We start from the raw sequence: 144,179 nt of genomic DNA on the forward strand, positions 1-144,179 counted from the left end.
AGCAGAATTGTAGCACTGTTCCATGGAACATTTCGGTTTGAGTGAGTAGCCACAAATTACAGAAGTTGTTTAAAAATTTATTTTCTGCTATTTAACTTGTTCAGATCGATGGAGTGCATGTCAAAATTAACTGCACCTTTTGAACGCGCTATATGTATGTAGGATGTAGAAAGGCATACAAGTGTTCGTGTATATAATCTGCAATATTCCCTAAGCCCTTGAAAACTAAACATTTGAACTGTTAGAGAAACGGAAAGAACCGTATAATAATGGCTAAGCTGTACGTTATAAGTCAATAATAAGAATTCCTATACAAAATAAGATAGTCGATGTTTCGATACAGTAGTGGAAGTAGAAAGAGAATAAGACTTCGAATTCATGAAAAAAGCGAAACTTTGACTAATTTTACTTGCGTGTATTTTTACAACTGCATTTTAGCATATTTTATAAGAAACAAGAAAATTTTATTATGAGAATTACATTTGGGCTTTCAGTAAGAGTTTGATAATCAGTCTTCTGCTTTGTTAGCTGATTCTTTGCATCTTAATTGCTGGAGGCCAGTCGATTCTTTCTTAATACGGCTTTATGCATTTTCGTCTAGCACATCGTCTACGACCCTAAATCTGATTCTCCGTCGCCTCCTCTTCCACACGTCTAAGAATGTTTTTATAAGAGTCTCCTCCTGTATTATTGCAATTTTTTCTTTTCCTTCTTCTTAGTACACTCAGTAATCTCTCTCTCTCACTATTCGCAGTTCCCTTTCATTTTCCACTCTATCCATCTAACTTAATGTTTTATTCTATTCATATCCAACGACAGAACCCTCCAATCTTTCTGCATTTTTCTTCCTCATTGTCCATGTTCCAACACCGCACAGAGGATACTCAATACGAGACATTTTGTTAGCCTTTCTTTAAATCTTTGTCCACATTAATGTAGAAAACTCTCCTTCTCTTACAAAATGCCTCTTTAGCCATTGCTATCTGGTTTTCTGTGCTTCATTTACATTCATTTTATAGTCTACTTCTTAGAAATTTCAGGCTCTTCATAAGTTCCAATATTTTTCCACTCTACATTTTGTTTACTTTTTTATACCTCCTAGTGCTGTTATTATTATCTTTGTATTGATTTTCGCTCCATAGCTCTTTCCACTAACCTCCATGTCCTACACTATTTCCTGCAACTATTTTTCGTCCACTGCTAGAAGGAATATGCCCTTTACAATACTCATATGCCATATTCTTCTTCCTGCAATTTTTAACCCACTGTTACTCTAATAACGGCTATCGGATTTTTGAATTTTTTGGTGTTATAGTACCTGAAGTTCAGAACTCAAACATCAGGTTCCCGAAGCAGTTGGATGCAACTCCTAAACCTTTTCGAGAAAAATCTACTTTGAAGTTTGTCGAGCTACGTTAATACATTAGAGCAAACCTATGGCTCTGATGGGGCACACGGCTCTGTGGTAGAATGCTAATATACCACTTGGATGGCCTGGTTTGGATGACCATCCATGATAAAAATTTTAAGCTAAGGTGCCTGTTAGATGATCATTTCTGTGAAGCATAAAACACGTAAAGATGAAAAAAATGAAGTTGTAACTTCTCTAAAAATTAAAATCTCTTTTATAAAAGATCCGTAATCAAGAATTTATGTTTACAGTGAAAACTAAGTTTTTATGTACGATATATACAAATATACTGCGTAACATTAGTAACCGAACACTTTTTCGAAACCCCGTAATGGTCTCCCACTGCAACGCATATCGTTTAAAGGATGTCGAATTATATATATGAAGATAGTAACTGTTCTCGAAAGAACAGGTGCCATTGATGACCGTGCAGCTTCTCTAGAATAAATGATAATTAATTGAAACCGTGAGCTGCCGACAGGTGTTGTTGATTTACCTCGGTGGGGACAGCCGAAAATATGTGCCCCCGCCCGGGACTCGAACCCAGGATCTCCTGCTTACATGGCAGACGCTCTATCCATCTTTTTTTTTTAATCTTATTTTATTCGTTCATGTTCGTTGCCTTGTTCGCGGCGGACGTCCCATGACAGTCGTTGAAGTTCGTTATTGATCCATTAACTCAGTTTTTTTATTGCAGAGGGCTGATAACCCACCGATCGAACACGGTGAGCTACCGTGCCGGCAAAAATCTGGTTTTCAATCCATCTGCGCCACCGAGGACACAGATAAAAAGCGCGACTGCAGGGACTTATCCCTTGCACGCTTCCCGTGAGACCCAAATTCCCAGCTGTCCCCAATCTACGTACGTAATGTACCTAATATATATTTGCCCATTCACTCATTACTCGCGCACACTAAGGTGACGATACGCGTAAGAGTTTGGGCAACCTGTGCGCATTCGCACAGACTCTTATGCGAATCGTCACCTTATTGTGCGCGAGTAATGAATGAATGGGCAAATATCTATTAGGTAGATTATGTATGTAGATTGTGGACAGTTGGGAATGTGGGTCTCACGGGAAGCGTGCAAGTGATAAGTCCCTGCAGTCGCGCTTTTCGTCTCTGTCCTCGGTGGTTCAGATGGATAGAGCGTATGCCATGTAAACAGGAGATCCTGGGTTCGAGGCCCGGCCGGGGTATATATTTTCGGCTGCCCCATCGAGGTATATCAACAACACCTGTCGGCAGCTGAGGGTTCCAATTAATTATCATTTGTGTCGAATTGAACACCTTTCAGCCGTCTAGTTTCGAAACTTATTTTATTTAGCTACAAGTTTCGGCGATTTACTACGCCATCTTCAGGCCCCTGACCGACGTGTAGGAAGACTCCTCCTCGGTTCTGATGAAAACAGGGACCAGCAGTAATGGTATTAGATGATGGCGTAGTAAATCACCGAAACTGGCAGCCAACTAAAATAAGTTTGGAAACTAGACGGAAGAAAGGCGTTTAATTTGACATCCTATGTGGAATAGCCGAGTCCCGCAACCATCTTTGAAAAGATGGACATACCTTTTTAATCTGGTTTACAGCTGGCTACAACTTCCCTTTTTAGTGATACAAAAGAGTGGCTCCCTGTGATGTCGCCCTCGCGCTCGACGACGCTTCACACAGCAATGTGTCGACACGCGCGAGAAAAATGTCACAGCTCAGAAGTCCATGTGAGCTGTAAGGTGGGCTAATGCTGTCACATTGGCACCAAATTTTACCGCAATTCTACCTAACACCCTCATGGACGTGTCACAGTTCCTTTTACCCACTCTTCACTCCTTCTTTTGACGTCTCTGTGATGGAGGTCAGAACTGCGACACTCATCGTCGAAACCAGGCGGTTTTCTTATGGGTGGCCGAGGAAAACATTTCAGGCACACCACATCCCAGAATCGACACGAAAAGGTCTCAGGACGTGTCTTAAAGGTCGTCAATGAAATCGCCCCCTTCCCTGGTGCATTGATTTCCGCATACTTAGCGGTTGAAAACGACAGTTAGCAGTTCGATCAGCAACAGGAAGATGTCCTTGACAACCTTCGACACTGCTGACACTCTCGGACCCTTCAACGCTTCTCTAGGGCCATTGTTGGTTTGCCTCCGCATTGAACGTTTTTGCACCACTTTGGAGTGCAGTGTGACCGCATTTTTGGCTCTCGTGTACAGGCTGGAACCACTAGCGACCGCCGGCCGGGGTGGCCGAGCGGTTCTAGGCGCTGCAGTCTGGAACCGCGCGACCGCTACGGTCGCATGTTCGAATCCTGCCTCGGGCATGGATGTGTGTGATGTCCTTAGGTTAGTTAGGTTTAAATAGTTCTAAGTTCTAGGGGACTGATGATCTTAGCAGTTAAGTCCCATAGCGCTCAGAGCCATTTGAACCACTAGTGACCGTTCAATTACCATTCAACGAAATCTGATCGTGACTGGAAGTAATAAAGGGTACTTATGCTTTCCCAACCCTCCTGTTTTCCGCTCGCCTTTGGCGTGATAACGCGGGTGTTCGACATTATCGTGCGCGTGAATAAAACTGCAAAGGGGTCTCTCTAACATCCCTTGCTCCTCTAGTTCGATAATACCCTCGGTACGCACCCACGCTGCCATCGAGGAAAGCCGCCTTACTTTAGTGTATTAAGGATGTTAGGAAAAATTCAAATTGAATTTTCTCGACAATTTCTGAGGGTTGCATCGAACTGCTTTGGCAAAATGATATTTGAATTTTAGACTTCAAGCACCATAAATAAAGAATATTACAAAATATGACTGCCATGTGGTCTCCTTGTAAGATGCAGTACTGATGAATGTAATCGGCCTAAGGCAGTAGAATCACTGACTTCTGACACCTCAACGTCGTTTTACTAAGAACGCTGGGTACTTTAGTGTCTCCATGAGGCCAGGAATATTCAAAGATCCCAGAGCACGCTGCAAGAGTAGCATTAATCAGGAGGGATGCCTGTCAGTTTGAAGTAACGGTGCCGCAGACAGCTTTGAAACGGTATCAGAGGTGCGCCGTTTCTGAGTGACGTAACAGCCATGAGGATGAAACCTTCCGGTATGTTGCCGTCCATGACTCACATAGTAGAAGCGAGCAGCAGCGCAGAAAGCATAAACACACGCGTGTTCTGTCTAACATCAATGCAAAAAAAAAAAAAAAAAAAAAATTCACATGGCTCTAAGCACTGTGGGACTTAACATCTGAGGTCATCAGTTCCATAGACTTAGAACTACTTAAATCTAACTAACCTCAGGACATCACACACATCCATGCCCGAAGCAGGATTCGAACCTGCGACCATAAACATCACTGCAAAAGACTACTTTTTCCAAACGTACGTGTCATGAACGGCAATATTTTTTAAGGTCAGTAACAAGAAAACCTAACAATAAGTACGTAGATTCAATGGCCGTTGTTACTGTCAATAAAATTCTTCTGGGTATGATGTGACCGTATTGTCAATATGTAAAATTCTCCAATGAATTGGCTACTGTAGCAAAAGGCCTTCCTCAGGGTGTTGTGCTGAGCTTTGAACGACTTTGTATTAAATTTGGACGAATTAAAACATTTTTCTTCTTCGTTTTTGGTTACGTCGACACATTTTTGCCTCTCAGTAGTATGTGAACATCTTAGAAATTAGCTAACCGCGCTTGAAGGTGCGCAAATTTCTACGTCCATCGACAGTTATTTGCGGTTAAGAACAATTCTTGGAGAGATCAACATTTGTTTGTGACAGAAGTGGTATTCCGACGCTACTGAATGCGGGAGGTTTGAATATTATAATAAGGGGGGACGAAAAGGAAAACATAATTGGGGATACGGGATGATGGGGAAAAAGTGAACGAAGAAGACTGAACCTTTGAGATGGATTTTCATTGGTTGCAGAATACACTCCAGTACATCTCTTTTCTAGTGTTTATCCAGTCCTATGGGGTCTGGTGTTTTGATGATTTGGCAAATTTATTTTATTTTAACCTCGTGGCTGGACTACCTTCTTGCCGCCGCAGTCGACAGTTAACACAGTGGAGGAATGTCGTGTGCGCCATCTCTGTGTGAATTGTTTAAACTTTGCTGTTTGTGTTATCATATTGTAACTACTGTTTGTGAATCTTATTTTTTGTGGTGGATATTGGGTTCCAGCTCTCTCACCCACCTTCCTCCCACCGTCTTGTTTTAGTGATAATTCTTTTCACTAGTTTCAATGTCTATCTTATACCGCAGTTTTTACACTCTACAGCTCCCTCAGGTAGTATGCAAATTATTTCCTGGTGTCTTATCATACCGTCATATGTCCCTTCCTCTTTTTAATGTTTTCCACATATTTCTCTCCTCGTTGATTGTACCTGGTACCTCTACATTTCTTACCTTATCAATCTACCTAATTTTGAACATTCTTCTGTAGCATCACATCTCGTATGCTTCGATTCTCTGCTGTTTCGGTTTTCCTACTGTCCAAGTTTCCCTACCATACAAAGCTCTGGTCCAAACGTACATACCAAGAAATTTATTCCGTAAATTAAGGTCCATTTTTAATTCTAGTTGACTTCTTTTTGTCTAAGAATGCTCTCATTGCTTGTCCTAGACTGCTTTTTATGTCCGAAATTTTCTTTTCAGATGGATGAATGCCTTCATTTCATCTACTTCATGGCCACCTCATCTCATTTATGCTACAATACTCGTCATTACTCTCGTCTTTATTACGTTCACTCTTGATCTAGAGTATGAGCTGGTTAGTTTGTTCATTTCGTAGGTTCCACAATTCATCCTCACCTTCACTAAGGATAACAATGTCATCAGAGAAATTGTTATTTATATCCTTTCACCCCGAATTTTCACGCCACTGCCAAACCTTTCCTTACTTTCCAGCATTGCTTCTTTGACGTACAGATTGAACAGTAGAGGCGAAAGAGTGCATCCTTGACCCATTCCTTTCCAATCCGAGTACTAGCTTTTGAGTAAACGCGCGTGAAAAAACGACTAAAAAGTACAGTCAAGCTGGTCGGCTGCTGCTCGGGTTCAGTCGTGTCCTGCAGTCTACCGTGCCACGCGTTAAGCTATGCGCATGAGTCAACGAGGGTTCACACATCTCAGGAAAAAACTGTGTAGCGAATTACTTGCAATTTTCTGTTTGTTATTGCCGTAATACGTATTCTTCTGTCGTTGATGCCACGTGTTTGCCATCTTCTACATTTATGGACCGTTAGAGATATCATTTTACCGTAGAATTCTGCAGCTGGCTGTAACGATAAGAGATTACGAGCTTGTTCACGGAATTTTCAAGGAAATGAGCGTGTGGTAAATACTAATTTGAAAGAGGGGTAGAATCATAGAACGTGTGTTAAGCCATTAGGGCTTAATTTCCCCTATAAAAAATAGAAAATCTTGGAAGAGGCCAACGATCATGTATAAATCTCCATAGCAATAGAGCTGCAGAGGGAAAAGAATTTCGGGGAAAACAGAGAGTGGAATAAATAAAACAGGTAACGGAGTATGTGAGGAGTAAGTGCTACTCTGAGACCAAGAGAATAATTTCGTAGGTAATCCAGTAGGAATTCATCTGAAATTATCGATTAGAATATCTATCTGATTTTGGTGGCAAATTGTATTCACGCCTTAAATGCTGTATGAGGACAGGAAAACATTTCTCAATCTGACAACGAAAAATTTTATTATTTAAGATGAAAAATGCTCGTTGTTCTTCTGTAGAGACGCTTTTACCCCAGTGCACTTCGTCCACCGTTTTCCGATAGTTACTAACTGCAAGGTCTCTAAAATATCCATATAGATATGGCGTAACCTACTGATCGAAAGAGAAACTTTTTCGATACACTAAGAGTAACATCTTGAGACGTGGAAGAAAGCAAACTAGAGGGTGCCAAATCTGGTGAGTGGTGGACTCCGAATACCTCACTACCAATGCATATTTGTCTTTTCTTCTCTGATCCACTCTTTTTCTCGCATTTTTTATATGAGTGTTCCTCAGAATTGCGTACTTTTTGTCACTATTGGTTTTGCTCTTTGCAATGTAATCCAAGAAGTATTTCTTTTGTATCTCAGAGGAAAACTGTCTTGAGACTATTTTACTGTTTCATTGGGTTACAAAGTCGTACAGTCCCACAGAACCTGTTGTGGTACATTTCAAATACCAGACAACGCTCATTGATGAAAAGTGAACACTTGTACTTTACTTTCTTAGTTAAAATTTATGTCCTCTTGGGGAAGAGGCTGAGTACAAATAATATGTGGATTGCTTAAAGTGACTTCTTCTAGATGGCAGTATTACTTTTTTTTTTTAAAATAAAATTGGATTTCTGTTGATACTTTGCATATTAACAATTCTCCATTGCGCAGTATTCTAGCATATAAACACCATTCACTATAAAGTATGCATGGCACACTCTCAGGATTACATTTCTACTAGGCATGCAGATACAAGAAGACTGTTAACCAAAAATGCGTTTAATACCACGACTCAAAATCAAATGAGCACAAAGGACATGCGAAATCCTTGTATCCTCCAAAGAACACGAAAATCCACAGTGGTGTCGCCGGCCTGAACGGCTTTGGCACTCGCCTTCCAACAGCACATGTATCATAGATCGACCGATAAAAAGCAATTCAGTTATACAAGTTGTAACTATTTTGAAAGATGAAATCGCCCACACCTATACTCTATAGGAGCAAATTGTACCTGTATAGCCCACATCAGTGTGGCAATGAAAACGATCACTCAGTTTTAATTGTAGAAAGTTAAACAACTGAATTTGAGTTTTATGACTAATACAAGTCGTGTGAATTTGACTACATCTCTTTACGACTGAAGCGATAGTTCGTATTTAATACTGAGCTTTGATGTGCGAATGATATTGTAATTCCAGACAGCAAAGTAATTTGAAGAAGAGTTGAATGGAGTGGGTATTCTCAAAAATTGATTCTCACATAAATCTTAACAAAACTAAAACAAGAGTAATAGAACATCGTCAGATTGGGAAATGAGACAACAAAACAGTCGATGAGTTTTGCTATCTGGGCAGAAAAATAACTGACGTTTTTTGAAGTGGAGAGGGCATAAAATGCAGCCCGTCACTAGCAAAAAAAAAACTTTTGTGAATTAGAAAAACAGTTGGTATTGAATATAAATTTAACTATTAGAATATCTTATATGAAAGGATTTATCAGGAGTGTAGCCTTGTACAGAAATGAAACATAGATGACAAACAGTAGGTCCAAAAGTGAAGAGAAGTCATTGAAGCGTTGTGCCGTATATGAATGCTGAAGATTAGATGGGTAGATCAGATAAATAATCAAGAGGGCTGTGTCGATTAGAGGGGAAAGGAAATTTGTCACATATCTTGTCTAAAAGTAGGAATCAGTTCATAGCACATATCCTGACGTAATGTGGAGTTGAAATTTTGTAGTGAAGTAAGGCGGGTGCAAACTGCAGAGAGAAACCAAGTTTGACTACGGTAAGCAGGTTCGAATGGATGAAGGTTACAGTAGTTATATAGAGTTTGCACAGGACAGACTATCATGGAGGATTGCTTTAAAATCATCTTCGGAATAAAGACCACAACATCAACAGCGAATTCTGTACACCTCCGGTATAAATTATAGAAGATCACGCTGAAAAGACGTGATACCCCTTACACTAATTCTGCTGACTGTCTGATTCCCTAACAACGTCGAAGGTTTTTCGATACGGCATTTATTTATATTACTATCTCTTTCTACGAGTCATATTCATTTGAAAATCGGGTGTCAAGGATTAATTTACGATTCCAGTTTAATTTATCTATATACATTGACGCAAAAAATCGCAAAACAAAAAAAAAACTGATTAGAGTGCTGAAATTTTGGGAATACATTTGTCTAAGCATAATATTTAACTGATTAACATTGCAAGATCACAGGTTAATCTCAGCGAGAGATAAACCGTTGCAAATAAGAACTGCTGGTACAATAATAACCGATGTAACCGCCAAAATGTTGTATGAAAGCATGAAAACGTGCATGCATTTAATTGTACAGCTGCAGGATGTTAGTTTGTGGGATGGAGTTCCAAGCCTGTTGCACTTGGTCGCCCAATACAGGGACGGTTAATGGACGTTGCGGATGGTGCTGGAGATATCGTCTGATGATGTATCATATGAACTAGATTGGAAACGGATTGGTAATCGAGCAGCGTGAGGCAACGTGTCGATACTCTGTACAGCACATTGGGTTACAACACCGGCATGTGGACGAGCGTTAACTTGTTGAAAAACACCACCTCGAATGGTGTTCATAAACGGCAGCATAACAGGTTGAATCACCATATTGACGAACAAATTAGCACTAAGGGTGCTTGGGATAAACACGAGAGTGCTTCTGCTGTCGTACGAAATTGTACCCCAGACCATCAATCCAGTTGTAGGCCCAGTGTATCTAACACAGAGACAGGTTGGTTCCAGGCCTTGCAACTGTCCTCCTTCTAACCAGCACATGGCCATCACAGGCACCGAGACAGAATCAGCTTTCATCAGAAAACACAAAAGGCCTCCACCCTGCCCTCCAATGAACTCTCATTTGACTGAACTGAAGCCGCAACTGGCGGTGGTTTGGGGTCAACGCAATGCACTGGCTCCGAGCTGCCCTTGAAGTAACCGATTTGTAACAGGTCGTTGTGTCACTGTGGCGCCAACTCTTTTTTTCTTGTCGCTGCTGCACATGCACTAAGATGTGTCCGAGACATACGCCGAACACGATGGTCTCAACTCTTGGTAGTGCCACGTGGCTGTCTGGAGCCTGGTCATCTTGCGACTGTACATTCTCGTGGTCACCGCTGCCAGCAAACATGTGCATGGCTACACTTCTGCCAAGACTTTCTGCAATATCGCAGAAGGAACATCCAGTTTCTCGTAGCCCTGTTACACGACCTCGTTGAATCTCAGTGAGTTATTCATAATGGAGTCTCTGTCGCCTTAAAGACACTCTTGGCTAACGTCAACGCACCACGGCCAGTCTCGTAGGTAACTAACGCTCAGGGCCGGTACAGGGTGTACGTAAAGCAAACCTTATTTGCATCTTCATAGTGACGCCACTAACGACACTCTTATGCGACTGGCTCTAAATTTGGATAGATATCTTCATTCAGATGTAGAAGCAACTCCTTCTTGGTGTTGGAATTATTTTCCATCAGTTTATAACGTCTGCAAATGACTGTACTGAAGATACGTAACTGTGATAAACATTGCCTTTTGTAAGAAGTATTGTTCTTATCGTGTACACTGTGCATTTCGGGCCCTGTAGGTTCACCTTAAAGTGTAATTTTATTACTTATCAATTACCCTTCTTTCTCCCAGGGGAAAAACTAATTCCAATTATAGAAACATACAAAATTATATTTTATAAAAGACATGGCGTACAAAACAAAAGAAAAGTAATGAAGTTTAAGCAGTCTGTCATGTATCTATGATGTACCTGTAGAAAAAAGCATGTCATAAGTATGGTTTACGAAGGGTTAGGCAAAGGTAAAATTTCTTGCCCAGTACCAACTTTACATTATATACTACCATTTCTCCTATCTTTATTACTATTGTTTTAAATTATCATTGGACCACCGCCATACCGTCTTGCATCACATTTACATCGTTCTTCCTTGTGGTTATTCTACTATGCATTGGTTCATTGCTGCTTACAAAAAGTACGATATGAATAAATGCTTGAAAGATAACACCGCTATAAACTAATCATTAAATAATTGTACTGTAATAAAAAGACCCTTGCATCATATAAAATACCCACACATAATGTACACAATATATCTAAATAGTTAAATCACTCGTGTTTAAGTAGTCCACTCTTCGGTATTGACAGAAGCACTGCGTTGCGTGAAATTTTAGTATTAAATGCTATGAAGTTGTAAGTCCTTGAAATAACCGCAGCTATTATTTCGGACTTTTTGTGTTCCTTTTTTTTTAAGTTGTCATAATACGTTTTGTGTTGAGTATGAGTTAAACAACGATTTCTTGAAATGATTTTGAAGAAACTCATGCAAAGTATTTATTAGTATTTATATCATACCCGATCTTCCAAGCTCTTCCATTTTACTCTCTCCATTTCGACAGTAATTGTCCCTGAAAATTAAGTGCAAGTCTCCCCACCCTGTTGATCGTTTCGTAAATGCTTTCATTTTCTCATGTTTTTCGTTTACTGGTGTCCATGTTTCACTTCCGTGTAATACTGTTCCCTAAACGTACTGATCAAGAAACATTTCTTCGAAATCTTGGCCGGTATCTTACCTAGAGAGAAACGTTCTTCACGTGCACCATTCTGTCCGTTAGACGTTTGTCTTGTCTCAGACATCTTATATAATATTGTTTTTCGTCTGCTTGACCCACATTTTGCTCTTAGCAAACCGACCAGCTCATTTTACTGCCCTCCAGCGAGAAAGGTATTTGCGAGGCTGTGTGTTGGTATTTGCTTGTACTCCAATTGCTTGTACAACACACTTTCACTGCCTTAATTGTCCCTTCGATTCGTAAATCAAACATATGAGACAAAAACTACAACCTCATTAAATACGGCCTGTTTTTCTTAATTTTTGCTTTCATTTGACACCCCCCCCCCCCCCTACGTCAGTGCGTACTGTACGTTATGCTTGTTCTCTTATCTCCTCAGAATTTCTGACATTTTTAAATTTCACGTTGTTCAAGAGCTACGCAGAATGAACAGATATAGGCTTATTTCAACGCATCTTAGTTTTGTTTAATGTATAGAATAAAGTCATAGATTCGTCCCCAACTCTTCTGAAATTGAAACGATCGAATGAGTGGAGCACTATGTAGTATTCTGATTTCCTGTCCTACTTTTGTATGGAATGAAAAAATAACATTTTCGTCCATATGGAAGTCTGACTACGTTTCCATAGCTTTATTTAGGGCAGCAGACTGAATAAGCTTCTTTTCTTACGTCTGCCAATGACTTTAGTGATTAAGAAAGTGGGTCTTCGATACCTCCTAGATTGTATGAGCTAAACACATTCAATTTATCGTACAAATTCTAATAGTAACAATGCATCACGTATTTCTGTCACAACTTCTTTCTCCTTATGTTTTCCTAAGCATAATTATTTCTCTCTTTAGTGTATTAATTTTTTCTACTGAGCTGCCCTCTGTATTTTTGCATAGAGCAGCTGTCATGCCGTATGAATTTCTATTTCATCTAATCAGAGTCAGATTTGTCCTTGTCACACGTCATAGTAAAGTTTCTCCTTTTTTTAAAATCTCTTATTACCCAACGTTATAACTATAACGATTACTGTCTGAAATATTCGATCATCTCATCAGACAGTCTGTCTGACAAATCACAATATTTCTTTCACGTATGCCGTCCTACGCCGTGATTATTTTAAATGGATGCACCAGTAGAACTAAGTTTATCTCTCTTTTCGTTTTTTTTTAGGTTATATTCACAGAGTTATTTGCCTTATTCACCATCTCAGTATGTCACATTCCAGTCTCTCTTTTCCATCAGTTTTTCAGACCTTTCTTGTGTTATGCCACCCTGATGTCTTTCTTAAATGCTTTTCAGCATCTTATCGTCAGTTTATGAGATAGGCACATAAACTTCTACAATGTGATTCCAACTGTGATCAGAATAATTATACAGCTATACAATGAGTTTTTTGTCACAGCATACGCGGGAGGGCAGACTCTCTTCCCTCTTAACGTACGTTTACGAGTATCATTAGCGTACAACAGACGACACAAAGTACACAGACTTTCGACATCAATGTTACGTTCCACCATTATTTAAAAGGAGGACTACAATATGGATTATGTTATTACCGATAAAACTGTGTAGATCAGGGATTCAAAAATGTGATAATATCTGGACATTTCAGTTTGTTTGCTTATCACGCAAGCAAGAGCAAGTAAGGAATAAATCGATCACAGACACACAGTCACACTTTTGAAACGTTTTAGCTTATACCTGGGAACATAAAGATGAAAATTATGCTCACTATGTATCACAAAATGTAGCTTTCCTCCACTTTCATTGCCTAACCAAGCAGGCGGAGCCTTTCGTTGTAGAGTTCTCAGGTCGTTTCAGCCAAATCTTTGTGGTGTTGTCTAGGGGCAAGGTGTTCCCAATTGAAAACAGTTGGAAATTATCATTTTCTTCCTTTGGCTTACGACGATGGTAAATTGCCTGGAAACCTATATCAGAATATAGAGCTTCTTTCTTTTCTGATTATTATCTTTTACACAGTTCATACCCAAAAATGAGGGCAAGTTGGCTAGAATTTGTTTCCTCTGTAATCCGACTAAGTCTTGGGTGGGGTAAAGGGTTCGCATTTGGGAATATTTGTAGTGAGCTTTTTCCGGTTCCAACAATCTCCTGATAGCAAACGATAAAACAGTATTACGACTGGCATTTTAATAGTAACTGTCCACTATTCTTTCTATTTCAGTGTAAAATATAATCACGAGAATTTCTTATTTACTTTCTGTGATACCGCCTTTCACTATTGAGTGTATTTCATATATTCGTGGTCTCCATGTGCGTGTGGGTTCACCTTTGGAATGCATTACAGCAGCGATTTCGCACGGCATGACTTCCACAAGTTCTTAGCAACTTTCAAAAGGTATGTGGCACCTGCTGTCTAACCACAAGTTGCCCAAACCATTTCAATTAAAGGTCGGTGGTTTGTAGGCACGAAGCAGACTCCGTGTAGCGTTCCAATAGTGTTCCATCGGGTTCCGATCAGGCGAATTTGGTGACCAAAACTTGAACGAGATCCATTATCATGCTCCTCAAACCACTGTGACACGAATTTGGCTCTGTGACACGAATAGTTAATTTGCTGGAAGACGCCGCGGCCGTCGGGACAGACGTTAAGCATGAAGGGACGAAGGCGGTCCGTAATGACTTTCACGGTGTCCACAGTTGTGATGACGTCTTCGATTACTACCATAGGTGCCATGGAAGCCTACGTGAATGTCGCTCATAGTACAATACCGCCCTCGTCGGTCTGAAGAATGAGGAGGTCCTTATTTCGAGCAGCCGTTCCTCTGGATAACGTCGTGTCCGGGCACGACCGTCGGCCTGCTGTAACAATAAACGTGATTCGTACGAGCAGGCGACAGAATTCCATTCATTGATGGCCCATTATCGATTATCCCGTGGCAGACGCAGTCGTAAGTGACTATATCGACTACATGGGAATATGGACTGTGTAATACCGATCCCCATGATCAACACATGACCAACAATGAGCACTAAACGGTGTACCTACACTGACACTGTAATCTGTCATCAGGTCTGCCACAGATCACCGTTTATTCTGCTTCACAAAGCAGACAAATCTCTGACCTCCACGTTCTGTGATGGACCTGGATGTTCAGCATTCGTGCGTTCACCGTCCTTGAACCATATTCCGTTCATGCTCACGACAGTAAAATGCTAACAGCCGACTACCCTCAGCTGTTCCAGGATCCTAAGTCCCAAGCGACGGGCCATAACAATCTATCCTTTGTCAAAGTCGCTTTTGTCAATGTATTTAGTACCTTTTCTGCTGAATATAACAACAAACACGCATTATGAATGTTTGGACTCTCGTAAAATCCACGTTAAATTTACAGAGGACATCAGGGGAAAATATAGAGTCCGGTGACCTCGAAGATGGTATTGTGTAGCCAGCACGAGGGTCCCCTGTGGTACCACCGGCGGCGTTGTCGGCTGTTTTTTTTTTTTTTTTTTTTTTTTTTTTTTTTTTTTTTTTTTTTTTTAGGGAAGAATCACGCAGACCAGTCAAAGTGCAACCACCTGACATAAAGTTATCGGCTTTGCTGAGCTCCGGTGAGATCTGCGTCCAAGGACATGCGCTTACATGCGCTTCGTTAATGTAGTAACAAGTGGGTCATAACTACAACTGTCGCTACAGATGTGGACATGATTTGGAGTCGTGACCCAGCTGGCGATATAACAAGTGTTCTTAGACAACGTGGGAAATCTGTGATGCATGAACTCCTTGTTGCACTTGTGATTGTTTTGCTAATAATCAGAGACGGGAAATTTGGAAGGATGCCTTTTTATATGTGTAAAATCTGTCATCAGTTTTAACGTGACTTGTATGATTTATATCTTTGTGATCCAAAACGCTAATGTTCTGTGTTGTCGTTTTCTGCGTTTTTTATATAAATGTCTAATTGCCGAAATAACTGTCTTTTGTTGCCTTCTTGACTATTAAAAACAGTTAACATCGCCATAAATAGAGGTAACAGGAAGTAAGTGTTAATTATGGCTTGTATTTATTTAGGTCCTAATTGGACCACAACTCCTTCAAAAACACCACTGAGTATTGGAATTAAAACATAGCTTCATTATAGTTCTAATTTTTTTCCTTTCTCTCAGTTTTCATTGCAACGTTGTTTTCCAACGTAGCTAGTTATATGCCGAAATTCACTGCCGCTTAACATTGTAAATTGTTAAGTTACGTGGATGCCTTCAGATCCGACTTATTTTCTACTCACGGTATAATACTTTTGTGTAAAGCATGTAAGCCGTCAATGAACTACGAAAAGAAATATTCCGCTTCTCAATATACCGGCACAACAAACCGAAAAAATGCAGTTTCTAAGGTTGCGAGAAAAGAAGATTCTCTTGATTCCAACGGCGACCGCAATATCGGGTCAAAAATCGCAATTTATATTCGACTTGTGTAAATCTTTCGTTGATGTCGGAATCACTTTGTGGAAGCTACGGAATCCTACATTAAGACAGTTTTTGGAGAAGTATCAACGTCCAGTGAGTCAAGATTTAGGAAAATGTTACTTCAGTGAATGTTACGATGAAGTAATACTAAACATTAAAGCAAAGTAGAAAAATTAAAAGACCTGGATTTCAATTGACGAGGCAGGTTATCCTATGGGCCAATTTATTGTCCGTGTCATATCTTTTTCATTAAATCCTCCAAGAAGTAAATTAATAAAACCATTCCTGTATACAACATAGAGACTGAAAAAAGTTTACAATTAAATTAACGCACAGTTATTTACCAATTCATTATGGGTAATGTGACCTGAAGAAATGCAATACAACAAGTATTACTTTTCATATCAGACACTACACCAAGTACGAAAAAGTTTGAGACAACTTTAAAAAGCGTTATTTACGTGGTGTCAGAGGAGATACTAAGCTTGTTTCCGGATGTCGACAAATTCATTTTTAGTGCTAAGAAGATCTTTTTGGCTGCCCCGTCAAAGATTCAAAAAATTAAAGGCATTACACCAGACATACCTCTTCCCCTATCATAACAGGACGGCGAACAGGAATTTCAGCAGTTTACTACACATTAATTTTCCCGAGTATGACGAATGTGGTAACCGCTGCGGCGGTTGAAGCATCTTTAACTGTAGCAACAAATAAACTTCTCGAATCTTCCGAAGTGGGAACCGACCTAACTTTCATTGTGGCCGTATTTGGTCTGCCAGCATTAAGAAACAGGGCAGCCTTTGATGAAGTCAGTGAAAATTGTTGATGATGCAGAGTAAAGCTTGGAGAGTATGCCAGGGAAATGGGGTTCATCACTTGTACTTTGGAAAAAGTGTAAAACTGTATATTTGAAAACTGCTGGTCAAGACAAATTTAGAAACTTTACGAATATTCTACGAAATGACAATTCTGTTGCAGCAGAAATAGACTCTACAATAGTTCAGTGTTTTAAAGTTACTCCATTACTTTTGTAGACGTGGAGACGTTATTTTATCAGGTGAAAAATACACTCCTGGAAATGGAAAAAAGAACACATTGACACCGGTGTGTCAGACCCACCATACTTGCTCCGGACACTGCGAGAGGGCTGTACAAGCAATGATCACACGCACGGGACAGCGGACACACCAGGAACCGCGGTGTTGGCCGTCGAATGGCGCTAGCTGCGCAGCATTTGTGCACCGCCGCCGTCAGTGTCAGCCAGTTTGCCGTGGCATACGGAGCTCCATCGCAGTCTTTAACACTGGTAGCATGCCGCGACAGCGTGGACGTGAACCGTATGTGCAGTTGACGGACTTTGAGCGAGGGCGTATAGTGGGCATGCGGGAGGCCGGGTGGACGTACCGCCGAATTGCTCAACACGTGGGGCGTGAGGTCTCCACAGTACATCGATGTTGTCGCCAGTGGTCGGCGGAAGGTGCACGTGGCCGTCGACCTGGGACCGGACCGCAGCGACGCACGGATGCACGCCAAGACCGTAGGATCCTACGCAGTGCCGTAGGGGACCGCACCGCCACTTCCCAGCAAATTAGGGACACTGTTGCTCCTGGGGTATCGGCGAGGACCATTCGCAACCGTCTCCATGAAGCTGGGATACGGTCCCGCACACCGTTAGGCCGTCTTCCGCTCACGCCCCAACATCGTGCAGCCCGCCTCCAGTGGTGTCGCGACAGGCGTGAATGGAGGGACGAATGGAGACGTGTCGTCTTCAGCGATGAGAGTCGCTTCTGCCTTGGTGCCAATGATGGTCGTATGCGTGTTTGGCGCCATGCAGGTGAGCGCCACAATCAGGACTGCATACGACCGAGGCACACAGGGCCAACACCCGGCATCATGGTGTGGGGAGCGATCTTCTACACTGGCCGTACACCACTGGTGATCGTCGAGGGGACACTGAATAGTGCACGGTACATCCAAACCGTCATCGAACCCATCGTTCTACCATTCCTAGACCGGCAAGGGAACTTGCTGTTCTAACAGGACAATGCACGTCCGCATGTATCCCGTGCCACCCAACGTGCTCTAGAAGGTGTAAGTCAACTACCCTGGCCAGCAAGATCTCCGGATCTGTCCCCCATTGAGCATGTTTGGGACTGGATGAAGCGTCGTCTCACGCGATCTGCACGTCCAACACGAACGCTGGTCCAACTGAGGCGCCAGATGGAAATGGCATGGCAAGCCGTTCTACAGGACTACATCCAGCATCTCTACGATCGTCTCCATGGGAGAATAGCAGCCTGCATTGCTGCGAAAGTTGGATATACACTGTACTAGTGCCGACATTGTGCATGCTCTGTTGCCTGTGTCTATGTGCCTGTGGTTCTGTCAGTGTGATCATGTGATGTATCTGACCCCAGGAATGTGTCAATAAAGTTTCCCCTTCCTGGGACAATGAATTCACGGTGTTCTTATTTCAATTTCCAGGAGTGTATGTTATCTGACAGGAGACTCTATATTACGCCAGAATATTTAAAAAGCTTTTGGTTCACATGCGCAACCAATAAAGCTATAAGGCACTGTAATACATAGGCTTCCTAGAAATATTTTCAATTTTCTGATAAGTGCAATAAGCATTTTGTTTAAAACTTCAGGTTACTTTAAAATATAACACAACATCGTCTAAGTAATGCAATCTTGTAAATAATGGGAATAACTTAGTTTCTCTGCATTGCCTTTTATTGCCTGTTTTAGAAATTTATAATGCCTTTTTGTCCATGTAGTCTCAGGTAATAATAAGTCCATTAATCGTCATCCAATTTTCTTCTGAGAAGCAGCAATTAATATCAGTTTCCATATCAGTAATTTTTGAGAACATTTATAGTGGAGAAAAGTGGTCTGATAAAAAGTACTTTAGAAATGGGCACAAACAGACTCGACCGAAAAAAAATACGCTTTCTGACAACCGGTTTCGGTCAGTTTTTGACCACCTTCGGACCCTCTTACCACGAACATTAACTGCAACAGCAGAGGTTCGTGTAGTTACAACGTCTGCTTCATTCACCACCACCGTCTACAAACATGGTTTGATGCTCTGAAGGTAGTCAAATACTGACCGAAACTGGTTAAAAAAAAAAAAAAAAATTCAGCTGTGACTGATTGTGTTCATTTTTAAAGCAATTTCCATGTATTTGATCACTGGTATGAATATCAATCTGCACTAATTCAAAATTTATAGAAAAACAATATTCGTTAGGTACTGCTATGTTCTCAGTTCGCTACTTATGATTTCTATTGACCGCCTGGACGCGCCTGACACAACAAATTACGTAAGTGTACCAGTTGTTTTCAGCCTTGCATTCACTGCATATTTGATGTTCGTGGATCATTCTGAAAACAGTCTGTGGCTAACGATTCAATCATTGTCATTGCTGAGTATCCCTAAATAGAGCCCACAGCTAGGAGGTCTCGTCCGTGAAAGAAGGAAAAGGAACTTTTATAAATTTCTGGGATGGGTCCAATACTGATTTACCAAGTACAGTTCATTTTTTTCCCAATTCTATTATTTCTCCTGTGTCTTCCTGCATTGCTGTAAAAGGTCCATTACAACGAGTTACTTGATTTCTTTGATGAAAATAATTGTATCATCTTAGGAATGTACCATTCATTCATCTGATATTATTCAGTATTGCTTTTTTGCTGATTATGTTTCAAAATTAGTGCTCTGTACTTCAGCTGAGCTGTTGTCTCTTAAACAACTGTTTCAGATCAGTATCAAAATTGAAATCATCATGTGTTCATAATATATACAGAAAATAGTAATTGGTATCTGCTACCTCTATCCTTTTTCATATCAGTTCAGGTTTGACTGATGTGGTTTTATTGATGAAGTTTTTATGTTGTCTTCTTGGCAAGAACAATTATAAATAAGTGCATAAAGAAAGAGATCTGTGTCAAGATTGTCTAACGATATGAATACTGTTTGGAGTTTAGCGATTTCTTGAGAACATTCTCTGACCTTAGTCTTTTTGTATAAAATAGGCAATGTTTTTGGAATGTTCCTTTTTGTACCACATTTCATAACACATACTGAGGCAAGGAAATGTTCCTTTATTAATTAAGTTATAAATACACATGGGTTTCATATCACATATATAAAACATATTTATATACATTTGTATCAACTATATACTATAGCAATTTCTAATTTACATTTTTAGACATCATGCAAAAAATGTATTTTTTGAAAGGAAGAACTGCTTTAGCAAAGCACCGTGATTACGTGCGGAATTGTGAGTTTGGTTAGTCATAAGCCTCTGAACGCATATTGCTCACAATGTCTCGGATTTCTCCGTTTACAAAAAATTTAAGTAAGGTACCCGAAGGACACAAGCGCAAGGGAAATTTCCGAAATTTATAATATTCTTTTCATTCACCTTTTCTTCAATGTGTGAGGAAGCATTGATCGACTAACATATGCATAACCAATTATGAAATACTATAAGTCTTAACAGACATCACCCTGTGTAACTTTTAGCGCTTTACTAACTTCTGCACGTTAGTATCTTAAGGTGATTCTTCTCTAGCTTAAAAAAAAAGCTGTACAAATTTACATTCTTATTTACACGATAAATTAGAATGGGGCAGTAATGAAATACCCACTTCAGTCTCTATACGTGGACTCACATATCCCTCTATCCTATTGTAGATATATCTGAAGTTGTATAATAATAGAATGTCATCATATGATTAAAATATTTGAGAGTGGTGCGAACTGACGATCGTCCAAATCTGTTATTTTCCAGTTTGTAAGAGCCAGTACTGTTGTTCAGTAACCATATGGAACGATGAACGTCTCCTGCACTCAGTCACCTTTACAGGTATGATTACTTATTGTAAGTGTAGGTACAAATAGTTAAAATGTTTCTAGGCATTTCAATGAAACCTCAGTCGCTACATTTTTGTAGGGCGTCAGTTGTTTCTGTAATTTGCACTGCTCGGAATATTGGGATCGGCAGTACATTTGTAGTGACAATGTTCGACGAAAGGGGAAAGTGGGGCTTGATCGAGGTGAGAATGGAGATGGAGAGAGAGAGGGGAGAGAGAGAGAGAGAGAGAGAGAGAAAGAGAGAGAGAGAGAGAGACCACGTTGGCAGTAGGTGGACGGGCGCGAGGTTGGAGCATGTTGTTGCAGTGGAGGGTGCCCTGGCCTACTCGTCTGGGAAGAGCAGGTTGAAAGGTATCCTCGCCAGCACTTTGTTCGCCTCGTTCCTCATCACTTTGTCCCAGCCCTCATTGGCAAATGGCAGCAGTTCGGTGTACAGCACTGGCCAAAATTCATTGGCAAATGCCAGTGCCGCTTTGTCTGAAACAGAATGGCTTTGCGTCAGTAAAACTCTCTTGGTTTCTGTCAAATAATTCATCCATCTGTTTACTTGTTTACTTATTCAATTTTTATTTTGGGGCGCTCTTGAATCAGGAACCATATATATTTTCGAAGCTTAATCTCTAAATTCTTTAGTCAAATTACATATATGTGTCACTCCTTGAACAGTTGATGTTAAGAAATAATTACTGTAGTGCGGTAATAATTATAAGAGAAGGAAGAAAAACAATTTAAAAAAATACAGATCACAAGCAAATATATTCCCCCCCATGAACCATGGACCTTGCCGTTGGTGGGGAGGCTTGCGTGCCTCAACGATACAGATAGCTGTACCGTAGGTATAACCACAACGGAGGGGTATCTGTTGAGAGGCCAGACAAACGTGTGGTTCCCGAAGAGGGGCAGCAGCTTTTTCAGTAGTTGCAGGGGCAACAGTCTGGATGATTGACTGATCTGGCCTTGTAACAATAACCAAAACGGCATTGCCGTGTTGGTACTGCGAACGGCTGAAAGCAAGGGGAAACTACGGCCATAATTTTTGCCGACGGCATGCAGCTTTACTGTATGATTAAATGATGATGGCGTCCTCTTGGGTAAAATATTCCGGAGGTAAAATAGTCCCCCATTCGGATCTCCAGGCGGGGACTACTCAAGAGGATGTCGTTATCAGGAGAAAGAAAACTGGCATTCTACTGATCGGAGCGTGGAATGTCAGATCCCTTAATCGGGCAGGTAGGTTAGAAAATTTAAAAAGGGAAATGGATAGGTTAAAGTTAGATATAGTGGGAATTAGTGAAGTTCGGTGACAGGAGGAACAAGACTTCTGGTCAGGTGACTACACAGTTATAAACACAAAATCAAATAGGGGTAATGCAGGAGTAGGTTTAATAGTGAATAGGAAAATAGGAATGCGGGTAAGCTACTACAAACAGCATAGTGAACGCATTATTGTGGCCAAGATAGACACGAAGCCCACACCTACTACAGTAGTACAAGTTTATATGCCAACTAGCTCTGCAGATGACGAAGAAATTGAAGAAATGTATGATGAAATAAAAGAAATTATTCAGATAGTGAAGGGAGACGAAAATTTGATAGTCATGGGTGACTGGAATTCGAGTGTAGGAAAAGGGAGAGAAGGAAACGTAGTCGGTGAATATGGATTGGGGCTAAGAAATGAAAGAGGAGACCGCCTGGTAGAATTTTGCACAGAGCACAACTTAATCATAGCTAACACTTGGTCTAAGAATCATGAAAGAAGGTTGTATACATGGAAAAACCCTGGAGATACTAAAGGTATCAGATAGATTATATAATGGTAAGACAGAGATTTAGGAACCAGGTTTTAAATTGTAAGACATTTCCAGGGGCAGATGTTGACTCTTACCACAATCTATTGGTTATGACCTGTAGATTAAAACTGAAGAAACTGCAAAAAGGTGGGAATTTAAGGAGATGGGGTCTGGTTAAACAGACTAAACCACAGGTTGTACAGAGTTTCAGAGACAGCACAAGGGAACAATTGACAGGAATGGGGGAAAGAAATACAGTAGAAGAAGAATGGGTAGCTTTGAGGGATGAAGTAGTGAAGGCAGCAGAGGATCAAGTAGGTAAAAAGACGAGGGCTAATAGAAATCCTTGGGTAACAGAAGAAATAATGAATTTAATTGATGAAAGGAGAAAATATAAAAATGCAGTAAATGAAGCAGGCAAAAAGGAATACAAACGTCTCAAAAATGAGATCGACAGGAAGTGCAAAATGGCTAAGCACGGATGGCTAGAGGACAAATGTAAGCATGTAGAGGCTTATCTCACTAGGGGTAAGATAGATACTGCCTACAGGAAAATTAAAGAGACCTTTGGAGATAAGAGAACCACTTGTATGAATATCAAGAGCTCAGATGGAAACCCAGTTCTAAGCAAAGAAGGGAAAGCAGAAAGATGGAAGGAGTATATAGAGGGTCTATACAAGGGCGATGTACTTGAGGACAATATTATGGAATTGGAAGAGGATGTAGATGAAGATGAAATGGGAGATACGATACTGCGTGAAGAGTTTGACAGAGCACTGAAAGACCTGAGTCGAAACAAGGCCCCGGAGTAGACAACATGCCATTGGAACTACTGACAGCCTTGGGAGAGCCAGTCCTGACAAAACTCTACCATCTGGCGAGCAAGATGTATGAAACAGGCGAAATACTCTCAGACTTCAAGAAGAATATAATAATTCCAATCCCAAAGAAAGCAGGTGTTGACAGATGTGAAAATTACCGAACAATCAGTTTAATAAGCCACAGTTGCAAAATACTAATATGAATTCTTTACAGACGAATGGAAAAACTAATAGAAGTCGACCTAGGGGAAGATCAGTTTGAATTCCGTAGAAATACTGGAACACGTGAGGCAATACTGACCTTACAACTTATCTTAGAAGAAAGATTAAGGAAAGGCAAATCTACGTTTCTGGCATTTGTAGACTTAGAGAAAGCTTTTGACAATGTTGACTGTAATACTCTCTTTCAAATTCTAAAGGTGGCAGGGGTAAAATACAGGGAGCGAGAGGCTATTTACAATTTGTACACAAACCAGATGGCAGTTATAAGAGTCGAGGGACATGAAAGGGAAGCAGTGGTTTGGAAGGGAGTAAGACAGGGTTTTAGCCTCTCCCCGATGTTATTCAATCTTATATTGAGCAAGCAGTGAAGGAAACAAAAGAAAAATTCGGAGTAGGTATTAAAATCCATGGAGAAGAAATAAAAACTTTGAGGTTCGCCGATGACATTGTAATTCTGTCAGAGACAGCAAAGGACTTGGAAGAGCAGTTGAATGGAATGGACAGTGTCTTGAAAGGAGGATATAAGATGAACATCAACAGAAGCAAAACGAGGATAATGGAATGTAGTCGAATTAAATCGGGTGATGCTGAGGGAATTAGATTAGGAAATGAGACACTTAAAATAGTAAAGGAGTTTTGCTATTTGGGGAGCAAAATAACTGATGATAGTCGAAGTAGAGAGGATATAAAATGTAGACTGGCAATGGCAAGGAAAGCGTTTATGAAGAAGAGAAATTTGTTAACATCGAGTATAGATTTAAGTGTCAGGAAGTCATTTCTGAAAGTATTTGTATGGAGTGTAGCCATGTACGGAAGTGAAACATGGACGATAAATAGTTTGGACAAGAAGAGAATAGAAGCTTTCGAAATGTGGTGCTACAGAAGAATGCTGAAGATTAGATGGGTAGATCACATAACTAATGAGGAAGTATTGAATAGGATTGGGGTGAAGATAAGTTTGTGGCACAATGTGACCAGAGGAAGGGATCGGTTGGTAGGACATGTTCTGAGGCATCAAGGGATCACCAATTTAGTATTGGAGGATAGCATGGAGGATAAAAATCGTAGATGGAGACCAAGAGATGAATACACTAAGCAGATTCAGAAGGATGTACGTTGCAGTAGGTACTGGGAGATGAAGAAGCTTGCACAGGATAGAGTCGCATGGAGAGCTGCATCAAACCAGTCTCAGGACTGAAGACTACAACAACAACAACAAGCAAATATATTAATTTTTGTCAACTGCAGTAATCAGAGGATATTGGGTTGAATAGACAGTGACAGTGCCTGTAAGCGATAAGAAAGAGAAAGGACAGTGTTTCAGTAGATGATTGCTTGGGTGAGGTGAAGGTGAACGAGGTTACTCATAGTGAACTAACCCGTTGACAACTTTACTGGAAAGTTTGCTGTTGTGTAGGAGAGATACCATTAGCTGTCTTCTAAAACTACATTTTATATTAGTTTCTATGGGATTCTGAGAAGGGTTATCTTAGAAAAAATAAGTTACTGAAAGGTGATCCCTGGGAACAAGAATTCAGTTTTAGATTGAAGAAAAATAAGAAGGGCTGTATTAGCTGAGCAGAATACAAGACAAATGAAAGTAACACAATCTCTATGATTCAATGTGAAAGATTTGTGAGCTAATGGCACTACAGTCCTGGGTTGAAGAAATGTGTGAAAGCTCTGTGATATGTACTTCCTACTGACACACCTGTTTGTGGATTTGTTTGCCCCACAAATGGGTTTTTGTATTTTCCCCTGCTAATGCAGAATGTAAAAAAAAACTATATTACATACATGGACAGCTAAAAACAGCTGTGTATGTGAATAACTAAAAACTGCATAATTCATCCTTTGATGTCAAATTATACAAAATAGAAAAATAGTTATTTCAAGTATGGAAATAAGCATTTACTACTTACTAACAAACTGCAGCATTGAAACTATAATGAGTTACAAACTTTTCCAATTTGATTATACTAATATGGGTTCCATTCAATCTTTTACTACATATAAGTAATGTTTCTTGAGTGTTTTTCTCAGACTGTCTCTAAATCCATCCTAGTTTACACATAGATTGTGAAATAACTTACTGTACATGAATACATCTACATGTCTGACACTACCATGGGGTTTATGCAAATGCTTTTCCACTGTAAAAATATTATTTGAGTAGTGAGTTTGGTGTTGGTTCACTTTGATGAATGAAACTGACATTTTCAAGGATATACATACATGATACTGGTAAGACATTTGGTTCATGTAATAGGTTGTTGGTATTAGAGGGTAATGAATATTCCTCCATTTTTTCATACTTACTTTTCTGCATGAGGGATATATATCTGTAATTCACACCCCAGAAACGGATACCTTATGACATGAGTGACTACACCAATGAAATCACATTATTTTGAGCATTTATTATCACAGACTTGGTTCAGGAAACAAACTGTAGCGAAAGCTACTTCATCTGATTGAAAGTCTTTATTTGTGTGTAAGGTATTGTAAGGTGTCATCTGTCCACATACTTAATTTTTTTTTTTACTTTTCTTAGTTGATGACGGTACTGTCAATGACTATACAATCAATTTGACGTGGTTATTGCCGCAAAGAAGTAAAATTTATGCATGCAACCTTTGCTTTGTTCAGTAACACTTTCTTGATATTAAGGAAACTTATTGCCCTGTGGCTGGTGTTATCAATCATTTTTCTTAGTTCTTCTAGCAAGTAATTAGAGAGGACATTTGTGTCACCACCAAAGATTATAAGAAACCCATTGTTAATGTAGCTTGCAGGTGATTAGCAAAAACTATAGAGGTAAGTGGACTGAGTATTGATCCCTGTGACATTTGTTTGCTGGACTGTACAGTTTCCCCATTTTGTGGTGTAATTACTACTCTTTGTTTTCAGTCATTGTATGTGACCCTTATCCCAAAACTGAGCATTTTTAGTAGTAGTAGTAAATCATGGCCTATGAGATAAAATGCCTTGGTGAGATCCAGCACTAAGTGGAGTACATATTTCATTTAACAATGAGTGTAAGGCACCATAACAGACGTTCCTCTACTGTAGCCAAACTGTTGTTGACTGACTAGGCAGTTAAAAAAATTAAAACCTGATCATATATTGTTTTTTCAATGGTCTTTGAGAGATTTGGTGAGACAGATGTATACCTATAATTATTTTTATCAATTTTAAACAATGGAACAATTTTTGCTGCTTGGGACCATTAAGACGTAGCCTGATTGAACAGTTAATAATGCACTCAATGGAGAAGATATAACAGGACACATTTGTTTCAACACATTGTCAGATACAACATCAAAGTGAGTATTGTGTGAATTTGATATCTGTTTTATAATTTTCCTGATTTTACTAGAGGGAGGAACACTGATTTTACCATCCCTGCTACTTCCAAGCATTCTGACACTGCAGCTCTGTTGACTAAGACAATTTGTCACCAATGTTAGTTAAATGAAGGTTTAAAACCTGTGATATAGGCTTAGGATTGGCTATTTCAGCTTCTAAATGATTAATAAATATTAATGACTCATTCTTGGATTTTAATCCCACAGTATTATTTATAGTTCTCCACGTGGCTTTCGTTGTGTTATTTCAGTTTGTTACAAATTCTTGGTAATATATTTTCTTGGACTAAGAATTAGAAGTTTAATTAGCTGCTGAAGTACCCAACATATTCAGAATGACAGAGTGTGGTTTAAAGGAGACTGAATTATAGGTTTTCAGTCTAATTGGATGCAAAACTGTAGCATATTATTGCAAAACTGATGATAAAAGTGGGGGAGTAGCAAGATATGTAGACAGCAAATTAGGGGACTGAACTCCACAAAAGATCTCAAATTGCGCAGATTTTTACTTAGGAGCAGCAGTAGTACAAATGAAGTTCACAGGGGTAAAATATCTTTTAATAGGCATATATTGATCATCTATCTCAAGTTTTGAAAGATTTTTATTAGAAGTTGATGTGCTCCTACACAAAGTCATGAAGAAATACATTTATTTCTGTAGTAATAGTAGGTTACTCAAATATAGCTTTGCTGAAAGACAGTGGCTACACAAGAAGTTTTCATAATATTATGAGGACATTCAATCTCCAGTTTCATGTAAAAACTCCAATAAGATATACAGAAATATCAAGTACATTAAAGTCCATATTCTCTCAAATACACCCAGAGATTCAGGTTGTGAATACCATTATTACAGACCATTTTGGACACACAACTGAACTGAAAAAGGACATAAACAGTGAGGACAACATAGTGACTAAATTTAGACAAATTAAACTTTTTGCCAAAATCTGAAAAGTGGAATGATGTATACACAGAAAACAGCAAAAACACCACATAGATGTAGCTTGTTCTAAAATATACAGAAATGCTTGGATTAAACCAAACAAAAAAATGGTACATCAGAGATAATAACTAGCAAGATAAAAGGCATGACAGTCATGTGGCTTACAGATGCAAGAAGAAAGCATAAACTAGGATAATAAGAGAAGCAATGGGTAGTCACAAAGAGCTCAAAATGGAGAATTCTTCTAGCTTCTCTAAAATAGCTTGGAAATTAAATAAATGAGAACAGAAAAGATTCACATGTCTTAAAAAATACAAATATAAAACTGAAAAGAGATTGGGGCAAAGTTAAAGGCTCACAACAACTGTGTAATGTTTTCAATCACCATTATATTGCTATAGTGGAGACACTTCTGAAACAAAACATAACAGAAGCAAAGAGATGGAAAGTCTCAAAAGGGTGGCTGAGAGTTTATACCTACACCTTACTGATTAACTGGAAGTTTCAAAATAACTGGAGTTCTAAAAAATAAAAATCCAGAGGGTCTGGATGGCACATAAGCAAAAATTGTTGAAATACTATGCTAGCTATTTTGCAAAGCCTCTGACATTCCTGATAAATTTAGTAATGAAGGAAGAAGTGTTCAGAAAATGATTAAAAATTAGCAAGGTGGTGCCATTAGTTAATGGTGTGGAAAAAGAAGGTCCACTAAACTATAGACACTGTGCTAGTTTCCTTGCAAAGGCTCTTACATTCCTGATAAATTCAATAATGAAGGTAGAAGTGTTCCCAAAATGTTTAAAAAGGAGCAGGTAGTGCAACTATTTAAAGCTGGGGTAGAAAGAGGTCCAGGAAACTATAGTCCCATAACAATCACAACTGTTCACTCTCAGTAAAAGAAGTGACTAAAGATAGAATTACAAACTTCATAGGAAAACAAAACATCCTAAATGGAGCACAACATGGGTTTAGAAAGGAGAGATCCACTAAAACTGCAGTGGCAAACTTCATAACACACATCACTGAGGCCCTGGATCATCAGAAGAAAGTATTTACTGTGTACCTAGACCTCTGAAAAGCTTTTCTTTGTGTCGTCATAAAATTTTCTAGAGATACTGGACTGCTCTGGCACAAGAGGAAAAGCTGTGAATGTTATAAAACCATTCATTGAAAACAGACAAATGTGCTGAAATAAAACACAAATCCACATATACAGAGAAAAATCTCCACTCTCATACTCTGCAGGTAAAATATTAAGTAGTCTTGTCTAAAAATGATATGTCCACTGCAGTAAATGAAAAGGCATACCGATGACACAACATTCCTTCTATGTAGTGACATAACAAAGGATTTGGAAAAGCGAGCTTGAGAGAGCAGGCAAATGGAGACGGTTATTTTAAATAAAATAATTTACCGATCAGCAGGAAGCAAACAATGTGTAGAAAATTAGAAACAAACAGAACTAATAGCTCAGAGGGCTGTATTCTTAGTATTGGGGATGTAGACTTAAACAAAGTAGACAGTAACAGGTTTTTGGAAATAGAAACGCATAAATTTCTGATATGGGAAAAACACATTGATAAGATATTTTCAAAAATAAGTTCAAATATATTGTTAATAAAAAATGTGCTATCCAGTGCACACAAAAACCTTGCTACAAGTGTACTACAGATTTATCTTCTCACACATATTGTATAGTATACCACTATGGGGTGGAGCAGCAGGTATGTACATTTAGAGAATATTAAAATTTCAAAAGAAAGCCATCAGATGCATGGCAAAATAAACATCATGGGAATCCTGCAGAAACACATACAGAGAATTTAAAATAATAACATATATGCAGCAAAAGGTAGAAAATGACTGATATTGACTCTACAAACTCAGGAAGCTAATTTTATAACAAACTACCACTTAGCATGGAGAGTACAAAGGAACTGAGCACCCTCAAAGGAAAACTGAAGGAACATCTCATCTCTGGACATTGGTACAACGTGAAGCAGTACTTCCAGGCAGGTCAATAAGAGAAATGTAAATATAGGTGGAAATGGTGTAAATCAGTTCCTTTTTCATGTGGAAACAAAGTTACTGAAAGTTCAGTGTTGAAAATACAGAAAACATATAGAGCAAGCGTATTTTGTGCAAATGTCATTTAAATGAGTTTTGTCTACACATAAATACCTAAATTTTCTGCAGTACAGATAAAAATAAATTACCTAAAAACCAATTTCAGTTTATATAAATGTATTTTGCTATTTTCAGCCATATAGCAAAAACAACAACTAAACTTTTCCTTTTGTATCCCATAGTGTTATGTAAATTAATGCATCGTATTAGCATATACTGTCACTGAAAGTTACTATATTATCTGTTAACATTATATGAAAATTATTATTGCGTATAAGTGACAAATTTATAAGGAATTTGTTCTGTATAAAATGGGCAACATGACATGTACAATATCATTATGAAATATGATCAATTGACAAAAATGAACTATAACTATGATTTTGCTAAGTATTTTCTAATACTGCTGTAATAAGCATCAAATGATTTTTATGATGTATTTTTATTCTGAATATATAGTAGCCTCTTATTTTTGCAGTATGTGCTTATAACTGGGGTTATCAAGTGGCTGTAGCTTTTATGTTTTTATTTTATTTTAGGGCATTGATTTTGATGTGAAGGCCACATCATAATAGTTCTGTAGTGCTCTAATGGGAACATCCACCTTTTACAGCCAAATTACTAGTGGAGTAAACACATTGCCAGTCTACTGTCGAAAGTAAATTCATTAGCTTAGTTACTTTGTCTGTTGATTTTCAGTCTTCTTTAAATCAGATTACTTACAAATTTTGATCAGACCAAATACTCCATTTCTGCTTTGTGAGGCACTGTCTAGGTATGTAAGAAAATTTAGAATGGTTTATATATTAAAATTTTCTACCAGTCAATGTATACAGTGAATGTCTACATTGCTTACATAACCTACACTGAATCCCTTTCTTTACTGAGTCAAGTTCTGATATGTAGTGAGACTGATTTCTTTCTTTTCACAAACTGCTTAAATGTTATGTGGATGTGGTAAATAGCTCAGCTTCATCATAGTCGTTCTCAAGGTTATACTAATAACATTATCAAAAGAAGTGAATACCAGAAGAGTTTCTATTTTACACACGTAATACTTCTGTACTGAATAAACTATAGTAGTGTAAGGTGATTAATTTGTGCCACCAGGTCCTTATGTGTTCATAACTTTAATACTACTCTGTCAAGTAGTCAACTTGTAGTGCAATAATGCTTCTAATGTTTAAAATTACCAGCATGAAAACTCTGCTTTCAATTAAAATTATTGCTTGAAATTTTTACTGGGCATTCCATTGACAAAGGAAATTGTGCTTAGGGATATTCAGAATCTGTGACCTCTTATAGCAGGGATTGTGGACCAAAGAAAAAAGTAAATGTTCGGGATATAATATGCACTTTGATATGAGATTTTCACAGAATGACTAATGATAACAACATGTAGCTATAGAAAAGTCTACTTGAGACACATAAACTTTATAAATGTGTATTGTGGTCTTTTGTTAACCATTTTGACATTTTAGCACTGGATTGGATTTACTGTGATATTTTAGTCCTTCAGTTCAATGACTAGATGGTCAGAACAAGGCCACAATATCAGAAATAAATGGTTCAGCAATTTAGAATATGCAGTGTTAACAATCTTAATATGAGAAGTTAAGAGATAATCGGGAAGCAGACATGAACAGGTTAAAGTTAGTTGATCACTATGTTACTACCCAAGTAGAGAAACATGGTGGAAGAGAAATATGTAAATAGATTCCATTGCACTGCATATATTCATCACATGCAGTGGTTGCTAGAAAATGTTAATACAGAAACCATGTTATGAAAGTACATATTCTATTAAAAGATAACATAACATTAGCATAATGAGTTTGGTAGCAGTGAAAGAGAAATAAATAGGTTACATAAAGGATCAAAGAGGAGACGTAAATGAAAGTGAGTAACCAAATTAAGGGTGAAGATTATAAAAGAAAAGAGAATTGTTATTAATGTGTATGTAACACCAAAAATACACTGCTATGAGCAATATAGTGAAATAACTTGTCCACTCAGATCTGTGCCACAAAACATCTCTATCAAGCTCAGTACAGATGAACACCATCAGCTCTAAAGCACAACATCACAAAATTTAGGATATATGTGAAAAGACTGAATATCTGACATGGTACATAAAAGATTCAAAATTTAATAGTCATGGGAGAGTTTAATATGACAGTTTGTGAGGTAAATGAACTATGAGTATATTACATGTTACAGCATGGTAATGGATGAAGAGACAGGCTTCTTAAAAATCTGCATTTTCTTTGAAATACAAATTTCCTCTTCTTCTAATAGCGAAAGGACAGAAATTATACTAGGAAATCATTAAGTTATAGTGAATGGCAGCTAATGTAATGGGTGATAGTCAGACAATACTTTGAAGATAAAAACCTAGGACTGTAAAATGCAGAGAATAAGGCAGCTCTGCAGTTTGATAGTCACACTTATAATCTGGTAATTACATAATGTACAAAACAACAGAAATAAAAAATTTGTAATGATCAATTTGCTTTAGCCAAAATTAAATTCAGCACAGATCTTACTCTTACATTTAATTTGCAGAAAATATATTTTCATTGAACATAGATGTAGATACATACTTGAAATTTATTTATGTCCATTGCCAGATCTTCATAGGTTAGGCAAAATATCAAGTACCAATTTCCAAAATAATTACAAGTACATAATGACAGTATCATGTGCCTCTGATTCTCTGAGGCTGACAATCTTAACTGTCTATATGCAGTGAATGCAACCAACAAAACGCCTATGGCAGATTTCTATGTTTAAAACAGATAAGAACATATTCATAATGAGGAAACATAATGGCTGATGAAGAAAGTACTTCAGCTAGACAAAATGAACCAACTGTAATAACTTGGTTACAGTAGGGAGAGTTGGTATAGGTTTGAGAGATGGATATATGTTGTACCGTAATCACATATAAAGATCAGGCTGAAGACATACAAAATACAATTGCAAAGAAAAAGAAAGATTTAGGCTTGAGATGGGGAGCTGCTACCATCTAACTTAGCAAGATTTGTAACAACTGCTCTCAAGTAAAGCAGTAGTTGCTACTGTGAATGCATCATGATCATTAAGATACTCTTATGAATGCAAGGGATCAAAGATTATTCAGTCCATGGAAAAATGTATAAAGCAGGATGCATAATTTGATAATATCAGAAAATTTATGTTCATACATGCACAGAACACATAACAAGATAAATGTGAGATAAATCACATATTAGCCAAGAATCTCAAGTATTTAAAATTTTTATGAGAGTAACAGGGGATATAATAACATTAATATCAACCAAACAATATCAAATGCAGTTATTTTTAATAGAATGATCATTTGTTTTTATACGAAATAAATAAGTTTGTAATAGTAATAAAACAGATGTAATAAGTAAGGGACAGGAAACCATTAATGCCTGGACATAGTTCCTGCTAAAGCTATTTTGTTACATGTTAACACTCATATATGAGTCATCACAGCTTGTGTATGTTAAATAAGTACACACAATTTCATTATATGGAAGATAAGTTAAGTAAGTTTTATGAATATGTTTCCTCTACTAACAGTTTTAATTTTTAACACTGACAATGTGGAATAAAATTGAAACAAAAATCATAAATTTAAATAATGACTAGTCACAAATTACTTTTCACTTAACTGCATAATCAAACAGTCTATCGCTAATTTATAGCCATGCACATCCTAAAAAGCCTGTTATATTAAATCCCAATTTCTATTGGAATTCTAGTCAAGATAAGCGTTGTAGAAACTACTATCAACTGATAATATCAGAATTACACCTAATCACAGTATACAGTAGTACATAAACCTGATCCATACTAGAAACTGGTAAAAATTCAAAGAATTTCAGCCCCATTTATTAAAAGCCTTGATATATTTTTACACAAAAGTTTCAAGGTGCTAACAGTCACTGGAAACATTATAGAAAATAAACACTCAGTAACACAGTTTAGTGAAAGGTAAATTTCTTACAGCATGAGGATAGGGGAAACTGATGAATGGACAGAGAAGATCAAAATTTGAATTAATTAAAAAGAATTTTCCATAGCATAGTGTCAACTATCACCAAAAGAAATTAATGGATCATTTATTATTATACAATATTTGATATAACGATGCTGATCTTCAGTCACAGAAACAGCACTGCATTCTAGCATCTAATAAAAGCGTGCTCACCAGTCCCCATCTTCTAAAAAAATTGAAATTTTTTTTGCTGATGCTGTTTACTTGTGCTTTGACTTTAGTAAACACCAAATGAGTTGGTCTCATAAAATATTTTATTACATCTGTTCTAGCTTTAACGAAAAGTTACTAGAGTGCAGACAAAGTGTCCATTGAAGCTTCCTAGTGGACTAAACTGTGTAGCTGGACCGAGACTTGAACTGAGGAGCGTTGCCTTTTGCAGGAAAGTGGTAACCAACTGAGCTACTTAAGCGTGACTCACAATCCATCCTCACAGTTTCACTTCCGACAGTACCTCATCTCCTACATTCCAAACTTTACAGACGTTCTGCAAAATTTGCAGGTCTATCACTTATGGAAGAAAGGATATTGCAAAGATATGGCTTAGCCATAGCCTGTGGCATGTTTCTAGAATGAGGCTTTCAATCTGCAATGTAGTGTGGACCGATTTGAGTCTTGGTCCAGCAAACCATTTTAATCTGCCAGAAAGTTTCATATCAATGCACACTTAGCTGCAGGGTGACAATTCATACTAAAACTATCTAAAATATACACTGCCTTATCATTGTGTGTCTTAGGGTCTGTCCAATGAAATTAAAGATTTAATACCAAAATTACATCTGGTTACCACATCGTTAATATCACTTTAGAAGATGGAATTTTATTTATTTATTTAGTGCCGCAAATGCAGCAAAATGTTTGAAGTATGATGTATTACTATGCCTCATCTTAATATGTTATTCCAATGCCAGATATTTGATTGCACTGTAGTTTAATTTACAATGCCTGACTTACCTGTTACGTTTGTAAAATTGTGTCAGTTGTAAATGTTATATTTCTATTTGAGTATATTTATACTTATTTTTAACATGGAAAAAGGTTTTCTTGGTGTGTAGTGTCCTATCATACTCTAATAAAAATATTTTCCAACATTCATGTCTCACATTATTTATACTCGTACTATTGAACACTTAATGTAAATGAGCATCTACTGGGAACTGCGCTATAGAATATGGCACATTCAATGCTAACAATGTAGAATCTCCATACTGTCTAAATCCTTGCATCCAATTGTCAGTGACAATCCTGAATGTACAGACACTCCTTTAGAAGGATTTTCCCAATTTGGTCCTAAATGTGCTGTTAAATACTGATCCTATTTATTTTTTTTAAATTACCTTATTTTGACAACTAGGAGACATTCTAATAGCAGGAAAGATAAGATTGAAGTGACACAGGTGAGTTGAGGCAGCAAGCAGTTATGTGGACTCAAAACTTAGGCTGAGCAGCTCACATCTAAAGAAAAACGCCAGAACTCTTAACATTTGCATGTTACAAATTGTTCTAATTCAAATTTGGATTTAGAGTATTTTGAAAAGCCTAACTGGTGTAAATACTATCAAGCTGTGGCTTTTATAGGTATGTGAAAACAACTGAATAGCGAAATATTTGACTTTTGCACAAGCATTATATCCATTCAATCAATTATAGGCCAACAGTGAGTATGAGTATGAAAACTGGACCAGAATTTTCCCTTTCTCATTGAAGTGAGATCATTAACTGCCATCTTTTTCTTATTCACTGGGAATATCAGCTTATTGCGTAGAAAAAATAGGAAATAATATGAGAAAATTACACCACTGTCACAGTGAATGTTCGATTATAAAGGATAGTCATATTTACAAACTAATTTGCTATTCGAATGTAAAATGACTCGGTCGATATTATTACAATTTATGGTGCAAATGGCCCATGGAACATGAGACTAACTAATTAGCTAAGGGGAATTTTTACTTGTGAGAAGTTTTTCACCTCTAAAAATTATAGTATAAGGACATGTAACCTTCAGAATAAAGACTGTACATTTGAACTTGCATACTTCTATTATAATTCATTATAATTTAACGAATACCGTACTGTTTGTTAGATGCAGGATTTGAAAGTTGCTTATCTCAATGTTATGTTTTGAAATTATTCTTGCTTCTGTGTATTGTAGATTTTATGCATACTGCAAGAATGTTCCATACCAAATGATATATTGGTGAAGGTATCATAGTCTTGGCCCACTGAGTAAAAGCAGCCTGCCAAGAGGTAATCTGGTGTGAATCAATAGTAACCCAGCATAACCATGTAGTCTCGGAATTGTGAGCAATCTGAATAACACAAAGTGCTCTAGTCTGTTCCTGCCTGTGTTTCTAGATGATCTTCCATGAGCAGCTCGGGTTGTTACTTCCACGTTCTTGCTATGCATGACTGATGAAGTGGCTTTCTTCTAAGTTGGTTTCTGACGTTCATTCTCATACAAGAAGTTACAAAAGTTTGGTAATATCGTGGACAGCGCTTTGCCAGTTTGGTGTGATATATGCTGCAGCATTTTCAGGTCTTTAAGGTGTCTTTACTTGTGTGCAAAGTTAATGTGTCGCTGTATAGAATCAAGTTTTCATTGATCCTTCTGAATAACAGGCATCTTTAATACATAACACTCTCATTTATTTAAATTATTCCAAGATTTTATAATGAGTAAATCGAAGGGGGATCACTGCTGTCAGCAGCAGCGCGACTTTAAGCGGAATTAGCGGCGACGGACGAGAATGTGTACCGGATTGGGATTCGAACCTGCTTACTAGGGAGGTGCGGTAACCACTGCGGCAGCCGGGACACAGCGTTATCTCAACTGTATGGACTATCTCGGTGCGCCTCAGGGCCGATCCACACTCCCCCCGAGTGCCACCTATCCACAGTCCCTATCCATTATACTCCCTTTCGCTTCGCAGATTCCTACAGGAGGTCGGGCGTCTCTTGTGCATTCGCACTGAAGAAAGTTAATCCATTGCCCAGCCAAGCTTATCAATTATATGAATGCAAAGGTGTCTGTTCCTTCGTAAGGACAGGCACCATGCAGATCCCGCAGCTGTGAACATTATTTGTAAATAGAAGGGTGATCACTGGGCATTCATATAATTTTCTAATGTGTCTAGAATTCTTCTTTGTTCAATTATATTTTATATGGTGGCTTTATATACCACGTGGAGCACATACAGACACCTGTGCTCCCTTCTCTACCCACTATTATGGTCTTGATTACACAATGAACTGATTGTTCTATGATTTTTTTATATTCCCGTGTCACTGATGAATTTCATTTTAAACATACAACTATTTACGTAGTATTGTATGCATTTTGCACTTTGGACATAAATTTGACTATGAACACTCATCCTTCTTCTGCCTCCAGCAGTAATGTTTGTCAGTATGAGGCAGAACTCCTATGAGTGCAAACATTTTTCGGAACTGCAATCAGCAGAAACCTTTAGTTATTCTTTACTTGCTTTTCAGGATAGAAGGCAAGTGTATGGATATTCCTAGACTACTAGTTGCTGATCATATTAACTTGGATGTGATTTCTTTGGATCTTTATACTTCAGAATTTGTACAGAAAAGTGGTATGTTATCAGACGGAGCCAAGCATGCTCGTTGCACAATCTTCACATATAAGTTGGATCATATATACATTCTTCGAATCATATTACTAAATTAGCAGAAGTAACTGTGATCATAAAATTCACTCAAATATTCATTTATGCCCATAATTCTCTCTGTTGAGCAAAATAAGCACGAACTGCTCCTGAACATATTTTGGAAATATAGTGAGATTGCAATATAAATCATTTCTTGGATCAAAACTTCATGTAAAGATACGCACTTATTCAGGAAGTTTTTCTGAAGTCCACCAGTACGTACGCAGAACAAGACACGAAAGAGAGTTAACTCAGAGATTTTGGACTTTAACACTGACTTATAAGGAGCTGATTGCGAGCATTAGTATAGGACGTTAGAGCTGTACTTACTGAACTCGTCGTTTCCAGTGAAAAGGTTGGACGCGTAGACTTCCATGTCACCGACCTCAGGAAACATGTCGAAGCGCGTTAGTCGCAGAAATTTCTTTCCAGCTTTCCTGAAGTACTCGCCTGTCACGTTCCATGTGGCGGTCACGTCAGCTGAAATGCAAATAGAGCACGACTTATGTCAGAGAGCAGCACCTTCTATTGACCAAGAAACCGTTCACATAAAATATCTCAAATACATGTTTAACAGAACAGCGATACTGATTATTTAAAGAAATAGAATAAACCAAGTAGCTGTATTATTTTGTTATTTGATAAATCTAACGTACTCTCTCTATAGAACAATCACCATCAGGTAGACGAACAGGGCCAAGTTATGTTAAACAATTACTGCTAGGGGAATTTTTAGTATCTCTGCTCTACAATTGCATAATGAATACATAACGTTAAGAAATTCCATTCTAGAGTAGCCGCGCCCTTACCGCTGTGTCCCGCCCTCTATCTATCTCCACACCTTCCACCTCCTTTCCCAACACAACTTCCAGCACCTACCCCTCCCAGATGATGAACTTCGCACTGATGTCTATCCCTCCTACCAACTCTAACCCCCCCCCCCCCCCACCCTCCTGCCTCCTCCTCAGGGCTCCCTCTCCTCCCCCTCCCTTCTCCTGAGCGCCTTTCCAACTCCTACACCCCCTCCCTCTCCCGGGCTCCCCTTCAGTGTATCTGCACTCCCTCCTGCCTTGTCTTCCGTCTTCATCTCCCATCCCACCTGTCTCCTGTCTCTTGGTGCATACCCTGACCCCCTATTCCTTTCATCTCACCCCCTCCCCCACTGCACCTAGCTCTTTCCTTTCTTTCCATCCCCTTAGGCCTCCCCTCAGCAGGTCCTTCCTGGCAGGTTTTATTCTCTGTTGCGTGCGCTTCATCTCTTAAAGTGGTTTTAAGGTGTCTTTGTTCTGGAGTGTTTTAATACTGTGGCCAACTTTTAACCTGTGTGTGACTTTGTCAGTGTCTTTTTTGTGATCCACGAGTCGCCAACTGTGTTTTTAACTTTGTGTAGACTTTTTTAATTCTCCCCCCATGAACGTCTCCCTGTCAGTGTATATTTTCCCTCCACTGTCTCCCCTTACTCTGTTTTTATGTCCTCCTTTTTATCGCCTTTATATGTATGATTTTCTCATTTTATTAGCTGTCATGTCACTCTGCCAAAGAGCAGCGGATTGTGCCGCTGACAACCCTCCCCTGTACATATGGGGGAGGGGAATGAAATCACAATAAACGAAAAAAAATTCTAGAATAAAAGAATCAAGAGCAAGATATACGTCACACTGAAATCAACCCTTGCTAGGTGTGCATTGCGGAAAGCTATCTCATCAGAAGGGTTTGTTGATTGTTTCAGAGGTCAGAAGATGTTAGGCAGTGTCCAGATCGTCCGACTGTTTCTCTTCAGCAGGACTAATACCCTCAGGTAATCCTTAGGAAGCCGATCAGTTTCTTTTATCAGGACTTAGGGATGGCAGTGACACCAACGAAAATTTAAAAAAAGTATATGAAAAACCAATGCTGTGTTACAGGCGAACATAAGGTCTAGTTTTAGCAGAACAGAAGGTATGGCAAGAACAGAATACACTAAGAGTGGATCAGTGGAGGGTATGTTCAAACAAACTCCCAGTCCATAATGCTCTGGAGAACCGAAGCAACGGAGGAAATATGTAAGGCGAATTATTCTGTTCTCGGTTGCTTAGATACAATATTAGTTCTCCTGTTGTAGTAACCAGCAATACAAAAGCAGCAAGGTAACACAAAATCCATCGCAGAACTATTAACCAAAATAGAACTAGGAATGTGACATATAAAATTTTAGTCGTAGATGCTACAATTATGGGCATAGACGTCTCAGGAATCGAACAAAAAATAAAAATAAAAACAAGAAAATGTGCAAGAAAACAGAAATAATAATATATTTTCCGTGGTGATTGGTAAGATTCAGATAACCGTATTAAATCAGAACGAGAGTAAAGAGATTTGATGGATACGCCGATCGAAACTATAGTTGAGCAAACGAAAGTTTCGAATTTTCAAAACGTAGTTAAAAGTTGTAGTATTTAGGTAAAGATTTGGATGTACTCTTTAACGACTGTGTTTCAAGTGGCTGTTGTGACTTACCCATGCTGATGTTGTAGACGCCTTTGCCATTGATGGGGAAGACGATGATCTTGCCCTGCGCCTTGTAGTCGCCCTCTAGAAACAACTGCTGGAAGCCGACATCCACTTCCATCCTGAAGAGGCCGCCGTCATCGAGGTTGGCCCTGTGGACACAATGTTCCTGCCTTTAGCGGTTGCTTACCCCGCCTCAGTGCATCTACCAACACTCCCCATAATGTTATGTCTCACCATATGACATGACATTTTATCAAGCATTCGATACTGACTTCGTACCCACAGACCAGAATTAAACATAATACGGGAATGCCATTTTTCATTTGTCTCTACTAACACACACACAAACTTCATTGAATATCGCCACATCCATTCATATATTTAAACATTTGTCAGATGCTAGAAATACTGCACAAACAAAAGAATACCTACATCAAACTTAGATGATCTATAAGCAAAGACGTGTGAAGTAACAAATGCGCTTCGAAATGTCTAACAATAAACATTGGTTGTAATCAAGGAGTTAGGATCTATGGAAACGCTCTGACGGAATAATCATAATACACAACGAGACACAGCGTGTAAAAGGGCATTGCTATGGCCGAGCTGTAATTTGTACTTAGGTGACTCATGTGGAGAGGCTTAAGACGTGAACATGGTCGCACGACGGGAATTAACAGACTTCGAACGCGGAATGGTACTTGCAGCTAGACACTTGGGGCATTCCATTTCGAAAATCGTTAGGGAATTCAATATTCCGAAATCACGCTGTCTAGAGTCTGCCTAGAATACCAAATTTCAGTCATTATCTTTCACCAAGAAAAACGCAGTGGTCGACAGCTTTCACTAAATGACTAAGAGCAGCAGCCTTCCATATAATTGTCAGTGCTGACAGACAGGCAACACTGCATGAAATAATCGCAGGAAGCAATGTGGGACGTACGACGAGCGTATCCGTTTGGACAGCGCGGCGAAATTTGGCGTTAATGGGCTGTGACAGCAGACGACCGAGGCTACTGCCTTTGCCAACAGCACGACATCGCCTGCAACGCCTCTCCTTGGCTCGTGACCATATGGGTTGGACCTTGCACTGCTAGAAACAGTGGCCTGGTTGGATGAGTCCAGATCACAGTCGGTAACAGCTGGTGGTAAGATTTGAGTGTGGCGCAGACTCTTGTAACTCATGGACCCAAGTTGTCAACAAGGCACTGTACAAGCTTGTGGTGGCTCTATGGTGCTGTGGGCTGTGTTTACATGGACTGTGATCCAATTTAATGGATCATTAGGCTACTTGAAGACCATTCGCAGCTTTTCATGGATTTTCATATCCCCCCCCCAAAATGGAATTTTTATGAATGACAAAGTGCCATGTCACTGCGTCACAGTTGTTCGCGACTGGTTTGAAGAACATTCCGGACAATTTGAGTGAATGATTTGACCAGTCAGATCGCCCGATATGAATCCTACCCAACATTTGTGGGACGCAATCGAGAGGTCAGTTCGTGCCCAAAATCCTGCACCTGCAACGTTTTCAGAGTTATGGACGGCTATAGAGGCAGCGTTGGTCAGTATTTCTGCAGGGGACTTCCAACGACCTTGTTGAGTCTTTGCTATATCAAGTTTCTGCACTACGCTGAGAAAAAAAGAGGTCCAATACGATATTAGGAGGTATTCCATGACTCTTTTCAGCTCACTAACCAAATATCGCACCGTATGTTCAGAGTGGTAGCAGAAAGGTGACACTGGACATATGGGTTTCCGTAAGTGACTTACATGTTTTTCATCGTTTCTGTCATACACATACAATGTTTTTGATCTGGAAGACTGTCATTTTATAAGCATGATGAGAAAAATATAAAGACGTACCCCACACGAGCGCCACGTTCCGGCCAGCACGTTTGTTAAATTTTTTAAGCCGAGTTGACAGTTGACGCTCCGCTTAGGGATTGGTTTTACTGGAGCACTGCACGTTGGTTTACAAGTTCTAAGTTTTGGTGAGTGAACGTTTAAAATCTGCAGCTTTATAATACATATACTGTCTTAGTGGCCCCATTTTCGTCGCACAGCTTGATCTATTTCAGTTTGACTAAGCACCTGTTAGAAGTCGACTGGTAACTCTGGAATGTAACAAAAACGTCTTAAGCATAGTGTAAGAACGTCGCTATTAGAATTTTACTGCCTAGAAAAGAAAGAAGTAAATTCTGTTGCTCTTCATATCTACGTCAGAGCAGCGATTCTACTTTCCTAATAGCACGTTGTGATGGCGCTTTTGTACCATGAGAAACAGTAAACATTAGTCGATATTTCAATAAATGTATTACCACTTACTAACAGAGGTCTCAGAAATATTAAAGACAGATAAATAAATAGCAGCATAGTGTCCACACATCTAATCCTAGATACTCATCGATGTGTACTACAGAGCTTGTATAGAATTTTTACTCATTCTCGGATGTGCTCAACCTTTCCCGTGGAGCGACGTAGGCCACGTTGTCTCTTTGTAAAGGTTCAGCCTTGAGCGACGCACAGGCTTGCAGCCTACAGGAATTGCCATCTGCCTCACACTCAACTGCACGATTTTGAACAGAGCCAGTCGGCATTCACGAGATTCCCCACCACAAGTCATCTCCCTTTATTGCTAATACTAACTTATTATGTAATATGTATAGAACATACATGTCCCTTAAATATGAGTCTTTTTAGCTTTAAACATTCTAATTACTTCACATAGCTCAATTTACTTATAATTCGTAATTTAACATTCGCTATTTCGCGCCGTAGGCTATTTCTACGGTTTCTCTGTGCATTCAAAATCTCTATACTCTTGGGAACGTGGAGAAAGAATGAGCCCATTCTGTAACGCCTCCTTCCAGGAAGAAAACAGACGATAGGTCGGCTTGGCCCGCTCAAGCAAGAGCCTCAGATTACAGATGTCTTGCAAAATGTCTCCATATCATTACCCTGTAACCTCTCGCTCTTTTGTTCCAGTAGCCGAAATGAACTTTATAAGGAAATATAGTAAGTTATCCAGACGGCTTTATTAAAACAATACCTCGCATAAATGGTTCCTCCTCCAACGCCAAGCAGAATACTTCACTTCTCGGAGATCACTTTACAACTAAACAGTGATTGATCTGTGAATATTTCGGTGTTTTCTTGATATACAGTGGATGTAGAGCAGTGCACATATTAGCCTGTCCACTGCAAACTCCCTGCAGATACGGTGAATCGTCATGTACGCACTTCACTGATGGAACGCACTGCACTCTACGGTTCCAGTGATTGCAGCCTGGGTACGCTCGCCGGCCCTTACCTTCTACGTTACACCAAACATCCGCTATCGATTCTCATCTTTCAGGGGTTGGCCAAAAATACAGAAACACCACGAGAAACGCAAGCTGAACATATATGCAGATGCTAATCAAGTCTGCAGGTAATGCTGTTGTATTTGACTACGAACTGCACCAGTACATATCCCAAAGACGTTGCAAGCGACAGTAGCTAAGAACAGTGTTCTGTGTAGTCATGTGTGCGTTTTGTCGGAGCACAGTGAATTACAACGTGGGAAAATTGTTGGTGCTCGTAACATGAGTGCTTCCAGAGTTACAGCGCATACAAGGAAAGAGCAAAAACATCATCCACTACACACAATGCGGACGGATGTGTGTGTTCAGTGATAGTGACGGAAGGTAATAGAAGAGCATTGCGATGAAAAATAGGAGGACGACAGCTGCAAAAGTCGTTGCAGAACTGAATGCCGAGCTCACGAACCCTGTCAACACCAAAACACCTCGATGGGAGCTCCAGCAGCAGGGAATTGCAGGAACAGTTGGAATTTCAAAACCACCGTCAGTGATGCAAATGGTCGTAACAGAAAACCGTGTTCGCGATACCATAAAACCTGGACTATGGAGCAATGGAAGAATGTCATTTGGTCGAATGTGTCTTGTTTTACACTGTTTCCAGTTTCTAGCCGAGTTTACTTCCGAAAAGAGAAAAATGGCGGAGTTCGGAGGTGATTTGGGCAGCCATGTATTGGTATTCCGTGGGCCTCATGGTTACATGGTAAGGTCGCATTACTGCCAATGTTTATGTGACCATTACGGCTGATTAGGTCCTTTCAAATGGTTCAAAGAGCTCTAAGCACTAGGGACTTAACATCTGAGGTCATCAGTCCCCTAGACGTAGAACTACGTAAACATAACAAACCAAAGGAAATCACACATATCCACGCCCGAGGCAGGATTCGGACCTGCGACCGTAGCAGCCGCTTGGTTCCTGACTGAAGCGCCTAGAACCGCTCGGCCACAGTAGCCAGCTCAGGTCCACTCCATAGTGCATTGTTTGTTCTCCAGTGGTGATGATTTGTTCTAAGACGACAGGCCCCTGTTCACACAGGTCGCAGGACTGATTTTGCGAGCTCTAGGATGAGCTGTAGGATCTCCCCTGACCACCGCATTCACAATATCTCAATGTTACTGATCCTTTAGGTTCGATCTGGAGGGACGTGTGCGGGATCGCTACTCAGCTCCATAATCGTTATCTGAACATGTCTCTGAGTTGCATGATGGATGATATAACATTCGCTCAGAAACCATACATGTCTTGTACTTATCCATTCCGAGACTACTGGAAATTTTTTCTAGAGCCAACGGTTTTTCTGCAACCTATTAGGCATGGCAATGTGCTCTGTTTTTGCTGTTTCCATATTTTTCCTCCTCCTACTCATAGACCTTGGCTCGTTCGCAGCTGATGATGGTAATACCGAAACTTATCCCAAACTGCTAACTTGAACAACCAAACCACATACGTTTAACCGGCAGTCTATTTGCATCTGAGGTACTTTTAAAAAGGCATGTGTAAATATACAGTCCACCTCCACAGGTAAGTGGTCAGCCGTCGGACTGCTTTATAGAAGACCCTGATTCGATTCCCGGTACTGCCAGGGGATCTCTGTCAGTAGGGAGACTGGAACGGGGTGCATTCAGGCTCAGCTGCTTGAGTGAGAAGTAGTGGCTACAAGGTCTGGGAAGCACACAACGGCCAGGTGAGCTGTTGTGGCGACTCAACACCCTTCCATACCCTATCGAGATAAAAAGAAAATGGTTCAAATGGCTCTGAGCAGTGTAGGACTTCACATCTGAGGTCACCAGTCTCCTAGACTTAGAACTACTTAAACCTAACTAACCTAAGGACATCACACACATCCATGCCCGAGGCAGGATTCTAACCTGCGAACGTAGTAGCAGCGCGATTCCGGACTGAAGCGCCTAGAACCGCTCGGTCACAACGGGCGGCTCCTATAGAGGTAAACGACGCTGTTATAAGAGCACAGAAAGTGAAGCAAAACTATGTAAAAAGTTGTATTTGTAAAAGACATTCGTGCTCCTAGAACTATACTTCATACTGAAGTCAGGTGGCGACTTATAACCACATATTAATTATCTCACAATTGACTCGTTTGTGTACTAGTGTTTATTGAGACTGTTTTGCTACTTTTATCGTATAAATTTATTTGTGTTAGTTTTCCCTATTAACTATATGATACATAGTGTATAACGACCAGGTAATACACCCAGGAAGATTTTAATGGAACCGACAGTGGCTGCGAAAGTGTCCGCATTTATATAATTTTCTATCTTCTTCCTTGTGCTGTAGGAACCAGCCTGTTTGCACCTCTTCAAGGTCTTGCGATACATACAACATTTCCTAGGGAGATCAATGTACTACAGTCCTTCTACGCGGCCGACAAACTTTACAGTCTGCCAGATTTTCAACAGCCGAACCACGGTTCTTTAGTGATAACGTGTTTATTTAGTAGTACTTCGCCGTATTCACGATTCGATGCAAACCGGTGCCTTATGAAGACAGATCGTCGCCGTCGCTTAGCTCTCAGTAAGTTAACAATAGAGCAGGCCCGCTGGTTTTGGAGCGGCCCGGCTCGTTCTAAATGAATGCCGGCCTTGTCGTGCGGGTCCCCCAGACCGGATTCCCGCTGGCCTTCCAAACTTAGGAAGGTAGTCTGCTGCTCCTGGACAGCAAAGCTGCAGCCGACAGCAGCACTCTGGCTAATGGAACGGAAGGGAATCGTGGCCGCTGCTTGAGTTGTGTGAAACAACACACAGTCTGCTGTCCTAAACTTTTCTTTCTACTTACACTGCACCTACCATTAATATATCTCCGGACGACGAGCAGTTGTACAGTACTGCTCCAACGTCCGGAGTTTTTGTCAATTAGGCGCGACAGCAGACAACGAACGAAACCAATGCCACTGTGTTACTGCACCACTTGTGAATGTCTTAACTGATATAAGGAGAGATTAATTACTTAGAATTAGCTGCCCTATCAGATACGACATTCCTATCATCAGATAAAAGAAATCTTACCTGCAGGTCTCGTGTTCCTTCGCTGCCCTATCTGATACGACGTTCCTATCATCAGATAAAAGAAATCTTACCTGCAGGTCTCCTGTCCCTTCGCCGTGGCTGCGTTAGAGGACGACCCTTCGGCAGGTGTTTGTGACAGGATGAGTGATATAAAAAGGCACAGTGAGAAGGCCACAAATCAATAACATACATGCAGTTAAGCAATGGAATGATTGCACAATGACGTGCTAAATCCAAGGACAAGAGTAATTTTCTCGTGATGTGTCACTGTGAAATAACACAACCCTATGAAACTTGGACTATACAAGGTGGTCCATTGATAGTGACCGGGCCAAATATCTCACGAAATAAGCATAAAACGAAAAAACTACAAAGAACGAAACTAGTCTAGCTTGAAGGGGGAAACCAAATGGTTGGCGCGCTAGATGGCGCTGCCATAGGTCAAACGGATACCAACTGCATTTTTTAAATAGGAACCCTATTTTTTATCACGTATTCGTGTAGTAAGTAAAGAAATATGATATTTCTTTCAGTCACCATCTGTACTGTAGTATACTATACCGTAGCAGTACTTTCTATGTACAGGATGGTCCATTGATCGTGACCGGGCCAAATATCTCACGAAATAAGCGTCAAACGAAAAAACTACATAGAATGAAACTTGTCTAGCTTGAAGGAGGAAACCAGATGGCGCTATGGCTGGTCCGCTAGATGGCGCTGCCATAGATCAAGCCGATATCAACTGCGTTTATTAAAATAGGAACTCCTATTTTTTATTACATTTTCGTGTAGTACGTAAAGAAATATGAATGTTTTAGTTGGACCACTTTTTCCGCTTTGTGATAGATGGCGCTGTAATAGTCACAAACGTATAAGTACGTGGTATCACGTAGCATTCCGCCAGTGCGGACGGTATTTGCTTCGTGATACATTACCCGTGTTAAAATTGACGGTTTACCAATTGCGGAAAAGATCGATATCGTGTTGATGTATGGCTATTCTGATCAAAATGTCCAACGGGCGTGTGCTATGTATGCTGCTCGGTATCCTGGACGACATCATCCAAGTGTCCGGACCGTTCGCCGGATAGTTGCGTTACTTAAGGAAACAGATAGTGTTCAGCCACATGTGAAATGTCAACGACGACCTGAAACAAATGATGATGAACAAGTAGGTGTTTTAGCTGCTGTTGCGGCTAATCCGCACATAAGTAGCAGCAGACAAATTGCGCGAGAATCGGGAATCTCAAAAACGTCGGTGTTGAGAACGCTACATCACCATCGATTGCACCCGTACTATATTTTTATGCCAGGAGTTGCGTGGCGACGACTTTGAACGTCGTGCACAGTTCTGCCACTGGGCACAAGAGAAATTACAGGACGATGACAGATTTTTTGCACGCGTTCTATTTAGCGACGAAGCGTCATTCACCAACAGCGGTAACGTAAGCCGGCATAATATGCACTATTGGTCAACTGGAAATCCACGATGGCTGCGACAAGTGGAACATCAGCGACCTTGGCGGGCTAATGTATGGTACGGCATTATGGGAGGAAGGATAATTGGCCCCCATTTTATCGTTGGCAATCTAAATGGTGCAGTTTATGCTGATTTCCTACGTAATGTTCTACCGATGTTACTACAAGATGTTTCACTGCATGACAGAATGGCGATGTACTTCCAACATAATGGATGTCCGGCACATAGCTGGCGTGCGGTTGAAGCGGTATTGAATAGCATATTTCATTACAGGTGGATTGGTCGTCGAAGAACCATACCATGACCCGCACGTTCACCGTATCTGACGTCCCCGGTTTTCTTTCTGTGGGGAAAGTAGAAGGATATTTGCTATCGTGATCCACCGACAACGCCTGACAACATGCGTCAGCGCATTGTCAATGTATGTGCGAACATTACGGAAGGCGAACTACTCGCTGTTGAGAGGAATCTCGTTACACGTATTGCCAAATGTATTGAGGTTGACGGACATCATTTTGAGCATTTACTGCATTAATGTGGTATTTACAGGTAATCACGCTGTAACAGCATGCGTTCTCAGAAATGATAAGTTCACAAAGCTACATGTATCACATTGGAACAACGGAAATAAAATGTTCAAACGTACCTACGTTCTGAATTTTAATTTAAAAAACGTACCTGTTACCAACTGTTGGTTTAAAGTTGCGAGCCATATGTATGTGACTATTACAGCGCCATCTATCACAAAGCGAAAAAAGTGGTCCAACTAAAACATTCATATTTCTTTACGTACTACACGAAAATGTAATAAAAAATAGGAGTTCCTATTTCAATAAACGCAGTTGATATCCGCTTGATCTATGGCAGCGCCATCTAGCGGACCAACCATAGCGCCATCTGGTTTCCTCCTTCAAGCTAGACAAGTTTCATTCTTTGTAGTTTTTTCATTTGACGCTTATTTCGTGTGATATTTGTCTCGCTCACGATCAATGGACCATCCTGTACATAGAAAGTACTGCTACAGTATAGTATACTACAGTACAGATGGTGACTGAAAGAAATATGCAATGAGACAAACAGAGATGCCTCTTTTATTAAAGATAACAATACACTGAACTCACCGCAATTCATGTTGGTCCTCTGCGCATTACAAAAGGCGGGACGTGATTCTTAGTAAATAATGATCACCACGGATGGCAGCACATGCTGTGCATCGCGCTGCCATGATAGCCACAATATTGATAAGGCGTTCTTGTGGCAGGGCTTTCCATTCGTCCACGAGCGCAGTCGAGAACGGCTGGGTCGTTGGTACATGAGGACGTGCTCCAATACGTCTCTTCAACGCATCGAACGCGTGGTCTATGGGATGCAAGTTGAGGGAACGGGCAGGCCAGGCCATTCGCCGAATATCCCCTCGTTCTCAGAGCTTCTGCATAGGCACTGAACGGTGCGGTCGTATGTTGTCATCCATGAAAATGAAGTCAAGGCAGAATGCATCTCAGGAAACACGTATCCGAGCGAGTACAGTGTCACAATGTTGGTGACTGATGAGTGAACAGCGTTCAACGATTTGGACGTCACTACACCCAAGCAACCTTATCCCTAACCACACAATAACGCCAGGGCTACCAAAACGATCATATTCGACAATGTTGGACGTACTCTCGTTGTTCACTATGTGATCAAAAGTATCCGGACGCCTCGATGAAAATGACTTACAAGCTGCGGCGCCCTCCATCGGTAATACTTGAATTCAATACTGTGTTGGCCCACCCTTAACCGTGATGACACTTTTCACTCTCGCAGCCATACGTTAAATCAGGTGCTGGAAGGTTTCTTGGAGAATGGCAGCCCATTCTTTACGGAGTGCTGCACTGAGGAGAGGTATCGATATCGGTCGGTGAGACTTGCCACGAAGTCGGCGTTCCAAAACATCCCAAAGATGCTCTATAGCATTCAGGTCAGGACTCTGCGCAGGTCAGTCCATTACAGGGATGTTATTGTCGTGTAATCACTCCGCCATAGGCCGTGCACTATGAACAGGTGCTTCATCATGTTGAAAGGTGCAATTGTCATCCCCAAATTGCTCTTTCACAGTGGGAAGAAAGAAGGTGCTTAAAAGATCAACATAGGCCTGTGTTGTAATAGCGCCACGCAAAACAACAAGGGGTGAAGCCCCCTCCATGAAAAACACGACCGCACCATAACACTACCGCCTCTGAATTTTACAGTTGGCACTACACAACGAGCCACAATCGTGATTCGTCACTGTACACAACGTTTTTCCACTGTTCAATCGTCCAATGTTTACGCTCCTCACACCAAGCGAGACGTCGTTTGGCATTTACCGACGTGATGTGTGACTTATGAGCAGCCGCTCGACCATGAAATCCAAGTTTTCTCACCTCCCGCCTAACTTTTATAGTATTGTATTGTATTGTATGTTAACCGGGGGCCTAGAAACGACGGAGAGGCTCCGTCCCCGCCGCAGCCGCAGTGGTCCACAACCCCACGACGACTACCGCAGTCCAATTCAACCCATCCGCCGCCCCACACCAAACCACTCTTTCAGGGTGGCGAGTGTAACCCCTATGTTTGCGTCGTAGAGCAATGGTGGTGTACGCGCACGTGGAGAATTCGTTCGCGCAGCGATCGCCTACATTGTGTATCTGAGACGGAATAAGGGGAACCAACCCACATTCGCCGAGGCAGATGGAAAACTGCCTAAAAACCATCCACAAACTGGCCAGCTCACCGGACCTCGACACAAGTCCGGGGACCAGGCGCTTCTTCCCAATTCGGAAAGTCGTGCGTTAGAGCGCACGGCTAACCGGGCGGGAACTGTCATAGTACTTGCAGTGGATCCTGATGCAGTTTGAAATTACTGTGTGATGGTCTCGATAGATGTCTGCCTATTACACATTACGACCCTCTTCAACTGTCGGCGGTCTCTGTCAGTCAACAGACGCGATCGACCTGTACGATTTTGTGCTGTACGTGTCCCTTCATGTCCACTTCAGTATCTCATGGGAAACAGTGGACCTAAGGATGTTTAGGTGTGTGGAAATCTCGCGAACAGACGTATGACACTGATCACACCCACTCACCTGACCACGTTTATAGTCCGTGAGTTCCGCAGAGCAGCCCATTCTGATCTCTCACGATGTGTAATGACTACTGAGGTCGCTGATATGGAGTACCTGGCAGTAGGTGTCAGCACAATGCTCCTGATATGAACATCGTAAGTTTTCGGGGGTGTCCGAATACTTTTGATCACATAGTGTATAAGAGGTGGTAACACGTAATGCGCACAGAAATGTTGTCGAACGTGATCGTTTCGGTGGTCCAGGTATTATGATGTGAGGAGGCATAATGTTGCATGGGCGTACTGACCTCCATATCTTTGAACAAGGTACACACACCGTTTAACGCCAGTGCGATACTGTACTCCTTCTCCATTTGGATATTGTCAAGCGTGCATTCGACCCTGACGTCATTTTTTAGGGCGACTACGCTCCACCTTATCCAGCAGCGCACTGGAGCAGCTCTTGCAGAGAGTGGATATTCGGCGAATGGACGGGCCTACCCGTTCCCTTCACTTAAATCCCATGGAGTGCATGTGGTATGCTTTAGGGTGACGCACTGTGAAACATACACATACACCAATGACCATCCATCAGTTGTCAATAACCTGGTCGATGAAAGGAACGCCCCACCACAAGAACTCCGTAAGACCCTTGTGATTTTACACACGACTGATTCCAAAGTAATGGAATTCAGTCCATGTACGTTAAAGACAGTGGCAACGGGTGCGACAATAATCTTTCGCCGACTAAGCTTCGTCAAGAATCTCCAACCGAAGAGAGACCGGAGCGATGTTGGCTATAGTTTTGTTGCCTCCGAGTGCTCAAAATGACAAAAAGAAGTTCTTATAGCCAAGTTTACCAGGTGGCATCACTGACGGTTTCTTCTACTTTATGGCCGGAGGGACGGGGAATACTTTCTTCTACTTCGGTTGGACACTCGGTGGTGGCGCCTGGAATGTGACTCCCGCCAATCCATTTCAAGTCTCGCATGTCTAGTATTACGATTTGAACGTAACGGCCAACGCTCCTTACCTACTTTTGTCATCTTGTGTTTTTCTTAAAGTAACTGATCAGCTTATATTGGAATTAACTCTGTTCCCATGATCCGATGGTTCTGCATCTGCTCAACACACCGGTGGGTCCAGAAGGCTGACGAAAATTGATGTTACATATGTCTGACTGTTAATTTTTATGACTCCTTAAATAGTAAAGCTAATCGCTCTTAGTTACAATCGTTCAATTTTTATTTAATCCTTCATTATGAATCCATGATCGGAATTATCATTTGACAATCTATTAAGCACTCTGCGAGAGAGGACTAGACAACTGCTAGAGGCTCTCCGTATGTGAGTGGTGCATCGCGGAAAAGTCTTAGTTTACACTACCATCTTAACATGTGAAAGTCTATCCTTCTTATGGACATCGGCAGCATCTGACAATACAAGTAATAGAAATGGAAAACCATAGCCGTAATTTCAAAATATTTATTACTCAGGTGACTAGTTTCAACACTACATTTGCGTCATCGTCATGTCCCACGAGTAACCAAATAAATATTGCCAGTGATTGGCTCATGTGTCTTAGGACCCATAAAATAACTAGGTGTCATGGACCGTTATTCATCAAGAGTGTATATTCCGAACTTGTAGTCAGCACTACACACTGCATGTTTGGTTAATAGTAGGACCTGAAGGTGAAGAAAATATAGCGTTGAAACTAGTGGCCTGAGTAATAAATATTTTGAAAATACGTCTGTCGTGTTCCATTTCTATTACCATCTTAACATGTCAGTATGCACATGTTGAAAAGTAACAGCGACAGCCTTGGAACTTAAACTGTCAGTTTTGGAAAGGCGACGTTTTTGTGATACGCTCTGGATAAATTTAGAAATACTATATGCAAGGAAGTGTGTGTGACACTTCTGCTGGCTCATTCATACATCTCAAGTAGAGATTATTACAATAGGATAGAGATTTCTTGAATAGAATAATACAGAAAATCTTTAACTTTGGTGCGGAGTGTCGTCCATCCTGCAATGTACGGTTACTCGCGTAACATCTTTGCAGATGCTGCTGAATGCAGAATCAGCTAATACTGACGCAGCCACCGAGCAAAGTGGTGCAACCGTCACAGCACTAGATTAGAATTCAGAACGACTTCGGTTCGAATCACCGTCTGACCATCTCAAGTAGCTTCCTTAGAAAACCCAAGGCCGTGAACTGTTCGTAGCCATATCAAATTGCAACGTAATCATTGATGGCGACAGTGTCTGTGTTGAAGCACTAACTGCGTTTATTAAAATTAAGTGTCCTTCAGACTTCGCCTATCCAAGCACACCCCCAATGCTGGTCCAAATCGCCATATGCCACACAGTCACTATCCAAAAGCTCGCTCATTCGTGAAACCGAGCATAGGCAGACAAGTGTGATTTTGTGTCGGCATTTTAGTCCCGCCAGGCGTGAGTCCCACAGCTGTTAATCGTCACAGACAGTGCCCGTTCTTTCAGACATGCCTGCACATTTAAGGGACATTGTATTGTAATAAATTCAGTTACTACATCGACACAGACACTGTCACCATTTAGTACTGGGTGACACAGACAAAGGTAGCCCATGTAAGTATAAAGGAAAACCGTGAAAGTACAAAAAATAAGAGCTGAAATGGGCTTACCATATATTTACAGTGAAAAATACAGTAAAAAATATATATTTCTAGAAGATGTTGAAAATGACACCCTGCAACATCAATACACAGCTGTGCAAGCCTAAGAATATCCAGATACACCTGGCGTAAAGTTCGAATGTCAATGGTGGCAACTTCACGGCTGATGTTGTCTTTCAATTCTTGCATTGTGTGCGGATTTGTTTCGTAGGCTTTGTCCTTCATGTGTCCCCACAGGAAAATATCACATGTTGTTAGATGCGGCGAACGTGGTGGCCACAAATGTTTGCTGAAAGCTCGTTCCTCAGTGAAGACATCATGGACTCGTTCCAGAGGTACCTTAGACGTGTGGTATGTTTCTCTTTCATACTCAGTGAGCTGGGCACAAAATGTATCAACTGTGTTGAGGTGGTGTCAAAAATATCGGTCTAATGAGGCGCGTTCCTGGTACGCCGCATCAAACGCCGATTTTTTCATGATGGAGCGGTGGCTGACATACAAGGTTAGAGCGCTCCGTTGCCCGGTACCTCGTTTTCTGTGAATTCACATGACCGGAAAGATGAAACCATATTTCATCGCTCATTATGTTATTCAAAAGCCGCGTGCAGTAATCTACATATTTCTGAGTGCCAGCCTCCTGTAAATGCTGCACAACCGTCACACGATATGACTTCAAATTACGACCTGTCGATACCCACTGGCAATTGCCTCTATTTACATACGCTTTTTGGACCAATTTACGTGTAGACTTCTTTTGGTGCAAAATAATTCTTCGGCAAATGTCTGCAAGAACTTCTGGTGTGCGAGCTGAAGGAATTCTCTGCCGTTTTGCATTTTGCACAGATCCAATTCTTATACAGACTCTGTACTACTCTCTTTGATGGTAGTCTTCTATCCGGATACTTGAATTCGAGAGTTTCCTTAATCGAACCTGTTTCCACATACGCTTCCACAATTTCAACTCTTTCTCCCATCGAGAATAATATTTTGCATTCGGCAGAGAGAAACGTCTAATTTCATTGATAAAAAAACTGAAATGCCCACAGAAGAATGGTAACAATCGATTACTGCCTGAAATTGTCCTTTGTTGTAGCTGTTTATTCTATTTCAGAAATCGAAATAATACATTCGCATTCAAAAGGGGGAGGGGTACTTTTAACTGCGTCACACCTGGCGGGGGTAAAATGACGCTACAAAATAACACTTGTCTGCCTGTGCTTAATTTCACCAATGTTCGACTATTTGGATTGTGACTGTGTGGCGTATGATGGTTTGCATCAGCACTGGGAGCGTGCTCGGACAGTCGTAATCGTTAAGGCGACCACCCATACAACTGGCAAATCTGGGTACGAGTCCCAGTCCGACCCAGATTTTCATGTGTCACTAGTAGCGGATGCTAATACATATTCATTACGTACAAATCCATTTCAAGATGCAACTAACTGTTTTCTGGCCGTGCCTCTGTGCTCTTCGCTATTGCGAATGCTAGAGCCGGTTTCCGGTAGCCAGGGGCGTGAGCTTTGTCCAGCCTTCAGATGATGGGATAGTATCACTTTTTAAATAATAGACCCTACTACGTTATTCTGGAAGGCGAGTGTTCGTTAGAGACAGGAGTGCTGGAGGGATGAGTGATATGATCGCTCATGATCTACACTCATGCTCATAAATTAAGGATAATGCCGATACATGGTGAAACAACGCTCCGGTGGACGGTTTGCGGGTTTAAATCACCTCGGGGTATGACGATGCGGTGCATTTGATCTGCGGTCGTCGCACGGTGGCGCTGGTAGCAGTCCACATACGCAGAGGTGTGTTGGTGCATGTCAAAGTACGGTGCAGCAAGTAAGTGTGCAGAAGTTTTCAGACGTGCTAATGGTGACTGTGTGTTGAAAATGGCTCAAAGAACACATATTGATGACGTTATGAGGGGTAGAATACTAGGGCGACTGGTGGCTGGTCAAACACAAAAGGTCGTAGCACGGGCCCTCCACGTGCCACAAAGCATGATCTCAAGATTATGGCAACAATTCCAGCAGACAGGAAACGTGTCTAGACGCTACAGTACCGGACGTCCACAGTGTAAAACACCACAAGAAGACCGATATCTCACCATCAGTGCCCGCAGACCGCCACGGAGTACTGCAGGTAGCCTTGCTCGAGATCTTAACGCAGTCACTTGAACAATTGCCTCCAGACACACAGTCTACAGACGACTGAACAGATATGGTTTATTCGTCCGGATACCTGCAAGGTGCATTCCACTGACCCATGGTCACAGGAGAGGCCGTAAAGCCTGGTGTCAAGAACACAGTGCATGGTCATTGGAACAGTGGTCGCCGCGCGGGATTAGCCGAGCGGTCTCGGGCGCTGCAGTCATGGACTGTGCGGCTGGTTCCGGCGGAGGTCCGAGTCCTCCCTCGGGCATGGGTGTGTGTGTTTGTCCTTAGGATAATTTAGGTTAAGTAGCGTGTAAGCTTAGGGACTGCTGACCTTAGCAGTCAAGTCCCATAAGATTTCACACACATTTGAACAGTGGTCCCAGGTGATGTTCACGGACGAGTCCAGGTATAGTCTGAACAGTGATTCTCACCGGGTTTTCATCTGGCGTGAACCAGGAACCAGATACCAACTCCTTAATGTCATTGAAAGGGACCTTATGGAGGTCGTGGTTTGATGGTGTGGGGTAGGATTATGATTGGTGCACGTACACCCCTGCATGTCTTTGACAGAGGAACAGTAACAGGTCAGGTGTATCGGGACGTCAATTTGCACCAGTATATGTCTGCCTTTTCAGGGGTGCAGTGGGTCCCTCCTTCCTCCTGATGGATGATAACTCACGGCCCCACCGAGCTGCCATCGTGCAGGAGTACATTGAAACAGAAGTTTTCAGGCGAATGGAGTGGCCTGCCTGTTCTCCACACCTAAACCCCATCGAACACGTCTGGGATGCTTTCAATCAACATATCGCTTCACGATCTGAAACCCCGAGGACACTTCAGGAGCTCCGACAGGCTCTGGTGCAAGAATGGGAGGTTATTCCACAGCAGCTGTCGATCACCTCATCCACAGTATGCCAACCCGTTGTGTTGGTCAGTGTACGTGTGCATGGTGATCATATTCCATACTGATGTCGGGGTACATGCGTAGGAAACAGTGGCCTTTTGTAGCACATGTGTTTCGGGACGGTTTTCTCAATTTATCACCAATACCGCGGACTTACACATCTGTGTCGTGTGTGTTCACTATGTGTCTATGCTATTAGCGCCAGTTGTGTGGCACCACATCTGCAATTATCCTTAATTTATGAGCTTGAGTGTATATATGTAGGCCTACAAACGGTCTGACCGACGGGGGGAGCAGCGATTTGCGACTGCTTGCTGGTGACGCTTTAGTTTACGGAAAAGTATTATCGTTGAGTGACTTTAGGAAATGTACAGCATGTCTTAAACAGAATTTCTATTTGGTGTGACGAATGGCTGCTTGCCCTAAATGTATAAAAAATTAATGCGGATGAGTAGAAAAAACAATCCTGTAATATTCGAATGCAGTGTTAGTGGTGTGTTATTTGAAGCAGTCATGTGTGTTAAATATACAGGTGTAATGTTGCATAGCGAAATGAAATGGACTTTGTAAAAAAATGACGTAATGTCGTTGCGGAAAATCCGCTATCAATGGTTGTAAAACATATTTATTTAATCTTAATTTATTAAAATGACCTGTTTGGTTTGAACATGAACCATCATCTGATTTGATTCTCTCGGTTACGAGAGTAAGTCGGTCGGGTTACTTTTGTAACCGATACAATCAGATCCGAGAACGGTACATGGTGAACCGAAACTTACCATTTTTAAAAATTAAGATAACCAAGACGGACAAAAAGACCTGATACAAAATGGAACGAGCACGTAAGGTTTGCAGTAGGGAACACGAGTGGTCGACTTTGCTTTATCGGATGAATTGTAGGAACGTGGAACTGATCTATAAAGCAGACTGCACACAGAAGATTAGCGCGATATATTCTTAAGTACTGCTAGAGTGTTCTGTATCCCCACCACTTCGGACTGAAGCAGGACGTGGAAGGAATTCAGAGGCGTGCGGCTAGATTTGTTACTGGCAGTTTCGACTAACTCACGAGTGTTATGGATATGCTTTTTGCACTCAAATGGGAATCCCTGGAGGAAAGAGTACGTTCTTTTAGTGGAGAACTATTGAGAAGATTTAGAGAACCCTCATTTGCAGCTCACTGCAGAATGATTCTGCCTCCGCAAGTGTACATTCTGCGTAAGGACCGCGGAGACGAGAGAAATTACGGCTGGTATGGAGGCAAGTAGGAAGTCGTACTTCCCTCGCCACATTAGCGAGCGTAGCAGGAAAGGAAATGGCAACTAGTGATACAAGGTACCCTCCGCTATACACCGTATGGTGGCTTTCGTAACGTGTCTATCGAAATCCTTCTAAATTGGTTGTGGTCAAGGCCTGCAAGGCTGGCATAAGCGCTTACGACTTTCTCTTGACCGCAGATGTTTTACAGCATTCAGCGGAGATAAAAATCTGAAAGTTGTGGCAGGAAGCAGCACTTTATGGGGTAGTGGTATTAAGCAAAAGCCAACTGAAATGTCTGCATTCGGCTCCTGAAGCTGACTGGTACAATGGCAGGCATTTAAAGTAACTGAGTGGATCGTACTCTATTGTGTGCAGGTTGGGCTTCAAAGTACTTTTCTGAAGTCAGTAGCCAGTGAGCGTTAGTGAACAACCATGTTTATTTTTCAAATACAGAAAAGCCTGCAAGAACCCGACAGCATATTCGTATGTGCGGGCGTGGAATTCGAAACTGAATCATTTCTGGTCTTGTAGGTAACTGTTGATTTTTAGCGAGTGTGCACATGCACAACAGATAGCACCCACAAATTAGATTTTGGTTCAATGCACAAGGCGTGTCTGAAAAGTTTTCTGAGTGGTCTCAGACAATAAAGGAAACAAGAGCTACAAACAAAATACCTTTACTGTCCTTCAAAGTAATCAGCAACACACTTCTGCCGTCGGTTGTAAGGCTGTTGGAAGCTGTCAGCAAACGCTCCTTATGCAATCGCTCGAAGCAGCGTATTCACGCATTGTTGGATATCCGCAACGTCTGAGAATTTCGTGAACAATAGTGCTTATACTGTCTTTGCTTATCTTCAACTCTTCTGCTCCCATTCTCAAATACAGTCGCCGATCACCCGCAACTTTACATCCAACGTCAGAGGTGTGCTGTGGCTAATGGTGATTACTTTGAAAGTCGTTAAAGGTATTTTGTTTGTAAATCTTGTTTCCTTCATTTTCTAGGACCTTTCATCGCACTTTTCAGACGCGCCTTGTATCTGCAAGGGGACCGAAACTTACGTTACACATTCGTCCTACGATAAGCATTGCGCAACAAGAATGATACATTGTCATGGGAGAACGCATGTACCGGGTTCCCTGTAGACTAGTTCTCCTGCAGTACCTTTAACAGGTGCTCACAGTGTGCAAATGAAATTTTGCTGCAAGTGGAAACATATTCGAAAGTTGAAGGACGTGAGACAGTGTGATTCTCGCGGCAAAAAGGTCTAAACACATACATCAGAAAAAGGTTAGCATCACCTCGGTTCCGAGAGTTCCGGAACCTGTACAGAAAGTTGAAACAGAGATCAACATAAACATCATTTCCGCCCCTTTTATTGCTCATGAAAACCACACATTGCATGTTGTACCACCATACAGCGGGACCTTCAGAGGTGGTGGTCCAGATAGCTGCACACACGTGTATCTCTAATACCCAGTAGCACGTCCTCTTGCATTGATGGATGTATTCGTTGTGACATACTATTAGCAAGTTGTTGGTCGAGATTATCCCACTCCTCAATGGCAATTCGGCGTAGAGTGGTTGGTGGGTCACGTGGTCCATAAACAGCCCTTTTCAATCTACCCCAGGCATGTTCGATAGGGTTCATGTCTAGAGAACGTGCTGGCCACTCTAGTCGAGCAATGTCGCTATCGTGAAGGAAGTCATTCACAAGATGTGCACGATGGAGGCGCGAATTGTAGTCCATGAAAACGAATGCCTCACCAATATGCAGCCGATATGGTTGCACTATCGGTCGGAGGATGGCATTCACGTATCGTACAGTCGTTACTTCGCCTTCCATGAACACCAGCGGCGTACGTCGGTCCCATATAATGCCACCCCAATACAGCAGGGAACCTCCACCTTGCTGCACTCGCTCACCTGTGTGTCTAAGGCGTCCAGCCTGACCTGGTTGCCGCCAAACACGTCTCCGCCGATTGTCTGGTTGAAGGAATACGCGGCACTCATCGGTGAAGAGAACGTGATGCCAATCCTGAGCGGTCCATTCGCTATGTTGTTGAGCCCATCTGTACCGCGCTGCATTGTGTCGTGTTTGCAAAGATGGACCTCGCCATGGGCGGCGGGAGTGAAGTTGCGCATCATGCAGCCTACTGCACACAGTTTGAGTCGTAACACGACGTACTGTGGCTGCACGAAAAGCATTATTCAACATGGTGGCATTTCTGTCAGGATTCCACCGAACCATAATCCATAGGTAGTGGTCATCCACTGCAGTAGTAGCCATTGGGCGACCTGAGCGAGGTATGTCATCGACAGTTCGGATCTCTCTGTATCTCCTCCATGTCCGAACAACACCGCTTTGGTTCACTCCGAGACGCCTGGACACTTCCCTTGTTGAGAGCCCTTCCGGGCACAAAGTAACAATGCGGACGTGATCGAACCGCGGTATTGACCGACTAGGCGTGGTTTAGCTACAGACAACATGAGTCGTGTACCTCCTCCTGATTAGAACTGATCGGCGGTCGGACCCCCTCCATCTAATAGGGGCTGCTCATGCATGGTTGTTTACATCTTTTGGTGGATTTAGTGACATCTCTCAACAGTCAAAGGGACTGTGTCGGTGATACAGTCAACGTCTATCTGCAGGAGTTCAGGGAACCGGGGTGATGCAAAACTTTTTTTTTATGTGTGTAGCATACAGATTCACCGTGAAATTCTGCCGGTGTATGGACCACATGCCATGTCGTGTCCAGCCGTAGAGAAATGGTGTCAATAATTTGTTCAAGGCTGCACAGACTTGGATCGTGCTTATCGGGATGAAATGTCATCGACATCGACCACAGACGACAATCTCCACGCAGTCGAGCAGTCGCAGACTTTCGAACCATGGACACGTTCACACAGAGGTTCTCGAATGGCTCCGTGACCAAGGAGCCGATTTCTGTCTTCGATGAACTGAACGGTTGGTATAACGTCCTGACCGTTGTTTACAGATATTTAGTGGCTGTGATGAAAAATAGTGATAGGTACCCGTGTCGCTCTGAAGAGTAGCGCAGCATTCAATAAATGTTACTTGGCCTGCCATAATAATGTGTAACTTACTATTTGAACTCCTCTCGTAGCTGGACGGTGGTGTTATCGTGAATGTGATGGAGGCGATGGGGTTCAATTGAAGCCAAATTCCAATTGTTTCTGAGGAAAACTGAGCGTTAGGTGTTTTTGAGACATTTTTCCTGTTTATTTCGAACTGTTTTCCTGTCTTGTTCCTGCAGAGATGGTCGCAGAAGCTACGGGAAACCAGCTGGAGGCAGTATATGAAATGGTAGTGGTGGGCATTTTTCTGTCCAGAGGTCGAATATCGGAATCATTTTGCGTTCGAAGCATACAGGTTATTTATTACTGGTGAGAAGATTAACCCTATCTTTCGGGGTGCACTGCGCCCTTGTGAAGTAAACTGAGAAGCTACTTAATTGGGAAGTAGCGGCTCCGGTCTCGGATACTGACATACGGCCGGGAGAGCGGTGTGCTGACCACATGCCGCTCCATATTCGCATCCAGTGACGCCTGTGGACTGAGTATGACACGGCGGCCGGTCGGTACCTTTGGGCATTCATGGCCTGTTCGGGAAGAGTTTAGTTTTTTTCATATAACAGAAAAATTAAAATGTCATATTACACGGCTATACAAATGTGGGCTCGGAACTTGCGTGTAGTTTGTTAATATTAAATGTAATGAATTAACTACTCGGTACAATTGTCTTTGAATATGGGTATTATGCAGTAACAATCTATGTTTAATATTAGTTTTAACCCGTATATAGACGTCTGGAAAGTGCAGCCGTAACCTCCACCACCGCCGTCTCCCAAGCACCAACTGAAAAATTTGAGCATCTGGAATTCTCGTTGTTAAATGTCATCATCATTAACCGAAAAATGAGATACAAACTTTGTTGCTTATTGAGTTGTCGTCACAACTGTGGTGTCACCGCCAGACACCACACTTGCTAGGTGGTAGCTTAAATCGGCCGCGGTCCGTGTAGTACATGTCGGACCCGCGTGTCGCCACTGTGATCGCAGACCTAGCGCCACCACCAAGGCAGGTCTCGTGATACGAGAGTGGACTCGCCCCAGTTGTACGAGAACCTAGCTACCGCCCAGTTGTACGCGAACCTAGCTATCGCCCAGTTGTATGAGAACCTCGCTACCGACAAGATGTACGAAGCCTTTCGCTCTCATTAGCCGAGAGACAGAATAGCCATCAGCTAAGTTAATGGCTACTAACTAGCAAGGCGCCAGTTGTATCAGTGCCTATAGCTTACGAGTATTCAAGAGAGATGTATTCCAAAGAACAATTAAAAGATAAGTAATAAGCATCTACATACTTTTCTTCTTATTCATTTATAAGTTCTCATGTTCCAGACTTCACGCCCGGCTGCTTTAGTCTTGAGTTCATTTTCAGCCATCTCTACTTCACGGTGTCGGCCCAGCTACCGACACAACATTTATTGGCGACGAGAAAAAGATTTTGTATTAATTCGTTTACAACATTGGCGACGATTTAAAGTGTTTTCTGATTGCTTACATTTAATTGTGTGATGGCTTCGCCACATTCTCCAGATGTACTGTCCGAATTTTATCGCTTGCAGAATCAGCAGACGCAGGCGTTACTGGATGCCCTTGGACAGCTCGTCCAGGGTCAACGTACCATTCAAACCGATGCGGCCGCCGCCGCTTCTTCGCTACCGCTGCCACTAAACGCTGTTGCACCTCCCTTTCGACCATACGTGGCAGCCGATGAGACCTGGCAAGAGTGGTCCCGCCAGTTCAACTTTCACCTTGCTGCCTACAGAATTCAAGGTATGAGCGGCAGCCGTTTTTGCTTTCTTGTGTCGGTGTGTCCACATACCGTGTGATAGTGAAATTGTTTCCCCGACGAGACGTAGCAACTCTGTCCTACGAGGAAATTTTGTCTGCATTAGATGCCTATTTCAAAGAAACAGTTAATGTGGTTGCAAAACGGTATACGTTCTTTCGTACAAAACGTACGGCCGGTCAAACTAATAGGGAGTGGGTAGCAACATTGCAAGGACTTACTAGGGACTGTGCCTTTGAATGTGAATGTGGTCTTTCTTATTCAGATACAATGGTGCGTGATGCAATTGCACAGAACGTTTCTGATGTTCGCATACGGGAGCAAATTTTGAAACTAGTTAATCCCTCCCTTCCACAAGTGATAGACATATTGGATAGACAGGACACACTTGACTGTGCTCAGGAATCTTTTGAAACTTCGCCAGCCGTGTGTAACATTAACCGGCCCGCTGGACGCGCTGCGCGGCCCGGTAACCGGGCCTTGCGCACGTCGACACAGCGACCGCCGCGTGCTAAGCCAGGTGTGCCGCGCCGGCCCACAAATGCAGTGAAATCATGCCCGCGGTGTGCTACTAGACATTCGCGTGAACATTGCCCGTCACGCCAAGCTGTTTGCTTTTTCTGCAATAAGAAAGGACATGTTCAAAGTGTTTGCCAGAAAAAGCTCAGATCAGACAATCACAATCATTCCAGGCCCTTTGCTTCGCGCCGGAATCGAACCCAGGACACTCAGGCTCGTGGACCTTCGCCTATGGACATTCATGTCGTTAATTCCACTTCGTCCAGTGACACTTTCTCTAACAGTGACTGTGATCGTCCCACTAAAACTGTGCGTCGACGTCGCCGGAAATCACGTCAATTAGCAAGTGATTCTGTACCAGTGTCTGTTCCAATTGCACAAAACAGTCGCTCTTGTCGTCAGCAGGACAATAAACTTTTTGTGGACTTAGACTTTGAAGGCAAAGTGATACCATTCCAGCTCGATACCGGAGCTGCAGTTTCATTGCTCAATCACGACACGTACAAACAACTGGGCAAACCTCCGTTGCGTTCCGCAAATGTTAAGCTAACTACATATTCCGGACAGACAATTCCTGTGTTAGGACAGTGCAGCCTTCTTGCAACATACAAGGGACAAACAAAACTTGTGTCATTTTACGTTCTTCGTTCTTCTTCTGCAGTGAACTTGTTTGGGCTAGACTTGTTTCAGTTGTTTAACATGTCTATTGTAAATCAGGTCCTATCAGTGAATCAGACTGTGCCTACAGACAGTGTTTCTCGGCTGTGTGACGAATTTGCAGACATTTTTGCACCGGGCTTAGGTTGCGCTAAAAACTATGAAGCACATTTGGAACTGGAAGGAAACGCGCAACCGGAATTTTTCAGAGCGCGCAATGTTCCCCACGCATTGCGTCAGGAGGTCGCAAGAACATTGAACAATGTAGAATCACAAGGTGTGAGTGAATGTGCGCAATGCCTCTTTCATTTCAGCTCCGCTTCATCGCTTACGCCGTACAGGTGTTCCGTTTCTCTGGACGACGGCATGCGAACGCGCCTTTCGCCGGTTGAAATCGGCGTTGCTTTCTAATACTTGCCTTACGCCATTCGATCCCCAGAAACCCCTTTTGTTGATGGTAGATGCATCGGATTTCGGGATCGGTGCTGTGCTTGCGCACAAAGTTGGCTCCCATGATCGCCCTATTGCCTTTGCGTCCAAATTGCTCTCGTCTGCGCAAAGAAATTATTCACAGATAGAGAAAGAAGCTTTGGCTCTCGTGTTTGGTGTTACTAAGTTCCATGATTTCTTGTATGGTCGTCACTTTACCATCATCACAGACCACAAACCTTTGACATCGCTTTTTCATCCGACCAAGCCTGTACCTCCACGTACAGCGCAGAAATTCATTCGCTGGTCTATTTTCCTCTCGCAGTACCGCTACGATATCTTGTATCGGTCCACTGCTAAGCACGGAAACGCCGATGCGTTGTCCCGTTTGCCTGTTGCTGAGGATAAAGCATTCGATTCTTCCGAACTTGCTTGCATGTTCATTGATTCGGAAACCGATGAAGTGGTCGAATCGTTTCCGATTGATTTTCGTCGTGTCGCTACAGCCACAGCTGCTGACCCTGTCCTTGCTACTGTTTTACGTTTTGTTGCTACAAAATGGCCTTTGTCAAAGTCTCGGATTGAGGATCCGTTGGTTCGCCGATTTTTTGCTCACAAGGAGAGACTTTTTGTTCGACGTGGTGTTTTGTTGTTGCGTTCTGATAATGATCAGTCCAGAGTCGTGGTCCCACGTTCGTTACAGTCCTCTGTTTTACGGCTTCTTCACCAAGGACATTGGGGTATAGTGCGAACGAAACAACTTGCTCGTCAGCACTGTACTTGGTTCGGAATCGATGCTGCGATTACGCATATGTGTTCTTCGTGCCCGGCGTGTGCCGAACAACAGTCCGCACCGCCGCGGAAAGTCTTTGCGGGGCCAAAAGCCACTTCCCCTTGGCAACGCTTGCACATTGATTTTGCTGGTCCATTCTGGAATGCTCGATGGTTGGTTCTGGTCGATGCCTTCAGTAATTTTCCTTTTGTTGTCCGGATGTCTTCCACGACGTCCTCCGCCACCATCCAAGCGTTGTCTGCTATCTTTTGCATTGAAGGTCTTCCGCAGACTATTGTTTCCGACAATGGCCCACAATTCATGTCCGCAGAATTTCAGTCATTCTGCCAGGCCAATGGTATTCAACATCTGACATCCGCGCCGTTTTCGCCTCAGTCCAACGGTGCCGCTGAACGATTGGTCCGGACTTTCAAGTCACAGATGTTGAAATTGAAAGAGTCGCATTCTCGGGAGGACGCATTGTTGCTCTTTTTGTCTTCGTATCGCTCTCAGCCCCGAGATGGTCGCTCGCCGGCTGAGTTGCTCCACGGTCGTCCTCATCGCACCTTGATGTCTTTGCTGCATCCGCCGCATCAGGTTCCTGTGCAGCGGCAGACTCCTGCTTTTGCTCCAGGCGACGTTGTATTTTATCGCAACTATCGAGGTTCACGGCGTTGGCTCGCAGGGCGCATTCTTCGCTGCCTCGGCCGCGCGATGTATTTGGTTTTGGGGACCTCTGGTGAGGTGCGTCGGCATCTCAATCAGCTGCGCCTCTGTCGTCGCTCGGGTTCTGCCGCTCCCCGTCTGCTTTCAGCGACGGTGCCGTCCGGTCGGCGCCCTGGGGACCCATCTACTGGCTCGCCTCATCCCCAGGTGTTACCGACGATGCCTTCCATTTTGCCCCATGGCGACGCGCCGCCGCCGCCGCAGCAGCAGCAGCAGCAGCAGCCGCCGCCGCCGCCGCCGCTTGTTCTCCCGCCGGCGTCGCCCGCATTCGACGCTTCGTTGCAGCCGCCAAGCGCCTCCCAGGGTCACGCGCCGCCGATCGCTTCCCGTGACCAGCTGTCCTCCGCCATGGAACTCCCGCCCGCTCCGGACCACATGACGTCATCGCGCGTCGGCTACCCCGACGCAATGGAAATCGACCCTTCGGTCCCTCCTGTCTCATTACGGGCGCATACACCGCATGTTGACGTGCACCCTGGACTAGTTTTTCCGGCGTTTCCTAGCTCCCCTCGGACCGAATGGTCGGGTGCGGGTGGCACAGCCTCGCCTGTTGTTAGGCTCCCCACCTCATCGCATACGTCAACATGTGGTCCTCCCCACGGCGGGCGGAAGCCTTATCACACAACCGTTCGCCGATTTGCGGGGGAGGAATGTGGTGTCACCGCCAGACACCACACTTGCTAGGTGGTAGCTTAAATCGGCCGCGGTCCATGTAGTACATGTCGGACCCGCGTGTCGCCACTGTGATCGCAGACCTAGCGCCACCACCAAGGCAGGTCTCCTGATACGAGAGTGGACTCGCCCCAGTTGTACGAGAACCTAGCTACCGCCCAGTTGTACGCGAACCTAGCTATCGCCCAGTTGTATGAGAACCTCGCTACCGACAAGATGTACGAAGCCTTTCGCTCTCATTAGCCGAGAGACAGAATAGCCATCAGCTAAGTTAATGGCTACTAACTAGCAAGGCGCCAGTTGTATCAGTGCCTATAGCTTACGAGTATTCAAGAGAGATGTATTCCAAAGAACAGTTAAAAGATAAGTAATAAGCATCTACATACTTTTCTTCTTATTCATTTATAAGTTCTCATGTTCCAGACTTCACGCCCGGCTGCTTTAGTCTTGAGTTCATTTTCAGCCATCTCTACTTCACGGTGTCGGCCCAGCTACCGACCCAACAACAACTTTATTCTTTAAAGATTGTGTTATTTGCAGATTCTCTCACAATAACCATTCCGTTGTAATAATGTCTTATTATACTCGTCGTACCATACCTATATAAGAAATGAGGTTAAGTATTATTCAGTTTGTGTATGTATGTTCTTGATAAAGACGTTTAGATGCGACGGGGTTAATATTCCTCTCCACTTTACCAATTGAACAAATATCTCAAGAAAGGAAAAATTTTGAGACGAACTGCTTCAGTAAAGTTTTCGACAGAGGGAACAAACGCAATTGCATACGACTGGTTTCATGTTTACAACTACTTTTATCAACATATGCTTGCAGTAGATAATAGACCACCATGTACTCGTTCCCAGTTGTCTCTGTGGCTTACGGCGCATCTTTTTCTTCGCTGGAGGTCACTTGGAAATCTAAACAGGTGAAAACTATTTGTGCAACGGTTAGTGCAGTTCACTGCTGAGTAGCCGCCCATATTTATTACGAGTTCGTTAATACATTTAATTAGAAATCTCCACTCGCATCGTGACTCATATGCAAACAAGTGTGAGTATACTGTACTTTGAGGACCCGGAACATGTGCTCTCTTCTGATAATGCGTCACTTGTTGTGCAACGATTAGAGCGACGTGTGTAACTTACGTTTCGAAGTCCCCTTGTAGATACAAGGTGCGTCTAAAATGTTCGGTGAAAGGTCCTCGAAAATAAAGGAAACAAGATTTACAAACGAAATACCTTTAACGACTTTCAAAGTAACCACCATTAGCTACAACATACTCCTGAGTACATTCGTTACCACGTAGCATGCAGTGACTATTCCGCTTTCGGAGTCGCTGAGCTGTCCTGACCAATCCATTCTCCTGTTACTGCCTCTGTATTGGAAGAACAATTCTTCCCATGACCTTAACTCTCCTGACATCTAGTGATCAGTTCTGCGTTACTTAGCGTGTCCGTATATTTTTGAGCCGTGTGCCATCGCATGGACAGTAAAAGGCAGTCTCTAATAGTCAACGATCTTTCATAGTTGTAATACATATAAAATCCAAATTAATGTACAACAAGCAACATTTACAATATATTTCAATATCACCCCATACGGAAAAACTGATCCCTTTGATCCCTTTTATTCTTTGGGGCCCGCAGCGCAAAGTATGTGTTCTAATGACACGATTATTACGAATATCAGACAGCCGCATTGCTCTTTAAATGGTTTTTATTCTATAAATCATTCACGATCAGCCGATTCCGGCATATTGCCGTCATCAGGTGCTCTGTAAATAGATAAGTAAGCAATGGCATTAATATAGAGGTCTGTAACTATGATCAGAAAAGTTATAATGCATCGTTAGGTGTTGTTACCTTATCTGTAATATCGTTGCTGCCATGTCCTTTCCTTTTTTTAGAATTATAATTTTCTCCTTAGATGTAGGCTGGAACGTATATCTGATTTTAGTTGGTTTTTATGTATGTTATTTTTCTCTTGGTAGCCTTTATGACATAACACCAAGAAAACATCATTAATCATAGACAATAAGAAAATTATTACGGAAAAATTAAAAATATAACGTAAGAATCTCAAATAAAACTAAAACAAATCTCAGACAAAAACACAATTAAAACCAAATCCATAAAAAATAAAAAACAACCGAATTTCCACGCACCACTTATTTATAATGGTAACTATACAAACATGTAATATCGCTGATCCACTGTCATCCAAGCTGTCAAGAGAAAAATAGTATATATAAAAACCAACTAAAGTCAGATATACGCCTTCAGCCTACGTCTCAGAAGAATATAATAATTCTAAAAAAAGTCAGGACATGGCAGCAATGATATTACATGTAGGGTAAGAAAACCGAACGATGTACACCTTTTCTGGTCATAATTACAGAGCATTATATTAAGGCCACCGCTTACTTATGGATTTACAGGGCATCTGATGATGGCAATACGCCGAAATGAACTCATCCTTATAAAATAAAAACCATCTTAAGAGCCGTGTAGCTGGCTGACATTCGTAACAACCTTTGATAAAAGTTCAGAATAAGACTTCATCAATCAACCAGTAAAGCTGAATGAATTTGAAACACTGAACGTTAGAGACATACATGAAGCCAATTGATGGTGTTTCAACGGAAACATCTGAGAAAGATTTGTGACCCTGTTACAGTCCTTTGAACTCAGATTTGGTGTAGATTCAAAACAGGAAAATGGGGGTTCGTTACTCAAAATTCAACACTTGTAATAGAACAGGTGAAAAGTCAGCTGACGAAGACATTTAATGAGGATGTCAGAAGGCAAAAGGATCCTTGAAATATTTACTGGAGCAACGGATGCAAGCAAAGTAATTGCGTGGAGTTGTTTGGAGTTGGCGAAATCGCGGAAGTTGTTCGACGGTCCTCAAAGATGTGAGACGACGTCTCGTACCCTCTGGGATGAAGATGGTGTTCAGAAGTGTATTTCGGAAGTCGGTAGTCACTGATCTTCAACGAAAAACGGTGATTATTTCTCAAATACGCGAAAACCCTCAAGAATCCGACAGTATATTCGTATGTGCAGGCGTGGAATTCGGACTGAATCATTTCCGGTTTTGCAGATGACTGTTGATTTTTAGCTAGTGTGCACATGCATAACAGGCAGAGCCCACAAATTACAATGTGGCTCAATGTACAAGGCGTGTCAGAAAAGTGCGGTGAGTGGCCTCAGACAATGAAGAAAACAAGAGTTACAAACTAAATACCTTTACTGGCCTTTCCAAGTTATCACCATTACCTATAATACACTTCTGGCATTGATTTTAAGGCTGTTTTAAAGATAGCAAACTCTCCATGTGGAAACACCGTGGTCACATGTTACTGGACATCCACAACGTCTACGGATGTTCGTGAACAATAGTGCTTCCAGTGTCTTTGCTTATTTTCAACTCCTCTCCTCCCGTTCTCAAACACAGCCCTTTGATATCTGCCCAAGTCGACTAGTTGGTGATGTGGTTGTGAAGTACAAAAGTAAAGGAACAACTGCAGCTGAACCAAGACCAAATGGACGTCGTGCACTGACGGACAGGGACCATCGAGTTTTGCAGAGGATGATTGCAAAAAATTGCATGAAATCTGCAGAAGGAAAAACTCTTGAGTTCCAGAGTACTACCTGCAGTCCAGTCAGCAATGTGATTTGTGTAGGGAGCTGAATGACTGGGTTGCAACGGTCGAACCTCTCCTCAGAAGCCAAGCGTGTCTCTAGTGAATGCTAAGTGGCTTTCAAGATGGTACGAAGAGCGACGCTCGTGGACAATGAAAATCTGGAGAGAGTGATTTGGAGTGATGAGTCACTCCGCACCCTGTGGCAATCCGATGGAAGGGTCCGGGTTTGGCGGATGCCTCGATAGCGTTACCTACTATCATGTATAGTGCCGGAGGAGGTAATGGTACGGTATGGGTGCGTTTTGCGTGGCTGGAGGTGGTCCCATTATTGCCCTTAAGAAAGCATTAAATGCGGAACGATGGTGCGCACGTTACAGCATTGTGTACCAGTTATATTACAGGAAGAGCTCGGAGACGATCATTTTATCAGCGTGACAATGCAGTTTCTCTTAAGGCAGCATGTGTGAGACAGTGGTTTGTAGACAATAACAGTCCTGCAATGGACTGCCCTGCCGAACCCAATGGTACACCTTTATAATGACTTAGAACGTCCACTTCGCTCGAGCATCCAACATCATTACGTTCTCTGGTTTCGGCTCTTGAGGAAGAATGGACTGTCATGCCTCCACGGAGAATTAGACACCTCATCGAAAGTGCCCAGCTCAAGCCTTCATAAGGGCAAAGGATGCACACACCCCATATTAACGTATACTAATAAGTGTCGGAGGGTGTACTTACTCAGTTTTCGTCCTGGTGATCAGGAATCCTGCTTTCAGTTACCGCTCCTGCATTATGATGTTGACAAAGTAGTATTCTTCGTCGTTTCGAGTATTGCAAACGCTCGCGCAGACACTAAAACATGAAATGAAATTCTGTAAGTCCTTCGTTTTGAAAACAGATATCAGGTTATTTTGTGTGAATGTAGACTCGTCTGGTATGTAGGTGAAGGTAATGCTCCGCTTTCTGGCCCTAGACGGACCATTCAGGTCCGACCGACCACCAATTCGTCCTCTGCCAACGGTGTCAACGGATGCTGTGCCGAGGGGCATGTGGTCAGCACAACGCTCTTCTGGTCGGTATCGGGTTTTTCGACTTTGGAACCGTTATTAATCGGTCGAGTAGCTCCTTAGTTGGCCTCACCAGGCTGCACTCGATACCTGTTCTCTCATCAAGATAAAATCGCTGACAGTATCGGGAATCGAACCCGGGTCCCCTCGCATAGTAATCAAGCGTGCAAATCACCCAGCAACGTAGGCGGAATCTTCTGGACCGCACTAGTGATGAAAAGCTCTTGGTTGTCTCGCTGGGAGTTGCTGTTGAGATATCGCGACGTTTTGGCGACTGACGGCACTTTTTGGCGAAGTGTCGAGATGCTGCAGATGTCTTTATATCTATATGTAACCTCGGCTGCGGACGCCAGCATGCAGGGCGAAACAGTGGTGTGGGGTTGGGCCGGAGGCTGCACTCAAATCTTTTCACATACACTCCTGGTCCATCTTGTGTGCTGGCCGATGCTGGGCAGTAACACGGGATTCCAATTCGAGTTTACTTCATAACTTTCGTCCCTATTGAGATGATTCACATTTATGCAGATTGTTTTCTTATGCTTTTCCAATGGCCGTTGGTTCTTCACAGCAATTTCGTATTCTCAAATTTGAACGTATGTTCTGTGATTTACCAATGCGGATTTCTGTTGCCCTCGGATGTACATACATAATGTGTTATTTTATTTTTTTATTTACACGTCAAGTTCCCTGGGACCAAATTAAGGAGCAAATTTCCTAGGTCATGGAACGTGTCAGTACATGTAATTATAGCATAAAAGTAATAACAGATAAAAATAAATGTTTGTGAACCCGAAAAAATTCAGTCTATAAGTTTAAAGTAAACACAATCAACAATACAATAAGAATCAGCGTAATTTTTCAAGGAACTCCTCGACAGAATAGAAGGAGTGACAAATGAGGAAATTCTTCACTTTCGACTTGAAAGCACTTGGATTACTGCTAAGATTTTTGAATTCGAGTGGTAGCTTATTGGAAATGGATGCAGCAGCATACTACACACATTTCTGCACACTAATTAAGAAAGTCCGATCCAAATGTAGGTTTGATTTCTGCCGAGTATTAACCGAATGAAAGCTGCATATTCTTGGGAATAATCTAATATCGTTAACAAGAAATGACAGGAAGGGATATATATATCGAGAGGCCAATGTCAAAATACCCAGACTCGTGAACAGAGATCGACAAGGGGTTCGTGAACTTACACCACTTATTGCCCAAACCGCCAGTTTCTGAGCGAAAAATATCCTTCGACATAAGCGAATGAAAATAAGCAAAGTTGACTAATTTTCGTGTCGAACGATCACTCACTTCAGATACTGTTCGAATAGTAAAAATGGCAGTATTAAGTCTTTGAACAAGATCCTGAACGTGGGCTTTCCACGACAGCTTACTATCTACCTGAACACCTAGAAATTTGAACTGTTCAGTTTCACTAATCACATGCCCGTTCTGTGAAATTAAAACGACAGGTTTGGTTATATCGTGTGTTAGAAACTGTAAAAACTGTGTCTTACTGCGATTTAACGTTAGTTTATTTTCTACAAGCCATGAACTTAGGTCATGTGCTGCACTATTTGAAACCGAGCAAGTGTTGCACACAACATCATTTACTACCAAGCTAGAGTCATCAGCAGACAGAAATATTTTAGAGTTACCTGTAATACTAGAGGGCTTATCATTTATATAAATAAGGAACAGGAGTGGCCCCAACACTAATCCCTGAGGCACCCCCCACTTGACAGTACCCCACTCAGACCTCTCATCAGAGCCGTTATGAACATTGCGAATAATGACCTTTTGCTGTCTGTTGCTAAAGTAAGAGGTGAACCAATAGGGAGCTACTCCCCTTATTCCGTAATGGTCCAACGTCTGGAGCAATATTTTGTGATCAACACAATCGAATGCCATAGTTGAACCAAAAAATATGCCAAGCGTTCGAAACCTTTTGTTTTACCCATCCAGTACCAGACTGGAAAGTCGCTAACTTAAAATTTACGGAGGAGTTTGACTATCTTAGATGAGTCACTCACATACGAAACCAAAGTTAGGTATTTTGCGAGCTTTCTATCCTCCTCCTTCATTGACTGGCGTATAGCTTTAACAGATAGAGCACTGTTATTCTGACGGACTGAAAATCTATTTTTCTTGTACTTAGTTTCTCCTAGGAGTGCACCTGAATCAAAGAAATCGCATCGAAAACAGTATGCGTTCTACGTAAGTCTGCAATATTTCGTGGCCGTTGTCGCTGAAGGTAACATTTTCTAGGTTGTTCGGCCGCATCAAGGTCTGTTGCAGTTTCTTGTTTTACAGCTGACGTTTCCACCCCTCTGCTGAGATCTTCTTCAGGCTCTTCTCATGTGTATGGTTACCTGAGTACTCAACTAACTGGGACATCAGAAGATCCCAGCAGAGGGGGTGAAACGGCAAATGCGCAGGAAGAAAGTGAAAATAAGCATCACCCCCCCCCCCCCGAAACACATAGAAAATTTTAATTCCAGTATGCATCCTGGGCATTATGTTTTGAGCACGCCTTGATTTCCCAATGATGGTTACAACAACTGGCTGAACAAAAGGGACTGAAACAAAATATTGGTGGGCTTACGTTGAATCTATTTCCTCAGAGAGCCATTATTCATCCGTCTGATCAAACTATGCAGGAATGGGGAACAGCCATCTTTTTCTGCTACGATGGTGAACTGGTTACTCTTTTGAAAAGATGTGAAGTGCTGTATGTGCGAGGGTGTGCTGAAAAGTAATGTCTCCTTATTTTTTATGTGAAAACTCTTAGTACTATTAAAATAAAACCATCTTTATTAAAATTATACATCTCTATTCATCATGACTACAAATTTATTTCTCAACATAATCACCCTGGCGAAAAACAAATTTCTCCCAGCGAGAGGCTATTTCGTTGATACCTTCAGTGTAGAATATTTGATTCTGCTGACGGAGCCACAATTTCACCTCTGCTTGCACCGCTTCACCAGTATCAAAGTGTAATTCTCGAAATGTTGTTTACGTTCTGGTAACATACATTACTGGCCATTACAATTGCTAGACCAAGAAGAAATGCAGATGATTAAGGGGTATTGATTTGGCAAATATATTATACTAGAACTGACATGTGATTACATTTTCACGCAATTTGGGTGCATAGATCCTGAGAAATCAGTACCCAGAACAACCACCTCTGGCTGTAATAACGGCCTTGATACGCCTGGGCATTGAGTCAGAGCTTGGATACCGCGTACAGGTACAGCTGCCCATGCAGCTTCAACACTATACCACAGTTCATCAAGAGTAGTGACTGGCGTATTGTGACGAGGCAGTTGCTCGGCCACCATTGACCAGACGTTTTCAAATGGTGAGAGATCTGGAGAATGTGCTGGCCAGGGCAGCAGTCGAACATTTTCTGTATCCAGAAAGGACCGTACAGGACCTGCAACATGCGGTTGTGCATTATCCTGTTGAAATGTAGGGTTTCGCAGGGATCGAATGAAGGGTAGAGCCACGGGTCGTAACACATCTGAAATGTAAAGTCCACTGTTCAAAGCGCCGTCAACGCGAACATGAGGTAACCGAGACGTGTAACGAATGGCACCCCATACCATCACTCCGGGTGATACGCAGGTATGGCGATGACGAATACACGCTCCCAATGTGCGTTCGCCGCGATGTCGCCAAACTCGGATGCGACCATCATGGTGCTGTAAACACAACCTGTATTCATCCGAAAAAATGACGTTTTGCCATTCGTGCACCCAGGTTCGTCGTTGAGTACACCACCGCAAGCGCTCCTGTCTGTTATGCAGCATCAAGAGTAACCGCTGCCATGGTCTCCGAGCTGATAGTCCATGCAGCTGCAAACGTAGTCGAATTCGTGCAGATGGTTGTTGTCTTGCAAACGTCCCCATCTGTTGACTCAGGGATCGAGACGTGGCTGCACGATCCGTTACAGCCACGCGGATAAGACGCCTGTCATCTCGACGAGGCCGTTGGGATCCAGCACGGCGTTCCCTATTACCCTCCTGAACCCACCGATTCCATATCTCATCATTGGATCTCGACCAACGCGAGGAGCAATGTCACAATACGATAAGCCGCAATCGCGATAGGCTACAATGCGACCTTTATCAAAGTCGGAAACGTGATGGTACGCGTTTCTCCTCCTTACACGAGGCATCACAACAATGTTTCACCAGGCAACGCCGGTCAACTGCTGTTTGTGTATGAGATATCGGTTGGAAACTTTCCTCATGTCAGCACGTTGTAGGTGTCGCCACAGGCGGCAACCTTGTGTGAATGCTCTGAAAAGCTAATCATTTGCATATCACAGCATCTTCTTCCTGTCGGTCATATTTCGCGTCTGTAGCACGTCATCTTCGTGGTGTAGCAATTTTAATGGTCAGTAGCGTAACTTACCTTTTGACAGGATTGAAAACAACAGCCAATAGTTTCTGAATTAAAGATTTATCAAACCTTCGACAAATATAAATGTGTCTTCTTTAGAAGAGAAATGTCAACCAAGAAAGGAAACAAATTCGATGAATAATAACTTTGTTTATTTTTTCGTTCATTTACAAGGGCATACCCCATTCGTAGAACCACATAAACGGATATTGATGCCAAAAGGCTCTTGTCTAGTACAATGTGCAATTCACCGTCAATCACAAACATCGACTTTTAAAATACATAACTGAAGGTAGTAGCCCAATGCTCACGAGTGCAAGTGCCCTTGCATCCAGCTGACATTTACTGTGGCTTTGTCGTAAAACTCTTAAAAATAAAACACTGGATCCTACTGACATTTATCTATTTACAAGTTCTGCCCGTGCTGCTTTATGCACGCATTTGCCTATAATTTGCACTGTTTAAGTAAGCCTGCTTGCCCTTTGGAAGCCACATGACTTCAACTCCTCACTCACCCTCTCTCCCCCCTTTTTTACTATTTTAAATTGTTTTATTCTGTTTTAATATTAGCTATTAACTATTTCATTTGCTGATTCAGACACTGGCTGCTCAGTGCGACTATGTGCGCAGATTCACTCGAGCAGTAAGCATCACCTACCATACTTCACATACTGCCAGTGTCTGCACATCTTAATCAGTTCGCTCGTGTCGCTAGCAATGTATGTGCCAGAGTAAATGTGAACCACATAGATTGTCACGTGTGTTTTATTTTAAAAGTGTTACGACGAAGGCGTACTAGAAGTCAGCTGGACTCAATTGCGCTTGTGTTTTACTTCAAAAGCTTTACGGCAAAGCCTTACAGTATCGGGCTACTACCTTCATTTTTGCATTTTAAACGTCGATATTTATGGTTGGTATGCACATTGTTCTAGATAAGAGCCTTTTGGCTTCAATATATGTTTTTTCGACATGTGATTTTACGAGTGAGAATGCTCCTCTAAACAACTTCTAGTATATTGTTTATCAATTTTGGTTCCTTTTCTGGTTGACATTTGTAACTATGTAGTAGTAATTTGTTCAGTAGATCCATTTACCTTCTGAAGAAGACAATTTTATATTTGTCGAAACCATGGCAATGGGTTAATAAACCTTTAATTTTGCAATTGGTTGGTTGTTATTTCCAATCCTATCAAGTTTCTTCATGCCCAGTTGCAAAAGCCCAGCCTTGTTTAAAAAATCTTACTTTTTGAAGTCTGCCAGTACTATCTCAGCAGCATAACGCCAGAAGTACGACAGAATCTCCTGGAAAGAAGTAAAGGACCAAGAGTAATAGGGGAGCGAAGTGGTACTCTTCCGTGTTTTTTTCTACGGAGGTAAGGCGCCAATACGGGAGATGCACTGTAATTTTACAAATAATGCCTGTAATTTGAGATGCCGCTTACTCACTGTGACAAAGTGAAAGGAGCGCCATATCTGACTCAGCGTGCTATTTCTACGCAACTGGAGGCCACAATGCCCTCGACTTCCTAGCTGGGACGAAGTTCTTTCACACCGTAATTATTCGAATGTGTTCTTCTTCTGCAAGATGGTTCAAATGGCTCTAAGCACTATGGGACTTAACATCTGAGGTCATCAGTCGCCTAGACTTGAACTACTTAAACCTAACTAACCTAAGGACATCACACACATCCATTCCCGAGGCAGGATTCGAACCTGCGACCGTAGCAGCAGCGCGGTTCCAGACTGAAGCGCCTAGAACCGCTCGGCATCAGCGGCCGGCCTTCTGCAAGAGACCCGCTTTTCTTCCCTACGTGCAGCCACTTACAGATTAGCAAATAGGACATCAAAATCGTCTTCCGACCGCCACTGAATGCAAGACAGTCTTGGATCTGTGAAAAAACCACTTGTACTTCATACATCAGCGATTATGTACGTATAAAGTAAGCCACGTGAATGTGGACAAACGCAACGCTAGATAGCTATTCAAAATGGTGGCACTAATGTGTTGTCGTGCAACTGTTACAGCGTCATGATCGTCCTCACCTCAATGCGGCTGTTAGGCACGTTAACATGGGGCTGAGGAGGGCGCTGATGGCAGAGGGCATGGGTCACATCTCGGTAGTGCCAGTTGGGTCTCTCAGTAGATCGGGCTTCACTAGGCATGACCAGCACCTCAATAGGTATGGGAAGGGGAGGCTGGTTAAGCTTATAGGTGACAGTGTAGTGGGTGGTGGTGGTGGTGGTGGTGGTGGTGGTGGTGGTGGTGGTGGTGGTGGTGGTGGTGGTGGTGGTGGGGTCCCTCATGGAAAAATTCCTGTAGTAGCTGGTGTTACAGCTGCTCCTTTTTTAGGCTGAAGTCAGCTGATAGATTTACCTGCTTTAAGGAAGTCCCTCTAACTAAGGACTTACCTTCCGACTTTGTAATGTTTCCAAGTAGAGAAGGAATTAGCATATTCCATCAAAATATAAGAGGAATTAGAGGTAAAGTTAGTGAACTGCTTATAGATGTCGACTCTGAAATTACTGGTATGTCAGAGCACCATTTAAATAATTTGACAATTCAGAGGCTTTCTTTTCCAGGATACACATTAGCTGGCTGTTTTTCAAAGAGTTCTTTGCGGGCTAGAGGAGTGGCTATGTACTTAAAAAACAGTATTCCATTTGAGTCCATAGACGAATCACGACACTGCACTGAACAGATATTCGAATGTTGCGCAGGGGCAGTTGAATTTAGTGAAACTTAACTTCTAATTGTTGTTGTTTATAGGTCCCCTTACTCCGACTTCAGAGCATTTCTGCTTAAGCTAGAGACGGTTCTTGATTCACTTTATAGGAAGTACCAGAAATTAGTTATATTTAGTGACTTCAATATAAATATTGTATATGATGGTGCAAGGAAAATGATGTTGGTAGATCTCCTAAATTCATATGATCTAATGCAGACTGTGTTTTTTCCAACTAAGGTGCAGGTCTACAGCTGTAGACAATATTTTTATTCATTCTTCATTCTGTCAGTAAAAACGTGAATGGCCTTTCAGGCCATGATGCACAAATTTTAACACTAAAAAGTTTTTGTACTAAAACAAATGTCTTATTTAATTACAAACTATGTAGAAAAATTAATCCAACAGCAATAGAGAGTTTTTTAAACCTTGTCAAGGAACAAGAGTGGCAGGATGTTTATAGTGCTGATAACACAGATGATAAATACAATGCTTTCCTTTACACATCTCTCATGCTCTTTGAGAGTTGCTTTCCATTAGAAAGTTCTAAACGAGGTACTAGCAGTAATAGGCAGCCCAGGTGGCTGACTAGTGGGATAAGGATATCTTGTAGAATAAAGTGGGAATTATATGAAATTGTTAGAAGTAGTAAAAATCTAGCTACAATAGACCATTACAAACAGTATTGTAAGGTGCTTAAAAATGTTATTAGGAAGGCAAAGAGTATGTGGTATGCAAATAGAATAGCTAATTCACAAGATAAAATTAAAACCATATGGCCAGTTGTGAAGGAAGTGTCTGTTCAGCAGCACGAGGTCGACGATATAAAGTCAGTTCACAGTAAAAATGTTTCTGTTACTGATAAATCAGAAATATGTACAGTATTTAACAGTCATTTTCTGAGCATTGCTGGTGAATTAAATAAAAATTTAGTTTCTACAGGGAATCATATAACTTTCTTGGCAAATGCCTTTCAGAGACTGATATCTGAAATACTCCTCTGTGATAAAGACAAGAGGGAGACTGGAGGGTCTATTAGAATATTACAGTAGTGTGCTGCACATGTTAGCCCTGTATTTAGCCATATTTGTAATTTTTCCTTTAGGAATAGTCAGTTTCCTGAGCGATTGAAGTACTCAGTAGTAAATCCGCTTCATAAAAAGGGAGAAAGGGATAATTAAGATAATTTTAGACCTATTTCTATGCCATCAGTGTTTGCAAAAGCTATTGAAAAGGCTGAGTATGTAAGGATAATTGATCATTTTATATCACTCGATTTGCTATCAAATGTACAGTTCGGCTTTAGAAGCCGTTAAACAACTGTAGTATTACAGACATTTTAGAATCGGTAATGAAAGGTTCGCTGCTGCAATAAATTGAAATAGGCAGCGTAACATGGCATATGTAGGTCGAACCACACGCACTGTGGAATAGTTTTGCAATAAACACCAATATTAAAATCTCATTTTTTTAACGGATCAAGTCTGCTTTAGACAACCACCAGATCTCCAACAGACACGCAATGGAACAAGAGAACAACATATTTCCGGCTGCAGAGGCGTCATTGTGGGACTGGATTATAGATTTAGTGGATAAAAAATATAGAAAATCTAATTAACCAGTTTAGCGGCTATCAATTAGATACATTGTGTGATCAAAAGTATATGGACACCTGACTGAAAATGACTTACAAGTTCGTGGCGCCCTCCATCGGTAATACGGGAATTTAATACGGTGTTGGCCCACCCTTAGCCTTGATGACAGTTTCCACTTTCGCTGGTGTACGTTAAATAAGGTGCTGGAAGTTTTCTTAAGGAATGGCAGCTCGTTCTTCACGGAGTGCTGCACTGAGGAGAGGTATCGATGTCGGTAGGTGAGGCCTGGCAAGAAGTCGGCGTTCCAAAACATCCCAAAGGCATTCTATAGGATTCAGATCAGGACTCTGTGCAGGCCAGTCCATTACAGGGATGCTATTGTCGTGTAACCACTCCGCAATAGACCGTGCATTATGAACAGATGCCCGATCGTGTTGAAAGATGCAATCGCCATCCCCGAATTGCTCTTCAACAGTGGGAAGCAAGAAGATGCTCAACACATCATTGTAGACCTGCGCTGTGATAGCGCCACGCAAAACAACACGGGGTGCAAGCCCCCTCCATGAAAAACACCACCGCCTCCGAATTATACTATTGGCACTATATACGCTGACATGACGCTCAGCCGGCCGCGCTACAGTCTGGAACCGCGAGACCGCTACGCAGGTTCGAATCCTGCCTCGGGCATGGATGTGTGTGATGTCCTTAGTTTGGTTAGGTTTAAGTAGTTCTAATTTCTAGGGGACTGATCTCAGAAGTTAAGTCCCATAGTGCTCAGAGCCATTTGAACCATGACGTTCACCGGGCATTCGTCATACCCACACCCTACTGTCAGATGCCACATCGTGTACTGTGATCCGTCATTCCACGTAACGTTTTTCCACTGTTCAGTCGTCCAGTGTTTACGCTCCTTACACCAAGCGAGGCGTCGTTTGGCATTTACCGACGTGATGTGTGGCTTATAAGCAGCTGCTTGACCATGAAATCCAAGTTTTCTCACCTCCTTCCTGTCATAGTACTTGCAGTGGATTATGATGCAGTTTGGAATTTCTGTGTGATGGTCTGGATAGAGGTCTGCCTATTACACATTACGATCGTCTTCAGCAGTCGGCGGTCTCTGTCACTCAACATACGAGGTCGGCCTGTACGCTTTTGTGCTGTACGTCTCTCTTCGCGTTTCCACTTCACTAACACATCGAAAATAATGATCCTAGGGATGTTTAGGAGTGTGGTAATCTCGCTTACTGACGTATGACAAAAGTCACACCCAATCACCTGGCCACGTTCGAAGTCCGTGAGTTCCGTCGAGCGCCCCCTCTGCTCTCTCGCGACGTCTAATGACTATTGAGGTTGCTAATACGGAGTACCTGGAAGTAGGTGCAGCACAATGCACCTAATACGAAAAACGTAAATTTTTGGGGGTGTCTGGATACTTTTGAGCACATAGTGTAGTGCGTGGGATCCCGTCATTCCCATAGTCTGCTCTCAGTGTAGACGACGCAACATGCCGAAACCCCTGACGAGCGGCAACCCATCGGACAGCTGAGTTTCGCACGTACACTGCCGTTGGCGCTGCCCGCGGCACCACATTCTGTGATTAGCATTGTTATCACGCTTCTTAACACTTTGTGAACTCCATCCACGGTGCTAATAAATAGTGTGACATGAGTAGCCCATGTAAATTGTCTTTCCTTCAGTTGAAAATGACTCGTAGGTGCCTAGTTAAAATATCGTGCTGGGAAGTAAACAACAGCTAGACGTAAATGTGAAAATTCAGTTAGTATTCAGTACGTCGTAAAAACCTCGAGACTCACGTTATCGTGGAGTTCACCGGTAGATGGTATTTATCGAACAAATGAATGGAAGTCGTGGTAAGGCCCCATGTTTGTTAAAGTAAATACTTCGTCTGAATCCAATTAAAACTGAAAAACCTGCACCTGCCACATGAGTGAATCACTAACAACTTGTATGAAGGCAGACTATAAAAATGATCACAGTAAGAAGTAAATTGTAATGTCACTCAACAGTGGACTAAAACTGATAGCCAGCATTTGTATTTGCTAATACTAATTACGGGCCGAATGTAAACCTGTGACGCACTGCTTCTGGTCTACTCCACGATTCAAGGCTATATACCGATTTGGATGTGCCGCTATCACACGTTTTATGTGGACTTTCACTTAAATGGATTACTTTGTCAAGAAACGAACAGAACACGACTGATCATCCAAGTAGCATTCATCTTGTAATACCTGCGAATGGTTGTACCATGTATCTGGCAAGTTACTTCATAGGGATTGGAGACTGTATCTCAGAAAGAGTCATTCGAATTGACAAGACTGTATCCTCAGCACGCCGAAGATAGAAGCTTCAGAAAAATCTTAATTTACTCATAGGACTAGAATTTTTTTATTTTCAAAAAAGCAGTGTTTTTCCAAGCCTATATCTTTTACATGCATGTTCATAGAATCTCGGAGTACTTGCCACAAGTGGATAATGATTAAGGCTTTCATCTACAGCCGACCGGGGTGGCCGAGCAGTTCTAGGCGCTACAGTCTGGAACCGTGCGACCGCTACGGTCGCAGGTTCGAATCCTGCCTCGGGCATGGATATGTGTGTGATGTCTTTAGGTTAGTTAGGTTTAAGTAGTTCTAAGTTGTAGGGGACTGATGACCTCAGAAGTTAAGTCCCATAGTGCTCAGAGCCATTTGAACTATCTTTTTTTTTCATTTGCAACAAATGTTCAATGTGGCCTCCATCAGGTCCACGACAGACAATCGGACGATAGTGAAACAAGTCTCATACTTTTGCGATCATGTCTGCTACTAGTGCACTCTGCTGCTGCTGCTTTTCGACGTCGCGGTTTACCGAAAGTTCATGAAAGGGTGAGGACACCGACGGAGGCTGCCACAACCGCTCACAAAAGAAACCTCGTATCGCGAGGTCAGATGACTTGGGGGATAATGGTGTAATATGATATCCTTTTATCGTTTACGGTCGATCCATCGCTGAGGTGGTGCGCTGTTAAGAAATATTCTCACACACAGGTGTCAGTACAGTGGTGCTCCACCTTGTTGGAAACCGAATTTTCAAAATGTTCTCGCAACTGTGGGAGGGAAAGATTTCCAACAGACGTACGTTAGTAATTCCTGTACCATCTTTTCTGCAAAAAAGAATCGGCTTAAAATATTTCTTTTTATGGAGACTGCGCAGAAACAAGAAGTATTATAGAGTCTCTCTAGCGCTCGACTATCGTATGTGGTTGCTGGATTCTCCATATTCTTACGTTTCCACAATGTACTTCTCTACTTAAATGGAATATAGTTTCGTTACTGATGACTAAAAGTGAAAGGAAATTGTAATTTTCCATCTCTGCGCCAACTCTGAATTCATCGAACTCCGTGCGTTTTTGTTTATCACCAGCGTGAAGGTTTGTAGCAACTGAGAATACTGTATGGTTTGAAACACAAACGTCGCCACAAAACACGCCCGATAGACGACTCTGGTTGGCACGAGTAGAGTTCTGTGGACTACGTACAGAGCTCTGTTGAAAGACGTAGAGCCTATGGCGTTGGCGAGCACACGAAGGCAAACTGTGGATGTCCCGCTACGTAAACGACAAGTGTCTCGAAATTTATGCTGCCACCGCCGAATGCTTTGAGCTGTAGGAGCTGCAGTGCCGTACTCTACGCGAAAATCACGTCACAAAGTTGTAAATGTATTGTATTTGTTGAACCGGAGAACTCATAACGCCTTTGGCTGCTGTCTTAACGTCGTCACGAGTAGCCCAACATTGTTTTCGTTAACTAGATAACAATATCATGGAGCAACCACCTGACTCAGAAAGTCACAACTGGCGTCAAAGTAAACTTTTAATTTCGATATGTAAGTCGAAATCTAACACAAGTTTCCATCTTCGTTCATGTAGAAGACAGAGTTTTGTGGAACCAGATGAATCTTTCTGAAAAAAAACACGTATTGTTTAGTGGAGTGGTGAGGTGTATTACCACCAGGCCGGTCGGAGTACAGTACCTGACATCACCGACGATGACGTCGGTGAGGCCGTGGGTGCGCGAGTTCTTGATGAGCATCTTGCCGGCCACGTCTCCCTGCCGGTACTCCACCAGCATCTCCCGCACCACGAACGGCTCCAGGGCCGGCACGCCCAGCTCCGAGATGCCTGCCGAACAAAATCACTCCCTGTAATCTAGAATTTGGTTAGCGATATCAACTGAAACAGTTTATCAGACGCAGGCTGACATGTGGGTCAAGAAATGAGGTTTGTTGGAATCAATGGTTTCAAAGGAATTGGAATTTTTGTGCTAATGGAAGTATGGCAGAGGGAAGGAATTAGGTCAAGTGTTGGAAGGGCTTCATGTCATTCTTTTTAGACCTCATCGTACAATAACCGCGTCGCCAAGAGATAGGTATAATTTCTCGTAACTGCCATACAAGTACGTGTTAAGTTATCCAGTCAATAGTGAGTACTAACTAGCAGAATATGGAGTGTAGGTGTGGCACAGTTTTAATAGGAATGTCAGTCGGTAGTGATCGGTTAAAACTGAATTTTTGAACATTTTTCGGTAGATATTCTGGAATTGAAAAGTATCCGGATATTTTTGATAGGATAAAGTATAACATCGTGTTAATTTTTTGATATATTTTCGTCATTGCCACATTTGTATCATGGTGCGTTATTTCGAGCAGCAAGGTGAGAAGAGGTAGAGACGTACAGTCCTTGATCGCTACCCTGTACACCAGCGTTCTAATTTAAATGCAAAACTTCGCTGCTATTTCTCACTGCATGACGCGTGCGATATTGTTGATCATAACCTGTTCGTCGGTATGGGCTTCAAGTTCAGTGATTTCGGTGTAATATTCGTCAGAAACAGGGAATGTACCTGCAGTGGATTTCGTCCTCTTCGTTCCTCCCGTTTTCGTTAGCATCTGTTACAACTGCAATACATTCAAAATAAATAAATAAATAAATCTATATGCAGATAAATAAATAAACGACGCATCACGAAGGAATCATCCGAATGAGACGGGAATCGGTAGATGTGATGTACATGTACAGACAAACAAACGATTACAATTTCAGAAAAATTGAACAATTGAAGGGTTTATTTCAATAGTGGTACAAGTCCATTACCTCCACTTTTCTGATTATAGTGCTTCTGACATTAATGATCCAAACAAACAGAAAGAAAGGTTCATCTCTAGCAAGAAGCCATATGCTTGAATATTTCTGGTATCTCAACTGCAGATTTTTCAGCGCTGATTTAATTTTAGGACTCTGTATCTTAAAATGAACAAAAATGAACTTATACCACTATTGAAATAAGCCCTTCAATTCATCCAAAAGATAGTTTCACAAACTGAGCAAGTCAATAACGTGTTGGTGTACCTCTGGCCCTTATGCAAACAGTTATTCAGTTTGGCATTGATAGCTGGAGTTGTTGCATGTCCTCTTGAGCGAAATTGTGCAAAATTCTTCCTAACTGACGCTACATATCGTCAAAATCCCGAGCTGGTTGGAGGGCCCTGTCTATAATGCTCCAAACTTTCTCAGTTGGGGAGAGACCCGGCGACCTCGTTGGCCAAGGCAGGGTTTGGCAAGTACGAAGACAAGCAGTAGAAACTCTCTCCGCATGCGCAAGGGGAACTATTTTGCAAAATTTAAGTCCAGGATGGCTTGTCATGAAGGGCAACATAACGGGGTGTAGAACATCGTCGACGAAGCCCTGTGCTGTGAGGAGGTCGTGGATGACAGGCAAAGGGATCCTGCTATGAGCTGAAATGGCACCCGGGACCAACGGTCCTGGTTGTCAGGCTGTACGGTGCGCGATACCACTCCTCCTTGACTACGGCCTCACCATGAGAACGCAGTGTGATGACACAGAGTGTTAGCACTGTCCGCAGTGATGGAGAGCCTTCAGCCAGCCGCTAGAGAAAGTACTTCCTCACGTACAGTAAACTTCCTTTGATGAGAATATTTCTTCGGAGACGACGCTGCAGAGGCGTCGCTGAGTTGGCGCGCCCACGTTTTCTCCTGTCGGTCGCGCCATCAGATGTGTTTGTCAGCAGAGCCAGCTGCTCGGCTGCTTCCCGCCGCCTGCCGTAAGCGGGCCGCGCGTTGCGACGCGGCGTGTTGACGGAAGCCCGCGGGCTGAGGCAGGCCGGCCTCCCACGCTTTCACTCTCCGACTGACAGCCGCGCCGCTGTCTGAGTTAATGCGCTCTCGCTCTTCTCTGTCCCCGCACTCTCCAAGGTCAAACGCTGCACGGCGTCCTGAGGCACGCGTTTCCACGAAGTGTATTACGACTGCATCAATAGCTTTCCTTCTATAACGGGTCGCGGTCACATTAACTACCGGTACAACGTCTGTTGTCTGCTCCCTGAGGTGCAGTAGGCGTTCAGCTGAAAGCGAGGGTGTTTGTGCGAAATACATTCATTAGACTGAAGCAGAACGAAGCCGTATGAAAACACAGGTTACCAAAATTGTTGGAAGAACTTAAGCTTTCTTTTTTCTTTTTTGTGTGTTTGTGTGTGTGTGTGTGTGTGTGTGTGTGTGTGGGTGTGTGGGGGGGGGGGGGGGGTAAGCTTAGTCTTACGCAAAATATAATGTATTTCTTTTTCTGTTTGCCCAGATATGTTTCGACACCTACGTGTCATCTTCTCTGGGTCTCGATTTATTTCTTAAAATATCCCACGAAGTTCACAATTGTTTTTTTGGTTAAATCTTAAAAACTACAACATGTGTATTTATTAATTTGTTTCGAGTGCTCACCTGAAACTGCATTACTTATTAAAAAATTTTGCTTTTATGCCTTTTTATCGTTTTGATAGCAAGTCATCTACAATGTAGTCGTAAAGAATTTTTTTTATATTTGTAATGCTGTTTCGAGAGTAGTACTTGCGTATTTCACTGACCTTACCGATTTCGTCCAACTGCCTATCTGTGGTCGATTTTCTTTTTGTATTGCCATTGTATACGCAGTTTTCCACTTCGTTTTTAAGTTCCACTCTCATCTGTTTCGACTTTTTTGTGCACAAAATCGGATTCGAGTAAACGCTTACATCTCTGTACTCATAGAGAGGCGCTATTTTATTGTCCCGGATCACCTGTTATCGTGTTGTTTCTGTTCAGTGTGGCGCTAATTTTGAATGTTTGGTGAAAACTATTGTGACCTGTCCGGTGGGGGAGGACGTACGTGTGTGTGTGTGTGTGTGTGTGTGTGTGTGTGTGTGTGTGTGTGTGTGTGTGTGTGTGTGTTCGAGGGTAGCCATCTGGTTTCCAGTCTAAGTGGGATGCCTATTACGTCGCACTGCTGCTCAGTGTTACTTACTTCTTTCCTTCTTCCTGACATTGTTGTACTATGTAGGATCCGTATTGTGGTCTCTGATCTACAAGGAAACAGCTCTTGTTTCAATCGATGAATGGTCTTTCAAACGTTATAGCTCAGTTTCATAGCTCTACACTAGTTTCTCCTTCCATGAACCATTTACTTGTTGTTGTTGTTTTTGTTGTTGTGGGCATCAGTCCAGCTACTGCTTTACTGCAGTTCTCCATTCTAGTCTGTTATGTGTACACCTCTTCATCTTCGCATAACTGCTGCAACGCACATCCATTTCACCCTTACTGCTGCTGTCGCACCTTTCTCCCCCTTGTCAAATTTTTACCACCCACACTTTCCTCCATCATGAAATTGACTATTCCTTCATGTCCTATCAAACCATCTCTTCAGTCAAGCTGTGCCATGAATTTCTTTTCTCCTCAGTTACACTCATTATATCTCATTACCTATACGGTTCACTCATATACTCTTCAGCATGTCTCTTCAGCAACATACCCTACTGCCCATTAAAATTGCTACACCAAGAAGAAATGCAGATGATAAACGGGTATTCACTGGACAAATATATTATACTAGAACTGACATGTGATTACATTTTCACGCAATTTGGGTGCATAGATACTGAGAAATCAGTACCCAGAACAACCACCTCTGGCCGTAATAACGGCCTTGATACGCCTGGGCATTGAATCAAACAGAGCTTGGATAGCATGTACAGGTACAGCTGCCCATGCAGCTTCAAACGATGCCACAGTTCATCAACAGTAGTGACTGGCGTATTGTGACGAGCCAGCTACACGGCCACCATTGACCAGACGTTTTCAATTGGTGAGAGATCTGGAGAATGTGCTGGCAAGGCAGCAGTCAAATATTTTCTGTATCCAGAAAGGCCCGTACAGGACCTGCAACATGCGGTCGTGCATTTTCCTGCTAAAATATAGGGTTTCGCAGAGATAGAATGGAGGGTAGAGCCACGGGTCGTAACACATCTGAAATGTAACGTCCACTGTTCAAAGTGCCGTCAATGCGAACAAGAGGTGACCGAGACGTGTAACCAATGCCACCCCATTCCATCACGCTGGGTGATACGCCAGTATGGCGATGACGAATACACGCTTGCAATGTGCGTTCACAGCGATGTCGCCAAACACGGATGCGACCATCATGATGCTATAAATAGAACTTGGATTCATCCGATAAAAAAGACGTTTTGCCATTCGTGCACGTAGATTCGTCGTCGAGGACACCATCGCAGGCGCTCCTGTCTGTGATGCAGCGTCAAGGGTAACTGCAGCCATGGTCTCCGAGCTGATAGTGCATGCTGCTGTAAACGTCGTCGAACTATTCCTGCAGATGGTTGTTGTCTTGCAAACGTCCCCATCTGTTGACTCAGGGATCGAGACGTGGCTGCACGATCCGTTACAGCCATGCGGATAAGATGCCTGTCATCTCGACTGCTAGTGATACGAGGCCGATGGGATCCAGCAGGGCGTTCCGTATTACCCTTCTGAACCAACCGATTCCATATTCTGCTAACAGTCATTGGATCTCGACCAACGCGAGCAGCAATGTCGCCATACGATAAACCGCAATCGCGATAGGCTACAATCCGACCTTTATCAAAGTCGGAAACGTGATGGTACGCATTTCTCCTCCTTACACGAGGCATCACAACGACGTTTCACCAGGCAAAGCCGGTCAGCTGCTGTTTGTGTATGAGAAATCGGTTGGAAACTTTCCTCATGTCAGCAAAAAAATGGTTCAAATGGCTCTGAGTACTATGGGACTTCACTGCTGAGGTCATCAGTTCCCTAGGACTTAGAACTATTTAAACCTAACTAACCTAAGGACATCACACACATCCATGCCCGAGGCAGGATTCGAACCTGCGACCGTAGCGGTCGCGTGGTTCCAGACTGTAGTGCCTAGAACCTCTCGGCCACTCTGGCCGGCTCATGTCAGCACGTTGCAGGTGTCGCCACCGGCGCCAACCTTGTGTGAGTGCTCTGAAAAGCTAATCATTTGCATATCACTTCATCTTCTTCCTGTCGGTTAAATTTCGCGTCTGTAGCGCGTCATCTTCGTGGTGTAGCAATTTTAATGGCCAGCAGTGTATTTCAAAAACCCCTATTTCCTGCTTGCCTAAACTCTTTATCGTCGAAGTTTCGCTTCCGTACAAGCCTACACTACAGTAGAACTAGTTGTTGTTCGCACTCCGCAAATGAGTATTAGAGCGTCAGTAATTCTTGATTTCCGATACACTTTGCTGAGTAAACATTTGCTTTACACTTTACTGTTATTTTGATGCACCAAGCGATAGCTTATTCTATTCTAGTCTACTGTAACATGGAGCCCGCTTTCGTTTACTGCCATTGCTCACTCTGACGTCATGGACTGTGACACATTAGTTAGTTGCTTTTTATAATAACTGACTATGCTGAGAGCAATTAATGCAATGTATAGAATTCAGAGGCTCTCAGACATAATTTGACTGTCATTAGTAATGAATGATACGAAATTTATAAAATTTGTTTACGGTACTAACGCCCTAAACAGCGAAGGTACAAGCAGTAAAAGAAAGAATGTTTATTGTTTTAATTTTTCTCTAAACTGATTGTCAATGGTCTTTAGAACAGTTTAGGGCTGATAAACGTGTTCCAGAGGTATATTAATACGACCAAACTCTGTAAGAATTGTCATTATCCTACTACTGAAGAATGTGCAGATAGCCCTTCCGTAGAACAGTATCCAGTTTGCTTTTACTGCCCCGACTACAACGCACGTGAGCACGCTGAGGACTCAGATCAGATTCGTGGTGGAAGTCCTGACCTTAGCTAAGAACGAGCGACACGGCGCAGTGGCTGGCGAGGCACAGGACTCGCGATCTGCAGGACGGAATCGCCTATTCGGCCTCCTGATTTACGTTTACTGTGGCTTCCCCTAAATCACATAAGGCCAATACCGCGATTTGATGTAGAAAACAGCCAAACTTGCGAAATTAAGTTCTTTTCATTTAACTAATGACCAGTTTCGGGCGTCAGTTCTATGTTTGTCCTGCCAATGCTCGCTAAAGAATTTGACTTAGGTACAAGTATGCACAGCTTTAATATGGTTTTCGTGCTGTAACGGAAACGCCTTTTTTTCTGTCTGGATGATTTGAGAATGGCTTTCGATACCCGAAAACTGTCACCAGTTAAATAAAAGTACCTGAATTTCACAACTTCGGCTGTTTTCTACATCTAAATGGATAACACAAATTGCTGTTCTGTTATTAACTCAGCAAGCTGGAAATACAAAAATGCCGGGATGGTTCCTTTCAAGAGAACAAGGGCGATTTTCTTCCTTCCTCCTGGAAAAGGTTATGGTAGTTTTAGTAGTGTGTATGGCGTGTTTGCGTATAAGACTATGTCTTTAATGAGAACTAAAATAATTTATGCTCTTTGGTTGAGGTCGCTGACTTGCATTTCACGTGTGGTTTGTAAGAAGCAGAATCAAACAAGAAACGGGTGTTCGAAGATCTGTTTTCTGTGAGACTATTAGAACATGTTTTCGTGTTTCAGTTGATTTCTGATGATCTTGGCGGAGAATGATTTTGAGATTACCTAGCCGTGAACTTGGTAATCTTCGCTGAGTTCGAAATGTTTCTTTTCAAGAGACATTGCAAGGCAATCCTGACATCAACAAATGTTTCATAGCCCAGTCGCTAACCTCTTTCCACAGCAAGCTACAAGAGAAAAAATACACTTGCTCATTACTCTTCAGTAAAACCCAAACACAACAATGACGTTACTGAAGCTAAAATTTTAGTGAACACTTTTATTCAAACAAATGAAGGCAGCTTTATGAGGCTATTCCTTGACGGCCCGATGTAAATTGGAAATATCGCATAAATAGGAAAGTGGTATTAAAGCGTAGGATAACTTGCAGCTGATCAAGATATAGTGCTGTAAGTGGAAGCTGACCGCCGACGTAACCAGACGTAATAATCATAAACAGGAGAACTCACCCGATTTCATTAATGCCGAACAATTACTGCAATCTGTCTCAGGCTTCAAACAACTAAGGATATCCATCCACATGCGGTTATTGAAGATGGAGCGACCACGTAAAGATAGCTGTGGAATCCAGGTACCATAGTAAGAGATATTACAAGAACGATAAAGAATTGGATGCACGAAGGAGGCGGTGCACGAGGCTCTGATCCGTTCCTCTTCCCAGTACTGATAAACATTATGGGACGCTCGCGAAATCGTATAAACGGAAGAGAGTTGCGATACGAGCAACACGATTCGTCCCCTGCTGACTGAACATCGACATCTACATATATACTACGATAGCCACCAAGAGGTGTGTGGCGGAGAGCACAATTCGCGCCAAAGTCATATCCCTCCCCCCCCCCCCCCCCCCCACCCTCTGTTCCACTCGCGGATCGTGCGAGGGAAAAACGAGTCTGAACGCCTCAGTACGAGCTCTAATTTCCCTTATCTTTGAATGGTGATCAATGCGCGATATGGAAGTTGATGGTAATAATACGTATATGCTCTACATCCTCGGCGAAGATCGGATTTCGGAATTAAGTGAGCAGCCCCTTCCGTTTAGCGCTTCGTCTATCTGTAAGTGTGTCCCACTTCAAACTTTCTATGAGATTTGTAACGCTCTCACGATGGCTAAATGTACCAGTCACGAATCTCGCTGCTCTTCTTTGGACCTTCTCAATCTCTTGAATCAGATCCAACTGGTAAGGGTCCCAAACAGACGAACAATACTCTAAGACTGCACGAACTAACATATTGGAAGCAATTTCCTTTGTTGAAGGACTGCATCGCTTCAGTATTCTACCAACAAACCGCAACTAGAGTTCGTCTTGCCTGTTACTTGTGTAATCTGATCATTCCATTTGAGATCATTTCGAATAGTCACACCCAGATACTTACCGATGTTACCGCTTCCAAATACTGGGCATTTATTTTGTATTCTACATTAATGGGGATTTTCGTCTTGTTATACGCAGTGGATTACACTTACTAACATTGAGAGATAACTGCTATTCATTACACACGCATTTTTTTCTGCAAATCCTCATTGATTTTTTCACAACTTTCGTGTGATACTAATTTTCTGTAGACTACAACTTCATCGGCAAATAGTCTAATGGCGCTGTCAGTACCATCAACAAGATCGTTTATGACCTAGTACGTTGCCCTGTGGCCTTGTTTCTGTTGAAGTCACCCCATTCAGGACGACATACTGCTCTCTGTCTGTTAGAAAACTTTCTATCCAAACGCTAATGTCATCGGATAGACTGTAAGCGCGCACTTTTTGGAGCAAGCGACAGTGCGAAACTGAGTCGAACGCCTTTCGAAAGTCGAGAAATATGGCATCAACCTGGGAGCCGGTATCTAGAGCCTGTTGTATATCATGCACAAAGAGAGCCAGCTGTGTCTCGCATGACCGCTGTTTCCTAAAACCGTGCTGGTTTCTGAAGATGAGCTTCTCAGAGTCTAGAAAGGCCTATATGTCTGTACACAAAATATGTTCCATGATTCTACAACAAATCGATGTCAGTGAAATTGGCCGGTAATTATGTGCATCCGATTTTCTACCCTTTTCATAGATTGCTATGACCTGGGCCTTCTTGCAGTCCCGTGCAAGAACGCCACAGAGATGCTCATTAAACTGTATAAGTCGGTAGCAGAAAGAAGCTGTGCCTGACCGAAGGACTTGGTGTTAAATTTCTAAGAGTCGACCTTCTAAGAGGAAACGAGCTGTTTCTGTTGACTACCTCCAGTCTAATAAAATAAATCCGTGTGGCAAGGCTAACTGGAAGACGCCAAAGGACAGGTTCAGCCAACGAACTGGGAAGGTTTTCCTATCCTTCGCGTACACTGGCACTTTTCCTTCACAAAGTGACAGAGTCGTGTGTATATGGTAAGTGTAGATGAATGAATGTGATGTGTGTGTGTGTGTGTGTGTGTGTGTGTGTGTGTGTGTGTGTGTGTGTGTAGTATTGTGTAATGTTCGTGTTGGATGATAAAGACAGAAGATGGAGAGTTGAACCCAGTGCCGGGATATGCCTGCTCCTCTCGAAAAGTATCAAGGGGGCCGCCGACCTTAACGTCCCCATCTGAAGGACGAATGATATCGTCAACAGAATCACTGTATGAGACAATGCAAAGAGGTTTAAAATTTAATCCATGGCATTGGCACTATGACTGGCGATGAGGGGATTGCGCCGTCACCGCTCCTCCGCTTTGCCGTAAAGGCAGGGAAAGCAGCCAACAGCATGTGTCGTACCCAGCCAGTTTCCCATCCAAGTGCTGACCATGCCCAACGTTGCTTATGGGGCACCTTAACGAAATTGCACGAAAATTTAAATTTTCAATTTATTTTTTATTTATTAGTAAAACTCATGGAAAATAAGTTCACAAAGTTTCAATAATTAAATCGCATAGCCGGCCGTTGTGACCGAGCGGTTCTAGGCGCTTCAGTCTGGAACCGCGCGACGCTGCGGTCGCAGATTCGAATCAAATGGTTCAAATGGCTCTGAGCACTATGGCACTTAACATCTGAGGTCATCAGTCCCGTAGACTTAGAACTACTTAAACCTAACTAACCTAAGGACATCATCACACACATCCATGCCCGACGCAGGATTTGAACCTGCGGCCGTAGCAGCCGCGCAGTTCCGAACTGAAGCGCCTAGAACCGCTCTGCCACAACGGCTGGCTAGATTCGAATCCTGCCTCGGGCATGGATGTGTGTGATGTCCTTAGGTTGGTTAGGTTCTAAGTTCTAGGATGTTAGAGTCATTTGAAATGGTTAAATGTGTGACGCGACTCCTTCCATTGACACTTTTTAAAGCAATATTTCAATACTAGCTAGGTGAACAACGACTCCCTGCGTCACTTCCAAGCAAACGTGCACGAGATACATTCTACTCTTTGGTTTTATACATCATCTGTGATTCTGTTCCGTATATCAGAAACAAATGAGTCGCTAAATTCACTCCTACGGAAACGATACTCTAAAATCACATTTTCATCTGCTACAGTTATCAGAATTGCAACTTATGATTTAGTTCTTGTATTTAATGATGGGAACCTCGGAAGGATGAAGGTGTTGGAGAGAATGGGCTTTAAGCCAGGAAATTTCACTCAAGACATCTTGAGAAAAATAAATTTACGGCGCGTCAGTTGAAGACCGGGTCAAGGAAAGAAGCCACAACACAAGAAACCAGAAGAGAATCCTTGAAGGGCAAGAGGACCCTGAGTACAAATATGGGGCCTTCTGAAGAGGTCACATATGAAAAATCGTTAGGTTGAACTTTAAGTTCCATTTCCTGAAAATTTAGAAATTTTGTACATTTATTTCTATAAACACAATAAATGCAGTCTCAAGAGTACATTTTGAAATTCTGAGAATAAGTTGAATATGCAGAAAATTGCTTAGAATTTTGCATGAATTTTATTTTATACCTACAAAATTTTAATTAAATATTATTAAAACTCTCCTATTCGATATGTTAAAAAAACCTGTTGAGAGAAGCTTACTATATGCAAAGAGATTAAAAAGAGAAAATTTTGTAGAAATCTCACGAATAGTTTCTGCGAAAAAGGTACATACATTATTTTTTGCAAATAAATTTTTTTAAATTAAATAAAAAGTTTAATATATATAAATCGAGAAACTTAACAGTAAATTTGTTAATTTCATGCAAAGCACGGTACAAAATTTCATTGCCGTATTTTCAAAATCGTGGAGTTGGTGCATTTTTTAAATAGTTTTTTTTTATGAACGTTCCCCCTTAACTTCAGTGATCTAGGGAAAACTGCTGTGTTCAGCGAGGCAAGGCCATTGGCTACATCTGTTATAATAATAATGAAAGTTTTTTCCCGCCTGACACCCGCGAAAGGAATGAGACCGAAATATACGTCTTGGGAAAAGAAACCTTGTAATGGAAGTATCCTTGAACATTTTCCCGATCAGTGACGGCAAAACTCAGAGATACAGCCCGAAATCCTTGTACTAAAATTTCGTGAATTTTCTGCATGCTACTCATTCTTGTATATCTGACATTCTGACATGAGATTGCGTGGTTAACTTTTTTACTGCAGCATGTAATTATGCGTTTCCAACAAATGAGAACAGCTTACGCGGTTCTAACGGTTTCGTAGCAGCAGTTACCACCTGTGTTGTTATACCTCATTACAGAGCTCTGATACGAAATATAAGTAACACGAGTGACCTGGTGGTTGCGACACGTATTTTTGCACTGTCTGCTGCCTCGGCTATCCGTGGCGGCAACCTCAGCGAAAGAAAGTGAGTGCTTAATGGGCGACGCGAGGCATTGTGTGGCTGGCGCCTGCGGTTTGCGGTGTAACGGTTTCTTCCGCTCCGCCTCCTCCACTCTGTCCGTCTCTCTCTCTCTCAGTCTGTCTTTGTCTCAGCCTGTTGCTCCAGACAGCCTGCCTGTTTTCTCTGCCCCGCCTCTGCCAGCGGCCTGCCTGACCCAGTCACCCACAGCCTTACAAGTGGGAAACAAAGTCCAGTTCAGCCCATCCTGTACAAAGAAAGAAAACTCCAGTCTACTGGATGCCGCGCTTATATTTTAAATCATGTCTGAATGCCTGGCTTCAGAGGACGGCAGAATGTCAGTTATACTTTTTTGAGATCATACGTGTCTCTCTAATACATCCAGTATTAACGAAACGACATCACAGTAACGCAACATACATTAATAGGCATATTTGAAAGTGATGATTTTGTATGATTGATGTTGAATGAGATGGCGGAATTCTGGAAGAGTTTCCGCTATCATTCGCGGCGATGTTAATTTCTGTCACATTTAGCGATCTCTGTTGCTTGGGACAAAAGTGAAATACATGTTAATGGCATAGTGCAATATGCAAGAAAGGGGTTACACACGTAGGCGAGTGTCTATTCTCCGTCGAGTCATATTTTGTAGTTTCCTCAGAACCACTTAACGAGCATGCCGGTGTGGTTCCACTCAAAAGCCGATCTCCTGTCGTATTCTTCGCATTATTGAGTATATCTGGAATGCCTTGCAACGTGCTGTTGAGAAATCTCCACCCACTCGTACTCTTACGGATTCATGGACAGCCCTGCCGCATTCATAGGGTCAATTCCCTCCAGACCTACTTCAGACATTAATCGAATCCACCCCACGTCGTGTTGTGGCACTTCTGCGTGCCCGCGGGTGCCCTACACGATATTAGGCAGGCGTACCAGCTGCCTTGGCTCTTCAGTGTGGTGTATTCGCCTAGTATGACTCTGCAGTAGGCTACAGTCTCATGAATCAAAAGACACAAGGTACCTGTCAAACTGCGAGTTGAGTCTATGAATCTTTCTAGAAATTTTAGCCCCCCCCCAACCGCCATGAATCAGACAGCTGTATCATAGAGCAACCACAATGGAGGGATATGTGCTGAAAGGACAGAAAAACGTGTGGTTCCTGAAGAGGGGCAGCAGCCTTTTCAGTAGTTGCATGGGTACAGTCTGGATGATTGACTGACCTTGCCTTGTAACATAACCAAAGTGGCCTTGTTGTTCTGGTGAACGGCTGAAAGCTAGGGGCAACTACAGCCGCAATTTTTCCCGAGGGCGTATAGCTCCACTGTATGGTTAAATGAAGATGGAATTCTTCTGGGTAAAATAGCTCCGGAAGTAAAATAGTCCCCTATTCGTATCTCCGGGCGGGAGCTACTCAAGAGGATGTTATCAGGAGAAACAAAACTGGCGTTCAACTGATCGGAGCGTGGAATGTCAGATCCCTTAACCGGGCAGGCAGGTTAGAAAATTTAAAAAGGGAAATGGATAGCTTTAAGCTAGATCTAGTGGGAGGTAGTGAAGTTCGGTGGGAGGAGAAACAGGTCTTCTGGTCAGGTGAATACAGGTTCATAAATACAAAATCAAACAGGGATAATGCAAAAGTACGTTTAATAATGAATAAAAAATAGGAAAATGGATAAGTTACTGTGGAGAGCATACTGAACGCATTATTGTAGTGAAGATAGACACGAAGCGCACAGCTAACACAGTAGCTCTGCAGATCATTAAGAGACTGGAGAAATGTACCATGAGATAAAAGAAATTATTCAGATAGTTAAGGGAGATGAAGATTTAATAGTCATGGGGATCAGAATTCGATAGTAATAAAAGGAAGAGAAGAGAAAATAGTTGGTGAATATGAACAGGGAGAAAGGAATGAAAGAGGATGCCGCATGATAGAATTCTGCACAGAGCATAATTTAATCATAGCTGACACTTGGTTTAAGAATCATGAAAGAAGAGTGTACACGTGGAAGATACGTGGATTTACCGGAAAATTTTACATTGATTAGATAATGGTAAGAAAGAGATTTAGGAACTAGATTTTAAATTGTAAGACATTTCCAGGGCACATGTGGGAACTAACCAGAATTTATTGATTATGAACTGTAGATTAAAACTGAAGAAACGGCAAAATAGGAGGAATTTAAGAAGATGGGACCTGGATAACCTGAAAGAACAGGCGGTTGTAGAGAGTTTCAGAGAGAGGATTAGGAGACGAGTGACAAGAACAGAAGAAACAGGTACGGTAGAAGAAGACTGGGTAGATTTAAGAGTGAAAGCAGCAGAGGATCAAGTAGGTAAAAAAGGCGAGGGCTAGTAGAAATCCCTGGGAAACACAAGATATATTAAATTTAATTGATGACAGGAAAAATATATGTTGTTTGATGTTATGGTCTTCAGTCCTGAGACTGGTTTGATGCAACTCTCCATGCCAGTAAAGCTGCACTCCCTCGGGAAAAATAACCACAGTAAATGAAGCAGGCAAAAAGGGAATACAAACGTCTAAGAAATGAGATCGACAGGAAGTGCAAAATGGCTAAGCAGGGATGGCTAGAGGACGAACGTAAGGATTTAGAAGCACATATTACTAGGGGAAAGACAGATGTTGCCTACAGGAAAATTAAAGAGACCTTTGGAGAAAAGAGAACCACCTGTATAAATACCGACGGCTCAGATGGAAAACCAGTCCTAAGCAGAGAATGGAAAGCTGAAAGGTGGAAGTAATATATAGAGGGTCCATACAAGGGCGATGTTCTTGAAGGCAATAGTATGGAACCGTAAGAGGACGCAAGTGAAGATGAGATGGGAGATATGACACTGCGTGAAGAATTTGACAGAGCACTGAAAGACCTACGCCGAAACAAGGCTCCGTTAGAACTACTGATAGCCTTGGGAGAGCCAGTATTGACAAAACTTTTCCATCTGGTTAGGAAGATTTATGAAGCAGGTATAAGAAATACCCTCAGTCTTCAGGAAGAATATAAATTTCCAATTCCAAAGACATCAGGCGCTGACAGGTGTGAAAATTACCGAACTATCGGTTTAAAAAGTCAAGGTTGCAAAATACTAACACGAATTATTTACAGAAGAATGGAAAAACTTGCAGAAGCCGACCTCGGGGAAGATCAGTTTGGATTCCGGAGAAATGCAGGAACACGCGAGGCAATACTGACCCCATGACTTCTCATAGAAGATAGGTTAAGGACAGGCAAACCTACGTTTATAGCATTTGTTGACTAAGAGAAAGCTTTTGACAATGTTGACTGGATAACTCTGTTTTAAATTCTAAAGGCGGCAGCGGTAAACCGCAGAGAGAGAAAGGCCGTTTACAATTTGTACAGCACGAGATGATAGTTATAAGAATCGAAGGGCACGAAAGGGAAGCAGTAGTTGAGAGGAGAGTGATTTTATTCAATCTGTATATTGATCAAGAAGTAAAGGAAACAAACGGAAAATTTGGATTAGGAATTGGCGTCCATGGAGAAGAAATGAAAAGTCTGAGGTTTGCCGATGGTATTGTAATTCTGTCAGAGACAGCAATGGACTTCGAAGAACAATTGAATGGAGTGGACAGTGTCTTGAAAGGAGGATATAAGATGGACATCAACAAAAGCAAAACGACGATAATGGAATGTAGTAGAATTAAATCGTGTGATGCTGAGGGAATGAGATTAGGAAATGAGACACTTAAAGTAGTAGATGAGTTTGCTATTTGGTCAGCGAAATAACTGATGATGGCCAAAGTAGAGAGTATTTAAAATGTAGACTGGCAATGCCAAGAAAAGCATCTCCGAAGAAGAGAAATTTGTTAACATCGAGTATAGATTTAAGAGTTAGATAGTCTTTTCTGAAAGTGACTGGAGGGTAGCCATGTATGGAAGTGAAATATGGACGATAAACAGTTTCGAGTAGAAGAGAATAGAAGCTTTTGAAATGTGGTGCTGCAAAAGAATGCTGAAGAGTAGATGGGTAGGTCACGTAACTACTGAGGAAATACTTAATAGAATTGGAGATAAAAGAAATTTGTGTCACAATCTGACTAGAAAAAGGGGCGGTTAGTGGGAAATATTCTGAGACTTCAAAGAATCGCCAATTTAGTACTGTAGAGAAGTTTGGGGGGGGGGGGGAGGGGGGGTCAAAAATCGTAGAGGGAAACCAAGAGATGAATACAGTAAGCAGATTCAGAAGGATGTAGATTGCATTAGTTACTGGGAGATGAAGAGGCTTGCACAGGATAGTTATCATGGAGAGCAGCATCAGACCAGTCTTTGGACAGAAGATCACAACGACATCCTAAAAATCGAGCAATCATTAATTTTTATACAGACTGGGCAAAGCAAGTCTGGCTCGAAAAAGAAATTCATGCACCTTACGATAAGCAAACCATCCTACATCAACCGCACATTGTGGCACTTTTATTCCTTTTGTTTTGTGTTCTAGACAACAGTAAAGTTGTGTTAATCTTATAAGAAAACTGGAGTTCAATACTGTAATGAGTTGTTTGATGGCGCATTTGAGACACATGTTTCATACTGCACAGAACAGATGAATTCGTAGGGATATGACACACCGTGAAAAAGTTGTTAGCTTGATTCCTAATGTTTATACCAAAGTTACAGAGGATTTTTGAGATACTCACCAATATATGCAGCGATTCCTCCTGAAGTAGGGGCGTTTAATCAAACTAAACTGAAAAGATACAGCAATTAGCTTTATCTTCCGTGACTAGTCTGCGTTTCATTTTCTTTTCTCGCTGGAACTGTTACAGCTACTGTTAAGTGTTTGTACTTTGATTCAGTAGAAATGAACTTTAAACCTACTCTGGTTATTATGACCTGAATTTCCAGTATTTTTTATCTCACTTTAACCAAACACCGCCATGTTTTCCCAACGAAATTTCGGTCAAATCGCTCCACAAATTGATGCACTATTAATTATAAGTGTTTTCTGCGCTTCGCCATTGACTATGCACAACGCTTAAAAATCGTATATTGTCTAAGATCTAACGTAACTTATGGATTCTCCTACTTATATCGATTTACAATTTTTTTCTCAAGGCGTGTCCTTGTCCCAGGTAGCCGTGTGAGCGAAAGCTCTCGAAATCACCTAGTGTATTTGATCGAGCCCTTTCCAGAGATACCGCATTTACAACACGGACACAGTGGAACTCGCCTGTGATTACCATATTCTGTAGCTAGAAATATTTGTGAAAAACTAAGTCTCATAAATGGAACTCGTGAGAAAATATTTTTCCCTCCAAGATGTCGGTAACGTAACGGCCGTCAAGGCCAATGGCACCATTAAAATGGGAAGAGTAGCCGAAATTGTATTTGCACAATTGAAGTGATTATCGACGGTTAACTCTCAAGTAAGTACACGAAAGAGCAAATTCATATCGTAGCAGTTGTTGAAACTTAGCTAACGGATTCCGTATCTAGAAAAGTATCAGCTCACTTTTACGTCAAATAAATTCCACTTTTTAGAAGAAGCGTTCCAGAAATGAAGTAAGTCTGGAAAGTTTCTTCTAAAAAGTAGAACTTATTTTATGTAAAAGTGAAAGTAGATTTCCACATTATTTCATAGTTTCTAAAATGCGCAAGTAACGCGAAAGACACAATTTTCAATAAGTATTGCGATGTGTAATCAAGTTATTTAGAATCCTTGGAAACCAAAAAGAAATACATTTCAGCGTGTTAGCGGATTTTTTGGTGTTATGTAGCGTAATATAGAGCCTAGCAACTACGTGAAAACCACTAATGAGTACTCACCGTCTTTTGCTTTGCGTATGTTCTTGACTAATTTATCCTTGATGCACAAGTTAAGGTCTGGGTCGTTTCTGCCACAAACTTCAATCCAGTCGGCTGAAACAGAAATGAATTTTGGTCAGTACAGGGTCGACCTGTACATTAAGTAAGCATACTGGCGTGACAGCTAATTCTGCTTTATTATGGATGGAAGATGCTGGAATACTGAAGGAAGAATTTTCACGGTGACGTGTTTCATCGGGAAGGTGTCTCGCTGGTACGTTGGAAACAAGAAACGAGGAAGTTAGTTGTACCTCTTACCGTGGCAATCTGAGCGTTTCTACCAGGGAGAATGTCATTTTCATATACAATGTTCTTAATGACCTGCTCCAACCTCGGGTGGAGGTCACTGGACTCTGTCCAAGCAGGGAAAGCTGTTTACTAGTTGGGCTTCCGGTGCCTAAATGTTCTTGTGGATAAAGAGACTTGCAAAGGACGTCTTCGCTGTACGTTAGAACATGAGGCAAATGCTTACTATGGTACACAGGTATTGGGGGCAAATGGTGGGGAGAAGGTGTTAAACAAGTAATCCATTTGCAAAAACATAACTGACACTAATTTAGGTACAGGTCACTCAGCTAATGGCGGTTTTTGAAAAATACCAATTTTTATCTTCTAACATGACACCAATCGGCCGAAGAGTAGCCAAGCTTTGCGAGATATACACTACTGGCCATTAAAATTGCTACACCAAGGAGAAATGCAGGTGATAAACGGGTATTCATTAGACAAATATATTACACTAGAACTGACATGTGATTACATTTTCACGCAATTTGGGTGCATAGATCCTGAGAAATAAGTACCCAGAACAACCACCTCTGGCCGCAATAACGGCCTTGATTCGCCTGAGCATTGAGTCAAACAGGTTGTCAGGTACAGCTGCCCATGCAGCTTCAACACGATACCACAATTCTTCAAGAGTAGTGACTGGCGTATTGTGACGAGCCAGTTGCTCGGCCACTATTGACCACACGTTTTCAGTTGGTGAGAGACCTGGAGAATGTGCTGGCCAGGACAGCAGTCGAACATTTTCTGTATGCAGAAAGGCCCGTACAGGACCTGCAACATGCGGTCATGCTTTATCCTACTAAAATGTAGGGTTTCGCAGGGATCGAATGAAGGGTAGAGCCACGGGTCGTAGCACATCTGAAATGTAACGTCCACTGTAAAAGTGCCGTCAGTGCGAAAAAGAGGTGACCGAGACGTGTAACCAATGGCACCCCATACCATCATGCCGGGTGATACGTCAGTATGGCGATGACGAATACACGCTTCCAATGTGCGTTCACCGCGATGTCGCCAAACACGGATGCCACCATCATGATGCTGTAAACGGAACCTGGATTCATCCGAAAAAATGAAGTTTTGCCATTCGTGCACCCAGGTTCGTCGTTGAGTACACCATCGCAGACGCTGCTGTCTGTGATGCAGCGTCAAGGGTAGCCGCAGCCATGGTCTCCGAGCTGATAGTCCATGCTGCTGCAAACGTCGTCGAACTGTTCGTGCAGATCGTTGTTGTCTTGCAAACGTCCCCATCTGTTGACTCAGGAATCGCGACGTGGCTGCACGATCCGTTACAGCCGTGCGGATAAGATACCTGTTATCTCGACTGCTAGTGATACGAGACCGTCGGGATCCAGCACGGCGTTCCATATTACCCTCCTGAACCCACCGATTCCATATTCAGCTAACAGTCATTGGATCTCGACCAACGCGAGCAGCAGAGTCACGATACGATAAACCGCAATCGCGATAGTCCACAATCCGACCTTTATCAAAGTCGGAAACGGGATGGTACGCATTTATTCTCCTTACACGAGGAATCACAACAACGTTTCACCAGGCAACGCCGGTCAACTGCTGTTTGTGTATGAGAAATCGGTTGGAAACTTTCCTCATGTCAGCACGTTATAGGTGTCGCCACCGGCGCCAACGTTGTGTGAATGCTCTGAAAAGCTAATTATTTGCATATCACAGCATCTTTTTCCTGTCGGTTAAATTTCGCGTCTGTAGCACGACATCTTCGTGGTGTAGTAATTTTAATGGCCAGTAGTGAATGTCAAACAAGAACAGACGTTACAATTTTTGAAATTTACGTAGAATACCTGGTAGACTCCATTGTATTAAACGTCCGTGCAAGTAAAGCTATAAAGGTCATCATGGCCTGTTATGAATTCATCATGGAGAGTAGATATAAAATTGTGTATTATGAAATTTTAGGTCAGACAAAAAATGCGAAGACTTAAAAAAAAAGTTATAATTGTAGATGTATAAGCGAACTGCGATAGATTAATCCGTCATTGAAAGATCAGTTTATTGTATGCTTTAAGGCATTACGTTACCTCTAAGCAAGATCGCCCGGATTTTATCGTAACGGCGAAGATTTAGTGACAGCTGTGTGTTATCTAAATGATGTTGATGGTTCATGATGTGATATGTATTGCAAGTAACTGATTGTAGTGCCTGAGAAAAGGAAAGTGTCTTATCACGGCTAAGTGAACTAAACGAAAAGCGATGTAGGCAGTGCTGGACTGAGCTTGCAAAAGTGATGAGTAAATATTCTAGAGCAAAACTTTGCTATCTGTCGAAAACCAAAAACCAGAAATACTGATAGAAATAAGAGAAGGTCTGGAGGAAAGCTCCATACTTTTCCTGTGATTCATTCATGTATTACGATATATTGTATCTGACAACATCAGTGAACATTCGTCAGGTAGTATAAGGCAACAACAAAAGAGTATAGTTTGCTGTATTTATTTTCCAAGGCGAAAGAAAAGTTGATGGAGAAGCGCAAGTTGAGTCCCAAGAAACGAAGACGCCACCACTTTCAGAAACAGCAGTTGAAAGTGAAAGGTGTCAGATGGAACCAGTATAGTGAATGCCTTACAGGACGAGACGTTTGGGCGTTTACCAAGTCGAGCAGCCTGGTTTTATTTCGGGAATATTAAGTTAAATGCATGTGAAAAGGATAATGCACAACAGCACTAGGGGATGGAGAAGTTTGTACTCTTAGCTTAATAGAGCGTCGACAAGGAAAATATTGGGACAAAAGAGACTGGCGCAATGAATCCTAACACCACAACTAGTAGTGCAAGGATGGTGAAGAAAACAAATGAAAACTATACATGAGTAACCTTCAGTCATAGTAGTTCAAAATGGTTCAAATGGCTCTCAGCACTATGCGACTTCACTTCTGAGGTCATCAGTCGCCTAGAACTTAGAACTAATTAAACCTAACTAACCTAAGGACATCACACACATTCATGCCTGAGGCAGGATTCGAACCTGCGACCGTAGCGTGTTCTCGATTTATTAAGTCTCAATCGGTTTTGGCGTAAAGTGAAAATTAGTTCCTTCTGCAAAAGGCTAGTAGTGGAAGGCAGAACGAATTGAAACTATTGAATAAAGTAATGCAAACCCTGGAGGAGAGAAACTTGCTCAGATCTCTGTAGCAGTAAATATCGAATTTGGTCGTGACATAGTTGTCGTAACTAAAATGCCTGCGGAAATGCCATCTGTCCACGATCTTTGCAAAAAATGTTATCGAAGACTTGTAGCAAGACTCTTGAAATGTTCAGTACTCATGAATCATAGTACTTGACTTAACTGAATTATCGTCTACATTATCCGGTTTCTTGGAGGATGTACGTAAACAGTAATTCATACAGGTTTATGGTGGACAGTGCATTCGACATAAGTCTCGAGTCAATACTGTAGAAGAAGACATTAGGGTATCCATTTACCAGATTGATCTTACAACTAAAAGGTCAAGGAACTACATACAGCGAAGGGGTTCTTGATTGTCCCTCAACAGTGTGGTATGGATTTATGAAGTAACATAATTAGAAGAGAGACACCACGAATGTCGAAGGCAGCAGTCCGTCTGGTGTGTCCAACAGATATAAAAAGGTTATTTACGTAGTTTAAGACTCATACTTTCACTATTTACTTTGCAGGAGGTAAAGACTCTCCAGTCAAGGAATACCACATATCAGCGTAACACTGCTTGTTTGGGTGTGGAAAGCATTTAAAGAGGTATTTTAGTGGTTGGTTCCACTCCACTAAATGATAGAACATCTCTTCGTGACTAAACAGTGACACATAAGAAATGCACTTGGACAATCTGTGGTATCAATGAAAATTTTGTTTCTGGGTAAGTGAATTCAAATCTGGTGATGTCAACAGAGGATGGCACTTTCCGGCCATCAGGGTGGTGCCTTGACCATTGAAGTAATACAACAAACTCATAGTACGGTCATACAATGCCACCACACAACATTTCATCCGACTTGGGTTTTGCAAGCGTATCATTTCACAGGGGATATCATAACTGGCGTTAAACATTGCAGTTGAGAGAACACTTTGGCGAATGGGTACCAGAAGTGGAGACTATCGACCAAAGTCGAAGAATGTAGACTTTTTCAGCATCATCTGTTAACCTTACTTGCATATCAGATTATTAATGAATGGTACGCGGGCGTGCTGGAAACCAATTCCCACGATTTTTTTATGTGAAAACTCTTAAAGTTTTTTTAAATAAAACAAACGTTATTAACATTCTGCATCTTTGTTCTTCATGTCTACATGTTTTTTTTCTCAACAGTTACGATGGCGACTAAGACATTTCTCCCAACGAGAGGCCAGTTTGTTGATACCGTCATTGTAGAATGTTCGACGTTGTTGAGAGAGCCAAAACCTCACCTCAGCTTGCGCCGCTCCATCATTATCAAAGTGAAGTCCTCGAAGATGTTACCTAAGTTTTGGAATGAATTGCAAATCGGATGTGGCCGAGTGGGTACTGTATGGAAGACGCTCGATGACGATGAACCCAAGGCATCGAATTGTTGCAGCTCTCGTATGTGGTCTGGCATTGTCATGCTGAAGGATAGGTTGCTCTACGTGTGGACGAACTCTTCGAATACGAAACTCGATTACAGCACGCTGTTTCTCACGCACCGACAGAGTTATGTTACACACCGCCATGTTATACGCTACAATGCGGAGAACATTAACGGCAGATGGTTATAAATATGTAGACTTGAAGAATAAACAAAAAATGGTTCAAATGGCTCTAAGCACTATGGGACTTAACATCTGAGGTCATCGGTCCCCTAGACTTAGAACTACTTAAACCTAACTAACCTAAGGACATCACACACATCCATGCCCGAGGCGGAATTCGAACCTGCGACCGTAGCAGCAGCGCGGTTGCGGATTGGAGCACCTAGAACCGCTCGGCCACAGCGGCCGGCGAAGAATAAACATGTAGATTGTAGAATGTTAATATCGTTTGTTTTATTTAAAAACCTGTAAGAGTTTTCATATAAAAAATTCGGAGGCCTGTATTTTGAACATGCTCTCAAACAAATAGACGGGAAGTGAATGCATAACCAAACAACGGTGAAAGTGGTGCCCCGGATTATTTCATAACACAGTGAAAATGTGAAGGCCGTTGGCAGCGGGAATGGCCCTAGTTTCAATGATTTGGGACTGAAGAGGTGTTACCCTCACTGATTACAGGACTAGCACCCAAAAAGGGACTCCACATTGCACTGGCACATTCATATGGTGGACTCAGAATTGCAAGTTTAAAAACGTTAACGAAAAATGAGACCTAGATAATTTATCGGGTCACACAGTGCCCGTACAGAACTTGAACACCACGAACTAACGTGCAACTTGTTGCCTTAGAACCAGTTACCCAAATTTATGGAAATTGTGGCAGCGAGTCTTACATGCACCACTGCTTTCATTTTGGCAACCAGGCACTATGCAGTTATACGTTAAACACAATCTTCCCGTAGTGCTCCACGCTGCACAGTAACGTAAACTTCAGGTAAGCAAATGCGAGACTACTTGCTTAGGACGTAGAGAAACATTAAGCGAGGTCCCTGCATGTCACACCCTGTGTTCAGTCATACGAGCACGCTAACGAGACGAGACGGCAGCGTTGTACTCACGCAGACTGGAGACGGGCCCCGGCCTGTTGCGGGAGGCAGCCAGGACTGGCGCCAGCAGGCAGGCGAGCAACGCGATCCTCATGGTGCCGCGACGGGCAGCTGATGGGCGTGGGCTCCTGGTAACACTGGCCGCGTCTCGGGCAGTCCGCAGCGAGAGTGAGTCGCGCGCCGCGCAGCCGCAGCCACTTAAATAGCCAGCGCTAGGCGGGCGGCCGACCTGCCAGGCGCGCGGAGAACAACACACCAGAAACCCCTTGCGCGCGAGGTCACATGTTCAGCCTTTAGTAAGGCTCATTTGAAAGTACAGTAGAGCGTCGATTATCCGAAGTAATTGGGGGACATGGGTGTTCGGAAAACTGGTTTGTTCGGATAATCGAACTGTACATGTTTACTTGCCAAAAAGAAGTACTGCACAGTAAATTTATTCATAAAAACAGGCATCTCTTTTAGTATTACAAAGTAACATACAAAGGCAACTTCAGTAGAAATATATAGTATGTGGTACAATTTATTAAATAAAAATATATACATATTACATACGCATTTTGCATGAACAATACACACAGTATACAAAATTAACGTTTAAAAAAATCTTTTATTTTGGTCTGTCTAACCAAGCCTACACGCTTACGAGCAGATAAGTCACGTACTTTTTTCATTACAGATATTCGTAGTTTTACGGCTTGTTGATCCATCAGTAGAATCATGCATAGCTATAAAATTTGCTATGCTCGTCTTTTGTTTTTTTATATCCGTAATTGTCGACTTCCCCACCTTGTACTCATTGGATAAAGTGGTTGCAGATTCACCTTCTTCTAACCTTTTAATAATCTCGTACTTGTCCCTCAGAGAAAGGACAACACGTTTACGTTTAAGCATTTCCTATCGTCAAGTTCACTTCTTCCCGCAGCAGCACACAAGTGGTCGTAACAGAGAACAGAAGGTGACTGCACCGTGAGAAGCTCTTCTTGGGGGCGCGCAATCCTTCAAACTGCGCGGAGCGGCACGCCTCAACTCTGTAAGCTGTTGCTGTGAATAGCTTTGATACTGCCGCTACTTCTGCTGCCAGTGCCAAGCCGACAGAAGTGTGCTGATTGTTGAAACACAGCGACTGGCGGCTTGGCCGGTCAGCAGAGCCTTGTGAAGGCCCCATTAGAAGCAATGTTCCGCCAGCGGTGGCCCAGTGCGGCGACTACTGTGGGAAACTTGGTTTGGGAGTCAGGGGGATGATGGACGGTAGGGTGGGAGAGTAACAGGTGCGAGCGAGTACACAGTTCGGTTAAGCGGTCGTTCGGTTGACCGACGTTCGGATAATCGACGCTCTACTGTATTATGTTAACAGCTATGACAGCTGCTAATGGCTCATCATGTGCATGAGGAGGGCAATAGAAAATAAATGTCCGGGAGGTGCAGGGATCAACCTTCTATTGGATGCATGTACTACACTACACTTCGCAAAACGGACATCGTTGACATTCAAGAAACGTTCAAAACAAACCATTAACTTACACCATGAACACGGAATGAAAAGCTGATGACAAAGTTTCCAACCGTCAAGTCCTAAGGCGAATTCCTTGGGAGTTACAAGCAATGCAGGACGTGCAGCGAGGTATCCAATCTTAAAGAATGCAATTACAATGATATTGGTCTAATCGAATGATGAGAACTGATGGAAAGTGATGGCCTGCAACCAACTGTGAAACAGTATGTCGTGGAGCTTAATGTGAAACTGTGTATCCTTTAAGACGTAGTCCCACACAGTGCGTTAAAGTTTTATAGGCACGGGAGAAACAAACATCCAGAGGCTGAATTTGTCCAGTGGTTCCAGGTGGCATGAACTGCAGTGCCACACACTTCCCGGGAGGGATACTTCGCTCTAAAGAAGTACTATTTTTAGACGCGGACCAGGATTCGAGCAAAAGTAATTTACTAACAGCTATTGGCCAAAAGCAGTGCTCATACCGTAGTTGTAGTTCTCTTACGCCCACTTTCCCACTCTTGCTGAGACGTAAATGTTCCATGCCGCCCTTGCAAGATCAAGCACACGGAAAACAATCGTAGGGAGCAGAACACCCCCAATATCTCGCAGCACAATAAATAACTTTCCACCCAATTTGCCATCCAGATTAACATTCGGCAAATTGTATACGAATGCGTTAAGGCATTCGTGTTAGTTGTCTTGATAAACTCTTTGGTACTTCTAATTTCCTCTTCAAATCCAGATTGGTCAGAGTTGAAAAAAAAAAATCCTTACTGAACGATGGGATATGTTTGTTTGTGACATATACAAATTTTCGTGCCTATTCCGTAATTTGCTGTACATCGTCAAGTTGACACTTTGTTTGAAATTTCGTTATGTCTTCCAATTCTATAGCACTATTTGGAGTTATGCAACCAACTACTGCTTCCATTGAAGTCACTGTAATCCTTGTCGCGCACAATCTGAGGTGCATAACTTAGTAAGTCAGTATCATGCACATCCTGCAAATTCTATCGGCCATTCTTGAAACGCAAAAACAGCTGTTTTTGTAACAAATTGCTTCGTCCTTCCTTGAATATCCATAGTTTTTCTTATGCACTACAGGTCATATTGCTACGGATTATTCGAAATCTGTTCACAATTTTTTCTTTGCTATAATGCGGTTGCTCTTCCATGTACGTAATTACGTTTGGTATCTGCTCCTTTCTATGTTTCACTGGAGACGGGGTTTGTGGCTCCCTGCCCGACAAGGATGATGAGCTACATGGCTTGATATCTGTTTCAATATCGTCGTCACTTGTTAAGAACGCATGTCATCATTAGCCGCACTGTGGAGCGTATACGACATCACACATTCCACTGACTCGTCTTGCATAAACGCTAATATTTCGTCTGCCACACCTTTATCACTCTGCCAGACTCCTTGGGTCCTTTTCTGACAAAATTTCAACTTCGACAGATGGTTGTAGATATACTGCAATGTTCGCTTTGTTTATCGTTGCCGTTGTTCTGCTTTGTATCAACACCACTGGCACTGTAGCACTGTTGTGAATTACTAGTCCGACTAAGCACTTTAAAAATGGTTCAAATGGCTCTGAGCACTATGGTACCTAACATATGACGTCATCAGTCCCCTAGAACTTAGAACTACTTAAACCTAACCAACCTAAGCACACCATACACATCCATGCCCGAGGCAGGATTCGAACCTGCGACCGTAGCGCAAGCACTTCAGCTACGCTCTACAGTATCATGCTATTTCTCAGCGTTGGATGCCTCCAGTCTCGCCCCCTGTTGCCGTTAGCAACTAATACAGGTGTTTTAAAATGAATGCACGGGTTTTAAGGCTTTGTAGCAGATATTACATTCACCTTAAATTATAAATAATACACCAAGTGAAAGAGAAACACATGGGCGAGTTGTTCCGGAACCTTGATCAATTTGTCAGGAGTAACTGTTGCAATAACACTGTTTGTACAGTCGGATAGATCAGCTGCTATAGGAGGCACATACACATGTTGGCGTCAGATCGTGTGTGAACGTGAAGGTGATGCATAAAATGTTGTGTCAACCGGCCCCTTGCGCCCAATCCACCGGTCGGGTACAACGCGTTTACTCAGTCGCGTACTGGGTTGTGCCAGAGAGGCGGCGCACCATCTTGCTCCCAAATAAACGTGTGTTGTTCAACTTCTTCGGTTTGAGGCACGGGCCATATCTGTAGCACATCAAGATAAGAAACATCAGTTACAGTTGATTCACCGAAAAAGAAAGGCCCATAAATTTTCCGCGGGAGTATTTCATGGGGCTAAGCGTGAAAGACTCACACTCGTTCAACACGTTTTTCAGTCACTCTTTGTCGTTTCATACTATTCCCATTGCGCACAGGTATACAAACAAAACTGAGTTGCTCTTTCATTTAGTGTATTATTTACAATTGCAATTGGAACGTAATAAATGCTACAACGCCTTAAAACCGATATCTTCATTTTGAAACACCCTGTATTGTAGTTGCATAGTGGTCAATAATTAGGGCGTCGAATGCCATAAACATCATTGGCCTTTTGCGATCTCGCAATCAAGGGGTTGCCTGTCAGTAGACCCATAAAGCTGGAGAGCCGCTACGAAGTTGTCGGGTCAAGATAAAAGGGTTAAGATAAAAACACACGCATTACAATTGTCTGCTGCGAAGCCCCATGTTCAGCAATGTTCTCTCACTGGCGGAACCACTCAACAAAGCGTACTCAGTAATAGTGGAAACGTCAGTAGCTGTCGTAATAAAAACCTCGATAACAAAGGTTCCCGTCCAGTGTACCTAACAAATGCTCCGACGGGGGGAGCAGCGCGGACCCTGACAAGACGCCTGAGACCGCGCGGCTACCCCGTGCGGCTAGTCACAAGAGTGGGGAATAATATAGCGTATTGTAATCCTGAATAAAACCAACCTGCTTTCATAAAAAATATGTTGCATTACTTATTCAACGCTCCTCATGCACAATAATAATAATATGTACTGTATACCTTCTTATGCACCGCTCTCCTCTCCCCCGCCCTTCAGACGTCGGACAAATATCACGAGGCGAAAGTCAACAGACAGTATGTGTCACCAGAAAAAATAGTATGAGGTCCCTGAAATCAAGTGGAGCGTGCCATATACTACAATTGCTATAGGGGCAAACCGCCTCTGGTCAGAGCATTTGTTAGGTACACTGGACGGGAACCTTTGCTATCGAAATTTTTATTATGACAGCTACAATGGGCCAAACAGATGGAAATCGGAAGGTGTGAGACTCGGGCTGTGGAAGAACGGTATGTGAAGTTTAGTGAGCTCCTCTCGGGTACGGAGACGTGTGTGAGGCCTTGAATTATTATGGAGTTGTTGTTTTTTTTTTTTTTGGATTGAGGTGATTAACCCACTTTTCATCGCCTGTGACGATGTTCGACAAAAAATTGTCACTATCAGCTTCGTAATGCGCAAGCAATTCCACGCAGATGGTCCCTCGGTGCTCGTTATGGTTTCTGTTAGACAGCTTGAGGTCTAGCGGGCTCACACCTTTGAGTGCCCCAACTGGTGGACGAGTGTGCCACCACTACTACGCACTGTGGAAGTAGAACTCTTCATTACCCTCCTGTATACGTAACGAATGAGTGAATGAATGTCGCGTGACTAGGGCCTCCCGTCGGGTAGACCGTTCGCCGGGTGCAAGTCTTTCGATTTGATGCCACTTCGGTGATTTGTGCGTCGATGGGTATGAAATGATGATGATTAGGACAACACAACACCCGGTCCCTTAGCGGAGAAAATCTCCGACCCAGCCGGGAATCGAATCCGGGCCCTTAGGATTGACATTCTGTCGCACTGACTACTCACCTACCGGGGGCGGACTGTATACATAACTGTGAAATATCGATATCCTGTAGCATCTCAAGTTAGGTGTCGAGGACAACAGCTCTATGAGAAAAAAAGGGCAAGCCCAAAGATAGCTTGACGTTAAAGGCGCGTCCGAAACGTAAACTCAGGTTGATTCAGTTGCTTTTCAATTACTGCATGGAGATTTTCTGTGGTATAGTACACCCAGTTATGCCCATTAACAGCGTCTGACAGCTCAAAATTCGCTTCAACAGACCAAAAAAATTTGCTAATTACGCCATCATTCTGCACTTCTTCATACAAAGGAATCTCGCTGAATTCTAAACGGTGATCTGGATCATCCTCTAGTAATCCGTGATGCCATATTGACGATACACTTGCAAACCGAAATATTGGATTAGACGACACATGGATGCACGGAAAACGTCTAATTGAATACAGGCACTCATTTTTTATTTCCTTGGTGTTTGGATAAATGCCTGAGCAACTAGAATTTGATTTGGATAGTAACCGCTCTTAGCCACATTACAGATAGACGCAGCTCGATCAAATTTGTCGTGCGACCTGTAAATTGGTAGCCTGCTTCGTGTAAGTGTATTGAATTCTTCTGTCCATTTCTGTTGCACCTATTCAGCATTCCGTGTCTTAAGTATCCACTTCCGCTGGTCGTTGTTTACATTTCGAGGCCTGATTATCTGAATAACTGAAAGAATAGAAAAACGATGTTAGAACGGAAAAAAATATAGTGTACCTACGGGTATACCCGCTTATGCAACCCCCTGTATCTGATGACAAAAAAATGGTTCAAATGGCTCTGAGCACTATGGGACTCAACTGCTGAGGTCATTAGTCCCCTAGAACTTAGAACTAGCTAAACCTAACTAACCTAAGGACATCACAAACATCCATGCCCGAGGCAGGATTCGAACCTGCGACCGTAGCGGTCTTGCGGTTCCAGACTGCAGCGCCTTTAACCGCACGGCCACTTCGGCCGGCTCTGATGACATCTCTGACGTTTTGCCTGTACGAGTGGCTGGCTTTGTCAAGACTTCACCCTCCTTGCTGGTGGCGGACTGGTGTAGAGCCTACTGCCTGAGATTACACCGGGTGGTTATAAATAATGCAGATCGTCACAGAGGTCCACTGTGACTGTTACTGTCGTATGGCAGCGAAGCTTAGTAGATATTCAAATGCGTTAACGCGGAACTAATTTATACGGGGAAAAAAAGTTCCTGTCTTGGCCACCAGCTGCAATATAGCACTGTGAGTGCAAGACAGATGTATATAATTAATGTTTCGAAATGTAATGAATTAGGAACTGGACGTGCGCAGAAAAGGTCAAACAACAGATAAAGGCATAAAACTGATTTTATTAACTGCCGCTTACACAATTTGTTCAATATGAGCACTAGAGACGTTCAAGAGATGCTGTACGGCGCCAGACTTTCACGTGTTGGCCCAAATTTGAACTAATTTTTTCCAGCGTAAATCAGTTCCGCATTAACGCTTTTGCACATCTACCAAGTTTTGCTGCCATACGATAACTGCAGCCCGCAATGGACCTCCATCAGTAACCACCTGTTATGTAATTGTCGCATCAACGTCTGAAGTTCTCTCATTGGTCACTGACGCTGTGTTTATGCCTTGTTAAATGCAACCGTCTTTCGCTGCAGCACAGAAATCCAGGATCCCTTCACCTTGAGGCTGAGTCGTAGACTGTAATTACTGGAGATTACTCATTAATAATTTTAATTTGATATCCTTGTCAAATTGCCGTGTTTATGAATGTCAGTGGCTTATGTGAACAGGGAGAGTCTGCTTGTTGTTAAATATTAGTGCACTATCTGTCTCACACAGCGCATGGTCCACCACGGTTGGTTTCTCCAACTGTATCGGTCTACGTTCGGTGATCCTGGTATAATGGGTCATTTGGTCACTCCAACAAAGACCTTTACACGTGTAGACGGTGTGCATTATCCATCTGGCATTGCGAGTGGGTCCCTTTTCTTCTTTACAAACTAAGATATTCTCTGGTCTTCTAGGTCGATTTGTAAATGATTGGGCGCACTGTTTGCGCAATATGAGGTCCATTGAGTCGGTAACATTGGGGATGTACGGCTGAAAGGCCGCACCCGACAGTCATCTTTCCAACGTGTCGCTACACCTGGTGTTCAAATGGTTCAAATGGCTCTGAGCACTATGGGACTCAACTGCTGAGGTCATTAGTCCCCTAGAACTTAGAACTACTTAAACCTAACTAACCTAAGGACATCACAAACATCCATGCCCGAGGCAGGATTCGAACCTGCGACCGTAGCGGTCTTGCGGCTCCAGACTGCAGCGCCTTTAACCGCACGGCCACTTCGGCCGGCCACCTGGTGTTAGGTCTCGTAGAACTTCTTATGCAACTGATGGAGTTCACTTTGTTCCTTAGAACGCTTGTCATTTGTTGCATCTCGGTCGTGGTGCTGGGCTCACATGTTTGACTTATGTTCGTTACGAGCATATTGATCGTACCCCTTTTCTGTCTCGCGAAATGATTTGAAAGATTTCACAGGTATTGGTCAGTGTCTACAGGTTTTCCATAAACCCTGTGGCGTACGTTACCACCATTTCTCATAATTAACACAACAGTACGTACTGACAGACAGTAATTGCTTAACACTGTTAACAAAGTACGTCTATATTGTTTGCTGGAATACTCGACCAGAAAACGATTTCGGCCGGTCGGTATGCTTCCAAAGTATGACGGCTGCTCGTCTACATTAAGGTTAGTGATAATCTCACTTAGTACAGCTTTCGTGAACTTATTTTATGTTTCTTACACTAATTTTGTGTTTAGTCACAGATTGCTTTCCAGTATGTTCAAATGTGTGTGAAATCGTACGGGACTTAACTCCTAAGGTCATCAGTCCCTAAGCTTACACATTACTTAACCTAAATTATCCTAAGGACAAACACACACACACCCATTCCCGAGGGAAGACTCGAACCTCCGCCGGGATCAGCCGCTCGGCTTTACAGTATGTATGTCTATCATGTATCATAGCATTTAGGTCAAGTTTTCAATCTTGTTTTAAATCTGTTTTAAGCCAGAACCTCATTATATCCCATCAAATGTTGCAGTGTCTGGGTTCCCGCTTCCATCACTAAAGCGGTTAGATTCTCCCAGCTGATGCGTCGCGACAAAGATCTGTAGAGTGCCTCGCGAAATTTAGTTCTGTTCTGTGATCTAAGCCTTGTAAGTCTATAATATGACACATCTTACTTCGTTACGTGAACTGTAATAATTTATAATAAATTCATTTGTAATAAATTTATGTCGTAATACAAATTTAACAAGGACAACAACAAAAACAACAAAATTAATAGGAATTTTGTCTTTCGGTGTTTATCAAATCTATTTTCTCTGCACTGTGATTACTATTTAACAATATTGCTCGTTGAGACTTCATATTGGGTGATTTCAGTCTTTTCTAATTAATTAATGAACCAACTGTTTCATGCATACATTGAATAACATTATGAAAGTTATCTGAACTTTGCTTAGTAAATAGTCTCCAGTTCATCTACAGATGTGGAAATTCATGAAGCGCTCTGCTAAAGGCAAACGGTGAGTGCAGTCCTGCAACAGCGAGTACTGTACACCTCTCTCCTACTATTCACGCTTGGAATAATGACGGGGAGTCGTACGGCGACGCGTTAACGATGATATCGGTCCTGAGGGAAATGTTTGCGGAAATCTAGAAGACTTTTTATTCCCTGCCATATTACAGATCGATTACTTCCAGCTGCAGATCATCATGAGTCGGGTGCTGGAAGGTTATCATTTTCCATTCAGGTGTGGTACAAATCCTGACCTTTTTGCTACATAAATGGCGCTCCGTCCCTAGATACAAAGACTAATAAATTCCACTACAAAACTACATTTCCTACTCTCTCTTTAACGCTGCTATGAACGTCTTTAGGCTGCGTTCACACTGCCGGCCGGGCCGAGCCGGGCTGACGCGTAGTCTCGGCTCGTGCCTATCCAGCTCAGGCCGACGAGTAGTGCATTCACACTGCGCGCCGCGCCGAGCCGGGACGGCGAAATGGGGGAAAATCCACTTCGCCGATTTTCATGTTTTAAAAATTCTTAGTGGTATATAAGACTTCGCCACATCGTTTTATGAACTTATTTTTTCCTTAAAAGCGTTATTTAAGTCGTGAAAAAAGAAAAAGTCTACTTTTCGTTTCGCGTGATTTCTTAGTTTCGTAACGCATCCCAACCGATTTTGAAGAAAGTATGCGGCTAAAGAATCTGATTTTTGTACACGTGGTAGTGCAACATCTTAGCTTCGTATTGAATCATTTATCTTTCCATATTTCATAACAGTCATTGTGAAATGATGCTATTTGTCAACGTTGTGCACTTGATTTACAAATCTTGTAGTGAAAAAGTTATGTAGCGGGTAGCTTACTGTTAGATCCGTTTTAGACCATACATTGTTGGGAATGAAATGTAGCTAAAAGTACCAAAAAGTTTTTGAAATGGTAATGATACTGATATCTGTCTCTGGTCACAAGTAATGCGAGCTACTCAGTGGCGTTAGTGCCGCGTCCGCAAGCCACGGAGTTCGCGCGGTTACAGCTTGGTTTAGTGTAGTCATATAATGCAAGATAGAAAAAAACTAATTACTAGTGATCAGCGCAGACCTGGTGTCGGTCCCTCGTATTATTTTAATGGTCTCATTGTGTAGATAAATCCAAATGTATAAGAATTTTTCCCTCGGCTACTGGACAATCATCTGCTATGCTTTTATAATTGGCCACACGTTGCATCACAAAAGACAAACAATTATTTGTCATCAACATCCTACAATTAGTATGATGTACATTTCGTATTTCTAACTAAAAGATAACTGAAGGGCAGTTCTGTAGTCTCGTTGTCTACTTTGACAGAAAAAATAATGGAGAGTTAATGAAACTGCTGTACATCGGCACAGATGTGCGTTTCATTGTTCTTCATTGTTTTTTTTTTCTTCCTTGGCGGGCTGCGCTGCACTGTCAAGGTAATCCCCACTCTTTGGCTAAATGGCTGGCCGGAGGCCAAATAAATAAATTTAAAAAGATCCCCACCCTTCGACAGCTGACAAGCAAGTCAATAGAAAACGCAGCTGCAGTCAACAGTTGCTCGCCTTTAGCTAGTCTGTGCTGTCGTGTAGAACAATGTCTTCACTCTTTTATTGGTATTGTTTTGACTGCAGTAACTCGTCGAGTTTTGAAATGCAGAAGAACTAGGAGGTTATGGATTCATCCCATAAATAGCGACAGACATTTAGGAGAGTTTTTTTCTTTATTGAAGAACTTAAAAACTATCCTGAAAAATTTTATTCAAATTACAGAATGAATCATAATACATTTCAGTATGTGCTGCAGAACATTCAAGACAAAATTTCTAAAGAGAACACAAATTTTCCCAGAAGTATAACAGCAGAAGAAAAATTGTGTATAACGATAAGGTAAGATTCGTTAGTACACACTTTTTGGTTTGCAGTAGAACTTTGTACAGCATTCACTACCTCCAATTAATTGTAGTCATGCTTTTGTATTTTAAATTTCACAAACGCTTACCTCTGAGGGGAAGAGAGTTTATGGGACTTCTGAGAATTATTAGGAAGTAATTAGCTTCGTCATTTTGGGTAATGTCTTGCTGTGCCTTCAACGAAGAATCGCAGAAATACTCCTTCAGAATTTTCCAACTTTTTTTTCTTCTTTTTTCTTCATGATGCAGCGCTTGGCAGTGGTGATGGTTCATCATGTGGAGCCACTGATGACCTCACAGAATTCTTTTCATTACCTTGTAAGATAGACAGATTGATAGGCGAAGAGTTTTGAGATAATGCCCTATGACTCAGTGGTTCTATTTCCACTGATAAGGAACTGCCACAGCATGACTTTGCAGTTCATTATCATCTGGTAGGCACACATTTCCGTCCCTCAGTGACACTCATATCTGTCTCCGTTTACAAGTAAATGCGAACTATTCAGTGGCGGCAATGCCGCGATCGCTGGCAAGGTATGTAAAAAAAGGTTGTAAATGCATGTAAATACGGTAGATTAAATAAATGAAAGAAAAGTAATTTCGCATGTATCATTATAATAAACGTAATTTTTCCTCAATGATTGTGAAATGTGAGGTAACATTTTAAAATAAAAGACGTGTGCAGTCACAAGTCGCCGGCAATATTAAACACTCGGGATGTCGCCGGCTCGGCTCCGGGAGGCTCACGCCGTGTCGGCGCGGCCCGGCCGCCAGTGTGAACACCAGAATTCAAAACCATGTGTTTGATATTGGAGCGGGCGGCGGCCCGGCCAGGCTCGGCTCGGCCCGGCCGGCAGTGTGAACGCAACCTTATGCTGCTGTGAGCCTGCGATATCTACACTCCCATTGAGAGCGAGAGAATATGCAAAATCTCTTTACACTGATTTTACAAGCTGGCTCTGAACGTCGTCTCCTATAACCTGTGTGGCAGGCATGATTGTCATGTATTATAACGCCATGCGAAATTGTTCTGCCTATTGTGGGCATAAATGTTAAGCTTCAACAACCAGGTTTTTTTTCTGAATCACTGAATCACCATTCTTGAAGGGACGCAAGGACTTTGAGAAAAGCAGTGCTTTTTTTTTTCATCCGAACCTCACACCCACTTAATTCTGTTTTTTCTTATTCCTCTTCAAATAGCTCCTTCATATTTTTTGTTTACGTATTCTTTAACGTGGTTAGACATGTAGAGCCTTTGTAACCTGAACTTCGTGGATGTATTCAGCGTATTAAGATACATCAAACATAATTCCAATCCATCATTTTTGTATAAACCCATGAGATCCGTAGAACTGTGGATTGAACTGCGAAGACACTGTCGGTGTTACATAATGCTGACTCGCCATTGCTGCTAGTAGATGGCACCACCGTTAAAACTGACCCACACCTATTTCACAGCTGACGCTTCTTCCGTGTTGTGGCGACCACATGATGCACGCCATTTCCCTCACTCCCCACCACGCCGCAACTTCTCTGCGCATGGGCAATAGCGTGAGCAGGCGCCAGTGTTCATGCTCAAAATCAGCGAGTTCCTAAGCCCTGTTTTAGACGTTTTGGATTCCCCCTACTTTTCGGGCGAGTTTCATATTTCTTCTCCACATATTTCTTGCAGAATATGGAAGTATATCCGGTTCAAAATGTTCAAATGTGTGTGAATTCCTAAGGGACCAAACTGTTGAGGTCATCGGTCCCTAGACTTACAGACTACTTAAAGTAACTTAAACTAACTTCTGGTAAGAACAACACACACCCATGCCCGAGGGAAGACTCGAACCTCCGGCGGGTAGAGGCCGCGCAATTAGCGACATGGCGCCTCTATCCGCGCGGCCACTCCGGACGGCGTATATCTGGTGAAGAGGCGCATATTACGTGCTTTAATGGACCCCTTTTCTGGACCGTCTTGCGTTACCTTACCCGTAGATCGCGCGGTGTATGCACGTCACGATGGGAAGGTACAAACACAGATGAGAGGGCAACTAATGTCCATATAAGGGGTTAATATGATGAGTCTAGCTATTTAATAACGTTATTGGACTGTTATGGGAGGGAAGGATTATTTAATTGCGTATGTAGTAAGTTTTATTTAGAGTCTGTACTCATTTAGAACATCAAAGGTTGGTGCGTAGTTTTATGTTCGATACTAATGAAAAATGTATTAACCTTAAATTAAGCGCTATTACAAGTGAACTGAGGTATTAGGTAAGTGTTTTAGTTAACCACTGCAGTGTTTTCCACGGGAGACTACACCAAGTATGAGTTGAATCAAATTTTTCAGAAAGGGTTACGATGAAAACTAAGTAGGGAATTACGGGGGCTATTCAGAAAATGAGGAATGGTCGGTTGCGAGATGGAAAATGCAGTGAAAATCTGATGAAGCTTTGCACAGATGCATTGGGCAATGGGTCTAGTACGCCCTTCAATCGCATCATGTCACTGTTTTCAGTTCTGAGCTCACCCTGAGAGCGTAAAGATGGCTAGAAATTAGCGTCTCCCGCCAAGTATGAGGGCCTGGCGAAAGATTTCGCCTGAAGCTATGCAATTCACATAACATAACTGTCTTGTGGTTCGTTCTACACGACAATTCATGGCCGCACAGTGCAGGGGCAATGAAGATGCTCTTTCAGTGTTTTCGATGGGAAGTGTTTGATCACCCACAACACAGCCCATATTTGGCTACCCCTGAGGTTCATATCTGCTCAAATAATATTTTGACACAGACAACGAACTGCAGTCCAGAGTAGAAAACTGTCGAAAAGCATTGGCGGCTGTCTTGTATAACGAGAAAATTGAGAAGTTGGTACAACGCTACGACAGATGTCTAAGTCTGAGCGGCGACTGTGTAGAGAAGTAGCTGGAAGGTGTAGCTAACCGTTGCAAATAAAACAGTTTTGATTTTCACTGTAGTTTCCATTTCGCGACCTATCGTTCTTTGCTTTCCGAATAGCCCTTGTAGTTTATATTATTTGTCTCTTGTACGGAAATGTTAAAAGGAGAATGGTTTATTGCGTCTAGGCACCGCGGTGTGTGAAGGACCGCTTATACTGTGCGACTTAAACTACCTTACCTAGATATCGCGTGGTGTAGGTACATCATTATTAGGAATTCAGTAGGCAGCTGAGAGGACAACAACTGTGGGCAACGGGGATTTCCCATGTGTTAATAGAAATTCATGTGTGTTGCAGAAAGCATAACGTAAGTTACGGGGCGTCGCCGCTGGTAAAATCATAAGCGAAGCAAAGCTCACCATTTGCAGCATAGTCGACAGGGCCGATTGCGGACCCCTGGTACAGAGCCGAGTGGAGGGTCTGAATCAGAGACTCAGACGGCTCTGCGACCGCAGCTGCAGATTTCTCGAGTTGCGCCATAGGGTGGTGGGGTTTCGGATTCCGCTAAATAGATCAGGAAAGCCGGCCGTGGTGGCCGAGCGGTTCTAGGCGCTACAGTCTGGAACCGCGCGACCGCTACGGTCGCAGGTTCGAATCCTGCTTCGGGAATGGATGTGTGTGATGTCCTTTGGTTAGTTAGGTTTACGTAGTTCTAAGTTCTAGGGGACTGATGTTAAGTCCCATAGTGCTCAGAGCCAGTTGAACCAGATCAGGAGTCCATTACACGCAGAAGGCGGCTACACGGGTAGCAGAGGTTGTGTGGCATGGACTGGGCAGTCTTTTTAGTTCAGAAGGTCTCAGGGAAATACAAAAAGGGCTTCTATCTCAAAGGGCGCGGGTCGAACACAGGAAGAACGCAGGTTCAGTATAACAGTTTATAAATTGTCGTAGCTGTGTTGAGTAAGTGCCAGAGCACCAAGCGCTAACATAAAGCACTGATGTTCAAATCGTTATAGGCACTGAAAGCTGGCTAAAACCGGAGATAAGTTCAACCGAGACTTTTGCGAAGGACCTAACGGTATTCAGGAATGGTAGGCTAAACACAGCCGGCGGTAGCGTGGTTGTTGCGATTAGAAGTACTTTATCTTACAGTGAAATTGAAGTAGTTATAATAAGCAGAGGTCATTCCTGGCGACCGGAATAAAATAACAATTACACCCTTTTACTAAACTCCCAACTCAGATGATACAATTGTTGAAGGTTCAAAGAAAATTTGACTTTAATTTTAAACACGTTCCCGACTCATACAATTATGGTTGGTGGTGATTTTAATCCACCCTAGATATGCTGGCAAAAATACATGTTTAAATCCGGAAGTGGGCATAAAACATCCTCCGAAATTGTGCTAAACACATTCTTTGAAAATTATTTATAGCATTTAGTTCATGAGCCGACTCGAACAGTAAACAGTTGTCAAACACACGGTTAACGTCTTAGAAACAGATAATCCTGAGCTAATAACGGGCATCAGAACAGACAAAAAAATGGCTCTGAGCACTATGCGACTTAACTTCTAGAGGTCATCAGTCCCTAGAACTTAGAACTAATTAAACCTAACTAACCTAAGGACATCACACACATCCATGCCCGAGGCAGGATTCGAACCTGCGACCGTAGCGGTCGCTCGGCTCCAGACTGTAGCGCATAGAACCGCACGGCCACTCCGTCCGGCCAGAACAGACACAGAGGTTACTGAACACAGGATTGTCGTAGCGAGACACTCCCTAATCCGCCAAAAATAAAAATGTACCTATTGAAGAAATCAGATAAAAATTCGCTTGACGCTTTCCTGAGTGACATTTTCCACTCCTCCCAAATTAACAGTGTATCGGTAAACGTAGACCAGCTGTGGCTTGAATTCAAATAAATAATAGCGACAGAAATTGAGAGATTTGTACGAAATAAATTAACAAATAAGGGAGCTGATCCCCCTTGATAAAAAAAAAGAAAAAAAAAACAAAAAACAGGTCAGGGCACTTTAGCAGAAAGGACGAAGAATACATGCCAAATTTAAACGAATCAAAAATCCCCAAGACTGGCGATATTTTACAGCAGTTCGAAATTTAGCGCGGACCTCAATGCGAGGTGCTTATAATAGTTTCCACAGCTAAACTTCGTCTCGAAACTTGGCAGAAATTCCAAGGAGATTCTAGTCGTACGCAAAGTATGCTAGCGACAACACATAATCAAAGCCTCCTCTGCGCGATAGGAATGGAAATATTATCGATGACAGTGCTGCTGAAGCAGAGCTATTAAACACAGGCTACCGAAATTCCTCCACCAAAGAAGACGAAGTAAATATTCCAGAAATCAAGAACAACTGCCAACATGAGGTTGATATCCTGCCTGTAGAGCCGTAATAGAAAACTTTAAGTTATATATCTCGCTGTACCGAGAACCAGAACATCAACTCTTAGCCATAGTGATAACATGCCTGATGCATCGTACTATCGCTGATACGTCACAATATGTGTATGGTTATGATATTGCATTACGTATTCCAAGCATGTACGTAGCCTCACTTTGAGTCCTGTAAGGTAGTGCCACATCAACGCCGAACTAGCTGTCAGTGGTGCCTTCACTGTATTCGGAGTGTTGCATCCACATAAATCTGAATGTTTCAAGAGTACAAGAATGGTGTCGTGGGAGCTATACAATCTATATCTTCCTTAGAGGACGGAGAAACTATCATTCCAGTTACGATAGAAGAAGAACTGAAAACCTTCTGGACCTATAAAGTATAGAACATCGTGAAACTGGTGGTGGCAGTGTTAGCCAGCATCCAGACTCAGCGTTACCATTTCTGAAGAATCCCTCCAATTCATTTCTGGAACACAAATTTTCGAAAATTTGGACCTACTTTATCATCACGACCATGTTAAAATAGGGAAAAATCAGACTTGGTCCGGAAGGCTACGTACCAAATAACCTTATGTGAGACTGCACAGCTCATCTTCAGGAAAACACGTCTGTCAGGTTGTTCGAGTAACAGAGGAAGTGATTACTACAGTAAACAAAACGTGGTAGTATACGGGCCTGCTCCTTCATCTGTGTAAGGCTTCTGACAACACCTGGTGTACATATCAGTCACATACGTTTAATCATAGGAATGCTGCTTTAAACTGTGTAATACAACAGCCTGTCTTTGGAGCTAGCTACGAATTTGCATTTGAAACAGAAGTCTCATAAGGCTTCTGTACTCCATTCCTTGTTGTTTACAGAGAAGAATTAACTATATCGTCACTTGTCAATGAAGCTAGACATGTAAGTAACAGAATTATTTCGATCTTCAGCAGCGTAGAACTTCGCACGCGTTTACGACGACAACGACGACGAGGACGACGACGGCGGCGGCGGCGGCGGCGACAACAACAACGTAAAAAAGTTTACAACTGGATGTTGGCAATGGCCTTTAATAGCTACTCCATCATCCAAACTACGGTAGTGAAGAAGAAACGAAACCAGTCCATCAAGAACACCACATATTTGACGGCAAGTGGACATTTTTTGGATGGGGAGGGGGAAGGGGAACTCATCAATCTTACGACTGGTTAGATGCGGGCAACCTGGAGTTCCTCTACTGTGCTAACCTCTTCATGTCAGAGTAGCACTTGCACTCAGCGTCCTCAATGTTTTGCCGGGTTATTTCTGTTTCTTATGTAATAAAATGGAACTCCTACAGCAGGTGTTTCGATGTTACTTATTATATGGCTACCAGTTTTGGTGACAATACACCATCTTCGAGTCTGTACTGGAGCTGATGGGGTTAACTCCAATCGTATAAACGATTCTATCAGTGGCCATCATCTGTAAACCGGTTTTCGTAGACTGTAACAACGATGTTGTGATCCCAACCATCAACTAGTTGACAGTTGCTGGGGAGGCCCATACGCGGCAACATTCGCTGAACGCTCGTTGAGCGGCCACTGTTGGTACCCCCTTGGTTCATCCGTGCGTTCAGTTGCTCAACAGCTGCACATCTGTTTGCCCGGACACATCTCTACAGCCGTCGTTCGCCCCTGCCATTATGGCCCGTGATGTACCACAGTTACCTCGGTGAAGATTTTAGATAGCACCAGGTTGGTATGCATGGTACACTTTATCCAAAGTGGCACGCGACCGTTTTACATACTTAGCCGTTTCAGAAATGCGTCCATCATCGGCTCGAACGCCAATAATCGTACCGTTTTGGAGGTCAGATGAATTTCATTAAGGCAACGACTGCACTGTTTCCCGCGTTCCCCCAACCCCACACCACCACCATCCTCGACACGCTTAATATGCCCTTCACCGCCATCTGTGAGTGATCATTGCACGTTGATGCCGAACGTAAGTGGTGGCCACATTCACGTGACCAGGTCATGTGTATCTAAGGCTTTTTACTGTTAAATTTCGGATAGCTATTTCAGTTTACTTAAATTCTATCTGCGTGTAACAGCAAAGCCAATAATTGCAGTGTTATAGATTAGTTTAATGAGACAGAGTATTACATACATTTCATGGGTCGCTTTGTTGGAAAACTTGAGTAAAATTTGTTTGCATAAAATCATTTTCTTAAAGTCTCAAGAGTAAATTATATGGTCAAATGACAACTGTTCACTTTAAATATTATTTGAAAAGTCTTGAAGTATGGAAAGGAAGTCGATAAGTATCTTAACAGTTTCATTCTGATTCTTCAGAGCAAGTTTTAACTTTATTAAAACACTTCCTAAGTAACTCTTCCAACTTGACTAAACAGCTTTACTTTTCAAATTCGTTATATCAGAACGTGGTGATTGAAAATAGCAAATAGCAGAGTTGAATTTCAGGAGAGAGTTCTCAAGGTGTGTTTGGTTACAGTTCCTGTTCCAGCTGTGAATCCAGTCGCTATGTTCAACGGGAAACATAAATTATCGAAGCAATAATTAAATGTAGTGCAGTGAATACTTTGTTTCTATACAGAACGGCGCAATAGTTTGTCTGCTAAACACCTAAGAAGAACTTTGATAGCCAAAGCAAAATTCGTTCAAGTAAACGCGCGGTCAAGAAGTAGTCAGAGAGTACAGGATAATTTAACATAGTATTCAAACCTTTAATATTGTTGTTTCGATTCGCGAGCACGAAATTAGACGTTACGGAAGACAGAAAAAGTGGCAGCGAGGTCATGTTGCTTGAACGACGCGACCAGACTGTGGTAAATATGGAAATAAAAAGAACACTATATCTGAGAATAGGAAAGAGGGCGATAAGATTGTTATGTAATAGTTGAATCGACATTTATCCGACTTACACGATTTTCGACCATCAACTCGACACTCGTGGGTGTACACCTCACCAATCATGTCTAAATAATTTAGTTCAGCTCCCCTAATTCACTGTACGTTTGTCATGAATGAATGCCAGCAGGAATCGGGAATGTCAGGCTGCCGACAAAATGAGGTCGCAGGAAAAATTGGCCCGTCTAACTTCGTGCTCTGTAATGATTAAGACCGTCCTAAGTCACAGGGTGCGCTGCCCTCTTGCTGCAATGCGCCTGTAAACAATTTTTTTCGCCTGGGGTGGTACAGTGTCTCTCCCTACCCTTGGAGCCTGAGGCACGCCGTGCTGCGGCGCCATACCGCCCGGACGAGTAACGTTCGGCAGCCCAACTGGTCCCGAGCTGAAGCGAGGCGCAGTAGTCTGGCGCCTGGCCTGTCCACCCGCTCCAAAACCTGTCCAGCCGGATCTCTGCCTCTGCCTGTGTGTCATCTCGTGGGGACTCGGCTCTAGCCGGTGGACTCACTGTTTTCCATACTGGAAGCTCGCTTTTTCTTTGGACATCGCTGGACACACTATTCGAAGACGTTAAATGAGTATGGAAACTTTATCTTCTACATCTATATTTATTTCAGTACTCTGCAATTCACAACTACTGGTTAAGTGCCAGGCAGATGATTCCTCGAACCACCTTTAGACTATTCCTCTACCGCTGCACTCTCGAACAGCGCGCAGGAGAAGTGAACGCTTAAATCATACTGTGCGAGCTCTGATTTCTCTTATTTTATTCTCATGACGATTTCTCCCTATGTAGGTGAGCGCCAGCAAAATATTTTCGCATTCGGAGGAGAAAGCTAGTGACTGAAATTTCACAAGAAGATCGTGACTCAACGAAAATCGCTTTTGTTTTAATGACTGCCACGCCAATTCCTGTATCATATCTGTGGTACTCCCTCTCCTATTTCGCGGTAATACAAAGCGAGCTGCCCTTCACTGAACTTTTTCAATGTCCTACCTCCGTACTATCTGACGCGAATCCCACACTGAAGAAGAAGTCGGGAAAGCGTAGTGCATGTAGTCGCTTTAGTAGACTATTTTCTAAGCGATCTGTCAGTAAATTGCAGTCTTTGGTTTGCTTTCCGCTCAGCGTTATCTGTGTGACCGTTTCAACTTAAATTAGGTGTATTTGTAATCCCTAAGCATTTAGTTGAATTCACAGCCTTTCGATTTGTGTGATTTATCATGTAACCAAAATTTAGAGGATCCATTTCAGTTCTCATTTAGATGAGTTCATGCTTTTCATTATTTAAAAGTCAATTTCCACTTTTTACACCACACGGATGTCTAACTTATTTTGCCGTTCGTTTCTATCACCTGATAAGTTGTAAATGACGGCACCATCTGCAAACTGTCTAAGAGGGCTGCTGAGATTCTCTCCTAAATCGTTTATGTGGATCACGAACAGCAGAGAACCTACAAACGAGACAGATATCGATGACATCAATGATAATTTTTCATTGTTGTGTACTTGCATAACGATGTATGAAGGGTAGTCAGGAAATTTTACACCTCAAAAAATGGAGCTGTGAGCACGAGACGTAGTGATGTTGTTGGTCTTTCTCCGAGTATTCACCCCCGCCAATGAGACGCATTCTTCCTAACGACAGATGACTCGAAGAGGACCTTGGTTGTAGAAGCCTACATACCGACTGTTCAGGAACCCATCCATCATGAAAATCACTTAGTAGTAGTTCTGGACACGTCTGCCACGCTACAGTTTGGTCATCCGAGAGAAGAGAAGAAGGCACTGGGTGCCACGCAGGAGAATACGGTGCGTTGAGGCAAAATGTGGCAGCCAAAAGTAGCACGTGTGAATGTGGCTTGTGCAGAATGAGTTGAGACGTCCTCGTACAGCAAAATCACTCCCTTTGATAGCTTTCCGCCTAGGCTTACTATAATTTTTTGTCTAACACTGGATATTTTTTTAAATTATTTAAAAGTATTAATAGTTTACTGAAACATTAAACTTTATTTATTCATTTGTGTTTTACACTCGGCAGTAGTACAGCAAACCATCTTTTTTCAAGTTTGTATTTTTTCACACACTGTAAAAGATACGGAGTCAAACTTTGAGCAATTTCACCTGACACTTCATCGAAATCTGAAAGTTTAACTTGACTTCCCTTCTCCAGACTGAAATCTCTTGCAACAATCGGAACAAGATTTATTTCACATCCGTTTCAGCAAAATATCGTTGCTTTCCAAAGAACGCAACACGTTATCAAATACAAATGACGAAATAACGTTAACAATAAATGTTTCGCTTTCGGTTCTGTTGGGCCACGTAACTTTCTAACCAGTTTGGAGGTTCAGTCTCATGTCTTCAAACTGAGTTCTTGTCCAGCAGTGTGGAATAAAAATGTATTAATGTAGCTTCTTTAGTAGCACTCTAGATCACTGTAATTTCCATCTTTGGCTTTAAAAAAAGTCTTATGTTTGGTGAAGCAATAGCAGTAATAGCTCTCGTATATTTAGCTGTTGTCACGTGGCCTTTAAAATCACTTTCCTTCACGTGCAACAGAAAACTCTCTAGTACATAGTGCGCAAAAAACACGTTCATTGTTACTGCCATCGCACAGTTTCAACGTGTTGCAGCATAACGCTAAACACTCACTTTCTTTTGCCCATTTCTAAACCATGAGACGAGAAACGAATATAGATAAAATGTTCAGGTACATGTAGACGAGTTATTTTACACACGAAAACAACATAAACACATTGTCCCTGGTGTGCTGTCAAATGACTAAGTGATAAGTTGTGGCGGAACCGGTAACCACGTCTCCCCATCTACGTCACCGCTTGCATCAAGGTCGGCTGACCGAGGCACGACCGTTAGAAAATGTTTAAAACTGCGATTTCGAACATGTAGGTCTAAAATTAAAAAGAAAAAAAGAAAGAAATTCTCGGCAATCTCAGGCCACGGATAATTTCGCAACCCCGGACATTAGCCTCCGCACAGTACTAAAAAACCAAAACCCTCCGGGCTATCCTGGGCGTATGGGAACCATATTCCTGCCATGCTTCGTTCTGACAGTATCCCATAAACCCGACAGGAGATTTCGGCTATATGCTCCTCTGACGGTTTGCCCCTTAGAAGTGAAACCTCTTACTACCACAACATGGCAGTCGCTCAGTCTAATCTTGCCCGATGATGCATGTGTCTTCGCATTTTTCGGCGGTGGTCAATCCACAAGTTTCCACTGCTAACTATGCCTCATTGTTTAAAGGTCATAGTGATACACCCGACACCTATCCACGGTGGTTAGTTGGCTAAATGAGTTATCTACATTGTGCTGATACAGCTGAAACATCTCTGCTTTCGCCTCGGTGCGACGGGTTTCTTGTATGGGTGTGAGCAGCTGTGGAACCCACCGGGTGGAGACATCTGTCGTGCGTAAGACGTTTTAAAACTGTTTATGGCAGATTTTTACATCTTGCACTACGGCCTCGATTGTGACATACCGATCATAATAGCGCACTAGGGCCAGCAGTTCTCTTGCGACTTCCGATTTTTAACAGAGAGATGGTCTGTCACTTGAGCCCTCATCATTGTTTGCCCACAATGGAAGCATCTGCGGCATCTAATCCGTGTCTCATATGATGATGAACTGTTGCCATACACTTTCTGCAAATTGGTATAGGTTGTAGCAGTGTTGCTTCCTTTCAAATGCAGAAAACGAAATATCGCACGACACTACACTTTATCAAGGCGCCATTTTTTTTCTCTTCTAATGGGGTGCTGAAGTGGAGTGAAGATTTTATTACGTACTAAATCTGCATGTATGTACTGGAAAACAAACAAAAAGTTATTTACGGAATATCTTTTCGAGCTGATGATTAAATATTTTTTACTACTCCACGTAGGAAGATTGCCACCGTTATGATAAGATTATAGATTATATGATTTTTTTTTTTTTGACCTAGGAAACTACCAGTCTTTGTCGCGAACAGCGGAAATTCATCCGGGATGGTTGGAGTGTTGTAACGATCTGTTTCTTCATTTTAAAGTTAAAAATTTGGCTTCGTTGAACTACTGCGTACTTCTCTAAAAGCAAGGAAGTGCAAAGTAAAACTCTAATAAAATCGTAGTTCCTGGAAAGGCATAAGTTCTCATATCCCAGTTACAGTCTCTGTTCTTTCATTTCTAATTAATAAATTACACACTATTAATAGATTACGAGCAAATAAAATCTGTTCTTTATTATTATACTACACCCAATGTACAATATGACACGATTTTGCGTTACGTTCAATTTTCTAAAAGTGTTATACAATGTGTAATTTATGTACTACATTTATACATTTAACTCATTGTGTGCAGTATTTTTCATCTATATAATTTTGCCTAATCTGCACAGAAAAAGTGCTCAACTGTAGAAAAGTCCGGAAACAACGTCGTTTCAGCACATTTCGTTCACAATTGTAGAGTGGTGAACACGTATAGTGAGAATCTCTGAAATCAGCAAGTCGCGGGAATACGAATTTCCGATTCGTGGCGTGCTGTCGGCGGCAGCCATGTGAGTGGAACTCGGACAGTGGAGCAGCTATGAAGGGCACGGCGCGTCCTGTCCTTCTTTGGCAAAGACGCTTCACTCGCCGCCATCGCCCCACACCGAGCCAAGAATGGCGCTTGCATCACGGAACGGGGCGGCGTAATCGTTTTGATCGGCCCTTTCCCTTTTAAGCGAATGAATGGCAGGAAACGGATACGAGATCTGTGGCAGCAGATATAAATACGAGTTCCGATAAGGCGATCCATGGGGTGTCATTTGTTTTTAGCTCTACACAAGCCGCGGAATGGATCTTCCGTTCTCAGAAGTATAAAAAAATAATTGAGAACTCCCACCTCCCCTTTCTCCACTACCTGCCTCAACTGTAGTAAGTCAGTTGTCCGTATACCTTAATGTCAGTGGGTGTCCCACTTCTGACCATTAACTTTTCAACATCCTTCTGTCTCATCACATTTTAATTGTTGACAGCCCCTTCCTTACTGGTTTTTCCATTGATACAGATTTCCAAAAAATTCTGTGTTCTACACATCGATGCTTGCACACTTCTTCCTAAACTCGAGACCACTGTTATAACTTCATGTTTGAAGAGAAAATATTCTTTGTCTTTATTGTTTTGTCATGCCTGTTCTGGTTCAAAATGGCTGTGAGCACTATGGGACTTAACTTCTGAGGTCATCAGTCCCCTATAACTTAGAACTACTTAAACCTAACTAACCTAAGGACATCACACACATCCATGCTCTAGGCAGGATTTGAACCTGCGACCGGAGCGGTCGCGCAGTTCCAGACAGTAGCGCCTACAACCACCCGGTCACAGCGGCCGGCATGCCTTTTCTGCTTTGCCATGTTTGATATACAGGTGTAATGGGTATAAGTGCAGATCTTTTTGTATGTGGTATCTTAATATGTACACGCACATCAGTGTGTTGGTTCTTTTTTCTCTGCGTCTAAGAAACTTTGCACAAACACGTTACATAACTTACTACTTGATGTTTTCTGTTTGTTCGTAGCTGCACCACTAAGTGGACTACGCCTGCCAGAATAGACTAAAGGTTGCTCAGGGAAAAATAAGCATTAATGGCTAGCTTTTGCCGCACATACTTACCTTACAAGTTCTAAACAGCCTAAAAACATACTACTCAATATAACTATAACCCTTAATCTTCAAATGAAGTAAATAATGATGAAACGTTGTTCAGTACAGTTCTCAGTCACCAAAAAAACAACTGCGCTTATAACTATTATTCCCTATATTTTGCTTTTCATAAATTAGTATTTGTCCTCTCTTCTATGCTAGAAAGTATCGAGTCAAACTTCTATTACTGGTATCTTGTTAGTAGTGTGTTTGCCGTTCGTTGATGATTAGTGTATCCTTAGCCTCAATTCCGTGGTAGATAGTGAGTTCCCTCCTTTCACCACTTCCTTCATGTTTTTATTAATTAAATGTAGAAAGACCGCTTCTTCAAACTTTAACGTTGCTGTCGTGAATTTTTTCTACTGTTATTCAGTTTCTGTACATTCATGGCCAATCCAACGCTTACACAACCGCTTTATTGATTTCCACTTGGTTATTGCAGCTTCTGTAAATGATTTTAATTTGATTACTGCAGCCTCTGTAAATTACCACCGGCCCTCGTAAACCTTCCCCCGAAATCCGGAAGTTTCATCAACTTGTGGGACACATAAAGAAATAAACAGAAACATAAAAATCAGCGAACGTAAAAATTGTTTCCAGTCTAAAAGGAATGTTAAGACTGAAGTATCTCATACAGTACTAAAGCAAATAAAATGCAGGTCACCAACGATGTTTCGAATACAATAAAATCGGGACATGTGAGGCAAAAAAAAGTTATCTGCAAACCACGCTTCTGCTATATCATTTATTCACGTCCCTGCTGTTAAAATATACGCGATAGTAATCGCTTTACTAGCGGTCAGTCAGTCTACGAAAAAAATATAAACGTATACAATAACATCAGCTGTTACTTATGGACTGATGTGTCATAACTGGTGGTGCTAAGACAAGAAGCTCGAATTCCGGCTCTGCTGAAAGACTTCTTTATCTGTGTAGTCCTACCGGTTTTACTACTCTGTATTATTGAGCTGGTGCGTAAGTACCTAGCATATTTCCATTACTGTAATAAACACAACGAATACCCATAACAGAGACTTTAGTCATCAACAATATATTCTCTTTCAATATTTACAACAGTCCGCCAATTCTGGGGTAACTTTTCGATTCCACGACTGTAGAAATCACGTCGTTTTGAGGCGAAGAATACACAGAGCAATGCTCAGAGCGCATTTTCATCCGGATAGGAAGTTCCTTGAATGGTGTTCGATAGAGAGCGATAAAGGCGAAAATGTGTGGGCGCAATACGAGGTGAATACGGTGGGCTCAGAACGATTACTGAAATCCCGTATATTTTTTCCTGTCAACCCAGCAGTATGCGACGGGTGTTATCATAGAGTAGTATTGTACAGTCTTCCTGGTCGTAGTTCTTAGATTGCGTATGCAAGACGTTTCAGTCGTTGAAAATAAACATCAGCAGTGATGGTTGCACCTGGGAGAAGCAATTCGTAGTACGTCACAGAGTTTCTACTCCACCAGATGCGTAACATTTTCTTTTGTAGATGTGTACAGGTCTTTAACTGGGGGACTGTTCCTTACGTTGGCATAAAGACACAATTTCTCGTCATCAGTAACGATAGAGGATAGGAATGATCAGTGCTGTTCACCAGTCAACTGACCACAAGCAAGCAGAGATATACATGTGGCCATCCACTGAATTTTGTGATTTCGGCTTAGAGCAAGCGGTACCCACACACGCGATTTTTTAATCTTTCCCGCTGCGTGAAAACGTGGCACGAACGTGGAATGTTCACAGCTCATCACATCTGCCAGTTCTCGACTACACTGACGTGGATCATTGTGGATTAATGCGTCTGAACGATCTTCATCAAACGCTGAAAGTCTTAATGTAGAGTCACTAACGTCAAAACGATCCTCCATAAAAAGAGAAAACCATATTCTTGTCGTGCTGAGTGCAATGGCGTTACCTCCAAACACGGCGCTTATAGAAGGACATGTCACAAATGTTCCCATTTTTCCACTTGGCACTCCATATTCTAGAGTCCACAAGTCCACTCAGTATCTCCAAATGACAATACGGCAACAGTGAACTACAAATGAATCATGTCAGTCGATAAGTAAACCTATAGCAACCGTAATAGCAACATGTGAAGCAAAAACACTACGAATTTAAGCACCAATATAGTACGTACAAGCGAAGCAGAAAATCACATAGGTAAAAAGACAATGCCTAACATAAATCCTTGGACAAACCAAGAGATACTGAATTTAATTGATGACTAGAGAAAATATAAAAATGCACCAAATAAGCAGCTAAAAGGGAGTAAAGGTGCGTAATAATTACATTGACAGAAAGTGCTAAATGACTTAGCAGGAACGGATAGAAGATAATGTAAACCTGTAGAAGCATGTATGATTGGGAGGAAAGACAGATACTGCTTACAGGAAAATTAAAGGGATCTTTGAAAGAAAGAGATTTAACTGTTTGAATATCAAGAGCTCAGATGGGAAACCAGCACTTAGCAAAACAAAGAACGAGACGGCACATAGTTTATTTGAGCCGAAAGTTAAATAAAAGAAAGGATCGATTGATAGAACAAATTTTGAGAATCAAGAAGTTGTCGGTTCCGTAATAGATGGAAGTATGGAGTGTGGCGCTCTTAAAAAAAATTCTGCATCAGAGTTTGGAGGGCAGAGAGGAGCAACATACAGATGATGTGTGTGATGTCCTTAGGTTAGTTAGGTTTAAGTAGTTCTAAGTTCTAGGGGACTGATGACCACAGATGTTAAGTCCCATAGTGCTCAGAGCCATTTTTTTGTAGTGCCTGATTTCAGTGCCTTTTTACAGGCATTTTTTGTTATACAGATTCTGTACAAGTCCGGAGCTTTCTGGGTTTTCTGCAATCTGTTTTTGTGCTATTTTTTCAACGCCTTTTGGTTCAATGGTTTCACCGATATACTTAACGTATTCGACTCTGTTGATTTGGTAAAATCGACAGAGTCAAACACTTTAAGTATATCGGTGAAACTATTTTAAGTTTCGGAATATCTAACTTGGAACTGATGAATTCGGTCATCTCTAAGGAGATTTGCAGGTCAACCTTCTCTGCACGATCTTTGAGGGTCTCGATTTGTTTTACTGCTTTCACTTCACTGTCAGAATCTCTAAGTGATCCACAAACGCTAAATACGGGACGTTCAATTTTCCTTGAACTTTTCCTACTTCGATTGACTTCCAAAAGTTTTGTTTCCTTAGTTCCATTTCTCACTCTCTCCTTACTTTGTCTAAAACTGTGTTAAATAATAGTGCCTATATCTCATCTCCTTGTTTTTCTCCTGTTTTTACTAAGAATGGTTCCGAAATTTCATGTATGAATTTAATTTTTGATTTGGTTTCTGTCAGTGTATGTTTGATCAGTTTCCGGGTTTTGGTGTCTAGTCTGCATTCTTCTACAATACTGCGTACAGACTGTCTGTCTATAGAATCGTATGCTTTTTAAAAAATCAACAAATGTGTAGATTATTGGTTTCGACCAGACTGCTTTAAGTTTTAGGTCGAAAGGCTGTTTGGTAATTTGAAATTGTATGTACTAATTGTTTTTGTGTCCTCTTTAGGAGATATGCGGCTAAAATTTTGTAAGTGACCGGGAAAAGCGAAATGCCTGTGTAGTTGTTTGCATCTGATCTCTCCCCCTTTTTGTGCAGTGGATGAATTAGTGCACATTTCCAATCCTCTGGAATATTTTCTGCCTGTCAAATTTCTTGGATGATTTGAGTGATCCCTTTCAAGGAATTTGGACCAAGGTTCTTCAGTATCTCAGCTACAATTCCATCTTCTGACGATGACATGTTATTTTTGAGCTTTTTAGTGTGATTATAAATTTCTTCTTGGATTGGCGGTAGTCAAGTTTCATTCGTGTGTTCTGGTCGTATTCTGGGAAATCTCGTGCTTAGTTGTAAGCAATTTAGAATTTGTGAGAAATATTTGGCTAATTGTTGCCCATTTTCTTTGTCAGTTAGGGTCAATTTTACATTTTGTTTCCTGAAACAGAGGTTTCGTGCTGTGTACCCTTTGATTTGATTTGCAAACGTTTTGTAAAAGTCGTGTGTTTTGTGGTTCTTAAAGTCGTCTTCAACTGAGTTTAACTGTTCATGAAGATATTTTCTTTTATTTTGTCTTACTATTTTTGATGTTCGTTTTCTGACTTTGAAAAATTTCTGTTGTGTCGTTTCTGATTTGTCACAATTGTAGTTTAAGAAGGCTCGTTGCCTCTCTTGTATTTGCTTTATCACAATTTGAATTCCAACTGGGTATTTGCATGTTTTCTTTGATGCGATCAGTTCTCTTGCTTTCCATATAGTTTTCGTTTGGAAATCTCTCCAGTTGTTTGTAGGTTGTTTTTCCAATATTTCTGTAATTTTTGAATATTGGATTTCTTTCAAATCAAACTTGGGAATTAGCGGTGTTTTCTTTCGGTATTTCCTTTTTTGTGTGAATTTAATTTTGACGCTGGTAACATAATGGTGAGAATGTATATTTGACCCTCTACGGACTTGAACGTCGTGTATTTCTTTCTTGTAAATCGTAGGACATCGCAACTTGGTGTATTTGAAATTCACCTAGCTGAAGGAGTGGGGGGCGCCATATTTTTTCTTCTTAGGGTTCTTTCGAAGCGGTGTTGACATGATTTTTAGATTGTTTTGTTGTCGCAACTCGATGAACCTGATGCCATTCTTGTTCGTGAATTTGTGTGCAAGGTAGTTGCCGACTGTTTTTTTTATAATTCCTCTCTTTGCCAATTTGAGCGCTGGAATCACCAAGAAGAATTTTTACGTCCCCCTTCGGACTTTTGGACACTGCAATTTCAAGATTTTCGCAAATTTTTTCTGTCATCTCAGGTTCTTTTTTGTTGTCAATGTTCATAGTTGCGTGAACATTAAAAATATATGTGTTTTGTTGGTGTGCTTAGTTCACTTGGTCATTAATCAGTTGTTGATTTCATTTAGATCTATAACAGAGTCAAGAATGTCCTTATTCACAGTAAAGGCCATGCCAAATAATGCAGCTCCTTTGCATATTTTCTTGTCTGCTTTGCTTTTATAGATGCGGTAGTTGTTGTAGTCTCTTGTGTCCGAATCGGTGAATCTAGTCTCTTGAAGTGCAAGGATTTGAACTGTCTCTCTGTTGAGTTCTGCAGTAATATTCTGCAATTTCCTAATTTGGATCAGTGTTTGGATGTTAAAAGTGTCAATAAAGACTTTCTCTGTCGTACGAGCCCTAGCTCCCCAGAATCCCCTAGCGTGGTTGTCGCCACAGGGCGAGTGGATTGACCACCTGCGCTAATTTTAATATTAGTTGTTCGAATCATTTTCTTTGTAATTAGGTTACAGTTAATGCTGGTTGGGTAGAGCGAAGAACTGTTAGTTCCTAGAGCTCAGTGTTCAGCCGCACCACACATGGTGAACACACGCTGGCCAGCGTACCGATGGTTACCACATAGACGTATCTGGACATTTAAATATGCTTTACGCTCTTCCAGCGGTTCCACCGTTCCGAAGATGTGCATCGTCGCTAACACTGCCGTTGAGGTCTTCGCTGTTAGGCTTGGAAGAAACCATTACAAGGTACTACCAGCCGTGTGAGGTGAACCAAGTTTTTTTAACGAGGTGTTACCTCTCTCCCGTCTGCCATTTCAATCGGGCTTGAGACAGGCTTAGACGGAGTTGTATTATTATAATTAAGTACCCATTAAATAGCTTTCCTAATGAAGAGTGTAACAGTATTTACGACTTTCTAATGCACTGTTTTAATTTAATACACACTGCATTTTTGTATATTATATCTCGACCCAAAAAGTTGGAATTAGATTCGTATAAATATAGTAATTATTTCCACAGAAAATTGGGGTTTCTCATAACATTGAATTACCACACCTGTTATTGTTCGATGTAATTTTGCAGTGTTACGTTGTACATGGCTGTTTAGTCCTCAACACATGTAAATATATTACCATAAGTCATAATTTAATGATCCAAAATGTATCATTTTCTCACCTACAGTTCTCAAGTTCTCGCGAAACGTTCGTTTTCATTTGGCGGGATTTTTGTGTCTTTTACGTCCGGGAACGAAATCTGTTGTAGAAGGCTCACTTTCATTCGCAAATGATGTAGAAAGTTTACTTTTACACATGCTGTCATTTTTATATGATCCAAAACTTGTGTTTGCATTATCTAAATAGTTTTCTGGTGATTCTGAGTCCTCACTAGGACTATATTCTGAGGCACTATCATCAAACGGACACTCATTCGAGTAGATGACTCTCAGATTGCTACTGTTCTCCGTCATTTTTCAGTTGACAGTGAATGAACACCTGGCAGCAGGAGGCTTGACTTGCACACAGACGGTAGCGTCGCCAAACGTCTGACGCCTCAACTACTTGACATAACAACTTGTAACTAGAAAAGGAGACTTCACAGTTTCTGTTTCTAAAACGGAAGTGCACTGAACATGACACGTTCACAGTTTTCCGGACTTAGCTTTCTAATCCGAAAATCGTATAGCGCCAATTGGTCATCAGGGTTTTACTGTGTTATAAATTGCATTTGTCTAAAATCCTGACTTAACAGCTTCTGCTTCTGAGTGCTTCAGTTGTTGGCGCCTGTTGCTTTTTCTCACCGCAGACAAACCACCAGCAATTTCTTCACCTGCGAGCCTACGAAACCACGCAACACACAGATGGTAGGTCTTATCTGCAGTCTATTGGAGTTTATCCCGTTAATAATTGTGTCGTTGATCAAAGAAAAGCTTCTCCTATGAGCTGGTATTGCCTCCAAATATTATTGTGATGAGATGTGAAAATGAGAACTCTATTCTTAACTGTACGTGAAACTTATTTTATATTGCAAGAAAGCCATTCTACTCATATTTTGTTTTAGATATTAAGAAGGGTTTTCCAGAATGTAAATATTCTTGGAACATATTGTAAACTGCGCGCGAACTTGTCACGTTCTCACACTTAGTATTCAGCATTTAGAGATATTTCTTGATAGAAATGTAGCATTAAGGAAAATAGAAAAATCTTTTTCCACTAGGACCTTTAACTAAACCTATGGAATTCTACATCATCAGTACCACGTAACTTTACGTTTTGAGTATCGGTACGTATTCTGTTTCCTCAATCATTATCAACAGCGAGCAAGCATGTTTTGCCGTAACTGTTGGCGCATCCTGCACAGCATACAGGTTACTTGTGTGATGACGCTACAGACTTAGAGTGATGATAGAGGATGGCAGGTGTATCAAACTGAGGTCAGGAACCGTGACCCGGAAACGAGTGAGTCGAAAGCTATGAAGCCAAATCTGTTGTGGGATAACTCTGTCAATGAAGTAGGACATACTATGAATCGGTGATTGCACCATAAAATAAATGCATTTACGATGTATGTAGTTACTACTTCACACATTAAAAAAAAATTAGCAAAACTTTAACAGAACTCCTGAAGACTGTGGGTATTGTATCACAGAAACAGTGCCTTCGACTGTTCAAATGTGTGTGAAATCTTATGGATCTTAACTGCTAAGGTCATCAGTCCCTAAGCTTACACACTGCTTAATCTAAATTATCCTAAGGACAAACACACACACCCATGCCCGAGGGAGGACTCGAACCTCCGCCGGGACCAGCCGCACAGTCCATGACTGCAGCGCCAAAGACCGCTCGGCTAATTCCGCGAGGCTCGACTGTTCAGAGATGTCACTAAACCCGGCCAAAGATGTGAACAACAATGCATGAGCAGCGCAGGGGACGGTGGGGGTCCGACAGCCGATCAGTTCCAGTCGTTCCACCAGGAAGGAGGTACACGGATCGTGTTGTCTGTAGTTCAACCATGCCTACACGGTCAATACCTCGGTCCGATCGAGTCCGCATTGTTACTTTGCGCCAGGAAGTGCACTCAACAAGGGAAGTGTCCAGGCGTCTCGTAGTGAACCAAAGCGATGTTGTTCGGACATCGAGGAGACACAGAAAGAGTAACTGTCGGTGACATTCCTCGCTCAGGCCGCCCAACGGCTACTACTGTAGTGGATGACCGCTACTTACGGATTATGGCTCTGTGGAAACCTGACTGCAACGCCACCATCTTGAATGATGCTTTCCGTGCAGCCACAGGACGTCGCGTTTGAGCCGTGGAAGGGGAACAAGGGGGAAACAAATGGTAGCACCAAAATTTTTCTTTTAACAGGGTATCTTTATTGGAGTGAACAGTTACACTAATTCTCAATCTTTCAAAATCAGCTTTAGTTCTTTAAGGCGAGCAGCTGCGATTAATAATAAAAAAAACACTTTTAATACAGTAGCAAAGGGCAAGCTGGGAAGACAATGAAATTTAAATAACAACTCTCCACAAATATGGCTTCACAGGTAAGATCAAATTTATGATTGTTAATTTTTTTAAACTTTCAACAAATATCGCTTAACGCCTTTAGTAAAACAAGTGATAGGGCTAACGAGAAAGTGCAATCCACCCCAACATTTCCATAGATCATAGCCACAAGTTGCTCAATTTAACCTCAAGGATTTGCCAATATAAAATTTTCCCAAAACGTAAAAGATAAATCATTACACTAAAACAGTTATCAACATAAAAATTCACAAGGACCCCAAGGCTAGATTTTAACATTTCTGACATCGCAGCAGTAGGCAAGATAAAATTAGCTCAGTTAACGAAACACAATTACACCAAAACTCAAATACAAGTTAAAATTTAACACACACGGCGACAACTGCCAGTTTACAATAGTTCAAAACGTTATTCAGTCTCATAGGTGCGCAAATGTTATTACCAAGGGGAATGTGCGAACCAACTTGAAGCAACTATAACATGGCATAGACCAAATTACAGATTCGGCAGTCTATGCAGAGAAGTCGGCAAGAAACGGTAAACAAGTCAGGAAACGATCACCGTCGCCCACATACACACTCGTGCACGGGCACAGAGGAGCCAACCTTAAGCCAGGGAGATAGGACAGGCAGGGTGAACAAAAAAAATCGGAGGCCCAACAATCGAGAATCGATCTGGAATACCGCCGCCACCGTTACGACTAAAACTCTGCGCAATACGCCACATTATGCGCAACTTCACTCCCGACGTCCATGGCGAGTTCCATCTTTGCAACCACGACACCATACAACGCGGTACAGATGGGCCCAACAACATGCCGAATGGACCGCTCAGGATTGGCATCATTTTCTCTTCACCGCTGAGTGTCGCATATGCCTTCAACGAGACAATCGTCGGAGACGTGTTTGGAGGCAACCCGGTCAGGCGGAACGCCTTAGGCACACCGTCCAGCGAGTGCAGCAACGTAGAGGTTCCCTGCTGTTTTGGGATGAAATTAAGTGGGGCCGAAGTAAGCCGCTGGTGGTCATGGAAGGCGCCATAACGGCTGTACTATACGTGAATGCCTTCCTCCGACCGGTAGTGCAACCATATCGGCAGCACATTGGCAAGGCATTCGTCTTCGTGGACAATTCGCGCTTCCATTGTCCACAGCTTGTGAATGACTTCCTTCAGGATAACGACATCGCTCGACTAGAGTGGCCAGCATGTTCTCCAGACGTGAACCTTATCGGATATGCCTGGGACACACTGAAAAGGGCTGTTTATGCACGACGGGACCCACCAGCCGCTTTGAGGAATCTACGCCGAATCGCAGTTGAGAAGTGGGACAATATGGACCAACAGTGCCATGATAAACATGTGGACAGTATGCCACGACGAATGCAGGCATGCATCAATGAAAGAGGACGTGCTACTGGATATTAGAGATACCGGTGTGTACAGCAGTCTGGACCAACATCTCTGTAGGTCTCGCTGTATGGTGGTACAACATGCAATGTGTGGTTTTCATGAATAATAAAAAGGGCGGAAATGATGTTAATGTTGATCTCTATTCCAATTTTCTGTACATGTTCCAGAACTCTTGAAACAGAGGTGATGCAAAACTTTTTTTGATGTGTGTATATTAGAGCAGACACCATGAGGGACTGATATTAGTAACTCTCTTATGCATAGCAGAAGGTGTGAGGTGTACACATGCTAAACCCGGAGGAAGCTATAGTGCTGAATCCTTTCCTGTCTTTCCTGTACGTGTATTCTTCTCGGATGAAGGCTGACCAACCAGACATGGAACGCTCAGTAGCTGCAATGGCATGGCCCGTGATAATATGCACTCCACAGGTGTGAAGAAGTGTCATACAGATTTGCAGTAGTAAGTGGACGGGCAAAGTTAATGATTGGTCAGTGAGTGGGCAGTAGGCTCCTAGGTGCTTTTCAGCACGATGAAGTTCCGTCTCATATTGCACGACTTGCTTGTGAGCACCTTCGCTTACTGAAAGAAAATAGGAAGACGAGATTGTGTTTTGTCGCTACTTCGTTCATTTGATGTTGCTCCGCCCGACTGCTTCTTGTGGCTTCATGTGGAAAGCCTTGAGTACAAGACAGCTGTCGAGGATGAAGAGGATTTCGTTGCAAGACTTGCCACTGCTTGTGACATTTCATTCGAAAGGGTACGACTCCAGTCTGAACAAGAGTTGGGGACGTAGCATTAAGTACTTGTTGAGCAGATAAGTGTATTTATTGTATTAATGTCTACAGTTGGCTTCGTATCATCGTCAAGAGATCAGCAATAAATTAGAATATAAGTCTGCAGGTTTTAGTAGCCATTGTCATTTGCGCTAAAAACTTCTTGGCTGAAAAAATGGCGAAAACCTGCGTCGCCTTCGCTTATTAAAGCATATTTCCCGCTCTTGTCTGAATAAATAGAGTTACTCGGTAAAATTCTTGAAATTAAGAATGAAGCTAATTTCAATAGAAAAGACGACTGTAGGCTGCCACCTTCCTTGCTTCACGCTTTTCGGGAGTAAATACGCACCAAAAGTCCAGGAGCAATACAAAAAAGTGTCAGGAATCCACATCGGCTGCTCGACAATTATGTTTTGGTAAGCATTCCTGCTCTCGTCCAGTACCTGTTGTAATTATCTTCCCAGTGCGATGGCCTGAAGAATTTTGCCCAATAGCCCCACTTCTTCGGAACAAAAAAATGGTTCAAATGGCTCTGAGCACTATGGGACTTAACATCTGTGGTTATCAGTCCCCTAGAACTTAGAACTACTTAAACCTAACTAACCTAAGGACATCACACACATCCATGCCCGAGGCAGGATTCGAACCTGCGACCGCAGCGGTCACGCGGTTCCAGACTGAAGCGCCTAGAGCCGCACGGCCACACCGGCCGGCTCTTTGGAACAATGGACGTAAAAACCTATCACAAATGAACGCGACAATGACTTTCGACATTGATCAGCCAACCGAGGACACATCGAACAAGGTGGTGCAGTGGTTAACACACTCGACT

The 144,179-nt window shown here is 42.1% G+C and overlaps 1 protein-coding gene across 1 annotated transcript; it reads right to left on the reverse strand.

Moving 5' to 3' along the window:
- Positions 1-20,232: 20,232 nt before the first annotated feature.
- Positions 20,233-108,203, reverse strand: LOC126457580 (protein takeout-like). Its single transcript, XM_050094007.1, has 6 exons — positions 108,048-108,203; positions 102,049-102,141; positions 84,603-84,750; positions 40,547-40,689; positions 38,381-38,530; positions 20,233-21,507 (listed from the first exon to the last, which is right to left on the reverse strand). Exons 1-6 carry the CDS (start codon positions 108,127-108,129, stop codon positions 21,353-21,355), a joined length of 771 nt encoding a protein of 256 aa, XP_049949964.1. The 5' UTR covers positions 108,130-108,203; the 3' UTR covers positions 20,233-21,352.
- Positions 108,204-144,179: the final 35,976 nt, after the last annotated feature.

This window comes from Schistocerca serialis, chromosome 2 (assembly GCF_023864345.2).
Source record: "Schistocerca serialis cubense isolate TAMUIC-IGC-003099 chromosome 2, iqSchSeri2.2, whole genome shotgun sequence".
Lineage (NCBI taxonomy): Eukaryota > Metazoa > Arthropoda > Insecta > Orthoptera > Acrididae > Schistocerca > Schistocerca serialis.

What these genes read in the sequence shown, in the direction of transcription:
- LOC126457580 (XM_050094007.1), bottom strand. Translation starts at nt 108,129, where the DNA reads ATGAGGATCGCGTTGCTCGCCTGCCTGCTGGCGCCAGTCCTGGCTGCC. An exon ending in CGTCTACAACATCAGCATGG is followed by an intron (nt 38,531 to 40,546) that starts GTAAGTCACAAC and finishes TTTGCATTTCAG; the next exon opens with CTGACGTGACCGCCACATGG. An exon ending in CACTGGAAACGACGAGTTCA is followed by an intron (nt 21,508 to 38,380) that starts GTAAGTACAGCT and finishes ATTCTGTTTCAG; the next exon opens with ACAAAGCGGCACTGGCATTT.